Source organism: Phacochoerus africanus, chromosome 2, assembly GCF_016906955.1.
Source record: "Phacochoerus africanus isolate WHEZ1 chromosome 2, ROS_Pafr_v1, whole genome shotgun sequence".
Classification (NCBI taxonomy): domain Eukaryota; kingdom Metazoa; phylum Chordata; class Mammalia; order Artiodactyla; family Suidae; genus Phacochoerus; species Phacochoerus africanus.
In genome coordinates, this window is record NC_062545.1 from 275,702,401 (window position 1) to 275,824,296 (window position 121,896).

The following is a 121,896-nucleotide window of genomic DNA, read 5'->3' on the forward strand; positions in this document are numbered from 1 at the left end:
ACCCGGTTGGTCACCCAGGTCCGCCCTCCTCACAGTGAGAGAGGACCGTGGAGGTCCGTCCCCACTTAGAGGGACCAGGACATCCGCGTCTGCGAGGGTTCAGTGAAAGCAGCATAGCAACCATCCCGTAGATGTGACATGCGGATTCAAGGACTTGGGCTGAATGCAGCTGTGGGCCTGGTTCAACTGTCCCTGTGCCACCTTTTTTTTCTTCTTTCTTTTAGGGCTGCGCCTGTGGCATATGGAAGTTCCCAAGCTAGGGGCTGAATTAGAGCTGCAGCTGCCAGGCTCTGCCAGTCACAGTAATGCTGAAGCCGAGTCACCTTTGCGACCTCTGCCACAGCTTGCAACAATGCTGGATCCTTAACCTACTGAGAGAGGCCAGGGTCGAACCCGCATCCTCACAGACATTAGTCAGGTTCTTAGCCCACAGAGCCACAATGGGAAGTCCCCCCACCTTTTCTCTTTTTAGGGCCACACTTACGGCACATGGAAGTTCCCAGGCTTGGGGCCAAATTACAGCTGTAGCTGCCGGCCACAGCCACAGCAAGGCAGGATCCCAGCCACATCTGCGACCTACACCACAGCTCATGGCAACACCGGATCCTTAACCCACTGATCGAGGCCAGGGTCAAACCCGCATCCTCGTGGATACCAGTCCGGTTTGTAACCTGCTGAGCCACAGTGGGAACTCCCTCCTCTGCACCTTTTAGCCTCTTCCTCTCTAGAACTTCAGGGACTGGGGCCTGGAATTTCAGAACTTATTGGTAAAAAGAATCAGAAGAGAATTCAGACCCCAGTTGTCATTTCCAGGTAAAGAAACTGAAGCCCTGAAGACCAGGAGCTATGGGTGGCCAAGGGCAAGGAGGAGCCAAGGCAGACCTCCCTCCAGCCTCGTTCCTGAGGACACCGGCTCCCTGCCCAGGCCCCTTTCCAGGGCTCCGTGCCAGCCTGGCATGTAGTCCTGCTCAGACCCCATTCATTTGGGCTCTTCCTCAACCCCACAGGCAGCCTTCTACCTGCCCCTCCTGCCAGCGTCAGGAGTCTCCCAGCTCCCGTTGCCTCTGGGAACCTCCTGAACAAGGGCAGAGATGCCCAGATGGCTTTTGGTGGAGGGCCTTGCCCTGTCCAGGGCACCTACAAGGAACAATGTACTGAGAAAGGCGGACGTGACCCCAGCAGACCCCAAGGCTGCTCCCCTTTCTTCCTGATCCCTTAGGAGCCAGGCCTTAAGGCTGGCTGCTCAACAGAACCACCTGAGAGTGAGTTTAAGCTTAAATTTTTTAAAAAAGGCAAGGACCTGCCCCCAGACCTATTCGGTCAGAAATTCTAGGGTAGGGCCCAGAAGTGGGAATTTTTCAAAAGTTCCCCAGATAACTCCTCTCAGGCTGAAAACTATTAACGGTTCTATTTGCAGCCATGCTGCTTAAGAACAAAGCACAGCCAAGCCTGAGCTGCAAAAGGGAGCACAAAGGCCTCTCCCGCGGCTCAGACACCGTCCACCTGTGGACACCACTTACGCCATTTGACTTGGCAAATGCCTTTTGTACAGTGGGACACGGTGACAATAACTCAGGTCCGTGAAGAGTTCTGGAGGGATCCCCTGTGGACAGAAACTGCCTTTATGGCCCGCACGACACTGTACATTCTATTTAAGCTGAAGCTAAATTTTAGTTTCCTCCCTGGCCCTGAATTATTTACTCCTCACACAAGGGACGGTCAAACCCAGGAGGTGGTGGCGACTGCGGGCGGTGCGCGTTGGTCGGCAGTGACTTTAAAAATCACTGCTCCGGCGGCCGAGGTGCAGAACGCCACACCTGCAATGGCCATCGCAGAGCACTCGCCCCTCTCATCAGGTCCTGCGTCAGGTTCTTCGGGCCCCATGACTCCACAGCCATCACTTTACCCTGGTGGGTGGGTGGGGTGCGCGCCCGGATGAGCCAGAGGCCCGGCGAAGCCGTCTGCGCACAGGGCCCAGGGGAGCGAGGCGCGGGCCTAGGGCGGGCGCCCTCCGACAGGAGCTGCGGCAGGTCTGAGCACCCTCCCGGGACTCGCTGCTTTCCAAAGCACTCTCGACCCTGGCACCACCGGCAGTTACCCTCGACCTGGCCACCTGCGCCCTGCGCCTCCACTGGCGCCCTGGGAGCTCCTTTCCTGGGCCCTGTTCATCCGCGCCCCTCCCCGGCCTCCTCCCCAAGCTCAGCCCGAGGGGGAACGTGCCGTTTCTTGGCCCCAAAGTCTCAACGTGTAATTGAAGCCCACGTCGGGCCATCACGCCCCCCTCTACCTCATGGCTGAGATTTCAGGGTGAGCCGAGAAGCCAGGAGAGCTGGGGGGGGCGGGCTGGATGATGAACTCGAATCACACAAATCCCACCAGCTCACGTCAGCCCAAGACGAGTCTGAGGGCGGACTGAACAGGTCATCGGGGAAGTACCTTGAACTGTCTTCATTCAGTAATACATAACTCCTAATCCATGGCAGTTTTCTTGTTTCCACTTTTAATTCTGCTCTTTTCTCTTAAAATGTAGACTTTCACAAAGACAACAATGGCTACCTCTCAGCTAGGAATTCAGAGCATAGAAAAGAGTTACAGCTACAGCAAAAAAATGGTCAACTGCGTAACTAACTTTAGAAAATAGTTTAGTACAATTCTGTTATAAAACTCATTTACAGGCAGTTATTACGTGTACTTATCTAAGCTGCTCCTGCTAACACATGAAAACACAGAACCAAATAAACTGTGCACAATGAATCCAAGGCAAAGCAGGTACAAAGAAGCAAAAGGTTTTAGGTAGAACATACTCATGTTGACAGAACCAAGACTGAAAGAAGACAGCACACCTTCTTAGAACACCATGGCAAGGACGAAACCAACAGCCATGTTTTCCATCTGTGGTCAGTTTAACCCCCGATCAACACGGCTATGACAGCCACATCAAGAAAGGCCGGACTGTATGTATGAAATGTTTGATGCAAACACATCCACCAACTGGAACAACTCGTCTCCAATGCAATGAGGGGTGTGAGTGTTTCTGCTGGGGGAAGCTGTCAGGACACAGGCTTCCCCATGAGAGGGGAGTATTCACTTCTCCTAATTGTCCCGTAAGCCGACTCGTGAGGGGTGAACCCTGAGAACAGGCGTCACACTGGAAGTCACACCTCTGGGGTGTGGCAGCCAACCATGCCCGGTGGAGAGCAATTCCCTAATTCATGTGTCACATGAGCCGAGTGGGGTGAGTGTCTAACCACGCCACTTGTACGAGCTTACAGTTTTTGACTCTAAATTGTCACCACAAGTATCTGCTACATCCAGCATTTTCCCAAGATAGCAGGAAAATAAACTTCAAAGAATGATAAAGATTTCTCATGGAGTTCCCTGGTGGCTCAGCAGGTTAAGGATTTGGCATTGTCACTGCAGCAGCTCACATTGCTGCTGTGCTATGGGTTTGATCCCTGATCCGGGAGCTTCCATATACCATGGGAGCAGCCAAACAAACAAACAAAAAACACTTCTTGCCAAAGGCCTGGCAGCAAGTGTACGAAGCCCACTTCCTGCCGGCGGTGGGGGGGGCTCACTCCACCCGACCCCCAAAGGCTGGGGGTGAGCTCCGTGCTTTTGAACAGGCAGCAGGGCTGACTGGGGACAGAGCGGTGGCCGTCCCCAGGGTGTTCACTCTGATCAGCAGGTGTCCGGACCCCACGGGCAAGACAAGGGTCATGAAGCACAAAGCTGAAACCTCTGGCAACCAAATGCTTTTTAAAGATCTCAATACCCTGCTTCAGCAGAATTTCTAACACAAAGCCCTTCTGTTCAAAAAGCAGATGACAACCCTCTTCCTAGCTGTGACCTCCCACGTATGTGCACTCCCCTTCCACGCTTCCCTTGGAAAAGGATGGCTCCTCCCTGCCTAAAATACTGTCTCTGGTCTGCCCTTCTGGCTCCCAAGCTGCCCAGTGACCGGAATCCCTCAGGAAGGTTTAACATCCAGCTTTCGAGGCTCCACCCGCAGCTAATGAGCGGGATTCTCCCGGCAACCTGCACGCTTCCACAGGCAACCCGGGCGAGCCTCACACAGCCACCCTGGCACTAGTCTGTCACCTGGCAACCACTGGATTTGTAACCCACCAGGTGCAGGAAACTCTCGATAGGCTGCGGGCATCTGAATGATGTTTCAAGAATAAGTCTGTCGTTTGGCATATGCTTCAATTTCAGGGAAGAAGAGGAACTTGAGCTAGAGAACCATGTGCCACCTCAGGTAGATGAACCTGTCACAGAAGCGTAGCATCCCACTGCCAAGGCGTCTCTCCTAAAGGTGCACACCAGTGGGACTTCACCTAATGTGGTAACTCTGCTCCCCAGAGCTTCCCCCAGGAGGTGCCAGCTGCTGTTTTAAAACAGAACTGGAGACACTTGACCCACCAGCACGAACTCAGCTTATCCCAAACCACCTGGGCTGTTAGAGGTGTGTTTTGCCGTAACAATGGTTGAAAGAACCTGCCCTCCACCTCTTTCTTTTTTTTTTAAATATAAGATTTGTTCTGTTGAAAATGATTAACATTTTAAGCCAGGGAAAGAAAAGCTGTCTACCAGATTAAATTTTAAAAGGATTTTGTTATTTGCTATACAAATATACATTCCAACCTTTACAACGTCTGCTCCAGTCCGACCTCCTCTTCTCAGAGGAGCAAGAGAGCAACACTTCAAGTCTCTGGCCTCAAGGACGTCAGCACTGATGGGCGCATGCCCTCTGAGAGCTTCTGCTGCTGACAAAGGTACGGCGGGACCCGGGGGGCTCAGGGGTCAGGTACATGGGCTGTTTCCCAACAGCGCCCAAACTCCTTCAAGGAGCAAAGTCATCTTATCTGGGCCGCCCTGGGAGCTGGTCATCTTAGGGCTGCAGTGATGCCTGTGGGTGACAGCCTGTCGTCCGGCTTCACTATGAAAGCCTTCTCTTCTTCCAGCCACCGTCCTCCTTCTGCGGCCCCCACTCGTCCGAGCCCACGTCCCTCCCTGCGTGGTGGTGCACAGAGCCACGCCTCTCCTGGCCCCCTTCGCTGAAAGCCCTGGTCTCTCTTCTGTGGCTGAGTGAGCCCTCCTCCGGGTCACATTTTCTTTTGTTCGTGGAAGCGTCCGTACTAGCGGCTGCAGGCTCGCCCTGCGCCTGAGGTCTGTGGAGGTTCGGAGCAGCTCCTTTGGCGGTGGGCTGCTGCCCAGGACCGGCGGGATCCTGGTGACTTCCAGAGAAGCCCGCCTCTCCCGGGGGGGGCGCTGCCCCAGGCTGCTGGGGGCTCGAGGGCTGCAGCTCCCTTGAGCATTTCCCTTTGGCTTCAGGGCTCAGGCCCATCCGCCTCAGCAGTCGCGGGTCCCGAAGCCGGTCCTGAATGGGTGGCCTTTCAGGGTCACTGGCAGTAACCGTGGCGTCTCTGCAGTCAGAGGGAGAGTGGTACAGGGAAGAAGCAATAGCCGTCCTGGGAAACTCGCCGTCTGGGGACGCCTCCAGGCCGATGGTGGGAGGGTGAGTCAGACTTCTCTGCAGTACGGGCTTGGGTTTCAGAATCTTGGCTGCGTCATGTCTGTAATTTTTGTCGCAAGTCTTAATAATGGCGCCACGCTTCTGCGCATCCTCGATCAGCTGATTCCAATGATCGTTTTCCTGGAAGCAAAGAGAAGGAGAGACGTTTACAGCCCACAGACAGGCTTGGGGAGCAGGGGCTCCAGCTTTCATTTCTGAATAAATAGTGTACTTTCATGAACAGATTCTCAAGACTCCATTCCTTGTCAGACAAGGCTGAAAAGAAAAATAAGACCAAATACAGAATGACAAGGCCAGGCTGCTAGAAAAGAACACCAGGCACCACCTCCCAGGGACCACTTTACCCCTGCTCCTCAGCCACATGGCGACCCGGCTATGACACAAACCTGTGCTGCCACCTCAGGCAGCTACTGAAATTTCAATTAACGAAAACGGAGAATTCACTTCCTCCACTGCACCAGCCACATTTCAAGCATTCGGCGGCCGCGTGTGACTCAGGTTGGTGTGGACAATGCAGACGCAGCAGCGCTCCGTCACCCCAAGTCCCCTCGACACTGCCGATCTAGAGTGTCACCTGCCTCTGGGCAAGACTAACGGGGGGGCTTGGTTTCAGAAAGCCCTCAACTTTTGAGTGCATGCGACTGCTCCAGAAAGAGGTCCATAGCTTTCCGCAAATTCCCCAAAGCCTCCCAAACTCCAAAGGGCTCGACCATCTCAATCCACTGAGCTGTGATCCCAGCAATACTGTCCTGCTTTCTGTCTCCTTTCTACAAGCCCTCAAGTTATGAAAAGCACATCTAAAAGGGGGGGGGGGACCCAACTCACATCTCTCCTCTCTTCCCTTCAGTTTCCTCAACAATAAAGCTGCTTCTTTACAACCATCAGAGCCTGGCCCTCTTTAGAAAGCAGAGTGAGCATGAGGCAGGAAAAAAGATGAAGACTGAAGGGAAGAGAAGCAGTAGGACAGCCGCCCTCCTGCGGGCTCCTGCACCCTCTGGTGGGCGAGGGTACAGCAGTGAGGGTGCACACACAGCACATACTTGCTGTGTGACCTTGGCCAAGTCACTTGGCCTCCCTGAGCCTGTTTCCTCATAGGGCTATTTTATTTAATTGATTCTAAAATGTACATGATTTTGACCTTTTTTTCTGCTTTTTTTGGCTGCATCAGCAGCATATGGAAGCTCCTGGGCTGGGAGTTAAATCTGAGCCGGAGTTGTGGCCTAAGCCACAGCTGTGGCAACACCGGTTCCTTAACCCGCTGTATGTGGCCAGGGATCAAACCAGCAATGCCACAGAGACAAGCTGGATCATTAACACACTGTACCACAGTGGGAACTCCTGTTTTCACATTTCACCATTTCTGAATTTGGGGTGTATCCTTCCAGGTAGCAGTTTCCATGTATATAATCCTGGAGGAATCCACGGCTAGGCAACTACAAACTCTTGACTTTTAGTCAATAAACCATCTTTTTTTTTTTTTTGTCTTTTTAGGGCTGCACTTGCAGCATATGGAGGTTCCCAGGCTAGGGGTCGAATCAGAGCTGTAGACGCTGGCCTATGCCAGAGCCATAGCAACACCAGATCTGAGCCGCGTCTGCGACCTACACCACAGCTCATGGCAACACCGGATCCTTAACCCAGAGTGAGGCCAGGGATCGAACCTGCAACCTCATGATTTCTAGTCGGATTCGTTTCCGCTGCACCACGACGGGAACTCCAATAAACCATTTTTAAAAACAGTAAGTCCTGGCTCGTTCCACAGATATCTTCTGATAAGACAAAAAAGAGCACCCACATTAAAACGTGGAGAATGGAGATTAGCAGCTGGAAGAAAACCCTGGAAACTCTTAGGAAACTTCACCTCCGATTGCACAGGGGACGGGAAGGCAAGCACCGGGACACGAGTGGCCGCGAACCGCGAGGTGATTAAGGCGTGTTAGAGTCTGCAGGTGAAATACTTCTAAGACAGCCTCACCTTATTTGCTGTTTGCATTTCCTCTGTATGAACAAGAGCGGTATGACAAAAATCTGTCTAAAACAAGTCTAAGAGTTCTTTCAATAAACATAAAATGAAAATTCTAAGTGAAAATAAAGTGTCACAGTTCAATGGCAGAACATAAAATACTGACGTGTATTATAAGGAACAGCTTCTTGGATTTGACCGACTGGTGGCACTGCCAGGCTCAGGGCCTCCACGAGGGTTAGGAAGCCCAGGAAATCAGGCGCAGGGCGGGGCCGCGGGCAGCAGCGGACACACACGGCGGCAGCACCAGGCTCTGTGGCTCAGACCCCCCCAGGGAACCCTAGAGATTCTTGCTCAGGGGCGGGAACGCAGAGGTCAAGCCTGCGGCCTTAACTGCTACTTTCGCCAAGCCTACTGCACCTACACTTGGTGTTTAAGCTAATCCTAAAATCACAAAAACAGTTCTGAGGAGGGGCTATTAATCTTGGTTTCTCAGAGGAAACCGTAATTATTAACTCCATTTCCATGAAGGAAACTGGGCTCAAGGACCCCCAAGGAGGGAGGGCAAGCCCAAGGACAACAGGCACAAGCAGGCCAGGCAAGTCCAGAGGCGGCAAGGCCGGGCCCTCTTCTCTTGCACACGCCTTTTGCTGCAGCACTGGCTTCCGAGAGCGGAGATAAGACCTGGGCCGCACACGGCCAGCGGGCGGCGGGCTCCAAGTCTGTGCAGAGCGGCATTACTCTGGGGGCTCCAGGCATCCTCGGGGCCCGGCAGAATGTTTTCTGGGAACCAATCTCCAAACCTCAGCGTGCAAACCCTGGTCTCCCGTGTGCCCCGGGGCCTTCCTGCCCTGCCCTCCTTCACGGGTACATGGCTCACGTCCGCCCCAGCTCTGAGCACAGGGCAGAGCGCCTGCCAGGGCAGGTGAACACTCCTGGGTGTCAAATAAAGGGGCTGGTAAAAACAGGGGTGCCCAGGAAAGGTCCTGTCATCAGGGCATCGGAGAGCCACAGCTCTAGCGGCACTGTCCTTTTCAGGTTGGCGCGCTATCAAAACTCAACTGCATAAAACAGTAATTGTTAACACGTTATTACCCAACTGACAGGACACCTGAATACTCAGATCCTTGTGGTCACAGGGAAAATAATCTTTTGAAAACCCCTTTAGCTTGAGGTAACTACAGATTCAGAGGAAGTTGCCAAAAAAGTACAGAGGTTCTGCAGTTCCAGCTGTGGCACAATGGGGTTGGCGGTGTCTTGCAAACACCAGCACGCGGGGTCCATCCCCGGCCCAGCACAGTGCATTAAAGATCCAGCGTTGCTGCACAAAGGTTTCAGGCACCCTTCACCTAGGTTCCCCAGTTATGAAAAACAATTTTTTTTAAAAATTTTGTTTAGCAAGTTTATTTTTTTATTTTATTTTTTGTCTTTTTGCCATTTCTAGGGCCGCTCCCGCGGCATATGGAGGTTCCCAGGCTAGGGGTCGAATCGGAGCTGTAGCCACCGGCCTACGCCAGAGCCACAGCAACTCGGGATCTGAGCCGTGTCTGTGACCTACACCACAGCTCACGGCAACGCCGGATCGTCAACCCACTGAGCGAGGCCAGGGATCGAACTCGCAACCTCATGGTTCCTAGTCAGATTTGTTAACCACTAAACTTTTGTGGTAGAAAAGCATAATAGCCACATTAGGAGTTCCCATCGTGGCGCAGTGGTTAACGAATCTGACTAGGAACCATGAGGTGGCGGGTTCGATCCCTGGCCTCGCTCGGTGGGTTAAGGATCCGGCGTTGCCATGAGCTATGGTGTAGGCTGCAGACGTGTCTTGGATCCCGTGTTGCTGTGGCTCTGGCGTAGGCCGGTGGCTACAGCTCCAATTAGACCCCTAGCCTGGGAACCTCCATACCCCCATATGCCGAGGGAGCGGCTCTAGAAATGGCAAAAAGACAAAAAAAAAAAAAAAGAAAAGAAAAGAAAAGCATAATAGCCATATTAATAGAAAGGATTTTAGGAGTTCCCGTCACGGCTCAGTGGTTAACCAATCTGACTGGCAGCCATGAAGATGCGGGTTCAATCCCTGACCTCACTCAGTGGGTTAAGGATCCAGCATTGCCGTGAGCTGTGGTGTAGGTCGAAGGTGTGGCTCGGATCCCGCGTTGCTGTGGCTGTGGTGTAGGCCGGCAGCTATAGCTCTGATTCAACCCCTAGCCTGGGAATTTCCATATGCTGTGGGTGTGGCCCTAAAAAAGCAAAAAAAAAAAGGTTTTCAATTATAAAAATATATTAATTACCCCACTAGATTACATCCTAAACAGTATTTCAATTTTAAAGAGCAGAAAGAATACTACTACTGTATTCTACTGGATTTACATTTAAAAGTGATGGATTTATTTTTACTAGCTTTATTTTAAAACATCAATATTTATTATACATTAGAAACAAAAAAACTTTTGTGGCAAATACAGCGTTTACTGAGAGAAGACATGTGGAGAAAGCACGGGGGAGCTCAAGGTGGGGGGTGTGGAGAGAGGAGACAGACAGAGCACAAAATCCCTATCAATACTCATGATAAAAATTTTTCAGGAGTTCCCGTCGTGGCGCAGTGGTTAACGAATCTGACTAGGAACCATGAGGTTACGGGTTCGGTCCCTGCCCTTGCTCAGTGGGTTAAGGATCCGGCATTGCCATGAGCTGTGGTGTATGTAGGTTGCAGACGCGGCTCGGATCCCGTGTTGCTGTGGCTCTGGAGTAGGCTGGTGGCTACAGCTCCGATTGGACCCCTAGCCTGGGAATCTCCATGTGCCGCAGGAGCGGCCCAAGAAATAGCAAAAAGACAAAAAAAAAAATTTTCAATATCAACTTAAAAACAGGGGTGGGCGTTCCTCTGTGGTTCAGTGGGTTAGGGATCTGCTGCTGTCACTGCAGCGCCTTGGGTCGATGCTGTGGCATGGGTTTGATCCTTGGCCTGCGAATTTCCACACGGCCAAAAAAATAAAAACAGGGGATACACAGCTTTTTAAAATTCTTTCGTACACAAACAACAAAAGTTGAAGGCCAGAGATCTAGGTTAAGAGAAAGGAGGAGAAAGACCGTATTGGTACGCCCTCTGGTGGAACTAACCAAAACAGGGGAAAAACCTACCGAGTTGGCACCGCTCCTAAGATAAACCAATGACCTTGTTAGAGAAATCAGAAAATCTACGGTATTACCACTCCCGGCGAGACACGCAGCAAATACACGCCCTATCCAGCCGGGACGCTCTAGACAGCACTTAAGCTCTAGGGCTGATCTCCCACGGATGGGACCCCCTTGGAGGAGCACCTGTGCCGATGGAGGGGCTCTGACACCCCGAACCCTCGGGGGACACAGCAAGCTCTACCGCTCCAAGTGCAGGACGGAAACGCAGGTCCAAGCTCACTCCCGCACACCCCACCTCTCTGCCAGTCAGCTGGGCCAACAGCCACACTGACTGCGGGCTGACTACGTGCTCACCCGTCTTCTAGCATGTCACGTGTCTGCACTCACGGCTTAACCATGCTATGACGCAGACACAATTTTTCTTAAAGGTCATCTTGAGAGCACGCTGGATACGGGGGGCTTTGGGCTAAGAAAGGGCACAGACAGGAAAGCTCCCAGGAAGGAGCTGCTGGAGGACACACCTGTCAGGGGGAAGAGGCTCTTAGGGTCTGTAACCTCGAAATCACTGTCATTTTGATGAAAAAGAAAAACAAAGCCTCAATGCAACATCAGGAAGGACGGGCGAACTTGGGCGTCCTCTAGGCCGTACTTACCCTCAAGGTCCTCAAATGTCCGAGGATGAAGAGGCTGTACTTGGCTCGTGTGATGGTGACATTCAATCTCTGCAAACTTGCCAGAAACCTAAGCAGTAGGAAAAAAAGAAAGTGACTTCCTTCTCCAGAGTGACTTGGCCTGCCACGGAGGCGAGACCCAGGCAGAGTTTCAGGCGGCTTCTCTCGGGCTCTTTCTGCTTTGCGGTCACAGCGCTGTCACGCACCTCCCAGCACAGGGTGCCCGGCACACAGGCGACGCCCGTGACGGCGAGGAAACAAGCTGCCCAGCGCTTTCCATCCGAGAGATGCGTCTGTCAACTTCCTATTTTGACTTGGATGTGATATTGAACATTTTAGCATTAAAAGCCTTAAAAAAAAAAATCCCCCTAATCTAACAGTAGGTCAGTGACGACACAGAGCATGGAGAGGAAGATGCCTCTGCAAAATATCCTGGATTTAGTCATCTCTTCCCTCTCATCAAGGGAAAAAACAGATTCGCACTGGGACCTGGACACTGAGAGCAGCAGACCTGAGAGCGGACCAGCCTCACAACTTGACAGTCCTCTCTAACAGTGATGAAAACCGGATTAACTCTAGGTTTCACACACACAAAACCAGTAAGACAGTTACCCGATGGAGCCTTGCGAGGTCTTTGCTCTCACACATGTAACAATAACACAATCCTTCTGACGACCCTGGAATCCATCCACGGTGTCTACTTCTGCCGGCCTATTTACAAAAGAGAAACATGTTCACTGGCAAAAGAAAATAATTAAATATATATATTTACACAGTAGTCATTTTAGAAGCTTTTTAAAAATTAAACTAATTCACATACCATAAAAGTCACCATTTACAGAACACCCCTCGGTGGCTCTTGACACAGTCCCTCTGTTGTGCAGCCATCACCGCTAATTCCTGAACACGCCCACCACCCAGTCTCATCCCCCCTCCCCGGGCCCTGGCAACACTCATGCGCTGTCTGTCTCTATGGGTTTTTCTATACTGGAAATTTCCTATAAATGGGATCATCAAACATGGCACCTTCTGTGTTGGGCTTCTGTCACTTAGCAAATGCTTTCAAGGTTCATCCGTGTCACAGCATGTGACAGCCCCTCATTCCTGCTACGACTATGGGATTCCTTCTGCGACTGACTCTGGAGTTGTACAGACACACAATTTACCCGCGCACAACGGGTGGACACTTGGGTTCAAGTCTCAGACCCTCTGGACGACCGGGAAGGATGCTGCTGTGAGCACTGAGGTCCCGGCTCTCGTGTGACCATCCTCTCCTTTCTTTCAGGCACACATCGAGCACCGGAAGAGCTGGGTCGTGCGGTCCTTCCCTGTCTAGCCCTGGGAGGAACTGCCCAGCTGGCCTCTACAGTGTGGGAGCATCTCACAGTCTCGCCAGCAACGTCTAAGTGCTCCAGTCTTTCCACCTCCTCGTCATTGCCTCTTCTCTTTTTCATAACAGCCATCTTGGTGGGTGTGAAATGGTATCTCACTGTGATTTTCGATTTGCGTTTCCCTAACGACCAATGATGCGGAACATCTTTTTGCATGCCTGTTGGCTTTTTGTCTTTGTTTGAGAAATGCTATTCATATCCTCTGTCCATTTAAAAAATTAGATTCCCTTTTTATTACTGAGTTGAATGAGTTCTCTATATATTCTGGATGCAACGCCTATGTAATTTTCAAGTATTTCCTCCCATTCTACGGGCTGTCTTTTCACTCTCAATAGTGTCCTTTGACACACACACACACACTTTTTAGGAGGCCAATTCATTTCTCCTCTGGTTACTTGTGCTTGAGTATCATATCTAAGAATCTGATGCCTAGTCTGAGGTCATAAAGATTTACTCTTGTTTCCCTGTAAGTTTTATAACTGTGTCCCTTAGGTTTATAAGGCTCTAATTCATGTTGAATGAACTGTTGTATACAGTGTGAGGTGAGGATCAAAATTCATTCTTTTGCATGTGGATCTCCAGTTGTTCCAGCATCACTTACTGAAAAGACTAATCTTTCCCCCTGAATGGTCTTGGCACCCTTGCTGAAAATCAAGAGGCCGCATATGTATGGCTTTTTTCTGGAAGCTCACTCAGTTCTATTGGTCTACCTATCTATCTTATGACAATACTGACCAGTTTTGTAGGACATTTTGAAGAAGGCAGGTACGAACCCTCCAACATTGTCCTCTGTCAAGCTATTTAGGGTCTCTTGCGCTTGCATGTGAACTTTAGAATAAGCTTGTCCATTCTTGTAAAAAGGCAGTTGGAATTCTGATAGAGGTAACACTCAGTAGATCAATTTGGGGAGAGAGCACCCTCTTAATGTTAAGCCTTCCAATCCATGAACATGGACTCTTTTTTTTGCTTTTTAGGGCCGCACGCATATGGAGGTTCCCAGGCTAGGGGTCCAATCAGAGCTGTAGCTACTGGCCGACACCACAGCCACAGCCACAGCCAATGAGAGATCCGAGCTGTGTCTGCGACCTACACCGCAGCTCACGGCAACGCCAGATCCTTAACCCACTGAGCGAGGCCAGGGATTGAACCCACGTCCTCATGGATGCTAGTCAGATTCATTTTCACTGAGCCATGACAGGAACTCCGGGACTGTTTTTTTTACTTGGGAGTTCTTCAGCTTCTTTCAACAATGTTTTGCACTCAGTGTACAAGCTTATACTTCTTTGGTTATACTCATTCCTAAGAATTTCGTTATGCTATTGTAAATAGAATTTGTAAAGACTTCCTTTTCAGATTTCTCATGGCTAGTGTATAGAATTACAACTTATTTTTGGATACTGATCTTGTATCCTACAACTCGGCTGAACCTGATGTGAATTTGGGGGGGATTCTATGTAAGTTCACGCCCTTTGTGAAGAAGACAGATTTACTTCTTTTCTAATATGGACGCCTTTTGTTTACTTTTCTTGCTCAACTGCTCCGCCTAGAACCTCTCACACGATTCTGCACAGCAGGCACTCTTCCTGAACCTGGGGAGAGTCCTCGATCTTACCGTCGAGTATGATGTCTTAACTACTGGGTTTCATAGACACCTCTGATGAGGCTAAGTTCCTTTCTATTCCTAGCTTGTTGAGTATTCTCATCATGAAAGGCTGCTGCATTCAGGCAAATGCTTTTCCCACATTTATTCAGATGATCATGTGAGGGTCCCCCTTTCCTCTGTTAATGTAACAGGCTGAACCAACCTTGCATTCCTAAGTCCCACTTGACCATGGTGTATAAGCCTTCTCATATGCTGCTGAGTTCAGGTGCCAGAACTTTGTTGAGAAGTTCAGAACTTTGTTCAGCATAAGGGATGTTGGCCTGCAGTTTTCTGATGATGTTCCCAAGGTTTGGTACCAGGGTCATACTGGGCCCCGTAACGTGAGTGAGAAAGTCTCCCTTCTATTTTTCGGAAGCGTTTGCGAAGGACTGGTGCTAATTCTTAGTTTAATGTTTGACGGAATTCAACAGGGAAGCCCGGTCCTGGCTTTTTCTCTGTTGGAAAGTGACTACTAACTCCATCTCTTTATATCTTATAGGTCTATTGAAATTTTCTTTCTTTTTTTTTTTTTTTCCCTAGAGTCAATTTTGGTAGTTTGTGTGTTTCTAAGTGAAGAAACTTTTGAGTTAATGGATTTTCAAGATTTAATTTTACTACTGAGGTATAAAGGAGACAAAAACATCTTCACCCTATACATGAAGGCACTAAAAGGGTTACGTAATTTATTCTAAGTGAAAATGCGACTACGCGAGTCTCGGCAGAATGAGAATTCAGATCAACAAGTCATGCGACTAAAGGGAAAGGCCTGAAGAGTTTCTCAGTCAACTCCATCGTCAAGTACAATGATGACATTCCGACTGGCAGGAGGTACTCCGTCCACAGGGCTGCAAGTGTAACCTCATTCCCTTCCCAGCACAGGGCTACGGACGCCAGCGTCCCATTTGCCTCCTTCTAAACTACCCTGGTCTAAGACCACTCCCCAGGGTCAAGTTTCCTTGTCTTCTTTCCTTCTAGCCCCCTTCTTCTTTTTAATTCAACAGAAAAACTGGAAATATCTGTAAAAATATAGATGCCTCACCCTTTTCTATCAAACTCTTTGTCCAAATCCTTCTGAATCAGCGTCTTCTGAGCCTTGTAATGGGTTATTATGCCAATGTTTCGGAAAGTAACATCCCTCCTTTTGTCTTTAATAAGTTTAATTATTTCCATTACCAGTTTTATTTCTTGCACATTTACATATGAGCTAAATAAGATGGAAAAAAAAATACAACACATCAAAACTAAGAGCAATCCAATTGCTAACTTAAATTCCACTTTGTTTTCCATTACAGTAAAGAGTAAATAGGTAGGTTTCATCTTTATTCAGTCAGCAGTGATTCAAAGAGGCTGTTATAATGACCTAATATTGTACATCTGAATAAATACGAGGATAACGCTCCAGTGAAGCCCGAAGTTGTAGGAGAGAAAAGAGGCTGGCGTTTAATGAGGATGAGACACGAATTTCGTCATTTGTTAAAACAGGGACAGCCACAGAAAGAACCAAAGTATGTATAATAGGAAGATCTGACTAATAAATAGCTAACACCAAGGATGCGCTATCATTCAAGCCCTGAGAAGAGCTGAACTGCCTCCCTCCGCTCCCCGCCACCGGCCACGCAGTTCACGCACCACCTGACTGAGAGGACGGCATCCATCCGCACAGGATAAACGAGACGCAGCCCCAGGGAGGAACCGCGTGGGGCCCCAGAGCAGGCTCACGGGCTCCCCGTCCTTGCTGGCCTCGCCCTGCACTCCTGCCTCACCTCCCACCTGCATGCACGCGTCCCCTCGTTGTCGCACCAAAGGCCACCAATGCACAGTGGGGGCCGCCCTGCACTTGCACCTTGACTCCTGAGACCACCTCATCTGTCTTATTGCCTTAAAGCCTTAAATGCTCCCAGTCCTAATTCCAGGACTTACTGTAGAGACAACCCAGTTACCTGACTCTCTCTTTCATACCTGAGATCTCAATTCCCTCGGGTCACCCCTCAGGGCAACATTCCGCCGGGGACCACCCAACCCCATAATACCTATGGGCTGAACTCTCAACCCCTTGCTCCGTCCTGACGGACCCCGGTACAGCCCCCCACCCCCCGCAGCCCGCTTCTCTGTGTCTCTAACGTCTTGGCGGAGTGTCCCCCGCTTCCACCCGTTAACTCATACCTGCTTCTCACCGAGGACACCACCTGCTCTGACGCTCTCCCCCGATACGGAAGTGGAACTTCTACTGCTTTATGATTCATGACACAGAGGTGGCACTCAGATCTGTGCTAAGGAACGCAGCCTCTGCACTACTTCTCCCTGTCATTCTCTCACAAGAAGGCCCGGCCCCCCTGAGGGCTTCCTAGGTAGGAACCACTGCTCCTTTCTGCTGCCGTCCAGACCACCTGAACCCCGATCCGACATGCTCAGAGGCTGTCCACCTCCCGCCGCAGACCTTCACCCAACGGTATCTGTACTCCTTCCTCCTCCACGGTCCTAACCCAACTGGAATAACTACTCGCCACGGCGAAGGCCTGGTTAGTGTCCGTCTCCCCTCTCAGGCCACAAGAGCCTTGTGCTAGGGCCATGGCTGTTTCACTCACAGCCATGATGTGTGACAGCTCAGACCGCATGGACTCACGTGCTGACCGCATGTCAGGGAACATGGTCCCCAGCACACAGCGAAGGACGATGAGAAGGATATGCGAATATAGAGATAAGAGGATTTGTGACCAAAGAAGATGAAGCCGTCAACCCAGCGAAAAGGAAATGAGGGTGTCTGGCACCGGGCAGGGAGGTCGGCATGGAAGACATTCTGAACTGACACGGGAACAAGAGCAGAGTGAGCATTCTAGGTCCGTCAGCGGAGGGCGGAGGGCGCAGGGAAAGGAGAACATACTCGTTATCCCGTCGTTCGGAGCCATCCCCGACGTCAAACACGAGGTAGGGCTGAAACGGCCAGTCTGACGAACACCGGCTGGCCTCCGTCAAGCTACAACAAAGCAGTCACCATTCAGAGCACACGTCATGAAAAAAGAAAACCTTTAGTTACTAGGGCCACCTCTTCTGAGAGGGAGAGAGAGCCCGGGAAAGGAAAGGGGTAAGAAGGACCTTCTTCTTAAATGAAGTTTAAATAATATGTTTTGGTGAAAGGCAGAAAATGAATTTTCTGTTCTAGTGCTAAGGAGAATGAGCCATGTGATTAAAATAGAACAATTAGGGGAGTTCCCGTCGTGCCTCAGTGATTAACAAACCCGACTAGGAACCACGAGGTTGCGGGTTCGATCCCTGGCCTTGCTCAGTGGGTTAAGGATCCAGCGTTGCCGTGAGCTGGGGTGTAGGTCGCAGACTTGGCTCGGATCCCTCGTTGCTGTGGCTGTGGCAGAGGCTGGCAGCTACAGCTCCGATTCGACCCCTAGCCTGGGAACCTCCATATGTTGGGGGTGCGGCCCTAAATAAACAAATATACAGATATATCGCAATTATGATTGGAAAGTTATCCATAAGAGAGTTAAGGGAAAAAAGCAGGCCACAGAATGCTATGCATGGTGTGATTTTTCTCCCTTAAAAATAGGAAAAAATGTTGTACATACAGTACAAGGATGAGAAGCAGATACACGAAAACGTCCCCAGTTAGTTCCCTGGTGGTCTCATGGCTAGGACTTAGGACTTACAAAATGTCATCAGTGATTACTTCTGGGCAGTATAAATACGGGTTGGGTGTTTGCCCTTCTTTTCTATCTGCATTTGCTGCAATCAATACGACTTTTATAATTAAAATTACTAAACGTTCATGTTTGCTAATAACAAGACCTTAAAAAAAGCACAGTAAAAGAGCTATTCCTGGAGTTTACGAGTGGCACAGCCGGTTAAAGATCCAGCGCTGTCACTGCAGTGGGCAGGGTTGCTGCTGTGACGCAGCTTTGACACCTGGCCCGGGAACGTCTACATGCCACAGTCAAGGCCAAAAAAAAAAAAAAAAAATCTCTCCTTCCTAAGCAGCTAAAGCTACAAATAAAATAAGCTAACCTGCAATGAGCTGAGTTGAACGTACCTGTTTGTTTTCAGATTTCTGTTATAGATGTAGTTAGAAGGGAAGAGACAGATGTCGGGATGCATCCTGTACTGAACGGTGAGCTGGAGAATAGGCAGCCGACCGATCACGTTGTGCTCCACGTTCTCCTCCAGCAGTTTGTAGAAACGGGCCATCATCGACTGGTCATAGCCGTAGTCCTGGGCCTTCTGGAAGGGAGAAATGGAGCAGTAATCTCCAGAAGTCACTTGTACCTTCCCCACGAGTATAAAAGCTGCTGAGCGCTAAAGTGTGCATGGCAAATGTGCACCTAATCTGCTCAAAGTGTCATTACCAAAAACCACAGACTCAGAGAAAGAAGATGTTCCTGGAGTTCCCGTCGTGGCGCAGTGGTTAACGAATCCAACTAGGAACCATGAGGTTGCGGGTTCGGTCCCTGGCCTTGCTCAGTGGGTTAAGGATCCGGCGTTGCCGTGAGCTGTGGTGTAGGTTGCAGACGCGGCTCGGATCCCGCATTGCTGTGGCTCTGGGTAGGCCGGTGGCTGCAGCTCGGATTCAACCCCTAGCCTGGGAACCTCCATATGCCGCGGGAGCGGCCTAAGAAATAGCAACAACAATAACGACAACAAAAGACAAAAGACAAAAAGACAAAAAAAAAAAAAGAAGAAGATGTTCCTGACGGCAGCCCTTAGCTTGACTACAAAGGTCGAAGTGTTTTCCCTTTATTTAGAAAACCCACACCCTGCTTCTAAATCATGGGACCTTGCGGATGACCACAACTGCAGCCACTGGGCCGCTAGCAGAGGTTACTCGGAAGAACCGATGACAAAAGCAGCAAAACATTGTAACAGATTTTAACGATGAATTCTGGGGTATGCTCCCCCAATGAGAAACAACGCCAACCTTTTAAATCTACAATTCAGGGTACTGAGATGGTGAAGGGGAACCCAATCCAGTCTCCAGAACCTACGCTCCGAGTGGAGGTGAGACAAGCAGCTTACGAAGGTGATTTCATACACCAGTAAGGGTTACTAGTGCAATCTGAAACAGAGGGACCTAACTGACAAGCCGGGAAAACTGTCTTAATATGATCTTGGTTGTGCCCTGATCATATCGAGATTCAAAAATATTACACTCGAGTGGGGAGGGACGGGGTTGGGGTTTGGGACGGAAATGTCCCAAAACTAAGGCTGTGATGACGATGGTTGTACGACCATACATTTAATAAAATTCACCGAATTAAAAAAAAGGACTATACCTCAGAATAATCTAGAAGCAAAAATGTGCTCTGGAAAACCCACTGAGATGATGGGATCTTCATGAGTAATGTTGAAGACGTGAGCAGTGGAGATGGGTATGCAGAGTTTTAACAAACCTGTTTCACAAACTATCAGAGTGGGAAAAAAGAGACTACCTCTCATTTATAATATTTATATATGTGATTATTTACATATGTGACTGTAAAAAGGTCTGTGTAACTAAAAAGAATAAATGTTATTAGTAGACATTTGGCCATGTCATCTAGACCCCTTAAAGTTTATCTGTTCCAGTCATCTAAAACCTCCTCGTTTTCTTCTTCACTCTGGGAAAAAAGAAAAGGTAACACACATTGATTTCCAAAAAAAAAAAAAAAAACCTGAGTCCGTCCTACAAAATGATGACGAGGCCTATGTTCTGACATGGAAACATGTTCCTGAGCTACTTACTGATGCGGAAAAAAAAGACAACATGGCACAGACGGACCCTGCTCCCTTTAGACAAGGTCAGACGCCACCTACACACACACCGTTTGTATTTTACACTTCAGCAATTTATTTACTGTTTGTTACCCACTAGAATGTCAGCTTCATGAAGGCAGGGATTTTTGTCTGATTTCACCACTGCATTAACCCCAGAATCTAAGACAGTGCTTGAACTAGGCTGGCGTTCGATAAACACACACTGGAGCAAAGGGAGCACACAAATGCACACAAACTGTTCCAACACCCACTGAACTGCTCACAGTAATCACCCTAGAAATAGGTGGTTAGGAGAGAATGTTGAGAAAATTAACCTTGTCACTGTTTTCTAGAATTCCCTCAATAAGCCTGTACTATTTTTGTAATAATAAAGAGAGCCCAAATAGATTTTTCCCATTTAATCAATCACCAAGGTAGGCACTGAAGTTAAGGCCCACTGAAATCTCTTTTTCACTACATGCTGAGGCCCTTCAAGAAGTTAAATTAGTACTTTTTTTTTGGGGGGGGTATCTTTTTAGGGCTGCACCCATGGCAGGATCTGAGCCACGTATGCGACCTACACCACAGCTCATGGCAATGCCCAACCCTTAGCCCACGGAGCAAGGCCAGGGACTGAACCCATGTCCTCATGGATCCTAGTCGGGTTCGTTCCAGCTGTGCCACGACAGGAACCCCAGGACGTTTCTGAGGGCAGGGCAGAGGTGGCTGCTCCTAACTCTCCACCAGCAGAGTCACCGGCAGCAGCTCTTCTCTGGGGACGAGGTTTTCCCTCAGGGCGAGATGCTCCTCAGCCACCCCCTCGCACGGCCATGTGTCCGTGCTCGGGCATCAGAACTGCACCACCACGTGGACGAAGCCAAAGTAAAAAACAGTCATAACAAACCCACATGCCTGCGTCCCCTAACTGTACAGAAACGCTCCGAAAATGATCTGTTCTCTGGCATTGTCTGTGCAGCCACTACTCTTGATTTGCACAAATAACCTATGTACTACTGAAATGCTCAAATTTTATTACATTTCAAAGTCATGGTCTAGACCTATTCAGATTACCCAAAACATCCGAATTCTGATTCTGCTGTGCATTTACTTCTAGGAGTTATCTTTAGTGAACTTAAGAAAACAAGGAGTTCTTGCTATGGCACAGTGGGTTCATGAGCCAGCGGTTGCCTCTGTGGCACCTCGGGTTGCTGCTAAGGTGGGGGTATGATGAGGCTCCAGCGTTGGCACAGCTGTGGCATTCGATCCCTGGCCTAGGAACTTCCACATGCCGTGAGGATGGGAACCCAGAAAAGTGACATGGGCCACAATTTAGGTGCTCGTTTTCCCACGAGCGGAGTTCATGCTCTCTCCTTTCACCTTCCTGTCAGAGGATGTGAGGGACACAGGCATTTTCTTGCACTAGAGGAGACAGAATCCTAAAATTGAAATGTTACTCCAAAAATAAATTCTCTCTATAATGTTCTCCTCAGATTTGCACACACTTAAATATAAATCAGGAGGCTGGGACTCTTGCTTTTTTTTCTTCTTTTTAGGGCTGCACCTGTGGCATCTAGAAGGTTGCTGGGCTAGGGGTCAAATCGGAGCTGCAGCTGCTGGCCTATAGCACAGCCACAGCAAAGCCGACCCGAGCTGCATGTATGACCTATGCCGTAGCTTTCAGCAATGCCAGATCCTTAACCCACCGAGTGAGGCCAGGGATGGAACCTGCATCCCCACAGACACTATGACCTGCTGAGCCACAACAGGAACTCCCAGGACTCTTGCTTCTAAAGTTTTTCTTTAAGGAATGTTCCTTATGGCGCAGTGGGTTAAGGATCCCGTTCGATCCTTGGCCTGCTGCAGCAGGTTAAGGATCCATCGTTGTGAAGCTGTGGTACAGGTCTCAGCTATGGCCTGGATTCAACCCATGAGCCTCAGGTGCAACCAAAAAAAGAAAGGTTTTCTTTTATTACTGTTTCCATGTTTATATTATTAAGATACATAGACACAACCCTTCAGAACAGCTGTGCACTGCCTTTCCCAAAGGAGCAGCCCAGTGCATAGGGAATGCCATCCTCCCAGATGTGTCTCAACACGTCACTGCTCCACTTATGAGCAAAGGAACATTCCCAGAGACTCCAACTATTAAGGTCCAAACACTGGTTCTCTTTTCTTGGCCTCTCCCTGTTTTTCTTTGCAAATAAGAGGTGATGATCCGAGAAAGACCCCCACCTCCCCAAAGCCAAAAAGCCCCTTCCAAAACCTTACCATAGAAATGACTGTGGGAGGGAGCTGCTTAGGATCCCCTACGAGGATAAGCTTGTTGCAACGATGGATGAGTGGAGTCAGAGTTTCAACTTCGCAAGACTGTCCGGCCTTGGTAAGAAAGTACAGAATGGACACTTGCTCTTAATTATCTGTCCTTTATTCATCCATATACAGTCTGTCTAGCTCATAAAAGTTCTAACCACTCAGAAAAGTATCACACTTTCTCTTTCTGCACCAAACATCAAAAGTAAGTATATTCTGAGTTCCTGCCGTGGCTCAGCAGGTTAAGAACCTGACATCGTGTCCGTGAGGATCCAGGTTCGATCCCTGGCCTTGCTCAGTGGGTTAAGGAGCTGGCGTAGCCATGAGCTGCAGTGTAGGTCACAGATGTGGCTGGGATCTGGTGTTGCTGTGGCTGTGGCAGAGGCCTCAGCTGCAGCTCTGATTCAGTCCCTGGTCTGGGAACTTCCATGGGCTGCAGGTGCAGCTGTAAAAAGCGTACACGCATGCACGTGCGCGTACACACACATACACACAAACTTTAGGAGTTCTCTTGTGTAGTGGGTTAAAGATCAGGCATTGTCATTGCAGCGGCTTGGGCCTCTGCTATGGTGCAGGTTTGATCCCTCACCCAGGAACTTCCATGTACCACAGGCACAGCCGAAAAAAAAAAGCTTCCAAAGGTAACCACAGGTATTCCCAGCAGGAGCGGGATAACCAGCAACATGTTTGAACACAAGAGGATACGGTGTAAAGGCAGGTAAAAGTCAGATGCAAAAAGACCACTTTGCCAACACCTCAGCAGCCCCTCTCCACCTAAGACTTACTCCTTATCGCACTAGGCAGAGCTGTACGGCCGACGGCTCACTGACCTCATCGACAATGACACAACTGAAGGGGACACCCCCCTGCCCGCGAAAAGCGGACTCCAGCAGCAAACCACCGCTCGTGCTCAGCGTGCAGCAGATGATGTGCGACTCTAGGATGATGGTATTCTGTGTTTTCTGTGGGCGTCCTTGAACCTAGGAGAATAAAAGTCCGTCAGTACTCAGCTGCACCTAAGTTCCTGACGGCGACAGGCCTATTCTTACTTTAACACGCCCGCCGTTTATCATGCGGCAGAAATAACATTTAGGAAATGTTGGGGGGGGCCGCAAATATAAAAAACAGCAGAAACATTCAAGATAATAAGAAGCCACCAGGAAGAACACTGTGTTTTGCAGCGGAGTCTAATCTTAGAACATGACTTAAGCACATTAAACACAATTTATTCAGGGTTTAATTCGGCCAAAGTAGATTACAATTCTCATAGCCTGATGGATGTGGGAAGGTATCAGAATAAGCAGAGACTGAATGACGCTACTGAGTTGTGAGCAACCCTCTGAGGGAAACCAGGACCAGAACTGAGCGGGAACATACTTTTCCCGTTAATTGCAAGGACGCAACACTGCTCTTTCTCTTACAAGGCTAGCTAGCACCAACAAAAACGCCTCAGGGACCGATCAGCATCCTACTTCCACCTTGGAGCAACCCTGGTCTGCACCTACGGTGAATCAACGCACCGTAAGGGAGGCGGACAGGATGACTGAGGTCGGCCTCACAACATGCACTGCGTCCTTTCAAATTCACAAACCAGCCCTCTCCTCGGAGACGTGGCCAGCCTACTTCGGATCCTGAAAAGCAGCAGGCAACCATCCCCGAGCACGTGACCTGTTCCAGCGTGGACTCCAAGGCAAGTAGGGGAGCTTTGGGAAATGGGTAGCAACTGCGGCCTTCCCACGCTCACATGTCAAAGCACTGCCGCACACCTCTGCGCTCACCCACCTAATGAGTACAACTGCCACGTGTGGTTCATTTAACAGCCCACAGAACGATGTGAACAGTGGCAAAACCCACAATACCCGTAAATATGGACTTTATCCTTAAATTTAGGAAGATTAATTTTGGGCTCAATTGAAAATTTTAATAACAAAAGCTTGCTTTCTTTCTTTTTCTTTTTTTTTTTGTCTTTTGTCTTTTTAGGGCCACACCCGAGGCATATGGAGGTTCCCAGGCTGGGGGTTAAAGTGGAGCTGTAGCTGCCGGCCTACGCCAGAGCCACAGCAACACAGGATCCGAGCCACATCTGCAACCTACACCACAGCTCACGGCAGCGCCAGATCCTTAATCCACTGAGCGAGGCCAGATTCGTTTTCCGCTGAGCCACAACGGGAACTCCTCCACTCAGTTTTTAATTTAAATAAACTGCTAATGGAAATATGCATTAAATTCAACTGTATTTATTTAGCCACATTGAGAAGGTCAATAAAACATTTAAAAAAAAAAATCTCAGCTCAAAAATACAAATACCATTAGCAGTTGATATCACCCTCTCTCCCTGACTTTATTAGGGCTGCATTCTGGTGATGAGGATATGAACCTGGCTCGCCCCAGCTTTGACCAATCTAGATCTTAGTTGATATTTTTATATCCAAAGAATATTGGAGGAAAAGTTATACATTTATAGAAAAATTCTTGTGATCAAAAACAAGTAAGAAAAGTTCATGCTTTCAGCCAAAAACTGATAAAGATCCTTGCGTTTTCTTGCGCCACACCCAGCCACTGGCACTGCACCCGAAACCAGACACGTGACTTTCTTTTCTTCTTTATTTGTAATACAGAAAAGCTCCAGGAACCAAGTCGTCTTATTCATCTGCTAATTACCGTAACCGATTTTGCAGTGGGGGTGGGTGGAGAAGTAGAGCACTTAACTAGTGAGAGCCTTAAAATATTTACCCAGACCTAGACAAGGAAAAAAGTATTTTATAATCACCTCTGAGAAACCTCAGGTGGTATAAGAAGTCATCGCTAGGCTCAAGAAAAAACTACAGGGAGGGAGTGGGATGATGGGGAGTTTGGGGTTGGTAGATACAAACTAAGACACTGAGAATGGATAAGCAATGAGGTCCTGCGGAACAGCACAGGGAACTCTCTCCAATCTCTTGGGATAGAGCATGTTGGAAAAGAGCATGAGAAAAATAAAGAGTGTGTAGATATGCGTAACTAGGGCGCTGTGCTGTACAGCAGAAATTGGCACAGAATTGTAAATCAATTCTATACTTACCTCTTTAATTTTAGAAGCAAGTTCTTGCCTTTCTTTTGAAACTTCGGCGATTCTTCCATCTAATTCTCGCCTCTGGAAGAGATTAGAATACCATCATTAAAATTACACTAAGCATTTTAAAATGCTTTCCAATGGACTGCCTCAGATTTCCAAAGGGCGAGCCTGTAATTTACCAATGAAAAACTGCCTCATCCAGTGTTTTCTCTCTACCAGCCTTTCTGTGTTGCTGTGTATCAGAGTTTGGCTCAGGCCCTCCACGGCCCTGCTGCCTGGCACCCATTTAGTTTGGCCGAGCAGCCTGCAGAGACCCGACACTGACACTAGCCCCGTCACACACGCGCAGGCCCTAGAGAGCAGCCTGCGAGTCCCAAGCCAACGTCCGCCCTGGTGGTCAACGCTCTCCTGCCATCCGCGCCTTCCCCTCACATGTCCCTTAGATAGAGACCCTCCAAGCCGCTCCCAAACCCTGCTCGCTCCTTTGGTTCAAACACACCAACACAGCCTTGGGCCAAGAACCCCAAAGCACTCCACCCGTGACCCTGATAAAGGCGTGTGCCCCGGAGCGTGCCTCTGTGTCCCCACTCTGCCTCCACCTCCCTGTCGCGTCCCTCCAGCCACGCCTGAGCCTTTCTTCAAGACCTGTGAAGAATAACTTCTCTATTGATTTCTTGTGGTCTGTTTTTAAACCTCAGTTCTTCAGCAACCCAACAACCAGCACCCCATGCCAGGCTTAGAAGGTGTTAATTTGATAAATTCTTAATATTGTGTCAGACTCAATTCTATCCAGTGTATTGCAGGTATGCTCTTTCTGCCTGCTCAGGCATACCAACCCGTGGGATATCATTTATGTGTTAGCGATAGCTGCTTTCATGCTATACAGCAGAGCTGAGTGGTTGAAACAGACACCACATGGCCTGTAAAGTCTAAAGTATTGATTACCTTGTGTCTTTTAAAAAAAAGTTTACCCCTGATGTAAGGCATACCATTTTCATACATACTTTTCTACACAAATTCTGCTATTCCACGATGAAAGAATGACATCAAATCCTCATCACTTAGCTTATCCATGAGTTATTAAAAAACACGGATCGAGAAATGTTTAGATACCTGTATTTCCCTTCCCCCTCGGCATAAAGCACGCTGGCGGGAAAGTTCATCTAGCTGATGATCTAGAAATTCCTTTCTTCTATGCATCTCTTGAACATAGGAAGGTAAGTCTTTTTCTTAAAAAAAAAAAAAAGATAAAGAATGATGTGCTAATTCTAACAAATACACATATATGCATACACAATGGGAAGAAAAACTAGTTTTCAAAACTTGACTCTTTTGGAGTTCCCTGGTAGCTTCTTGGGTTAGAAATCCAGTGGTGTCACTGCTGTGGCTCAGGTTCAACCCCCTGACCCAGGAACTTCCGCATGCTGTGGGTGTGGCCACAACAAACAAACAAACAAAAACTAGACTATTTCTAGGCTCTCCAAACTGCCTTTAACACCCAAGCCATTTTCTACCCTACAAAAGCAGCAGAAGGAAGTGAGCATTTACCTTTATTCAGTACTTACTCATTCTGTGGTTAACTTGGCTGTCCAAACTGAATCTTAGGACCTCGTTATTAATAGACTTTTCTGGACCTAGACGTACTAAATTTATATCTCCACAGTTTCCTGTTGATAAAAGTCACACTTAGAAATTAATAAGGACATTACCCGCCTCTGTACATAAGAACAATTTCTAAGCAAATACGTTAACGACAGAGAAGAGAGCTAACATGACTATTAACCAACCAGATACCTGAAACTACACTAGGGGCTTCAGTCACATTATTTGAGATATTCTTCGTAACAACCCTGTAAGGCAAGGACTTGTTTCCACCTGATAAAAGCTAGTGAGGCTGTAGAGACAGCACTTTGCGGAGTTGAGCTTCTGCTGCACTCATGTTTCTCAACCAGGTTCTATACAACACTTCACTGTTAAATACACTTGGCAAATGGTGAGTAAAAAGAAAACATTTCTTAAACACAGGATACTTCAAAGATGAAGACTTTCTCCCCCCCCCCCTGCTTTTTAGGGCCACACCCACAGCACACGGAGGTTCCCAGGCTAGGGGTCTAATCAGAGCTACAACTGCCAGCCTACACACCACAGCTCACGGCAACGCCAGATCTTTAACCCACTGAGCTAGGCCAGGGATCAAACCCGCAGCCTCGTGGTTCCTAGTCGGATTCGTTTCTGCTGCACCACAACGGGAACTCCTCAGAGATTAAGACTTTTATCTAGTAACACATGTTTGAATTCCCAAAATAGGACACCGACCATCAAATCTTTTTCTAAAGTATCCTCTGAACCAAGTTTTTGAAACTCTGCTACACATCACAACACCACTCCAGGATCTAAGTGACACAAGATGCTGGAAATTCCAGAATATGGCTCATTCCAAAAACTGTCAACATCGTTTAACTGGTTTATTAACCACATTTTAAAATTAGTTTAGCACATTTCAGATAATATTTAATCTAAAGGAGTTCCCGTTGTGGCGCAATGGTTAACGAATCTGACTAGGAACCATGAGGTTGTGGGTTCGATCCCCGGCCTTTCTCAGTGGGTTAAGGATCCGGTGTTGCTGTGAGCTGTGGTGTAGGTCGCAGACACGGCTCGGACCCCTCGCTGCTGTGGCTCTGGCGTAGGCCGGTGGCTATAGCTCTGATTAGACACCTAGTCTGGGAACCTCCATATGCCACAGGAGTGGCCCTAGAAAAGGCAAAAAGACAAAAAAAAAAAAATCTAAAAATCTCCCACTGCATCCCTGTACTAAACGACAGCAATCCTGCAGTTTATCAGCACTTATCCCAATCTGACACCCCCCACACCTGTCCACTGTCTTTCACTGAATCTAAGTCCCATAAGAACAGGGTTTGCTTTGGTTTTGGACACTGTCTAGAAGAGCAGCTGACATATAATAAGGATGATAAGTATATATTTAATGAATAAATGAAAAACTTATGATACAGGTGTCTGGACATTTTTTGTTCCTAGTTCAGCTCACTCTTCTAAATCTGAAGCCATCTTCCCTGGTCAATGGTCACTTGAAGATTTCGAATTGCTATCTTGTGTTTATACCAGGAGGGTGGATGAGATTTACAACCACTATCAACACCTAAAAATGCTCCAGAAATTAAAACAGACATCCTTTAAGTTTCAGGGTGAGGAGTTCCTGTTGTGGCGCAGCAGAAATGAACCCAACTAGTATCCATGAGGTTGCGGGTTTGATCCCTGGCCTTGCTCAGTGGGTTAAGGTTCTGGCATTGCTGTGAGCTGTGGTGTAGGTCGAAGACACGGCTCAGATTCCGGGTTGCTGTGGCTGTGGTGTAGGCTGGCAGCTGCAGCTCTGATTCGAGCCCTAACCTGAGAAATTCCACATGCCACAGACAAGGCCCTAAGCAGCAAAAAATGTGCAGGGTGAGCTCATAAAAATGTAAGAGAAATTCCTAGGGGCCAAAACCAAGGAGAAAGCAGAAAACCAGAGCTGAAAGCCTGAACTGCGGAGGCCTCCCTTGAGGGAAGAGGCTAAGAGCTGGTCTGGTCTAGGTGCTTAGGTGTTTGTTTCTAATTCATGTCTAATAAAAATGCAGAGATCTAAAAATCCTTAGTGCTGGAGAGTTTGACAAATGCACACATTGGCAAAACTACCATTCCAATCAAGACAGAGAAATTTTATAATGAGGGGCTTGGATTTTAAAGCCCATTAGAAAAGCAAGAGGGCCTGAAAGAGGTACAGGGATGAAAGAAAAAAAAAACACCCTTGAACCTGTCTTGGCGTGGGTGGGTTTAGCTGGGAAGAAAACAGATTTTCTAGGACTTTCCCCCCTCAGGTCCGTGCCACGTGTAGGTTTATTAGAGACTTCAGAGAACGACCATGGTGATCCCACCAGAAGAGAGCCAAGACGGCGAAAGCAAGGACACGACGAACAACCTTATACCAGTGTATTTGGAAACCAAAGATGAAGTGGACGTTTTTCTTGAAAAATATGAATTAGCAAAACTCACGCAAATCTACAAGACTTCAATAGGCCAACAATAATTAAAAGACATTTAGCAGACAGAAATTTACCCATCTGTCAAAAAGTAGACCGAAAAAAATCCCAACAAAACAGCACTAAAAACAATGTAACCTTCACGGAACAGATAATCTCTGTCTTATACAAAACATTCCAAATTGTCTGTATAACTTCATTTTTGAAGCCTGTATTAACCAAACAGATATGACAAAGAAAAATTACAAGCTGGTCTCATTTACCAATTCTTAAAATCCTAAATAAAACATGAACAATCCAGCAATGTGTTAAAAAATCACACACAACCAAGCTGACCTTATTCTAGGAATCAAAGATATGTTACCATTAGAAAAGCATTGTAATTTACCACATTAACAGATTAAAGAAGAAAAATTTCACTACCATCTCAATGGATGAAAAAAATACACATGCAGTCCGATTCAATACCCATACATAAAAAAAATTCTAATGAGAGGGGGACTTCTTGAACCCAATAAAGGGTATATATATCCCAAACCCCAGAAACAAACATCATATTTAATGGTGAGATGGCCGAGGCATTTATTAAAGGACACCCAGGCCCACTGGAACTAGTGGAAAGAAAAGGAAATGCGAGCACTGAAAAAGAAGACAAAGGCTCTACTGACTGCGATCATTTTCTAACAAGAAGATGAGACCCGGCCTAGACACCTCAGCTGCCCCCTCCCTGCCCCGGGCTCGGGCTTGCGTGCTGTTGACACACACCTGACAAGGGGCTCACCCCCCGCCTCAGGGAAAGGGAAGCCGCACCGCTGCCCGCTGCGCCGCTGCCCGCTGCACCACCGCCCACTGCACGGCAAGGGCCCCGACAGGACCACTTCGAGAAGACGGAGCGCTCCTCTGAAAGCTGGAGATACTTAAACGCCTCCACCCGACCTTCTCACTTCTAGGTACACACACGCGAGACCGGCTTTCCCAAGCTCTCTGGACTCCGGTCCACTGGAAGAAGTACACGTCACCCTGAAACTCAGCACACGCTCGTAGCTCACCGGTAAAGCAGGTTTCGCAAAACTACCCTCCCCCACCACCCCGACTCCGAGCTCTGCTCTCCTCTTCGGGTCTCCTCCATCTCAAGAACGCTGGTTCTGGTCTCCCTGAGCTGACGCCACAATCCACTCACTGGTCACAAGCCACAGTGGGAAAGCACTGCCCTAGGAGGCTGCCTGGGTGCCCAGGAGACGGACAACTTCAGTGCGTCCCCCTAGCTGCTGTGCAACACAACACAACCCCGTTCTTCCCTGTAGTAGGGGTTTTCACACCTGCGCTGGAGAAATACGCACAAGTACAGGAAAGTCCGTTGCAAAAATGAGAAATAACAACAACAACAACAACAAAAAGGAAATTTCCATCAATGGAAAATGAATAAACTGTGTCCTCTTACGGTGAAATACCCCGCAGCAGTTAATAAAGACGACACGTCCCAGCTTCTCCTGCAGCTGGGTGGGGCCGCGGGCCTAAGCAAAGGGGTTACTGGCAGTGTCCAGGAACTTTCCTTAAAGCATGGCTAGTGTGCCCCCTGTGCCCCTTCGTCTCTTCCTTACACATGTTGGATGTCACTGCTGGACCGCAGTGGAGCAACAGAAACCCCTGGGTCTCGGAAGACGCTCAGCAGCAGAGTCATACACAAGACTGCCCAGCTCTGAGCCACTGTATGTGGAACCTCTGTTAGCCCAGTCGAACCCTAACTCGTTCAAGTCACTGTCAGGCAACCTCAAGGAAACGAAACCTCGGCTCAGGAAGCAAGGCGGACGTGCTTGGAGAGCAGCCTCCCTCAGTGCCATGCCCACGCCGCTTGGCCTGGGTGGCGGGAGAGGGGCTAAAGGGTAAGTACACAGGCATCCCGAATCCTCGGTGGCGGGGCTTTCCGCCCATCTGTCAAGGGTACTCCAGAAGTTACCCTACAGCGTATCTCACGCCTCAATTCTTCGGTTTCTCTGCCGATAAAATGTAGATGGTAAGGTTATTTGTAACGTGGCTCACAGGGTCACTCTGAGGTTACTGACACATGGTAAGCACTTCCTAACTATAGACAACGACTGCTCTCGCTTTTCTGTCTCTAAATACCTACTAGACCCCAAGTGAATGCCAGGCACTGTTCAAGGTGCTGGAACAAATGTTTTGAAAACCCCACTTCCGTGGAGCTCATGACAGTCTCCTCACGTGGCCTGGTCTGAGGTTCTCTCGCTTCTGGTCCTTTTTACTTACAGCAACTTCTGCGAGTGGCTTCTCCCTCCTTCACTTCCCATGGCTAACTCTTCATTGCTCTTCAAGTCTCACCCCAGACATTTCCTCTAAAAGCCTTCCCCAACCCCACAGGACGGAATCGAGGGCTGTGCTAGGGAGCTTCAGAGCACCCACGTTTTACTCCCACTACAGAACGTACACCCGCAGAGGGTAACTGCCCCGATTCACCCACTCTCTCTCTGAAGGCTTCACTGCTGAAACCTCAGAACTTAGCACAGTGCCCAGCACAGGGTAAGTGCTCAGTGATGTTCCATGATGAACCGACGACGCCACCTGGGCCACAGCCTCAAGGAGAATTTATCACCAGGACGGGCGTGCTCTCTGTCATTCCAAGCTGCCCATGCTAAACACTGAGAACCAAAACCAAAACCCATCGGAAGCCCACGTAAGTATCTTACCCAAAGGATTCCTCTTGTCTTTACATTTTTCTTTGAATTCGAGGATAATTTTTTTCATAAGTTCATCAACAGCGGCATTGGAAGGCGCACACACAAGGACACGGTTTTGTTTGATTTTGGCATTGGAGTTCTCATCTGAGTGCCCCCTCCTCTGGTTCTGCAGTGCCACCAAACACACACACACACACACACACTGGTGAGCTCGTTCTATAAGACAGTGGTACAGTTCTTCTCTCCTCATATTCCCAAGTCCCCCTAGACTTAAAAATAAACAAAAGCACCGACACCTTCCATTGCTATCAAAAAATTACTCTGGCATAAAATATTTACTTCTCTGAGCTTTACCCTCCTACCCACTCGTTTCAACACTCCGCCCAACCCAAATGCAGCTCAGGGAAACAGCCGAGGTGGTTTCCTGGGACCAGACGTGGCCTGTGAGAAAGCCAGAGGACCACGGCTTCTGGCCCTTGGGGTGAGTTTCACACAGGGTACCATTTCCTGCTCTTTTTATTTGATAAACCTTCCTCACCTCTGCTACCCTTTTACCTGCCACAGCTCCACACAGACTCACAAAGGGGGAGAGGCGCTCTCGCATTGATCTAAGTTTGGCTAACTGCAGCAAGGCCCGACCGTGTTCAGTGAAGAGCCCTTGTGCACACACTACCTCTGTCAGCAGGCGGTACAGGAGGCCAACGATGGTTTTGGATTTTCCGGTTCCAGGTGGTCCATGAATCAGACAGATCTTGGCGACGGAAGGGGAGTGTTTCACCATGGCATACGCAGTTTCTATGGCCTTCTTCTGGTCTTCATTGAAATCTCTTAAGTAGGCAATCTACACAAAACACATTGGTGAGAGTGAGCTGTTCTTCCTAGAGTGGCACAGGAGAGGAAGACACTGGAAAACATCTGTCTGAACTGCTCCTCATTTACCAGACGGAAGCTCCGGTGATGCCCAGGTGAGATCCCAAATGACCTTTAACCTAAGAACCACCTTCACTACGGGAATGGCACCAATCAAAGGCCACAGGCCTCAGCCCAGCCTCACACGTAACTGGATCATTTCTGATTCTTACAAAACGATCACAACAAAGTGCTCGGCACCTTCCTCCTCCTTATGCTTCGACTCCTCCCGTTTCAGTCAGTTCTCTGCAAAACGGTCCAAGACGGTCTTTCCTACCACAGCTGACCTCGCGGCAGGAGCACGGATGTGGGGTCGGAGCTGCGCCCCCACAAGCTAGGTCTCTCAACTCCTCACCTCCATGGGCTTCAGCCTGTGTCACCCAACCAAGTCTGAGAGTCCTTAAACGGTGAGAGCTGGCCGAGGGAAGGCACATGAAAGCCCAAACACGGGTTCAAAACACCACTACTTCCCTGTTGCCTGTCTGTGTGAATTACACACACCTCTTAGGAGAAATGTATTCACACAGAATGACAACTTCACCTTCACACCTGCAACACCACCAGTCCATTCTCCACTGATGATTCACATGCCAAATCAATCCCACTAAGCCGCCTCTCACCCCTGAATTCTCATCACCTAACCGTCACGGAGGACGTCTGTCTGCCCTAGGAACGCTGCTCCTCAAGCGCACCTTCATCCCTGAGCCTGCGCTCCTCTGTCCTGACAAAGCTGACCCACGAAAACACAAAGACAGACTTCGCGACACTGAAGCAAAGTAAGCACTGCACAACGGCACTGGGCATGGGGCAAGACGAAAGGGAACATGACAGATGAAACAACATCCTGACGTGAAATGTTCCGCCTTTCCCTGTGATCATATGATCGGCACTCACAATTCTCTCAGATGTTGTCGTTAGCAAGTCTTTTGTACAGAAGTCCATGGGGTTTGGATTCAGAATGGCTCTGGCCAGTTGGTTCCGACCACTCAGCAAAGACATGGCTTTCAACTTCCTTTGCGTGGTTACCAGAGAGCTGATGACAACACATTTCACGAATTCATTTAAATTGACTGGTAACTTATCTTGAGTCTGGATGGACAGGGAGCACTCAGATTTCCCACTGCGCACTGCCATCGAGAAGGAAAAAGAGGGATTTCAGTCACCAGTGAATAACAGTGTCCAGTTAAAAAGCTAATTCAGAATTAGGTATTCTGTAGCATGGTTCTGATATATCATTTAAGTAATTTACTCAGGAAGCATCTACTGAATGCCCCCTAAGACCCAGGCAATGTTCCTCTCCTCGGGAGGCTTATTTTTAGGAGGCAGCAGCAGATAAGCAAAGACACATGTCAGGTGATGAAAGTGCTCTGAGGAAAGCAGAGAGGGGGACGGGGCAGTGAGGAGGAGAGGAGAGGAGTTACTGCGGCAGCACAGGAGTCAGGGGAGGTCTTCCCGGTAAGATGGCACTTCAGCAGATCTACCTAAGTGAGGAAGCCACGCCTTTACCTGGGGAACGTGTGATAACGAGGCAGAGAGGTGACTGGACTATCTTAGGAGCAGGGGGAAGGCTAGAATGGCTGGAAGGAAAAGAAGAGACAAGCGAGCTAGAAGACAGAGAGTTAACCCGGCCACACTTCCCAGGGCTCTGCAGACATCACCCTGACTCAGGGTGAAAGCCACAGGACTGCTCCACACAGGGAAATGACAGGCTCTAACTTACACACAGAGTTACCTGCTGTAGAAGGAAGATAAACTGCAATAGGAAAAGCACCAAAAGCCCACTCAGGAGGCTACTGAGCTCATCTAGGGAAAAGCAAATGGTCAGGTGGGCCAGGAGGTAGTAGCAGAGGTGCGCTGCGACGCTGGAGTGCTGCAAAGGAAGAGCCAACAGGACCTCCTGATGAATTAGATGCTGAGTGAGAGAGAGAGCCACAAGGATGACTCTGGGGTTTCTGGCTGAGCAACTGGAAAAATGGAGGTCCTGCTTTCTGAGATAAGAAAAACGGAAGCAAGAGCAGACGTCGGGCAGAAAATCTAGTTTCTTTTTGCTGTAGGTCCGAAATGTCTAGTGACCTCCCAATGGAGATGTCGGATAGTGGGATGCATGAGGAGCTCAGAGAAGGAGACTACCTTAGCAACAGGAAACTGGCAAATATAACCACCTCCTCAGAGTCAAATTCACAGATGAAACTACATATTCCTGTTGCCACTCTGCTAAATGCACCCTACACAAAGAATGGGGCTCTGATCATACAACAGTAAACGTGGTACACCTGTTTCGATGCAGCAGCACAATGCCGAACTCTAAGGAGCTTTTTAATGTTTTGGGGGCCACACCCACAGCATACATAAATTCCCAGACCAGGGACTGAATATGAGATGCAGTTGCAACCTACACCACAGTGGTGGCAATGCTAGATCCTTAATCTGCTGCACCACAGTGGGAACTCCTTCTGAGGAGCTTTGATGCTATTTTTAAGATATGATGCAAAAAAGGTAAAGGAGTAATGAAATTACATCCTCTCCATATAACAGACTAAGAAGGACCAATGTCAAAAAGGCAGCTTGGAGTTCCCATCGTGGCGCAGTGGTTAACGAATCCGACTAGGAACCATGAGGTGGTGGGTTCGGTCCCTGCCCTTGCTCAGTGGGTTAAGGATCCGGCGTTGCCATGAGCTGTGGTGTAGGTCGCAGACACAGCTCGGATCCTGCGCTGCTGTGGCTGTGGCATAGGCCGGCCACTATAGCTCTGATTTGACACCTAGCCTGGGAACTTCCATATGCCGCAGGTGTGTCCCTAAAAAGAAAAAAAAAGGAAAAAAAAAAGGCAGCTTGGTGGCTAGTGGTTGAGGATCCAGCGTTGTTACTGTGGCCTGGGTTTGATCCCTCGCCAGGAAATTTCTGCGTGCTGTGGGCATAGCCAAAAAAAAAAAAAAAAAAAGGCAGCAGCTTGCCATATAATAAAGAATACAGACTTGGCAGTCAAAACAAAATCAAGTTTCAACTCTGGGCCCAGCACTGAATGCTAAGGATGACCTTGGGTAAGTCACTGAACGTCCCCGAGCTCTGCCTTCCCAACGGGCAGGGAACAAACAATTCTCACTGCTCTGTTGGGCTTGGGGAAAAGATGCTAAGTGCGCACAGGAGGGACAGGGCACCCTGTCTGGAACACCGTGGGTAACCCTTAAATTCAAGCCAACATTATTTCTCTTATGCTGCCTTCAGAGGAGACGTCCCTACAACACGATGGACAGGAGTGATGGAAGCAGTACCTCCTCAAGCTGCCTTACAATGACTCACATGACTGGTCTTCTCATTAACAATCAGTCGCAAAACCAAGGTTGGAAGATGATTTGACAAACAGACGGTGTGCAGACTGTCTGTTTTATAACGAATACACTGACAGATGAGGAATTTACTAGGAGAAGACATTACAAAAGGAAGCTTTTAAATCCTAGGTCTAAAGCAATTAATACTGGGCCTTTTCCAGCTGAGTCTAGAAAAACTAAAAAAGGACGCCGACGAGCAAATCATCAACCAAGCAAACGCATGTCTGGTAAATGTACAGCACATACAGTCGAATAACACAGAGCAAACACACATCTAGCAACTGTACAGCAAACACAGGCTAGCAGAGCCTAAAGTAGAGGGAAATCAGCAGCAGCGGACAGACTTCTCCTCAACATCCCACGGAGTACTTACTGACTGAAGTGCGGCGGAACTTATGAACATAACCGCAGTGATATTCACGGGGGCTGTGCGCACGGTTTCTCTCTACGTCCTTCTCTCCATTCAGTCTTTCAGGAACCAAAAACACCAGATCATTTTCCTTTGGGTGAAGCTGTTTAGCAAGTTCACATTCCTCAAGGTAAACTATAAAACAGTAAGGCATATTCATTCTAACAGAATTATTTTACATAAGATTAATTTAAAGGATATTAAACCCTTATACTAAGTTCAAACAAGTATACAACACTAGTGGGCTTTTAAATACTTCAAAATCGTGGTCTAAGCCAGTCAACATTTTCAAATAGTTCAAACTGTATTAAGAAGCATCTTTTAAAAACTGCTACACAAAGCCAGAATAAATGAAATCATAATATTCAAAAGTAGCTAATAAATATCCTTTCCTTGAAGTTTATCTTAGTTTTTAACCAAGAAATTTTGACTTCTGTTCCCTATTTTAAAAATCCCAAGAGAAAAATCCAAAAACAGATCAAGTTTCTGGGACTCTGGGCTCTGTTTGAGTTGGGGAGTTCCCATCATGGCTCAGTGGGTTAAGAACCTGACTAGTATCCACGAGGACGAGGGTTTGATCCCTGGCCTTGCCCTGTGGGTTAAGGATCTGGCACTGCCACAAGCTGTGGCATCGGTCACACATATGGCTCAGATTCAGTGTGGGCACGGCTGTGGCACAGGTCCCAGCTGAAGCTCCAACTTGACCCCCTAGACTGGACTGAAGCACAGAATGGAGTACTGGGATTAAGTAGGCTGAACCACTAAATCAAAAAAACAATTTTTAAAATGCATCATGAAAGAAATATCTATTTCTAGGCATCAGAGAACAGATACAACAATGAAGATTTACTAGAGTTCCCGTCGCGGCTCAGTGGTCAACGAATCCGACTAAGAACCATGAGGTTGCGGGTTCGATCCCTGGCCTCGCTCAGTGGGTTAAGGATCCGGCGTTGCCATGAGCTGTGGTGTAAGTTGCGGACTTGGCTTGGATCCTGCATTGCTGTGGCTGTGGTGTAGGCTGGCAGCACAGCTCCGATTCGACCCCTAGCCTGGGAATCGCCATATGCCGCGAGTGCAGCCCTAGAAAAGACCAAAAAAAAAAAAGAATTACTGTGTTGAGACTGAGAACAATGTGGAAATCCACAGGGGTGAGCCCAGTATGTTTCTAGAAACATATGAACTATTCGGGGAGTAGCAGCCAGGACTTCCAGCTGCATCTGGGATGACTGTGTACCAAAAAAAAAAGACAAAAACTAGGGTCCAAGTCTGCACAGAGTGGGGTACCCTGGTAGCCCCCAAGCTTCAGGCTGGGACTGTGAAGGACTACACCCAAGAAGGAAAGCAGAAGTAAACCAGCCTCGACACGGGCTGCAGCCCAGCTTCCACTCACCTGAGTACTTCGCAAAAGCTTGATCCCTTCAATGAGATTAACATGATCCCACAGTGCTAGTGCCCCCTGAATCCTGACAGAAGCAAAGAAAAATCCTCTCTGGAAGAAGACAGTATCACCCTTGGCCTCAGACTGTTTTTTAAAATCACTTTTCCTTTTTTTGTCTTTTTGCCATTTCTAGGGCCGCTCCTGTGGCTTATGGAGGTTCCCAGGCTAGGGGTCGAATCGGAGCCGCAGCTGCGGGCCTACCCCACAGTCACAGCAACGCCGGATCCAAGTCGAGTCTGTGACCTACGCCACAGCTCACGGCAACGCAGGATCCTTAACCCACTGAGTGAGGCCAGGGATCGAACCTGCAACCTCATGGTTCCTAGTCGGATTCGTTAACCACTGCGCCACGAGGGGAACTCCTAACATCCCTTTTCAAAGACAATGACCAACACATTAGAGATAAGCAAAGCACAAGGAGAGAAGAACTACATAAATTGGTAGAATCAATAAACCAAGTAAGGGCTGCACGAGACACTACAGAGTATGGTCAGCCCTTGTATTTGCAGGGGTTGGTTCCAGGAACCCCACAGACACCAAAATCTGGAGGCTCAAGTCCCCTATGTAAAATGGCATGGTATCTGCATATAACCCAATCACATCCTCCAGCCTACTTTAAATCATCTCTGGATTGCAAATGCTATCTGCATGGGTTGTAAATCCCAAATAAAGGGTATGTAAGTAAGTGCTGGTGCACAGCAAATCAGTTTTCCTGCAATTTTTGTTCCCAAACATTTTGAATCCACACTTGATTCCAAGGATGCATAACCTGCAGATACAGAGAACCAACCATATGTCTTAAGCAGTTTAAAATATGGTTAAAATACATAACAATGTGGGATAGGGATAACAGAGTTAAGGTTTTTTAAAGATTTTACCTTATCTATGGAGACGTTTAAAATATCTACTAAAACTATACACTTAGATAAATCAAGCATGCACTTTTTTTTTTTTTTTGGTCTTTTTCCCTTTTACGGCTGCATCTGCAGCACATGGAGGTTCCCAGGCTAGGGGTCGAATTGGAGCTGTTGCTGCCAGCCTACGCCACAGCCACAGCATTGCCAGATCCCAGCCTCATCTGCAACCTATACCACAGCTCACGGCAACTTTAACCCACTGAGCAAGGTCAGGGATTGAACCCGCAACCTCATGGTTCCTAGTCAGATTCGCTTCTGCTGTGCCACGGCGGAACTCCAAGCATGCACATTTTAAGTTTTTCTCTCTTTTTTTGTCTTTTTTTTTTTTTTTTGTCTTTTTGCCATTCTCTTGGGCCGCTCCCGTGGCATATGGAGGTTCCCAGGCTAGGGGTCGAATCGGAGCTGTAGCCTTCAGCCTTCGCCAGAGCCACAGTAACACGGGATCCAAGCCGTGTCTACAACCTACACCACAGCTCACGGCAACGCCAGAACCTTAACCCACTGAGCAAAGCCAGGGATCGAACCCAAAACTTCTCTGTTCCTCGTCGGGTTCATTAACCACTGCACCACGACAGGAACTCCCACAATTTAAGTTTTGACCTAAATTACCAAATAACAAAAGAGGTATAAATTGAGGTATAATTTCCAAATGAAAAGAGAAGAAAAAAAATACAAAGAAGTTCAAAATGAAAAAAAAAAAAAATTAGGTATTCAATTGAACCCAAAGTCATAAATTTAATGTATAATTCAGCTCATTTGTGCTACTGTAGTTCATCTTATGGCCTGCATTTTAAATCATTCACCTTTGTTAGTTTAATGGCTCAAAAGTCTCACATATACATAACAAGTATGCTCTAGTCCCATCAATCTTTTCTTTTTTCTTCCTTGGCTGCACCCATGGCATGTGGAAGCTCCTGGGCCAGGGACTGAACCCGTGCTGCAGTTATAACCCACGCCACAGCTGCAGCAATGCCAGACCCTTAAGTCATTGCACCACAAGGGAACTTTTTATCAGCTTTTTCCTTATATGTTTTATGAGGTACATATCCACTAAAAATTGTCATTATCTTCTGTTACCTGATTTGTTATCATTGTAAAATATTCCCTTAATCTCGAATAATGCTTTTCTACCTTAAAGTCTTTTTAGTCTGACATTAACAGAACAAAACAAGTTTTCTTTTACTTGGGTTTGCATGAGTATCTTTCTCCAATCTTTCTGTTTCACCTTTTCTGTATTTTACGTTTACATATATTACTTGCTAACAGCATATAACATGTCCATAATGACTCGGAAATAACAATTTCTACCAAAAGATACTAAGGCTACCGAGAAAATCACCAAGTTCAGATGTGGGATAAGAAACATAGATAGCCATCAGTTACGTCAGATAAGCACGGACGCTCTCAAAGACGAGGAGGATCCCATCTAAAGGGCTCAAGGGGCTCGACCTGAAGACGCCAGTTACAAAGAACTGAAACAGAAGCATATACATCTAAGTCCACGTGTTCATAATGAAATTTTAAAAAAAAGCTCACCGGTCAATGCCAGTGTTTACAATGAACTAGGTCAGTACTTCGAAAACCGGCCACGTGGCAAGTACTTATTCTACCTTTCTTCATGAAGTACACAACAGCATCATCAACCGACACGGAGAACTTCCTGCCTAAAGAAATATGCTCACTAATAAATGAAGAAATGATCAAATAAAAACATTACCATTTTGTATCCTTTAGTAAATTAATCTAGGGATTACCATCAACCGCTACAAATACTATAAAAAGAAATCAGAGATCAAGCACGCCCTGCAGTTCCTATTGTGGCTCAAAGGTAACGAACCCGACTAGTATCCATGAGGATGGGGGTTCAATCCCTGGCTTCGCTCCATGGGTTAAGGATCTGGTGTTGCTGCAAGCTGTGGCATAGGCTGCAGAAGTGGCTCTGATCCAGTGTTCCTGGACGACACAGGCCTCAGCTGTAGCTCTAATTCAACATCTAGCCCGGGAACTTCCATATGCTGCAGGTATGGCCATAAAACAAAACAAAACAAAACAAAAACTTATTGTATAGCCAGACTAGGCAATTAAGCAATGTGATTATAGGCACAGGGTTAGGCAAATGACCCCATAAAGAAGGAGTTTAGACAAAAGATCAGTGCAGTAAATGGACATTAGATTTATGACAAGTATGGCACTGCAGAAAGTAGAGAAAGAATAATTTTTTCAAGAAACAGCACTGGGATAATGACATTTCCATTTAGAAGAAAATGGAGCATGAGCCTTACAAATCAATTCCAGGTTGACAAAACAATGAACCTCTAGAAAAAGGACTGGCAAACTTTCTGTAAAGAGCCAGATTTTCTTTGCAGGCCACATACGGTATCTGTTGCATATTCATCATCTTTTATTCAAGACTTTAAAAAAATTTAAAACCCTACTCTAGAGTAGCACTAAAACAGGACACAGGGTGGTTCTGTAAGCTGTAACTTGCTGACACCTATTCTAGAGGTTAAGATAATATATTCATGACATACAGCAGGGAAGTTTCTTAAATGAGGGACATAGCATTAATCATCAAAAAAAAAAAAAAAGATGCATTCTTATGTTTAAATTCTAGGGAGTTCCCGTCGTGGCGCAGTGGAAACGAATCTGACTAGGAACCATGAGGTTGCGGGTTCCATCCCTGGCCTCACTCAGTGGGTTAAGGATCCGGCATTGCCATGAGCAGTGGTGTAGGCCAGCAGCTGTAGATCCAATTAGACTCCTAGCCTGGGAACCTCTATATGCTGCAGGTGTGGCCCTGAAAAGACAAAAGACAATAAGTAAATAAATAAATAAATTCTAAACAAGAATTAAGTAAGAATCTTTTTTTTTTTTTTTTTTTACGGGCCGCGCTTGTGGCACATGGAACTTCCCAGGTTAGGGGTCAAATCGGAGCTATAGCTGCCAGCCTACACCACAGCCACAGCCAACTCCAGATCCAAGCCACATTTGTGACCTACACCACAGCTTGCAGCAACACTGGATCCTTAACCCACTGAGCGAGGCCAGGGATGGAACCCACGTCCTCATGGATACTAGTCAGGTTTGTTTCCCCTGAGCCACAAGAGGAACTCTAAAAGAATCTTTAAGACATCATTAAGGGAGTCATACAGCAAGCCAAAGTGGGAGAATGGTTTACACCCAGATTATATAAAGAACTCTCTACAAATCGGCAAGAAAAAGGCAACTAACAGAAAATGAACAAGAGCCTTGAACAGGACCTTCTCCCAAGAGGTTACTGAAATATCTCCCAACTATGTGAAAAGGTGCTCAATCTCACTGATAACAGGGATACTACAGGGAGTTCCCGTCGTGGCGCACTGGAAACAAATCCGACTGGGAACCATGAGGTTGCAGGTTTGACCCCTGGCCTCACTCAGTGGGTTAAGGATCCAGCATTGCTGTGAGCTGTGGTGTAGATTGCAGATGCAGCTCGGATCTGGCGTTGCTGTGGCTGTGGTGTACCCGGCAGCTGTAGCTCTGATTCGCCCCCTAGCCTGGGAACTTCCATATGCGGCAGGTGCAGCCCTCAAAAAGGGAAAAACAAAACAAAACACTAAGGATATTACAAAACAGAACCACAAGCGGCCATCCATAAACACAAACTGTAATGGCTATAATTAACACCACCATCAACACAAACGTGTTGGTGACGATGCAGGACAACGTGACTTCTGTGCACGGGCGGGCGTGCAGCGTAGCTCTGTATGACTGGCCCGGCACTGTCTCCGCACGTGAACTCACACATAGCCTGAGACTCTGAAACCCACCTCAGGAGACAGACTCCACAAAGGATGCCCTCCCCCGAACACCAAGAGGTTCACGAGCGACCACAGCAGCCTTATTCATAAAACACGGTGTGTAGAAGAGGCCTCAAAAGCAGAGAGAGAGACAAAGAAAAAGCCTGCTGACACAGTCGGGCCTTAGCACCTGGAAACCTGGGTCTCAGGATAGTTTATGTCAAACCCGACTTGACTTCTAAGAGTCATGAACCGCGACGAGGCGAGGGTGTTTCAGGCACTATCTCTAAGCTTCCCCGGCAGGTACCATGTCACATGTGTCGTCACAACGCACTCCTGGGAAAATTGAACGCATTCAGCGTGACTCCACTGGGAAAGATTCCTGGAAGTTTGCTCCGGGTTTATCTCTGACTTCACCCCATGTGTTTTTCTCTTTCCTAATTTTGCTTTGTGCTCTTTCCCCACAGTAAGACACGCCATGAGCATGCACGTAAGTTAATTCCTGGAGCTCCCACCGTGGCTCAGCGGAAACAAAACTGACTAGTATCCAGGAGGATGCAGGTTCGATCCCTGGCCTCACTCAGTGAGGTAAGGATCCGGCATTGCCGTGGCTGTGGCGTAGGCCGGCGGTTACAGCTCCGATTCGACCCCTAGCCTGGGAACCTCCATATGCCGCAGGTGTGGCCCTTAAAAAAAATAACAAACATAAAAAAAGTCGATTCCTGTGAGTCCTCTGAACGAGTCCCTGAACCTGGGGGTGGTCTTGGAGAGCCCTGACACAGGCCAAAACTGTTGTAAAAAAAAATGTCCATCAACAGTGAAAATTGTGATAATATTCACACAATGAAACACCACCTCAGCAATGAGAAAATGCCAGAGAGGCACGCAAACTTGATGAATTACACAAACATGTTAAATCAAACAAGTCAGACACAAGAGTAAATACTATATGATTCTACCACACAATCACGAGGAATGGCAGTAAATCAATGATTTAAATATGAAAAATAAGTATAAGGAGTTCCCAAAGTGGCTCAGTGGCCAACGAATCCAACTAGGAACCATAAGTGCAGGGAGCCGAGAAGATGCAGGGACTCAAAAAAAAGGACCTTGCCTGATGGCAAAAAAAAAAAAAACCTGAAGGCAGGTTCCTAACCAAGGAAGGGAGCTCACCTGCACGGTACAAGCCGAAGGTGGGCCTCTGGTCGGGATGAAAGCCTGCCTGCCCGGCACAAGCCGAAGGCAGGCCTCAAGTTACACAGCTCTCATGCTGATGTTGAAGGGGAAGAATTGGGGCTTTCCTGGGAAAACAATTTCCACGTCTGCGCCAGAGATGGTGAATTGTTTCTTAGGTGACCTAGTCTTTCCTGTTGTTTTATTTGTTATTCAGTTTTCCTCAGTCTTTCCTGATTATTTGCTTATTATTCCTATTTTCCATTCTTATTTTCCTGTGGTGATTTGTGATTTAACAAAATTACAGGAGTTCCCGTCATGTCGCAGTGGTTAACGAACCCGACTAGGAACTGTGAGGTTGCGGGTTCGATCCCTGGCCTTGCTCGGTGGGTTAAGGATCCGGCGTTGCCATGAGCTGTGGTGTAGGTTGCAGACGCGTCTCGGATCCCGCGTTGCTGTGGCTCTGGCGTAGGCCGGTGGCTACAGCTCCAATTCGACCCCTAGGCCTGGGAACCTCCATATGCCAAGGGAGCGGCCCAAAGAAATAGCAAAAAGACAAAAAAAAAAATTACAACAATAATATAATAAGAATTTCATCCTGATGGACTTTCCCCTATTTAAATCCAACTTAATTAAAACATAGTGTTTCTCTACTAACTACTTATACAGTAAACTTTAGAGTTAGGATTTTAATGAGGTTCACAGACGTTAGACATATATTATTCTTGACCAAAAGACACCTAGCTATGAGTTATAGAAGCTTTAAGTGATATCTAGTTAAGCTGGTTTATATTTTCTTACACTGTCTCCCTGCCATAACGCTTTGAAGATAAGCACCAGCCTAAAAACAAGATTTGTGAATGCCAAATTCTTACGTCTGTGATGTCCTCAACTTGTGGAGACTTGCTGGTCATGGGATGATTGGCACTGAGTCTCCTCCTTTCCACATGATGTATTGTACCTAACTGCCCTTAAACTGTACTCACTAAATTTAGTTAAGACAAAGACGTTAGGACGTGATGTACAGCTGCTGTGCCATGTAAAAGTTAACCAGTGTACTTTTAACACTATGATGTGATCTGTAGTGGAAAACTGTCTATAGAATCAACCACGTATGCCAATAAAATTTGAGCAGTCCAGCGCCCTGAAAGAAGGGACAAAGAGGCCGTCTCTGTTGCAAAAGCTGAGGCACATCCCTCTCCTTTGGGAAAAGTGTACACTTCCTGGCTGCCAGAGCTGGCCTCCAGCACATGAGGTTGCAGGTTCGATCCCTAGTCTTGCTCAGTGGCTTAAGGATCCGTCAGTGCTGTGAGATGTGGTGTGGGGCGCAAACGCAGCTCGGATCCCACATTGCTGTGGCTCTGGCGTAGGCCGGTGGCTATAGCTCTGATTAGAACCCTAGCCTGGGAACCTCCATATGCTGCGGGTGCAGCCCTAAGAAAAAAGGCAAAAAAAAAAAAAAAAAAAGACAACCCCCCCCAAAAAAAAACAAAAAACAAAAACAAAATACCAATGCTCTGTATTGGTTAAGGTAAAAGTCTGCTATAATAAATAAGCCCTCAATCTCAGTGGCTTAACAATAAAAAAAAAAATTAAAAAAAAATAAGTATAAAACTACTCTAAGAAAATTTTAAAGTATGTATCTGATTTCTAAAAACCGAAGTCTTGGAGGCTCCCGTTGTGGCTCAGTGGGTTAAGAACCTGATACAGTCTCCACGAGGACGTGGTTTTGATCACTGCCTCTCCCTCTGGGTTAGGGATCCAGCATCGATGCAAGCTGCAGCCCAAGCTGGAGATGAGGCTTGGATCTGGTGCTGCTGTGGCTGTGGTGGAGGCCAGTAGCTGAAGCTCTGATTCCACCCCTGGCCTGGGAACTTCCATATGCCACAAGCGCAGCCGTGAAAAGAAAAAAAAAAAAACAAGTCTTGGAGTTCTCATCATGGTACAGTGGGAGAGAATCCAACTAGGAACAATAAGGTTGCGGGTTCGATCTCCGGCCTTGTTCAGTGGGTTAAGGATCCAGCGTTGCTGTGAGCCGTGGTGTAGGTCGCAGATGCAGCTCGGATCTGGTATGGCTGTGGCCATGGCATAGGCTGGCAGCTGTAGCTCCAACTGGAGCCCTAGCCTGGGAACCTCCATATGCCGCATGTACAGCCCTAAAAAGACAAAAAAGACCAAAAAAAAAAAAGTCTTAACAGTAAAGAAGTAAATACGGTATTTTTGAACCTATGAAGATAAAAACTGTATAAACCTCAAAAATTACACGTGAAACTGCACAGCAAATAACTGAAAAAAAAATTACAACAATGCATACAAATAAGAAAACAACCTGTCTAACAGCAAGAAGGAAAAAGGCATGAACAGACAATTATATCTCCCCCCTCCTCCTTCGAAAATACAAAAGACCAATAAAGATTCAGGGACAAACACTAGGATCTCAGATGAGATACATCTTCCACATAAAACTGGGAAAAAAGTTTAAGTTAGCAAATGAGAAGAGATATATTCTTACATCCTTATGTTAGGAGTAAAAATGGTATTCTTTTCAGTAGGCAGAGGCAACATGAATCAAAAGTCTTAAAATGCACATTGTCTGGAGATCCCGGCGTGGCTCACTGTTAACGAATCCAACTAGGAACCATGAGGTTGCAGGTTCGATCCCTGGCCTTGCTCAGTGGGTTAAGGATCCTGCGTTGCCATGAGCTGTGGTATAGGTCACAGACAGGGCTCGGATCCCGCATTGCTATGGCTCTGGAGGTAGGCCAGCAGCTACAGGTAGCCTGGGAACCTCCATATGCCACCGGTACAGCCCTAGAAAAGGCAAAAGACAAAAAAAAAAATGCACATTGTCTGACCTAGTAGTACAGGGATTTATTCAGTGTTTATAATAGTGAACAACTCTAAATAATGTACATGTCTAACTAGAAATTATTAAACAGAATTATGGCATATGCTTACAAATATTGAACATACGTTACTATTTAATTATCTCTGAAAAAGACATTTACAATAGATTAAATGAAAAAAAGTCAAATGTAAGCTTTGCAAAGGCACAATTTTATGTTTTCATCACAGATCCACACCTAGCAATTAGAATCATATACCATCGGGTAATATAAAGTCAGTAAATACTGGCTGAATAAGTGAGTGAAAAAAAGCCACAGAATAGGTAAAATGACCCCCACCACACACACACCCCCCCCACAGGGAGGAGCAGCACGTCCTTACAGACACTACTGTGTTCACAGGATCATCTCCGGATGAAGGATGGGAACTGGGAGTGAGGTCTGCCTCACTGCTGGCCAACACTATCTGAACGCGCGCCAACGAACACACAGTACCTTTCCCCCAAAATGCATACAGGTGCCTTTTTTCTGAAATGAATCAACCAAGTAGGATGGATTGGGATGGGGACACACACACACACACACATCAAGACAAAATTTATACCTTTTATTTTAAAGAGTTCTCAATGTTTGGTTTATAATCAGCATAAATGTGGTATGTGTTTCTGACCAATTATGAAATGAGAAGACAGAGGGCAGAAAGATTTACTCAAAATCTATAAACACTATCATCTCAACACTCCCACCCCTGCTGGTCAAACTCCTTCACTTGGCTTCTCTGCACCATGCCCAGCTTCCCTGGACACTTTGGCCTATGGTATTCTAATTGCAGAATGGTTAAAACCATGAATTTCATATTCAAAACTGAACAGTAATTACCCTCATTAAGACTTTCAGCATATTCTTTGTATACTCTTTGTAAAAGGTTACAAACTCAGCTTAAGAAACTTTTATCTCAGAAAATCCAAACAATTATGTTTCCTGAAATAGAAATCGCCAGTTAGTACACAATACAGCCCTAGTTACACAAGAAAGAACTTACCCACAAACTCCCAGTATTTTTTATAATCAGCAGGAAATTTTCGTAAATGCAACTGATGGAATTTCTCTTTATTTGGAGAGCTGATCCATTCCTGTGCCACCTAAGCAAAGTGAAAGAGAAAATTAAGACAGCAAAAACACTTGAAAAGCCAATGGTAAACAGCAAAAGTTTCCAAAGCAGCCACAATAAAGTCCAGAACTAGAGATCCCAGGTGATGGAGCTCCGTCGTGGCTCAGCAGAAACGAATCTGATTAGCATCTGATCCCTGGCCTCACTCAGTGGGTTGAGGATCCAGCGTTGCCATGAGCTGTGATGTAGGTCACAGACTGGGCTCAGATCTGGCATTGCTGTGGCTGAGACGTAGGCCAGCAGCTACAGCTCCAATTCGACCCCTAGCCTCGGAACCTCCACATGCCTCATGTGCAGCTCTAAAAAAGAAAAGAGAAGGAAATCCAAGGTGACAGAAACATTAAAAATTAATTTGGGACTCCTGGTTTCCAGCTTTGCATGGAAGGAACTTAGGCATCACCACTCCATCCTAACAATAAGTAGACAGACAGACGGAGACAAGCACAACTACCAGAACAGAAACCCTTAACTGCGCCCGGACAGGAAAAAACCTGAACCGCACTGACAAATTGCTGGATGCTCCATATGAACAACCCTGAATGTTAAAAAACTCTAGGGGGGCCCAGTCATAAGGGGAACCCCACACTTTGGTGAGTTTTACCTCTAGGAGCTCTACCAGGCCCTTGCAGGAAATACCGGAGAAAATTCCCTGAGTGCTTCCAGCAGGGGCAGGAGCTGGGGATCGGGGGAAGGAACCGTTATGGAACACCTGCGCATTCCGACCTTCTTAACACGGCTTGATCTACAGAAAAACTATTTTACCAGAGCCTAACCTACTTGGGGGGAAAGAAAGGAGCAACTACACCCCATTAGAGCCATCCCGTCTCACCTACGGGGGTGGGAGCTAAGAAGCAGTGTAAAGTTCACAGTCCAGAGGCAAAGGCTCCCGGGGGACCTGCCACCTCATCACAGGACTAAGGACTGCTGCCTCCCTCACCGCCTCACCACCGCCTCACTGAAGGCCTCTTTACTACCGTGCCTTTCATTCAGTGGATCACGCCTTCCTGGCAGCAAAAAATCACAAGGCACGCCTAAAGGCAAAAAGCACAGTCTAAAGAGAGTGAACAAACGTCAGAACCAGTGGGACGTGGCAGGAATTTTGGAATCACACCAGGATTATTTTTAAAATCTATAATCAACATACCAAGAGTTGGAAAAAGTAGTCCATGAAATAATGGAGAGGTAACGCAACCAGAGATCAAAAGGAAATGCTAGAGATGAAAAACACGAACAGAAATGAAGGATGCCTCTGATGGGCTCATTAGGACACTGGCCAAGGTGAGGAAAGAAGCTCTGTGCTTAAAGACAAAGCAATAGGAATGACCAAAGCTGAAAAGCAAAGAAAGAAAAACACTGGGGGGGAAACATCCAGAACATCCAAGAACTGCGATACAAGGACAAAAGGTATGACATACACAGCATTGGGATTCCAGAAGAAGAAAGAGAGGGAAAGCAGCAGTATTTGAGGCAATAATGACTCAGAGTTGTCCAAAATTAATGTCATGCACCAAATCACAGATACAGGAAGCTCAGAGACCAAGAAAAAGTGCCAAAAACTACACGCTGGCACAGCATATTCCAAGTTAAACAACAAGAAATATCAAAGATTAAAAAAATGTACTGAATGAAGCCAGTGAGAACCACCCCCCCATCTGCCTTTTTTTTTTCTTTTTTAACAGCTGCACCTGTGGCATATGGAAGGTCCTGGGCTAGGGGGTCGAATCGGAGCTACAGCTGTGGCCTATACCAGAGCCACACAACATCAGATCTGAGCCACATCTGTGACCTACACCACGGCTTGAAGCAATGCCAGATCCTTAACCCAAAGTGCAAGGCCAGGGATTGAACCACACCCTCATAGAGACAACGCCAGGTCCTTAACCCTATGTGCCACAATAGGAACTCCAAAAACTGACTTTGCAAAAACCATACAAACAAGAAGAGAGTGGAGTGAAATTTAGACTATTGAGAGAAAAAAACCCTACCAACCTGGAATTCTGAATCCTACAAAATTATCCATTAAAAGTGAAGGAAAAATAAAGACTTTCTCAAACAAAATGAGGAAATTTTTCACCACTGGACCTATCTTGCAAGAAATGTTAAAAGAAGATCTTCATGGAGTTCCCGTCGTGGCGCAGTGGTTAACGAATCTGACTAGGAAACATGAGGTTGCAGGTTTGGTCCCTGGCCTCACTCAGTGGGTTAAGGATCCGGTGTTGCCATGAGCTGTGGTGTAGGTCACTGATGCGGCTCGGATCTGGCATTGCTGTGGTTCTGGTGTAGGCTAGTGGCTACAGCTCCGACTGGACCCCTACCCTGGGAACCTCCACGTGCCATGGGTGCAGCCCTAGAAAAGACAGGAAAAAAAAAAAAAAAAAAGATTTTCAGGCATTCCCGTCGTGGCTCAGCAGTAACAAACCCGACTAGTATCCATGAGGATGCAGGTTCAATCCCTGGCCTCGCTCAAGTGGGTTAAGGATCTGGCGTTGCTATGGCTGTAGTGTAGGCCAGTAGCTGTAGCTCCGATTCAACTCTTACCCTTGGAACCTCACAGGCTGCAGATGCAGCCCTAAGAAGCAAAAATTAAAAAATAAAATAAAATGCTCAATTAAAGCCTCAAAGGGGAGTTCCCATTGTGGCTCTGTGGTAAGGAGCCTGACTAGTATCCATAAGGATGAGGGTTCAATCCCTGGCCTCGCTCACTAGGTTAAGGATCCAGCACTGCCAACAAGCTGTGGGATAGGTCACAGACATGGCTCGGATCCAGCACTGCCATGGCGTAAGGCGGCAGCTGCAGCTCCAGTTCGACCTCTAGCCTGGGAACTTTCATATGCTGCAGATGCAGCCCTAAACCACCACCCCCAAAAAATAGAATACATGAATTCCTGTCGTGGCGCAGTGGTTAACGAACCCAACTGGGATCTATGAGGATGTGGGTTTGATCCCCAGCATTGCTGTGAGCTGTGGTGTAGGTTGCAGACGCGGCTCGGATCCCGAGTTGCTGTGGCTGTGGCATAGGCTGGCAGCTGTAGCTCCAACTGGAGCCCTAGCCTGGGAACCTCCATATGCTGCAGGTGCAGGCCCCAAAAAGCAAAAACAAAAAAAAAAACAAAAACAAAAAACAAAAAACAGAGAAAGAGGAATACAGAAGCAGAAGTGTATTTCTTAATTCATCCCATGAAGCCAACATTATCCTAATACTAAAACCAGATCGACATTACAGGAAGACCATAACCCAGTATCTCATGAACACAGAAGCAGAAATCCTCAACAAAATATTAGCAACTGAATCCAACAATGCATGAAAAGAATTACACATCACAACCAAATGAGATTACTTCCAGGTGTGCAAGGCTAGTCAAATATTTGAAAATCAATTAATATAATCCTCAACATCAACAAAAAAGAAAAATCACATGATCTTATCAACAATGCAGGAAGAGTATGTGACAAAATCCAACATTCATGATAAAACATCTCAGCAAACTAGGAATAAAGGGAAACTTCCTCAACTAGATCAAGAACATCTACCAGAAACTTACAGCTAATAATGGTGAGAAACTTGAACTGTTCCCACTAAGGTCAGGTACAAGGCAAGGACATCCCCTCTCACCCCTGCTTTCAGCACCACTCTCAAAGGCCTTGCTAATACATTAAGGCAAGAAAAGGAAAAGAATCAGATACAGGTTGAGAGGGAAGAAATAAAACTGGCTTTATTGGCAGATAACATAATCATTTATGTAGACTATCCAAAATAACTGACAAAAAGCCCTGGAACTAAGAAGCGATTATAGCGACGTTGCAGAACGTCAGTTAATACACAAATATCAATGGCTTTCCTATATTACCACCCATGAAAATGTCAAATTTGAATTAAAAACACAATAGAGCTTGTATTAGCACTCCCCCAAAATGAAATACTTCAGTTTAAATCCAACAAAATAGGTACAAGATGTATATGAGAACAACTACAGAACGCTGATGAAAGACACCAAGAAGCAAAGAAACCAACGGCGAGACTTCCCTGTGCACGGAGAGTAAGACTCATGTAGACCAAGGTGTCAGTTCTTCTCACCTTGACCTGTAGACTCAATGCAATCGCAATCAAGATCCCAGCAGGTTGTTTTGTGGCTATCAATAAACTGATTCAAAGTTCACACCGGCAGGGAGTCCCTGTGGTGGCGCAGGGGGAAACACATCCAACTAGGAACCATGAGGTTCCTAGAGCTGTTCAATCCCTGGCTTCGCTCAGTGGGTTAAGGATCTGGCATTGCTGTGACCTGTGGTGTGGGTCGCAGACTCGGCTTGGATCCCCCATGGCTGTGGCTGTGGCAGAGGCCGGCAGCTACAGCTCCGATTTGACCCCTAGCCTGGGAACCTCCATATGCCACAGATGCAGCCCTGAAAGGCAAAAAAGAAAAAAATAATAATAATGTAGGAGAAAACCTAAATGTCCCTGAGCGTAGCTCTCACTTTTTAGCTCCAACACCAAAAGCATGACCCATGAAAGAAATGATTGGTTAAGCTGGACCTCACTGAAGTTAGATGCCTTTGTTCTGTGAAAGACAACTTCAAGAGAATGAAAAGAGAAGCCACAGACCTGGAGCAAATACATGCAAAATACACGTGTGACAAAGGACTGTTATCCAAAACACACAAAGAACTCTTACAACTCAATCAGAGGACAGACAACCTGATGAAAAAGATGCGCAAATGACCTAGACAGACCTCCCCGAGTAGCAATCAGGCTGTAAATCAGTATACGAAAAACTGCTCCACAGCATGTCATCAAAGGAACACAAACCGAAATGAGATACCACGACACACCTGCTGGACTGGGCGAGACCTGGAACCCTGCCAGCCCCATGCTGACGAGGCCGAGGAGCAACAGCAACTCTCAATTTACTGCTGGTGGGAATGTCCAATGGTGCCACCACCTGGAAGACCATGTGGTGGCGTCAACGGTTGCTTTGAGATTATATTCTTCCATGCATACATGTTCGTCATGTTACATGTTCATGGGCTACTGTTCCTACTACTGGTGTCTAGTGTCGGTGTCTCTGAACTATGTCCACGTTAAAATAAACTCGGATTGTAAACGTGCAATTCAGCTTTCTCGGGGTCATGTTCGTCCATTGTCATTTCCTCTCCTTTCATCACAAATCTTTCTTGCTCTTCCTGGGTGTGCCTCTGGCAGACAGTATTGCTGACTCTTGTCTTTTTAACACACTTTAAGTTGTGGCCATCACTCTTTAGATGTATGTGCATTTAGGTATATTCTTTCGGCATATTAAGAGCCCTCTCGACCCGAACTCTCAAATCTTTCTCTATTTCTAGGAAACTTTCAGTACACTTTTTTTGTCTCTTGAGATCCTTATTACACATACAGTAACACTGCCACCAGATCGATTGTTTCTTTGCTATTTCCCACTTCTATCCTCTCCTCACACTTTGTGGGAAATGTCTTTGATCTGATAGTCTAGCTTCCTCACTGTTCAGGTCTATATATTTTCCATTTATTCCACTTAGCTATTAAAACTATTTTATCTTTCATTTCCACTATCTCCTATTTGTTGTTCTTTATTAGACTCTTGTTTATGTTTCATGTTTTCTCCCATATCTCTGAAAATACATATTTTTTAAATTACCTCAAATGAATTTTTATTATAGTTGTACAATGTTCTGAAAATATTTAATACACTTATGATTACAATCTTATTCTGTCTTCTCCACTAATTGTGCTTTTCTGCTCTATATGGTTCAGCTTTTCACTTTTATAGTGACTAGAGTCCCCTCTGAAGTCACACTCCCTAGGAATACTAGGCACACTGGCTGGAGAGGCACCCTGGGGGGACAGGGGGCTACACCCTGCCACCACCTAGTTTTTGTGCCTCTGCGGAACAATGGGGTAAAGGAAGAACTGGCTGGGTGGGGCAGATATACCTGAGGGAATAAGCATCTTAGTACTAAAATCTGTAGGTCCACCCCAGTTCTTATCTCTTAAAAATTCTGGCTCCTTTGGTTACAATAACCCGGCCTTGGGGATGCGAGCTCTCAGGAACCGAGGACTCCGAACACACTGCCAGCCATCTCTCACACGAGCTGGGCCACAGCACCACCCTGATGCTACCTACTGCTCTTGACTGGCAGGAGCTAGCTGCCACTTTCTGGCCTTACACTGCAAGGGAACGTCAGGGCAGTGCTCTAACCCGGGGAAATGAGAGGAAGGAAAAAGGGCAAATCTAAAAAAATCCTTTTCCACCTTAATTCCCATCTAGTCATTCTTCTAGTCTGGTCTATCTTCCTCCCACTCTGAGCCCCCTTCCACTGCCCCGAGGCTTTCCCACAACATACATTTGTTCGACACACGCAACTACAGCCCTCTGGCTTCTCAAAGGTCCCTCGCAGAAGAGAACGTCAAAGTCATTCGCACACATCCGACACCTAGGACAGAGCAACACCGCCTAACGCCACGTTTTAAGCCGAAGCCCCAGGCACCCTCCTTTCTCCTCAAGCCCCACATCCGTCATCAGTACGACGGCCTGTGAGGCTGCCTCCAAATCCACCTCCGCTGAATTCACTTCTCTTTACTTCCACAGCTACCGCCCAGAGCAGCCCCATGACAGGTCCGAGTCTAGGCTTGCCTTCCTACAGATGACTCCCCATTGAGCAACCAAGAACGGGGTTTTTTTAAATAAAAAAAAAGTGAACTACTGCATACTGCGCTCTCCCAGCCTCCACACCAACCAACTGAACACCTCCCAGGGTCTTCTCACTGCGCTGGGAATGGGAAAGCCCACCCTGCACTTTCCGGGCCATCTGGCTCTGGACTGCGTGTGTCTCCAGTCTCACCTCCTCCCCTTCACCTCCGAGCCATCTCCCTGCAGCCGCATCAGCCTCATCTCTCTGCTCACGCATGCTCAGTCAGTCCCTCTCTCAGAGCATTACAGACTTGACACCCCCTGCTCCTCTGCACAAAACCCTCTGCTCTGGCTTTTGGCCCAGTCTCCAGAAGAGCCTCCCAATGTCACTCATCACCATGTCGACCTGTTTGTTGCCTTCAGAGAACCAACTATAACTGGCAACGAGCTAAAGAAGCAAAACCACCTCCCTATGAGGTGCCCAGGCACTGAGAAGCACAGCTGGTACCTCGGAAGAGCACCCTCTCTCTGCCTGCTCCGTGAGCCTACCAACTGCCACACTGTGTGCACATGTGCACGCACACCGGGCGCGCGCACACACACGCACACGCACACAGATGACAGAAGAGGGCTGCAGATGGAGACAGCAAACGGAAACTTAATGACAGAAAGAGAATTTGTCAAAACTGACCACCAAAACTGGCCCCTGTCAAAATAGTGTACATTTATCTAATACTTCCATGTGTTAAATGCAAAGACTAAAAAGCAGGTATTTCTTCTATCAGTCACATCACACAAAAGACATATTTCTAGAAGCTGAATTTGTCCTCACTTGTCTTCTGGGCCAAGGAATGAGTCTACATAATGTCATTACATTTCACCTGCAATGAGACAGAACAACTAGATAATCACACACTGTTCATGTCCTAAATAGGAAACCAACCACATCTTTGTCAAGAGTCTAAATACACTTTCGTCTTTTGTCTTTTTAGGGCCCCGCCCACAGCATATGTTGGTTCCCAGGCTAGGGGTCCAATAGGAGCTGTAGCCACCGGCCTACGTCAGAGCCACCACAATGCAGGATCCAAGCCGCGTCTGCGACCTACACCACAGCTCACAGCAACGCCGGATCCTTAACCCATTGAGCGAGGCCAGAGATCGAACCCACAACCTCATGCTTTCCTGGATTCATTTCTGCTGCGCCACAACGGGAACTCCAAGAGTCTAAATACACTTGAGCATCCCACTGGCAGACAATATTATGAAGTCAAATCACACCCAAAGGAGGATGAGAAGATTTGGTCCAGGACTTTGGTTGATGCCACAGTCCCTGGCTCATCAGAAAGAAAATTAAAAGTAGCAAGGTGGAGTCCCCATCGTGGCTCAGCAGAAATGAACCTGACTGGTATCCACGAGGATGCAGGTTCGACCCCTGGCCTCCCCCAGCGGGTTAAGGATCGGCGTGGCCATAGGCTGTGGTGTAGATCACAGACGCGGCTCGGATCCCGTGTTGCAGTGGCTCTGGCGTAGGCGGGCAGCTACAGCTCCTATTGGATCCCTAGCCTGGGAACCTCCATATGCTGCAGGTGCAGCCCTAGAAAAGACAAAAAAAAAAAAGGGGGAGTTTTCATCATGGCTCAGTGGTTAATGAACCCGACCAGGATCCATGAGGACTCGGGTTCAATCCCTGGCCTTGCTCAGTGGGTAAAGGATCCAGCACTGCCGTAAGCTGTGGTGTAGGCCCCAGATGAGGCTCAGATCCCACTGGCTGTGGCTGTGGCTCAGATCCCACTGGCTGTGGCTGTGGTGTAGACTGGCAGCTGTAGCTCTGATTTGACCCCTAACCTGGGAACTTCCATGTGCAGCGGGTACAGCCCTCAAAAGACAAAAGACAGAAACAAACAAACAAAAAAAAACAAAACGAAAAAAGAGAAAAATTTCCAAGTAAAGATGACAGATTGAACACAGGCATTTCCTTACATTCCTCTTGAAACTCCACTAAAACACCTAAGGGAGTTTCAAAAACAGGATTAACTCACAGGATGAAGAGAACGGAAGAGGAGACAAGTATCAAAATTCTGGAAGCTGGAAAGCAGATGGATGAATAGTAACGGACTTAGCAAGTCTAAGAAGCTGAACTGTGACCAGGAAGCAACCTGACATATATCTCTAGATGGAGGGCTGAAGGGACTGCCCCTCATTCCCAGGAAAAAGCTACATATTAAGTCTCTGTTCTTGGGGATAGCAGACTAGGGTTACTGCACTGAAAATAACAGGAACTGAGCAAATATTTATCTCCTGAGTGCCTGGACCCTTCCCTCTACCCCTCACCCTCAGCCCACAGCCAGCACCCACTCAGGCCTGTATTTTCGAGGCAAACTATCGGAAGATCCTTCTCTGGGAATCCTGACCTAAGAAGGACGACAACAAAACGACAGAAAATAGTGACATAAGGATGGGGAGGTCTGCAAATTACATTTCATCGAAATGAGGTCAGCTATTTTAGCTGCACCCTACTACTCAGCACGGTAAGAAGGCAATTTCAAAGGCTAGACGTATACAATGAAAATATATACTCACTGTTTCAAAAGTATTCAGTATCATCAAAGGGAAAAACACGCTAAAATAATCTCCGCTGTCTTGGAACCTGACAGGCACACGTCTCGCGATGGCCTGACAAAGACCCGATGGGGGCCCGCACTGATCAAAGTTGACAAACATCTCGTACTTCCACTTCAAGACCTCTTTAACGAAGGCGTCGGAGATGGACTGTGATGACAGGAGAATGCTGACGGCCGAGGAAGCCGGGAAAGACTTGCTCTCACCAAATGCACCTCTGTAACCTTGCCTGTTGGAAGTACTTGGAGCCTGAGAATAGGGAACGTTGCTCAAGTTCTTCACCTCACCCATTGGCTTCGGAGACATCAGAGAGGCTGGCTGCAGTACTTTTGAAATAGGCTGTACCCCATTGGACTTATTTTTTAGAGTTGGTGGAAGTGCTGAGGCATTTTCCAAAGACTTGGAAAGATTAGCAATTCGTGAAGTAGTCCTTGAGCTAAAAATCTTAGTAGTGGAAGGTCTGGAAGGTTTAGATGCAGAAAGAGGCAGGCCGGGTTTACGAAACACATCCTCATCTGCTGCTTTGGCTTCAGAGTGCTTTGAGCAGTATTCACCCTGGTTTTTCATCGTTTCAACACAATCTTTATACTTACACTTTGCGCTACTCAGAGATTCCAACTGAGGCCGACTCCTAGAATCTTCCTCGACCCGAACTGTATCTTTTCCACGAACTACTTCAATGAGTTGAGCATTCCCTTCCTCCATTTGTGAACACAAGTCCATATCTTCAGGATCACGCTGTGTTAAAAATATATCATCTTCCTCTATATCACTGTTGCATTCAGGCTCTCCCTCTGATTTCAAAGTTGCTATTAGGTCACCTCCACCTAAAGGGTCCTCTGAAGTGGAGGCAACTATTTCATTTGTCGGTTTTCTTCCATTCAACACTATAGGATTATCCTGGTTCAAAGGACAAGTGTCATCAGGTGCCCGCGAAGCACATTTTGCTTTTATAGGTTCTGGTTCAGAAGATGCACATTTTCTTAACTGTTTTCCACTCCTGTTAGCAGTTACCTCGGCTCCTCCTTTGGAACTATAATCTGACCTATCTGATGCTGGTACAAATATGCCAGAATTCTGGGCTGCCTGTGGCCCTGCTCTGGCAGCATCTGCATTTTCAGGATCAAAGGGTCCTTGTCTATTCTGTTGTGCTTTGGGTCTCACCTGCCTTCGAAACTGAAGGTCTTGATTTGTCAGCAGTTTCTTATTATTTTTGACAGACAGAGACTGAGCAGCAATTAATTTGGTCTTTCTCTGGGTATCAACCGCTCCGACAGTTTTGCCATGGTCCCGTAATTGCGCCAAACTATCTAAAGATGGCTGTGACAACTCGAATGCCTTACGAGGACGCTTTTTCAGACCAAGTTTCTCCGCTATTGAAGTGGGTTCAGGACACTTGCGAAATTTCTTTGCTGGCACTACAGCAGGAGTGGTTCTACAACTTAGGTAATTTGAACTTTTACTCTGCCCTTTTTTAGTCTCTGCATGTGTTTTCTTTGGAGTTTCAGAAAGTGGGACTCTCCTGATAGGTTTGGAGTGAGTGCGAAGCTTAGAAGACTTCTTTAGAGAAACCTCAGTGGCTCTCTTAACACTTGCATCAGCTCTAGTCCTTTTGTCTGTACTTTTAAGACCATTTTCAGGCAGATCTCTCTCAGTATCAGACTGGCCCTCATTTCTGATAGAAGAGGAAGGCCTTACAGGATCTTCAGCCACAGAATTTTCGTATCGTTTTCGCTTGGGTTTTTTTACATCAATTTCATAAAATTCCTTAACAGAAACACTGCTGCTCTGTGGTTCTGCCTGTTCAACGCCCTCTACCTCTCTAATGACCTGTTCAGATATATAATCTGTATCATAACCCCAATCATTTGTGATATCACCTATATAAGTCAAGCATGACTTTTCGTCCTGTTGAACTGAATTCTTGTCTGGTTTCCCATCTTGCCAAACTGAAAACACTTCATATGGACTTTCAAACTCGAAAAACTGAGAATCAGATTCCTCAAACTGCAAAGGGGATCTTGTATTTTCTTCCTTTATTACCTTCTGTTCCACATTTGTATTTGCTCCTGGAGTGTGCTGCTCTGGGCGGTCTTTCTCAGTGCATGTTTTATCCTGTTTCATGTGTTTCTCAAAACCTAGAATTCTTCCATCATCACCATCATCATCAGAATCTGAAATAATAATAATCTGTCCATGGCTGGATTCCCCATTATTTTGGTTAGCTCTGAGACATCTTTTCTCATCTTTTACTTTTCTTTGTAGCTGGGATGAACTTTTTTGAGTTGAATCTGATGGAAACTTAGTAACACTGGCTTGAGCTAGCAAAGATAACTTGTGGAGGTCTCTGTCTACCTGAGAATCTGTTAAGGTGTCAGACTTAGGACTGATGCCAGGGGTCTGCTCTCCTAAAACAGAACAAAACTGACTGGTACTCTTGCTAATTTCCTTATCTGTCAATTCAAGCAGCGTCACGGGGTCCTTAAAGGGAGGTGTTTTCTTCATGAAAATATCGGTTGTTTCTGCAAATGAGACCAAATCTTTACCAACATGATATTCCTGTATTTGACAACTGTTTTCAGGGGTAGAGAAAAGATCTAACTCTTCTTCTTTCTTTATTTGTTTCTTTTTGGCAATGAACTGTTGTTTTGAGACTTCTGTTCTCCGTGTTTATCGTCCAGAATACCATTAGAGAGATTGTGTATGCAGCAGCCATCTCCCTTCTGCCCTCCCGCATCTTTCTTTGAACGGAAGCGCTCAAGGCTAGGCACGCTCAGGTTGTCGTCTACAGTGACAGCATTACTGACAGGGCCACTATTCTTGTGTTGCTTTTTCATTACATGTGATAACTTAGCGCACACCTCATTTTTCTGTGCCTTACTTTTTCCTTTGGAGGTTCTGCCAAGAGCATCATCCCTTAGAGAGAAATCCTCATTTGATGTGGACACCTTTTCCAGAGAATCAGTCGACAAGTGTGTTGATGGTGCTGGTCCTCTGTCAAACACACTTTCCGGACCACTTCTTGAAGTACAATTCTGTGGTGTATGCGAGGAATTCTCTTTTACAGACTTATGCTTCCTTGCACTCTTTTTAACTTGCTCTTGAGTTCTTTCAGGAAAATAGTTTTTACTACTCTGCTTTAAGCATGACTCAGGTGCAAGACGATCTTCTGGTTTCAAATCTTTCATACAGTTTTGCTCATCACCCTCTTCTATAGCGTTACTTGCTTTGCTCAAAATACCCTCTTGGCCTTGACATGCATCAGCTTTCATTGGGTCTTTAGAAAATGCTGGGCTGGAATTTTCCAGACAGTGCCTGTCTTTCACAGACTTCTTCCCTTTGTGTTCATGCTCTTCTTTATTATAAGACGCAGGAGGAGTTTTACATGCAGGAGTCACATCCACAAAAGTGCTGCATTGAGGTACTTTGACTTTTATGTTTCTAATAATTTGCTTTAAACAAGTTTGTAACTCATGGGTTTCCTGACTAGTCAGCTGCCAACCTAAAGATAAATTTCCTCGTAGGAATAAGTTGAGCTTATCCCAGAATTGCTTACAAAGAGTCTGCTGCCCCAGCTGATAACCTTCTTTTAGGAGACTTCTAATCAGCTGCACACAAGCAAGCTGTACAGAGTTAGATGGCACTGAATGCAATGACAGAGATGATATCATTGCTGTTCCTTTGGAGCAGTTCCCAGATGACTTCTCAGAACTCCGTGCAAACGCGGTGGTGGGAAGCTTGGCGCACTTTACGACGGCTTCCACCCACTGCTGCGAACTAACCCACAGCAAATGCAAACATTTTTTATTTCTATGCAGTTCAATCACTGACACCAAAATGAGAAGGAAGAACTCGGTGACCTTGTCACACACCCCATCTGTCTGGTTGAGGACGTCTTTGACTTCCGAGTGCAGGTGGTGAATAACCTCTACTATGTAGGCCACGCCCAGATCCTTAAGATCCATGAGGGACTGAACAAAAGGAATGAACCACAGGAAGGTGCTGTTATGAACACGCATGTCTTGACCAATATCTGACTGAAGCACATTAGCTAATGTTTCCATTTCTTCATACATGTTAGGACAATAATCTGGGCAAATGGCTGATCTCCACCCTGAATCCTAAAATGAAAGAAATACCGACATTCAGATAAACAGGTTAACATTCATGATAAGTTTAATATACAAGCTGTAAAAAGAAAACGCATTTGCTCAACTTTCCTATTTGGCATACACAGACATACATATACATATCCCCAAGAAACTGAGAACACAGTTCAATTCTGAGGTTAAGGTTTCAAGGAAAGGTAAATTTACAAAACCTCCATGTACTGGCTGGTTTTGATTTCTAGTCATGTAATTTATCCCCCCCATGCTACAAACATTCCTCCCTTCCTAGCTCTCCTTAAAAATTAATCTTTCGGGAGTTCCCGTCATGGCACAGTGGTTAACGAATCCGACGAGGAACCATGAGGTTGCGGGTTCGGTCCCTGCCCTTGCTCAGTGGGTTAAGGATCCGGCGTTGCCGTGAGCTGTGGTGTAGGTTGCAGACGCGGCTCGGATCCCGCGTGGCTGTGGCTCTGGTGTAGGCCGGTGGCTACAGCTCCGATTCAACCCCTAGCCTGGGAACCTCCACATGCCGCGGGAGCGGCCCAAGAAATAGCAAAAAGACAAACAAAAAAAAAAAGAATAAAAGGAACAGTGGGGAGTTCCCACCACCTCGAAGCGGAAACAAATCCAACTAGGAACCACGAGGTTTCGGGTTCAATCCCTGGCCTCGATCAGTGGGTAAAGGATCCAGCGTTGCTGTGAGCTGTGGTGTAGGTCGGCAGCTGTAGCTCCAACTGAACCCCTAGTCTGGGAACCTCCATGTGCCACAGATGCGGCCAAAAAAAAAAAAGAACAGTTACATATCACGAAATTGGCAATTCAACTACTTACATAAAACACTGACTATACTATGAAGGCAAACTCTATCATTTGAATTCTCAAAACGTCTTGTACCTTTTTGGTCTTTTCAGGATTATAATTGTACACAATCTGGCTGCAAGTCACCATATCATCCAGATAAGAGTCCGGTTCTAACTTCATCCTTAAATATTAAGAATAAATAGAAATTACTGAAATGAAGAAAAAAACCCCTTCTTGTTAAGTCAGTTGCAACAGACTTCCTCACACAGACTGTCTGAAATCCTGACACGTCAACTGGACAAACCTCACAGAGCTGTTCCGTATGTTTTGGATCTCTCTGTTGTAGCTCACATTGTTGATGATGGTTTGAAATGCCTCAATAGGATCAATGAGTTGACCCCAGACCTTAGATCCGAGACGATCCAGAATCACCATGAAGCAGTGTAATGCTGGCCAGAAAGGATCCACACTACCATCTGAAACACACGGGGTGGCGGTCAAGCTGCGAAACAATCAGCAAAAGGCACTAAAGCACGTCGAGAAACGAAGCACTCTTTACCAGGGTAACAACAAAACAAAGCAGCGAGTCATTCAAAGGGTTGCCAGCTACAGGTTCCAGAAAGGTGGCACATTTTCAAAAGGTATTTGCATTTTTTAAGGCAATGCATCTCTAATCAATTCTTCCATGCGATATAAACAACTTCCTCATCCTGTTTGCCACACCTGACAGAATCTTTCCTACTCAGCTTCTTCCCAACCTTTATAACCCCACCCTAAACAAATAACAGGAAAAAAGCCTAGGAAAAACTTCGTATTTACAGATCTAAACAAAGCCCATGATGCAAGAACTTCAGGTTCAGCACGGCCCTGAACTGTGGTTGCCACCTGGCTGGCATAAAGGGCAGAATCCCCATCCCATCCAGCTGGCAGGAGTCCGCAGCCCTCGCCCTTTCCTCTTCTCTACTGAACACGCAGTTGCAAAACCCTGCCCTACGCAAGACCTTCCATTGCTTCTTAACATCTTCTAAAAAAGCCAAAGTCTCAGTCAAGCACTTAGAAGATCCTACTCTACTGGTTCTCTCCAGATTTATTTTGTTACACTTACATATAGATAGCCAAGAAAATACAAAAGATACATAAATATATAGCCCCCCCCCCAAAAAGACAGCTGGCTTTTTCCAAATAGGACCAAAATGCCTTCACTATCAGCATCACCCAGCAAAAAACCTCAACATTCTTAAGTCCAGCTCAAATGCCTGTCCCTACATTAACCACTCTCCAGCCATTTAATCTACAGTACTCTTCTGAGACACATGCTCCAACTCACTCAATCACTGACATCCCCAGAACTTTCTGCCTGATCTCTTTCGGGGCTCTTAAAGTCTACCTTTCTTTTTTTTTAAATGGTAGTCATTTGTGTAGAACTTCTCACATATTTTTTCATCCTCTGCTGCAGCTGACATAATATCTTATGTCTAGGATACTCTCAAATAAGAAAGAAAGTCATCGAGTTAGCTGAAGACAATTATGGAAGGTTTCTTAAAGAGGTGACTCATTTTGATGGAGGTTAGGGGAGCTGGATTAACACTGAGGACAGAAATATATGTGCAAAGCACAGGGAAAGAATGAACAATTTACGGAGTTCCCGTCGTGGCGCAGTGGTTAACGAGTCCGACTAGGAACCACGAGGCTGCGGGTTCGGTCCCTGCCCCTGCTCAGTGGGTTAATGATCCGGCGTTGCCGTGAGCTGTGGTGTAGGTTGCAGACGCGGCTCGGATCCCGTGTTGCTGTGGCTCTGGCGTAGGCCGGTGGCTACAGCTCCAATTCGACCCCTAGCCTGGGAACCTCCATATGCCTCGGTAGCAGCCCAAGAAATAGCAAAAAGACAAAAAAAAAAAAAAAAATGAACAATTTACGTAGTTAATGCTAGTAAGCAAATTAGTAGTAACATTAATCAGAAGAGTCTAGCAACAAAATGTATATGATCCAAATATAACATTTACACATTTCAGAACATCCCACAAAAGATTTCATATCCACACTGAAGTTGTCTACAGAGAAGTAAATGTGGGGAAAAAGCATTTGTCATGTTTTCATAGGATTTGGTATGCTGAGTCTTCCCTGACTCATTCCTTCATAAAGAGGAAAAATCAGAAACACTAGTACAGATTCTCCCTGATCAGCCTGAAAAAACCATGAGCAAAACAGAGCTGGGCTCCAGTAACAAACACGACAATTTCAAGACTCTGCACAGCACCGCCCGAGGGAACCTTCTGGGATGATGGAAATGGTCTTATGCCCGCTCTGTTCAATTCGGGAGCAACTAGGCACAGGTGCTCTTGAGGTACAACTAGTGGGACTGAACACCTGAATTGTTATTTTTATTTAAATTTCATCGATTTAAACAGCCACATTTGGCTGGAGGCCCCCATGCTGGACATGGTGAACCAAAGAGAAATGAAAGATCAGGCAGAAGGGAGATACTGGGGCAGAGGAGGCTCTCTGCACAATTTTAACTACCGTGTCACCAGAAATTTACCTCCATTAGGTTCTAGCCTTTTTTTTTTTTTTCCTTATTAGGGCTGCACCTGCAGCATACGGAAGTTCCCACGCTAGGGGGCAAATCAGAGCTGCAGCTCCCAGCCCTCGTGAGAGCAATACCAGATCCGAGCCTCGTTACGACCTACAACACAACTCATGACAACACCGGATCCTTTAACCCGCTGAGTAAGGCCAGGGATGGAACCCACAACCTCATGGATACTAGTGAGATTCTTAACCCATTGAGCCCCAACGGGAACTCCTAGGTTCTAGTTTTGATTCTACCACTAACTGGGTATTTCAATGTGAAAAAGTTAACGTCCTTGGGCTTCAGTTTCTTCTTTTCTGAAAGTAAGGTGTCGAGTTAAATTCTCAAGGTCAGAACTTAAAATTCTGAGTCTGTGACCTAAACGATAAAACTTTCATTTTTTTTCTCTACATCATAGAGCCAAATCCTTCCAGTGACACTAGTATTCTCAAAGTGCGCCATCATCACAGAAGCAGGAAATAAAGGTTTTTACCATCTGATTGTCTCTCCATGGTGTGAAGTATTGATTGCATAAAATCATTTTGTTTGTCTGGGCCCAACAACAGTGAATCCATGGCTTGCTCCTCAAGAATGGTCAGCAACATGCAAATCCCTGTAAGATCATGTACAATTTTCTTGCATTGATTAAATAACACTGTTTAAAAGCCTTTTCCAGTTTGGTTGGCAAAAGAATAACTTAAAGGCAGTAATAAGACAAAGCACCATAGTATCCAGTTCCTCACCCACTGGGTCTGAGATAGTCATACACACCTGCTCCACAGAAGAGAACTTCAGGCTGAAGAAACATGGAAGGTGGCATGAACTGGGTTAGAAAACAACCTTCAAGATGACTACCACACACTGTACCTCACAGAACCTAAGACCCTTAGATTTCAAGATCACCATACTTCAGGTACAAATCACTGCCAAATATAACACATGACTATAAGACCTAGAATCAATGAAGTAGGACAGAACTGTTTTAAGTCAGTACAGAACCTGTTGAAATCCTTTCTGCCAGGAAATATTTTACAGGTGGGAAAAGAGGTGTTAAACCATTTTTTTTGGCCACCCTCACAGCACGTGGGAATTGCTGGGCCAGGGATTGAACCCATGCCACAGCAGTGGCAACGCTGGATCCTTAACCCATTGAGCCACCAGGGAACTCCTTAAACCTCTTTTTAAAGTAGATCAAAGACAGAGTTCCTGTCATGGCTCAGCAGGTCACGAACCTAACTAGATCCGAGAGGATGCAGGTTCGATACCTGACCTTGCTCAGTGGGTTAAGGATCTAGCATTGCCATGAACTGTGGAGTAGGTTGCAGACACGGCTTAGATCTGCCATTGCTGTGGCCGTGGTGTAGGTTGGCAGCTGCAGCTCAGATTTGACCCTTAGCCTGGGAACCTCCATAAGCCCGCAGCAGTGGCCCTAAAAAGCAAAAAACAGTTTAAAAAAAAAAATAAAGTAGATCAAAGCCTATTAAGGTCAGCTACTATGCTAATATTTTGTTATAGTTAACACTGCCTTACATAGAAGATCTATTTACCACACATGAAAATATACCTCTTATACAACTGATTTCTAGGACAAAGAAAGCTTAATAACAAGATGTAACAGTTGTCAATTTAATGACAGAACAAGAACCGGGAACTATGTAATCCTTTATTTAGCAATTCTGATCAGATTACCAAACGAAATCACTTCTTTTGCAGGAAAATCCTAAGAACTATTACAAAATACTAATTACATTTGCACAGGAACAATACTCACCTAACCAATAGCTTTTGTAGTTGGTAGTATCATACATGTGCGAGGGCAGAAGAATCAGTTTGCCCTTCTCAAGGACAGAAGTGGTATAAATTTCAGGACGTTCTAAGAGCCCCAACTCGATGACTTTAAACATGCAAGTCAAAACCTCCTGCAGGTCATAATAATCATCTCTGTCCACCTTCCCCAAGTTCCTTGCCGTCAGGATAGCCCAACGCCGCACCTGGAAGGGCCACAGCTTTGTTACTTCCTTCAACAACCAACTGCCCGCATACGGCAAGGACCTACGTAAAACAGGATTCTATACAGGTTTTAAAAAAGAGACATCCGGAGTTCCCGTCGTGGCGCAGTGGTTCACGAATCCGACGAGGAACCATGAGGTTGCGGGTTCGATCCCTGCCCTTGCTCAGTGGGTTAAGGATCCGGCGTTGCCATGAGCTGTGGTGTAGGTTGCAGACGCGGCTCGGGTCCCGCATTGCTGTGGCTCTGGCGTAGGCCAGTGGCTGCAGCTCCGATTCGACCCCTAGCCTGGGAACCTCCATATGCCGAGGGAGCGGCCCAAGAAATAGCAAAAAGATAAATAAATAAATAAATAAATAAAAGAAAAAACTTTCTAAAAAAAAAAAAGACATCAACTGTATTTCAATAAAGAAAAATCATTTTGTTGTACATAAACTTATACAGTGTTGCAATGTCAATTACATCTCAATAAAAATGGAAGAGAAACTATATAAAGGACTTCAGGAAAAAAATGATTTTTAATGAAAATAAGCCAAAAGGTCCACAATAAAAAAAAAAAAAAAAAGACACAAGATAGTAATTTACAGTCAAACTTTGAACAACAAACAGCGGTTGGGGCACCTTTGTGGGCTTAAAAATTTGAATATAACACACCCATTACAACCTCCACATCCAAAGTCCTGCACTGCAGATTCAACTAACCTCAGATCACGTTGTACTATACACCACATGCTCTTGAAAAGAATCTCTGTGTTAAGTGGACTCGTGCAATTCAAACCCATGCTGTCCAAGGGGCGACTGTAATGCACGGTGTCAACTATACTGGATCCTGATCTGAACAAGCTACCCGAGTAAGGCAGTTTGAGACAATCACTTCCATTCATTTAAACACTGACTAGAAATATGATTTTATTTATTTATTTATTTATTTTTGTCTTCTGCCTTTTCTAGGGCCGCTCCCATGGCATATGGAGGTTCCCAGGCCAGGGGTCGAATCGGAGCTACAGCCGCTGGCCTACACCACAGCCACAGCAACGCGGGATCCGAGCCGCGTCTGCGACCTACACCACAGCTCACGGCAACGCCGGATCATTAACCCACTGAGCAAGGGCAGGGACCAAACCCGCAACCTCATGGTTCCTAGTGGGATTCGTTAACCACTGAGCCATGACAGGAACTCCGGAAATATGACTTTAAATCCTTGTCTTTCAGAGACATATACTGAAGTATTTTATGGATGAAATGCTCTCGTGTTTAAGATGTGCACTAACTAAACCAAAGGGGAGTAAACCAGTGACCATATACTGACAACAGAGGAAGCACAGTGACGGTTATGTGGAGTTAATCATTACACCATTGACCTTGATACGTCTGTAATTTTTTTTGTCTTTTTAGCGCCACACCCACGGCATATGAAGGTTCCCAGGCTAGGGGTCCAATCAGAGCTGTAGCCGCCGGCCTACACCACAGCCACAGGAACATGGGAACCGAGCTGCATCTGCAACCTATACCACAGCTCATGGCAACGCCAGATCCTTAACCCACTAAGTGAGGCCAGGGATTGAACCTGCATCCTTACAGAGACTATGTGAGGTTTTTAACCTGCTGAGCCACAACAGGAACTCCTCAAATGATTTAAATGGTATTTCCACGTGCTTGGAGCAGGACGGGCAGGCATGTAAGGAAAGCATGAGAGAACAGTCCCTCCGCATTTTGTTCAGGTCGACACACCGAAAGAAGTTCAAATTATTCCCTTGTCTTTCAAATTGAAGCATCACCTCTCAGAAGTAGTATCCTACAGGAGTTCCTCCATGGCTTAGCGGAAAGGTTTCCGACTAAGCATCCATGAGGACACAGGTTCGATCCCTGCTCTTGCTCAGTGGGTTAACGATCCGGCGTTCCCGTGAGCTGTGGTGTAGGTTGCAGACACGGCTCGGGTCCCGCGTTGCTGTGGCTGTGGTGTAGGCCTGCGGCCACAGCTCCAATTTGACCCCTAGAGCCTGGGAACCTCCATATGCCGCCAGTGCCACCCTAAAAAGACCAAAAAAAAAAAAAAAAAAAAAGGCAGTACCCTATGCTCTTAAATCTCCTCTTCTTTGACACCCCCACCCCCACCCCCAGCAGCAACCTCTCCTTAACTACAGTAATTTTACAACAAGAGAATAATTTTGGCAAATATTTTAAACAAAATACACATCAAACCCTCTATTCTAGTTATCACCAGGTGCGAAAATCAAACACCACCGTCCACTGCCTAACCCTCACTCACCATTTCGTTTGGGTGGACCAGGAATAAATAGATCCCTGGATGTTTGTCAAAAACCTGAAAGGAGCAATTAGCTTGTTCCATCCGGCAAAGTGCTTCTACACATAATTCATCTAAACAGAAAAAAACAAGGCAGTAAATAAAGACATAAATCCCATCAACTTTATTAAGTTGCCCACACCTGGCTCTTCCGGTTGCTTGTATGTATTAAATGAAAAGTTGTTCTTTTTTTTTTTTAACTGAATTCCTCTGACTGTACTATGTACTAGCACGTACATCTCCTCACACACTGGGCGTCATGATCTCCATAGGTACCTTCTAACAAGTATGACGGCAGGTCCAACCCCAGGGGCATTTTACCTCTTGACTCATGTGGACTTTACCTGGTACCAGAGCAATTCACCCCCAAATGGTTCTTCTGTCCTCCTCTCAGTTATTGAGGAATCCATTTTCTCCACTGGTTTGAAATGCCATCATCATCAAACACTAAATGTACCTGGTTTCCTTATGGACTGCACTGTCTAAGCTACGGTGCCAGTGCTACTCTAATCACTGTTGTTTATGGAAATTTCCTCAGTGCTCTTTTCAGAAGCTTCAAAGAACATGCAGTGACAGTGACTGCCTTTGGGGAGGAGGAATAGTGGCTGGAAAAGCAAGAGGAGAGCTCCGGAGGCCTTGAGGATGTTGTTTCTTGATCTGGGTGCTGGCTACACACAAGTGTGCTTAGTTTATGAAAAAATCATTAAGTTTATACAGTTTTCTGGACATTTTCTGTTTTGTTTTGTTTTGTTTTGTTTAAGGCTGCACACACAGCACAGAGAAGTTCCTGGGCCAGGGGTCGAACACACACCACAGCAGTAACCAGAGCCACAGCCGACAATGCCAGATCCTTAACACACTAGGTCACCAGAGAACTCCTAGACAGGATAGTCTTCAACAAATGCCTGAAAAATGCTTTGTTAGAATTTGAAAATCTAATTATTTTGAATTTATTTAGAAAGAACTGATTTCTCTAACATATCTTTAGATAACTTCAGTTTACTGAAAATACAGAGGTTAGAGAAACAAGTTAAATTACACGACCAGGAAGCAATCAGAAAAATCCAGCAAGTTCATCAATCTACAAGGCAACCTCTTGGTCTCAGCCAAGCCAAAGTTATAGGGGAAGAAAGTGTGTTAGGAAAATCTGAACATGGGCTAGCTAAGGTAGATGCCTTAAAGATACTGTTATTTTGCTAGATCTGATGGATGAGGACAATGTCTTCAAGAGACCCACATGAAGAAATGTGAACATAAACGACTACCATCTCAGCAGCCAACCACAACATGCTACGCCACACTGACTGGTGAAAACCACTGCAGGCCCATGGCTCTCAACCCAGGACAACCCGGCCTCTCCCCGACCCCCAGCTCCCCAGGCGACACTTGACAACATCTGGAGACTTTTCTTTCTAGGGCCGCACGCACGGCATAGGAGGTTTCCAGACTAGGGGTCCAACAGGAGCTACAAATGCCGGCCTAAGCCACAGCTACAGCAACGCCAGATCCTTAAATCACTGAGCAAGGCCAGGGGTAGAACCCGAAAGCTCATCGTTCCTGGTCGGATTTGTTTCCACTACGCCACAACGGGAACTCCAAGACATTTTTGGTTGTCACAACTGCAGCAGTGGGGAGAGCAAAGCACTACTGGCATCTAGTGGAGAGAGGCCAGGGACTCTGGCAAACATCCTACAAGGGACAGCACAGCCCCCACAACAAAGAATCACCCAGGCCAAAAGGTCAACAGTGCCGACAATGAAAAAGAAACCCTGCTATAGGCAGATGACAAAAATAAAAATGAACTGAATGGGGAGTTCCCTTCGTGGCTCAGCAGGAACCCGACTAGCATCCATGAGGATGTGGGTTCGATCCCTAGCCTCACTCAGTGGGTTAAGGATCCGGCGTTGCCGTGAGCTGTGATGTAGGTTGCAGACACAGCTCAGATCTAGCATTGCTGTGGCTGCGGCGAAGGGCGGAGGCTACAGCTCCGATTCGACCCCTAGCCTGGAAACCTCCATATGCCACGGGTGTGACCCTAAAAAGACAAAAAGAACAAAAAAAAAATTTAACTGAACGGATTGATGAGTAAGTTTGGGATAAAGCAAATACAGCAGGATGTTAACAACTGTAGAATTTATGTGGTATGTCTATGGTTTTCACTTATTTATGTGTTTGAAAACTGTCATAATAAAGTGTTGGGATAATATTAGGTATCCTAATTATATGTTTAACAGGTTTTCAATATAGACGAACCAAAATTCTTAATAGTAAAACTGATATAACTGTGGAACACCCAAGATACTCACTAACACGCTCATGCAAAAGCAGGTAAGGATATTTCAGTATTTCCAGAAGTGGAACTCGAAGCTTATTTTCAAAGTCTTGACCAGTGAAGTCAAACAGCTGTGCCTCTCCATTGTTGTCTACTATATATAACTCGTCGTCATCTTCAATTTCGGCCTTCATGGATTTTTCAAAGTGATTTATGAGACGTATGGTTTCTAGTTCCCATAAAGTCTACAGGAAAAGAAAAACCAGGCAGAGTGCTTTAAGGTTTATCATCAACAAAACACACTGGATGTGATGATCTTTCCAGAAAGCCACTTCCTAAGTGCAAAAATTTGGAAGTTTCAAGTATTTAACATCGTATATCAGATTTATTTGAAGAGAACAGCCACTAAGTCTAAAACTGGCTTTTATGATACATGAACATGAGTAGTACGTAAAGCATGACCGGTTTTTTGTTGTTGTTTTTCGGTTTTTTTTTTTTTTTTTTTTTTTGCTTTCTAGGGCTGCACCCACGACATATGGAAGTTCCCAGGCCAGGGGTCAATCGGAGCTACAGCTGCCGGCCTACGCCACAGGCCACGTCGTCATGGAACCTAGTCGGGTTCATTAACTGCTGAGCCACAAAGGGAACTCCCCCTCTCCTCCTTTCTCTATTATTACACATATCTCCATGATCTGTGTTCCATTTTTCATCATATAAACGTAATAAACCAAATTTTCAAAGCCACATATTTAAAACCGCATGTTTTACTCTGGTTACTGTGACTGAAAAATAAGCTTATCCTTATTGCTTTATACCATTTACCCACTTAAAAAATGGGAGTTCTGGAGTTCCCGTCGTGGCGCAGTGGTTAACGAATCCGACTGGGAACCATGAGGTTGCGGGTTCGGTCCCTGCCCTTGCTCAGTGGGTTAACGATCCGGCGTTGCCGTGAGCTGTGGTGTAGGTTGCAGACGCGGCTCGGATCCCGTGTTGCTGTGGCTCTGGTGTAGGCCGGTGGCTACAGCTCCAATTCAACCCCTAGCCTGGGAACCTCCATATGCCGAGGGAGCGGCCCAAAAAATAGCAACAACAACAACAACAAAAAAGACAAAAGACAAAAAAAAAAGGGAGTTCCCATCGTGGCTCAGCAGTCACAAAGCCGAAGAGCATCCATGAAGATGTAGGTTTGATCCCTGCCCTTGCTCAGTGGGTTAAGGATCCAGTGTTGCCATGAGCTGTGGTGTAGGTCGCAGATGCGGCTCAGATCTGGTGCTGCTACGGCTGTGGTGTAGGCCGGCAGCTAGAGCTCTCATTTGACCCCTAGCCTGGGAACTTCTATATGCAGCAGGTATAGCCCTAAAAAGACAAAAAAAAAAAAAGAGGGTAAAAAAATCATTAGCCAATAAAAAATCCAAGCCATTGAGATAATTGAATGTAACACTGTCAAACACAATGACACAAAACCAAAAACACAAACGAAAATGAAAAAACCCTTATACCACTTATTTCATAAAATTGTTTTATATCAAAATGACTAGGGAGTCCCCACTGTGGTATAGCGGAAACAAATCCAACTAGTATACACAAGGATGCAGGTTCGATCCCTGGCCTTGTTCAGTGGGTCAGGGATCTGGCATTGCCGTGAGCTGCGGTATAGGTCGTCGCAGATACGGGTCGGATTCTGAGTTGCTGTGGCTGTGGTGTAGGCCGGCAGCTGTAGCTCCCATTTGACCCCTAGCCTGGGACCTTCCATATGTGCAAATGCGGCCCTAAAAAGCAAAAAAAAAAAAAAAAAAAAAAAAAAAGAAAAAGAAAAAAGAAAAAAAGACCAAAGTGGAGGATTATAATATTCTGTTTTAGGGAGTTCCCATCATGGCTCAGTGGTTAACAAATCCGACTAGGAACCATGAGGTTGCGGGTTCAATCCCTGGCCTCGCTCCGTAGGTTAAGGATCTGGTGTTGCCGTGAGTGGTGGTGGAGGTTGAAGATGCGGCTCGGATCTGGCGTTGCTGTGGCTGCGGTGCAGGCCGGCAGCTACAGCTCTGATTAGACCCCTAGCCTGGCAGCCTCCGTATGGAGCAGGTGTGGCCCCAGAAGACAAAAATACATACATATGTACATACATACATTAAAAATAAAATTCTGTTTTAGGTTTCAACTCAACTCTTATCATTCAGTCAGTACTTACTCGGCACCTACTATCTACCAGGCAATGAGTCAGGTACTAGAAGTACATTGGCTTCCAACGTTTAAAGCATATTGTCAGTTCTCTGAATGCTGCCCACAGAGTTTAAATGTATTCTCTTCCTAGTTACACTAGCCATGTACTGTAAATTACCTCGTGTAAGGAGGGCAACTCCTCCCTTGCTTTGTGGTACTCAGCCACACACTCCAAGCAGTAGCAGAGGTCTTCATCGGCTGTTTGAAATTCACTGGAGCGGGTCCTGGATGCATAGCGTGTCAGGAAGCCTACGGTGGAACCACCACCCGGTGTACACCAGCAACAGGTGCTCATTCTGTGCCTGTTTCCAGCAAAGAAGACATCAAAAGACTAAAGGAAAAAAACAACAACAGTTCAAGCCTATTCTGATGGAGAATGGGTCCACTTCCTACAACGGGTCCTGCCTTCAACTTAAAATGCGCCTCCACCACACGCAGAACTGACCATTCTGCTGACCAGCTTATCACGGACGAAACAAAATTTGAGCCTACGCTTAGAAACTATCTGCGACACATGAAAAATAATCCAATGCAGTCAGTCAGCAGTGAACACCATTAAGCAATGCACACTTGTGCTATAAAGGCGGCTCAGAACTCTACGATACTGATGGAAAATACACAGAAGTCCCAATGTTTTCACAGTACAGATTTTGCAATGGTCTAAGAATGTACTCGAGTTAAGTGGAAAGCTCAGGAAACCTCCATCTCCTGAAGCCATGTTCTAGAAATCCCTGGAAACCTACAAAAGTCCATAAATATCAGTCCCTCCTAATAACAAAAACTCATACAGGGAGGAATTTTCTCTTGGTTAGAAAGTAGATATACATGAATTTGCAATGTGAATATGAATTGCTGCCCGTAACTCACTGTTCATCAATGCAGTATCAGCTGCAATAGCGTCAAATGTTAACTACCCATTAGTATAAAGTTTGATACTTAACAGTCTTTATTTCCATTTTTTGGTTTTCTAACTTCCATATGCCACAGGTGCAACAAAAAAATGTTTTTAATTTTAAAAAAATCACGCATTTGTCTTGTGAATTGACTTTTTAAATTCATTAAATATTAACTATATGCTTTTTACATGCTTCTGAAAAGAATTTAGGGCAGCTTTCAAAATTAAAGTACATAGAGAAGAGGACATTTTGAAAAGACATTAAAATAGAAATCAAAACTTACTTAGAAGAAATTTAATTTCATTAAGTCCTAAATTAGGAGCTTCCTGAAAAGTAGAGCAAAAATATAAGTCTTCATTTGAAAAACAAAAGTATATTCTTGTTTGGCCTGAGAGTCCTGCCCTTTCCTGACACGAATTCTAATTCAACGACATTTTTTAAGGGTGCTGCAAACTAGGCACGACCCAGTCATGTCACAGACATTAGGACCCGGAATTGCTATGGCTGTAAGGTCGGCAGCTGCAGCTCCAATTCAACCCGTAGCCTGGGAACCTCCATATATCAGGGGTGCGGACCTAAAAAGCAAAAAGAAAAAAAAATTATTTCACAAAAGCCAATACTGTAATACCACAAAGTTAAAAGTCTGCAGAAGCTTTTTTTTCCCCAGTGACGTACTTCAGTTAAGTTTCACTTTCTAGATGACTGGAGAACAGAAAATGAAACTTACAGGAAATCTCACAAACATCAATTGTTTCAAGCTTGACTTAGGCTGCTAACAGCATGCAGTAAATTGAAATGTTGAAAAAATTAAAGTACTGAAGCACAAATAAAACACTGTATATATTTTTTTCTTTTTTTAAGACTGCATCTGCGGCATATCAAGTTCCCAGGCTAGGATCTGAATCAGAGCTATGGCTGCTGTGTTAACCCACACCGTGTTAGGTTCTCAACCAGCTGAGCCACAATGCGGAACACCAAAAGAAATTTCCTATTAAGAAAATTGTGGAGGGAGTTCCTGTTGTGGCTCAGCGGAAACGAATCCAAGTAGGAACCATGAGGTTGCGGGTTCGATCCCTGGCCTCGCTCAGTGGGTTAACGATCCGGCGTTGCCGTGAGCTGTGGTGTAGGTCGCAGATGCGGCTTGGATCTGGCGTTGCTGTGCCTGCGACAGAGGTCGGCAGCTGTAGCTCCGATTGGACCACTAGCCTGGGAACCTCCATATGCCACAGGTGCAGCCCTAAAAAAAAAAATTAATTAGGAGTTCCCTTCGTGGCGCAGTGGTTAACGAATCCGACTAGGAACCATGAGGTTGCGGGTTCGGTCCCTGCCCTTGCTCAGTGGGTTAATGATCCAGCGTTGCCGTGAGCTGTGGTGTAGGTTGCAGACGCGGCTCGGATCCCGCGTTGCTGTGGCTCTGGCGTAGGCTGGCGGCTACAGCTCCGATTGGACCCCTAGCCTGGGAACCTCCATATGCCTCGGGAGCGGCCCAAGAAATAGCAAAATGACCAAAAAAAAAAAAAAAAGAATTAAAAAAATAAAAAACAAAAATAACAGCTGGCCAGAAACAAAGCAACAATCACTTCCTCCACCCTTCCCAGCTGAACTTCTTGAAAAAGTAATAGACGCACCTCTTTACCTCCTTTGCACCTTGGCTTCTACCTTACACTTCACAGCATGTTTTCAGTCCCTAATACTCTCTGCAACGCCAACTCTAAAAGGTCCTTCAACTGCTCTAAAGCACATGAAAATACTAACCGTGTACTCCTTAGCTAACACAATACGCCATTCTCCTTTCACTTCCTGAAATCTCCTTCACAATCCTCTCTTCCCTTTTCCCGCCTCTTGATGTCAAAATTCCTAAGGCTTGTCCTTAGGACTCCAAACTCTTCGTTTAATACCCTCTTTCTCGGTGACTTAATGCAAACCACTGCTTCAACCACTACCTACTGAAGCTTCCCAAAGCCTGAGAATGTATGTAGAACTCTAAATGCATTGCTTACCTACGTTTCAGCTACTCAGTAAAAGACCGCCTAGCCTAGAATTCCACAGAGATATAGCCGTCCATTCCATATCCACAGGGGATTGGTTCCAGAACAGCCCTGGATATCAAAATCTGCATATGCTCAAGTCCCTCACATAAAATCGTGTAGCACAACGAACACAGTCGGCCCTCTGTATCCAAGGCTGCAATACCCAAAGGTTGCAGGGACAACTGTGCCCCATACCCAACCGCAGAGTGACTCTCCACTCACCTGACAGGTGCCTCAAAGCAAACAGAAGCAGACCAGACCAGGCTCTTTCCCGTACATCTAGTACCTGCCCTGTAAGCTCTGTATCCTCAACAGCACCCTCCCTGCAGTTTCCAAACCAGAAACCTGTGAATGGCGCTGCACTCTCCTCCCTCAGCCCCATCTCTGACTTCCAGAGTCTCCCACCTTCGTCGCGTCTGTATTTTACTCTCAAGTGAGGCTGCCACCGCCGCAGTTGAATACATGTTCATTATTTGGATTACAGAAAAACCCTAAATGCCTTTTGCTGGATCCACCACCAATTCCTTCTCCAAAATGCTGCCAAAGGCCAAAGCAAAAACTGGACTTGGAAAGCATAAATGACTCCTCGACGTTTGGGGGATAAAATTTAAATGTTTGAGTAGTTCCCTGGTAGCCTGGAGGTTAAGAACTTGGCATTAACACTGCTGTGGCTCAGGTTACTGCTGTGGCTCTAATTAAAATGTTTGAGCTCACCACGACCTGGCTTAAGCATCATCTATGACCCTCCGTGACCTGGCTTCAGCATAATCTCTTGCCATTCCCCCTTACCCGCTCTTCCTAAAATGCTTCCTGGTGTTTGGCATTGCCTGCCTTTATGGAAGCCCTTCCACCTGCCTTGAACACCCACCCTTCATATCTGCCTGTCTTTTAACCCTGGATGCATAAGAGACTCACCAAAGGAACTTGGGGAGGGGAAAAAAAAAAGCAGATGGTGAGATACTGATAAAACTCAGATTCATTTTAAAATAACTCCACCAGTGACTTTGACAACAAAGCCAGATTTAAGAACTTCCTATGTGCAACCCACAAACACCTTCAGGCCTGAGGGCTTGTCTGACCCAGCCCCTCCCTTCCACCCAGTCTTTGAGAACCTTCTTCTCTACCCCTCAGGACTCCGTACAATTCTATTACTGCATTTACCATGCTGGGCTGAGCTGTTTACTTTTCTGTCTCCCACCTACCTGCTAAGTTCTCTGTAATTCTGAGTCTACTAGGGAGCAAGGATCAGTTTTGTGTATGTATTAAGTGACTGAAAAAACATCTTAAATGTTTATTCAAAATTAATTACCTGGAGTTCCCGTCCTGGCTCAGTGGTTATCGAATCCGACTAGGAACCATGAGGTTGCGGGTTCGGTCCCTGCCCTTGCTCAGTGGGTTAAGGATCCGGCGTTGCCGTGAGCTGTGGTGTGGGTTGCAGACGCGGCTTGGGCCCCGCGTTGCTGTGGCTGTGGTGTGGGCCAGTGGCTGCAGCTCCGATTCGGCCCCTAGCCTGGGACCCTCCATATGCCGCGGGAGCGGCCCAAGAATTTGCAAAAAGACAAAATAATAACAATAACAATTACCTGCGGTAATAGCCTACAGAGAAGTTGTCCTTGTAGTCAGATTCCTGGGCTTATTTGACACTGGGTGAAGATTTACATTCATATACACCCAGACTCTGGCCCCAAACGGACATTTCTGAAAAAGCAAAACAAAAGAAAACGGAGGAAGTGGTTTTTATACTCTCTCTCTTATCTGAGTTTCACATCAACTCTTGACAAGTAAGAACCCAATACATGCATTTGATGAAAAGGCTCAAGCTTAGCGAACTTCAGACAACTCGCCTACAGGTCTACAAGTAATGAAGGAATGGTGCAACTGCCATTCGGATGCCACCGGGAGGAGGAGTTCCACGGGAGACCTCGTCCCCACTTCGGGGACAGAGGGGGCACTTCGCCGAAAACTCCCATGAGCAAATGCAGATACATTCAGCCCCAGGACGGCAACTAACTCATCTCCACCGCTGCAAACGCAGACCCTGGCGTTCTCTGCCCTTCGAGCCTCGTGCCCGCTTCCTTTCGGGCCACAGCGTCGCTCCCGGAAGGTGGGGAGGGCGGCAAAGTCCCTCCGGCTGGCTGTCAGCGCTCCACCGCCTTCAGGTGGGGCAGGGAGGGCTCAGGGGGCCCCTCGGGAGAGGCCAGCCCTGCAGAGGCACGCGCTTCGGAGCAGGAGGAAGGAGGGGGCGTCGAGCCGAGACGTACTTACTACACCGAGACCCGCACCCACTCCCACGGAAACGGCGCAGCGCCCAGACCGCAAAGAGCTCACACGGGACCGCCGCGTAGACCACGCGGAGGCAGCGGACGGGGAAGCCAGCGCCCGGGCCCGGGGTGTAGGAGGCGGCAGAGGGCCCCCTACACCAGAGGGCTGGACGCCGCGGGGCTGCTCCCGCCTGCGGCGCCGCGCCTCTCGTCAGGGAGGCAGACCGGCCCGCGCCGCCCCTCCCCCGCCCGCACGGGCCCCGCGCGCCGCGACGGTTACTCCACGCGGCCCCGCGCGCGCGCGCGCGCACGCCCGCTGGGCCTGCGGCCTCGAGCCCGCCGCTCGCCTCACCCCGCTCGGCCTCGCGCCCGCCGCCAACCCACCGCCATGCCTCGGCTCAGCAGTCTGCGGACGGCGGAAGTGCTGGCGCGCACTCCATCCCCACCGCCCAACCCACGGGCGCCGCGAGCGCAGGCCGCGCCCCCTGCGCGGCGCCGTCCGTCTCCAGGCCCCGCCCCAGCGGCCGCTCTCTTGTTTTGATGCCCCAAGGGGCGGGGCGTGGGAAGAGACGCACCCGGGCTCCGCCTGGAGGCCGGGAGGCCGGAAAGCCAGGAGCTTGCGTCACTTCCAGACTACCGGGCCAGCCAATCAGGAGCGTCCGTGAGGGGAGGGGGGGAGTTTGCGGCTGAGCCGGGAGCCCTCCCTGCACCGCCCGGGATCTCTCCAAGCAGCAGCGGCGCCTCGACGCCCCCACCTTTGGACGTCTTACCCTTCTGCCTTGTCCCGTTCAGTCCTTTTTCTTCTGTTTTCGACGCCTCGGGTGCTTCAGCAGGGGGCGTAAGGGATAGGGAGGGGATTTTTTTTTCCTCTTTAGATTTCCTTTAAAGACCTAAAATATAATATGTAATCAACAAGTAATTTGGGGAAAATATGTGTGTATACACACACACACACTATATATATAGTATTATGGAAAAGGGATACATTACGTTAGACAACTATAAATGTAATAAAGTGCCTTAGGTAATAAAAAAATACTTTTGGAGACAGAAAGGTAAAAAAAAATTTATAAAGGGATACGTTTTAAAAAAGAAAAAAACCGGAGTTCCCGTCATGGCACAGCAGAAACGAATCCGACTAGGAACCATGAAGTTAAGGGTTCCACCCCTGGCCTCGCTCAGTGGGTTAAGGATCTAGTGTTGCCGTGAGCTGCGGTGTTGGTCGCAGACAAGGCTCGGATCCCGAGTTGCCGTGGCCTAAGCCGGCGGCCACAGCTCTGATTCTACCCCTAGCCTGGTAACCTCCGTATGCCCCAGTGCCCCCCTAAAAGGATTTAAAAAAAAAAAATGAAAAAGAGATTAACTATCCGCTGGAGAAGAAACAATACAGAATGTGACAGTAAACCCCCCTCGAAAGCCTATCCATTTTTTTTTTTTTTAACGCATAATACAGACTTGAACGGTGGGGCATCACCACTAGCCTCCTATTTTATTAATAGAGGAGAAGAAAAACAAAATAATTACTGGTTCCGATCAAGGCTCTAAAGGAAAGAAGAGGCTGAGATGGGCTCGATGCGGACAGGCCTGGCAGCGACGACCGCGCCGAGAAGAACCCTAACCGAAGAATGAGAGGGCTCGCCGGGGAGAACGGGGAAGGCACCTGCCGAGGGAACGTTCCAGAAAGGGGGTGGGGCCGGTCGGGAAGCCCGGACAGCCAGCCGTTAGGGGACTTGACCAACCCCAGGGGCTGAAGTCCGAGCGCGGGGTCAAGACCGTTATTTTCCTCGCTTCTAGATTTTTCTCTGCCCGGTGAAATGTTGAAGCCACATTCACATCCTGCGTTGCAAAGAGTTACAAAACCGAAGCTATACTGCGTTGTAAGTTGTGTATATATCCGTTTAAAAATAATATGCTTTTGAAAAACAGGGATCTGGATGGCCATTGAAAAAAAGCTTTTTTTTTAGAAAGAGAAACAAGTGAAGAACATCTTTTAAATTTTACCGTTTATCTTTATACCAATACAGTCAAAAACACAATTTTTGATGTTTTTAAGAACGTGCCCATGAAGGCAGAAAGTGCCTAGCACCCACTGAAGTCATAATTCCATCCTGCCTCTGAGCCCGCTGTGAACTTTCCCTTATAATTTTATCACGTACAACTTGGAATGGATTTACAATGAGATCCTGCTGAGTAGCATTGAGAACTATGTCTAGATACTTACATTGCAAGAGAACAAAGGGTGGGGAAAAAATGTATACATGTAAGTGTAACTTGGTCCCCATGCTGCACAGCGGAAAAAATAAATTTAAAAGAAAGTAAAAAAAAATTTTATCACGTTTGTCTTTAACCTGTACATGTATTGTTTTTTGTTTTTAAATTTTAGGAAATTAGATGGCGTTTTTCTGCAATTCGCTTTTTACACTCAGAGATTCATTGATCTTAGGTACTTTGTAGAGCCCAAACTTTACACAACTTGAGGGCTGGTCTTGATATTTAGTTGAAATAAATATCACACATTTCTAAAACAGACAAAACTGGGAATCCTGTTGTGGCTAAGCAGATTAAGCCTCAGACTAGTAAACCTGAAGATGCAGGTTCAATCCCTGGCCTTGTTCAGTGGCATAAGGATCCAGCCTTGCTGCAAGCTGCATTTTTAGATACATATTGTAAGTTTTATACGTCAGTATTTTAGGTCAAATTTTTAGTGCTTTTTCCAGTATGATCATTTGACTCACTTTTCATCATTTGGATTATCAACAATCCAGGAACATATTACTAGTTATTTTTATCTCAAATGGACCTATTCTTAATTACTAAGTTTTTGTTTTAATGATTTCTAGTGATTTCATCATTTTCACTTTTGCCTCATATTCCATTATTTTTGTCAACTTTCTATAATTTACATACAATTTACTCAATAAAAATACATTCTTGATGTGTATGGTTGAGGATTTTTTTTGGTTTTTGGTGGGTTTTTTTTTGCTATTTCTTTGGGCCGCTCCCACAGCATATGGAGGTTCCCAGGCTAGGGGTCGAATCAGAGCTGCAGCCGCCGGCCTACGCCAGAGCCACAGCAACGCGGGATCCGAGCCAAGTCTGCGACCTACACCACAGCTCACGGCAACGCCGGATCCTTAACCCACTAAGCAAGGGCAGGGACCGAACCCGCAAACTTATGGTTCCTAGTCGGATTCGTTAACCACTGCACCACGACGGGAACTCCTGATTGAGGAGTTTTAACAACTCATTTCATGTAACCATCTCTAAGCTAGATATAAAACATTTCCTTCATCCCGGAAAAGTGCCCTTGTGCCACTGGGCAGTGATTCTCCTCCTATTCACCCAGTGAAACCATCGATCTGATTTCTCTTAACATATCTATCACCATGGACTCGTTGAGACCATTCTAGAACTCTATCAATGGAATTATACATTATGTAGTCTCTGACTGGTTTCGTGCAACATGAAGTGTGTGAGGTTCGAAGATGTTGCATTTATCAGCAGTTTGCTTTTATTGCAGAGTTAGGATACCATTAAATGAATGTACCACAATTCGGTTTTTCTCATTCATCTGTTGATGGATGGTGGTTTCAAGTTTTCCATGATCACAAATAAAGCTACTATGAACATGACAAGTCTGTTAAGGGACACATGCTTTCATGTCACTTGAATAAATATGCAGGAGTGGAATTGCTGGATTGCAGGGTAGGTGTGTAATATTATAAGAACTCAAAATTGAACCCCAGCCACAGTGGTGAAAGCGTGGAGTCCTAACCACTAGACCACCAGGGAACTCCTCGCAGATAACCTTTATCAGTCTGAGGAAGTTGCCTTCTAGTCTTATTGGGTGGATTTGAAATTTACCAAATGCCATTTTCCTCGTTTTTTTTGGCCCCATATGTAGTTTTTAGTCTTCATTAATACGGTGAATTGTAGTGACAGGTTTCCTTCATTTTCTCCTTAAAAAAATTTTTTGCAACATTGTAAATCAACTACACTTCAATAAAACTAAAAAAAAAAAATTGCGTGTGGCGTGAGGGGAACAGGGGCCTGAGATAGGGTTGGAAAGACAAGCAATGGCAGATCACTCGGAACCTTTGTAGACACCACGGCAAAGGGTTTGTGTGTGACCCAAAGTGCAGGGAGAAGCCATTTCAAAGGTTCTAAGCAGGGCGGCAACACGACCAATTTTGCAGCTATGGAGAGACAGTCTAGCTTCAGAAGGACCAATGGTAGACACAGGGAGATTCGTATCGTTCATATAAAAAGGCTGATACTGAAGATCACGGTAGAGGGTGGCAGAGGCAGACGCTGGGTTCGTGTTGGGAGGCAGAATTGATGCACTCAGCTCATGGACTGGATGCGGAGGTACAGGGGGGAAGGATGCACACGGCAAGGACGGATGCCGGGGTTTCTGGCTTGAACAAGAGCGTGAAGAGTGACACCACCAGCAGAGATGAGAAGCCTGGGGGCAGGTGACAGACTGAGGTGCGTGTGGGCGACTAAAAAGCTGTTTGTAACATGTCAAACTTGAGATGTAAAAAGCCTGAAGACAGCAAGTAGGCAGATTAATTTTTAGCCTGGAGTTTGGGCGAGAATCTGACCTATAATTACACGTTTGGGAGGCTTTAGCATGTTATTTCGGGGCATTGGGAGAATATGAAGAGCCTAAAGCATCCTTGAGGAATACAAACATTTAGAAGTTGGGGGCAGTGGGAGGGTGTAGCAAGAGGTGCTAATTGATTCTACATATTTAGAATCAAAGACGGCTAATACTACAGCGTCTTTATATGGTGCTAACAAAATCCAGTAGGTGAGCCTGACAATTTAGAAGGATCAGCAAAGGACCAAAATCTCTGAGATAATGGAAGGGGGACAGGCTGCAGGGTTCAGCTTGTAGGAGGAGGAATGAGTATAGATGGGGGTAGGGTTGACTGGTTGGTGCAGGGGAGGGGGATTTGATGTAGGATGGCTTCAGTTTTCTCACTGGATCATGCAAAGGGCAGAAGAGGGCCGTGGGATGGTTGAACGTATGAAATCGCTGGGTGAAAGAACAGCACACCGCAGCCAATCAAAGCAGGGTCCTTTGGCAACATAGTGTGTCCATCTGAGATTTACCACGTTAAAGGGGAAGCAGGCAGGTCAGCTGTGTGATCGTCGTCTAGGAATAGTCGGCCCTTCAGGTGCAGGTGGCAAGCAGATGGAGAGGCTCACCCAGTCGGGGGTCTTGAGCAGGAAAGGCCCACAGAGGGAGAGAAAGAGCCCAGGGTGGTGGAGGGAGCTGGGGAGGATCAGAGGGAGGGCTTGTGATACTGGACACTTGGAGAGGCCAGGAGTGGGCTGATGGATGGAGGGATTATGTGATGAGGTCGAAGAATTGTAACTGTGGCATCTTTCAGGAGATGAACTGGAAAAGGTGTTCAAGGTGCTAGAGTGTGGAGCCTCCACGAAAACAGGCACCAAGTCTACATTGGCCACGTTCGCATCTGAAGTCCTAACAACGCCTGGCTCACTGCTCACTGCACATGGTCGGTGATGTTTGTTGAACTGAAAGCAGTGTTCTGAGAGGAGGTGTTTGTGGAACTGAAAGCAGTATCCTAAAGAGAACAGATGCTGTGGTCTGAGGACACTCGTTTTTAACCTCCTTGGTGGAGTCATGGACTTCTTTGGTGGATAATAAAGTCTACAAATAAACAGCGAAAAGGGCAGGAATAGTGCTCAATGACCCATAGCTGGGCAAGAACTCAAACAATGCACAGTCAAAACTGTTTAAAAACAATTTGAGGAGTTCCCACTGTGCAGCAGCGGGTTGAGGATCACACCCTTGCCTATGCAGTGGCTTGGGTTGCTGCAGAGGTGCGGGTTTGATCCTCAGCCCCAGGGTAGTGGGTTGAAACCAGCATTGCCACAGCTGTGGTGTAGGTCGCAGCTGAAGCCCAGACTCAGGCCCTGGCCCGAGAACTTCTGTGTGCCACGGGTGCAGCCATTAAAAAAAAAAACCAAAAAGTTAAAAAGATTATTTGCTCCTTGGTCTTGTTTTTCTCTACCTTTGTCACTGAGTCTCTGCCTCGTCTTCTGTCTCTGCCCAAGTTTGCATGTCCTCTTCTGCCTTTTTCTCACTTTGAATTGGGGTTGTCTGTTTCACGGCTCCAACTCTCGTCCTCACGGAGCTGACAAACCAACTCCTCTCTCCAGAGTGGCTGCTGCCGCTCTCGTCTGTTCTTTCCACACTGTAGACTGAGGTCTCCTCAAATGGGCCCCGTCAGCACCACCAAGTCTGCCGCTCACACCAAACCCCTGCGTTTCCCTTACAACCTCCTCTCCTGGGCCTGCGTTTGACAGACACAGTCCACCCTTCCCTTCTGACAAATCCCTGGATCTCTATATGTAAAAAGGGTGTCTGGCAAAGGTGGCACATGGAGATAGGGGTGAAAAAAAGTTTAAAAATTAAACTTTTACAAAGTACACAAGTTTGTTGCGTAAAATTCACAGCACGGGTAAGTCCCCACAGTTCTGCGCACGCGTGGGTTGCCTCCTCAGTGTCCATTCTCCTCCTCCGCTAGTGGGACCCGGATTTTGTTCTCTTCTTTTGTTTTTTTATGGCCACACCCACAGCAAATGGATGTACTCAGGCCAGGGACTGAATCCAAGCCCACGCCTCCACAGTGACCTCCTGGGACCCTGATTTTCCCCTGGGGAATTAACCCTTTCAGCCTTTGCAGCAGGTTGAGCTAAATCCCAGCTTGGCGATGAGCCCGGATTGGCTGAGGACCATTCTGTTTTCCTGGCTACAGTGATGGCCCAGAGTTGGGCACAAGCTCTAGTCTGGGCACTGGGAGCAAAACAGAGCTGCTCTCTTCTCTGAGGGGCAACAGGACGCTGTCACGTGGGGCTCTATGAAGGCACCCCTCAGGGCCAAGGGGTCCCCTTGTGCGGATGGGAGATGAAGGGGACTCTGGAGAAGGGAGACTGAGAATCAGCAAGAGACCATATTTGGGGACTCTGAGTAGCTGGGGCCACCTGCTCCCTCTGGACTTTCAGTCTTGAGAGCTCCCAGATTCCTCTGGTCTGAGTCTGACTTTCTAATCTATACACTGATGATCCCACAGCCCAGAGAGAGCCACTATCAACACTCTGGCTTTAATTCCTCCCAAACATTTTAATGCGTCTATATGTACACAATTTTTTTTTTACTGTCACAGATCAGGAAAATATGTGTCCTCTTCTGAATGAAATACAATATGTATTTTACTTGATAATACTGCTTACCTTTTGAGTTAGCCAAATCTGTCATAAATATTTTTCCCCCCTGGTCTTTTTAGGGCCACACTGGTGGCATATGGAGGTTCCCAGACTAGGGGTCGAACTGGAGCTCTAGCTGCTGGCCTACACCACAGCCACAGACATGCCAGATCAGAGCCGTGTCTGTAGCCTACACCACAGTTCACGGCAACGCCGGATCCTTAACCCACTGAGTGAGGCCAAGGATCAAACTGTGTCCTCATGGATACTAGTCAGTCTCATTTCCACTGAGCCATGATGGGAACTTCTGTCACTAACATTTTTAATTGCTACATAATACTCCACTCCAGGAATATACCATAGTATAACAAATTTCCTATTAAGAAACATTTTTTTCTTTCACATTATAAATGTGCCATTTTTATACACTTAGATTATTATTTCTTTAAGTGCCAGAAGTGAAATTGCTGATCACAGAATACATGCATTCTTTTTTTTTTTGGCCACACCGCATCATGCAGAAGTTTCTGGGCCAGGGATCAAACCCATGCTGCAGCAGGGACAGCTCTGAGTCCTTAACCACAGGACTAACTTTCTTCTGGCTTTGATGTATTTTACCAGATTGTCCTCCAAAAGGAACATGTAATCCGTATTCCCACCTGCATGGGTATGTCTGTCAGTAGGAGGTGACTAGAGGCAAAATGCTTGTTCAAAAGACAATACTCATTTATTCGCTGAATATTGACCATTATTTGCACAACACTGTGATAGGTGCTGGGGATAAACTGGTGACCAAGGACTCCTGCACCTGCACCTCACGTTCTTCCTTCTCCAACTACGGCAGGCTTGGGAAAAGGCCCAGCTTGGCGGATGCATCAGCAGCACCCGCACCATGTGAACGTAACCGACCTCAGAGGCCCGTCGGGAGGCGGGAGCTGCATCTTGGCACCTGGGGACGTCCCCGGATGGGATACTGTTCACCTGCACCCTCCTCTCTACCCCAGGAGCCTGGAAGCTTTGCTTCCCTTGCCAGCGGGGTTCTGCTAAGGGGCTGTGCAGGGCAGGCACTCGGGAGAGGCTGGAAGCTAGGAGGGAGGGAGAGGCCTGCTCCAGGGGGACACGGGCTCCTGCAAGGACAGCTGTGGCAGAGAAGCCTGTGTGCAGGGGCAGCCCGGGGGTGTCACCCCGGGTCAGGCTGGGCTGGAGTAGCGTCCCCTCAGTTCTCACTGTCCCCCATGTGCGCCTTCCCTAAATTAAATCCCTATATTAAATCCTCTTTGAGATATCTAGAGTGGTTCTGCTTTCCTGATTGATGGAAGAGCCCAAGCTTCTTTCTGTTTTGTTTTTTGTTTTTGTTTTTTGCCTTGCCCCAGGCATGTGGAAGTTCTGGGGCCAGGGATCGAACCTGCACCACAGCAGCGACCCAAGCCCCTGCAGTGACACCAGACTGTTAACCCTTGTGCCGCAGGAGAACTCCTAAAGTTATTTTTTAAGTTCCATCAGGCACGGGTTGTGCCTGAGACCTCACAGCATCTTTCAATGACTCTCATAGAGGCAGTTTTTCTGGAAGCAATGGCAGAGATTGCTGGTTGGTTTGCTTTTTCCACGTGAACACCAGATGAATCCAGTGGCTGGCTTTGAGAAGGCATTTTATGAAAAATATCTCTCTTGAGAGACCTCAGAGTCAGCGTTCTCAGAGACCCTGCGGGCGTGAGCTTCTGTGGGGCGTAGGGAGGACGCAGGAAGCTGAGGCGCCTGGTGCCGGAGAAAGAGGATGGCGGCGTCGACCGCAGAGGGAGCCGACCAAGCGGAGGGCTCCCCGCGGCTTTCTCTTCAAGCAACAGAAGCCTCGCTTCGTCTGATCACAAAGAGCGACCCACTGGTGCATCTGAGTTATCTACTCTTTGTTCATCGATTAGCAGGAGAATCTCGGGCAAATGCGTGTGAGAGTAAGGGCGGCATCATTAAAAAGGACCGTGTACTGGCTGCAGCAACGGTACTTGTAAAGAAGAGCAGAGGTCAGCAGTCAAAGAACACATTTTTAAAAATTATGTCAGGTGTTATTTCAGGTGGTATCAGATCGTGAAATAGCACTTTTTATATAGCGGTTAATATTGTGTATTAAAATGTTGGCTAGTTTGTGTGTGTTTATTTTTTTACTGGTACGGAAGTATCTCAAGTAAACACTTAGAACTATAAAAAAAAGAAAAAAAAAGGAAAACGTCTGTCTTTAGACGCTGATCACAGTCAGGAAGATGAGACGGGCACACATGGGAAGTGAAACCAGTTTGCAGAACAGACTTCTCTGCACCACGTACCTCACACCTCGTCCGCTGCAACATACATAACACATCTCCCTTTCTTTTCACAAACTTGGATACGGAGTGCGAACTCTTCTGGCCACTCCGATGGTGTAAGGAAGTTCCCAGGCCAGGGATCAAACCGACACCACAGCAGTGACAAAGCCCGATCCTTACCCCACTGAGCCACCGTGGAACTCCTTTCTCTTTTTGTCTTTTTAGCGCTGAACCTGAGGCATATGGAAGCTCCCAGGTTAGGAGTCGAACTGGAGCTGCAGCTGCCGGCCTACCCCACAGCCCCAGCAACGCCAGATCGGAGCTGCATCTGCGACCTGCACCACAGCCCACAGTGATCCAGATCCTTAACCCACTGAGCAGGGCCAGGGATTGACCCCCCGTCTTCAAGGACACTAGCTGGGCTCATTACTGCTGAGCCACAGCAGGAACCTCTCCGTTCTTTTTCTTATTTTTTTTTTTAAAGGAATGTTAATTTTTAATGCTCTACCAGTTATCATTTGTATAACTTTGGCCATTGCACCTTTTAAAATAAACATCAATACTGAAAATAGCTTTATTGACATATATATAAATACAAGCAGACCTAGAAAAACAGACAGGAGAGACCATCAGCGGCTTAACTTTTCTCATCTCCATCCTCCCCCCCACTCACGTCGTCGTCGTTGTCGTCGGCGTCACAGTAGAAGATGTCTCGAAACAGGAAGACCGGCTTGGGTACTGCTGGAGTCTGGATTTCAGCCCCTCTCTTCTCCATCTTCTTCTCTAACTTTTCTTTAAGCAAAGGTAGACTTACCTCATAAAGGTAGTCTATTATCTCTAAAGAAAAGAAATGCAATTTTTTGTTTTTTGTTGTTGGTTTTTTGTTTTTTTGTGTTTTTGGGGTTTTTTTTGTCTTTTTGCCTTTTCTAGGGCTGCTCCCGCGGCATATGGAGGTTCCCAGGCTAGGGATTGAATCGGAGCTGTGGCTGCCAAGCCTACGCCAGAGCCACAGCAAAGCGGGATCCGAGCCACGTCTGCAACCTACACCACAGCTCACGGCAACACTGGATCCTTAACCCACTGAGCAAGGCCAGGGATCGAACCCGCAGCCTCATGGTTCCTAGTCGGATTTGTTAACCACTGAGCCATGATGGGAACTCCAAGTAATGCAATTTTGAAATTATCTGACAGAACCTCTCCCCCAGGTCAAAGGACAGAGGGCACTGATAACAAGGCAGTGCTACTGCCACTGGGTGCGCAAGATCTGGGTCCCACTGGTTCACTCACAGTCACTCATCCGATCCTCTCGCAAATCCTACGAGGCAGGCACTGCTGTTTACCCATTTTTCAAATGAGGCATAAAGACATGACAAGACTTGCCCACAGTCACAGGGCCAGGGCAGCCGGGAATCAAACCCAGGAAGAGATGCTCGCGGAACCAAGAGGAGGGTCTCGGCACCCGCTCCAGGGCGGAACGCACCCGAACCGCGGGTGCTGGGCAGGCCACTGCTGCGAGGCCCCCGAAGGCCTGTGAGGGAAAATCGAGCCTCTGCACCCAGCCCAGAGATTCGGGTTCACCATGTCGGAGACCCACACGGCCCTGACGGTCCAAGCGTGGGGATTACCCACCCAAACAACCCACAAATGGCTGCAGAGAAGGAACGGGGTTTGTTGCTGGACAGCATGTGTGCAGGCGTGTGGTGTGAGTACATGCACACGGGCAAGTGTTCTGTGCAACCTGGAAACACTGGCAGTTACTCACCAGTGCTCGCTAAGCACCCAGCACCCTGGTGACCCCATTTCACACGGTATCATCTCATCTCATACTTTTGGAAGCCCTGCCAGGTACGCGCTATCATTGCCAATTTTCACCATTTTGCATTGGAAGAATCTGAGGCTCTCAGAAGTCAAGTCATGTGCCCAAGGTCACACTACCAGCGTGTGGCCCAATACCCTGCATTCTTAACTCCTCCTTTTTTTTTGGCTTTTTAGGACTACACCCATGTCACATGGAGGTTCCCAGGCTAGGCGGTTGAATTGGAGCTACAGCTGCCAGTCTACACCACAGCAACACAGGATCCGAGCCACATCTGCAACCTACACCACAGCTCACGGCAACATCAGATCCTTAACCCACTGAGCGAGGCCAAGGACTGAACCCGCAACCTCATGGGTCCTAGTCAAGATTTGTTTCTGCTGTGCCATGACGGGAACTCCTCTTAACTCTTCAAATACTAAAAATACTGACCTGGGAAAGTCTTCTTCTGCCAAAAGGGGACACAGGTAGCTTTCAGCTTATAAAATTTAGTTTGGACATAAGACGGAGGAACGTCCCTTTAGAAAAGAAAGAAGGTGTCAAAAGTTAGTGGCAGTGTAAAAATCAATACTTCAGGCCTGTGCACTAGGTGAACTGATTAAGGGGTGGTCTACAGACTAAGCGGCTTTCTTAATCCTGAATGGAAAACCTTCAGGTCTACATGTGTGTGAGAAAAATAAGGTGCATACAAAAAACTATTGTTTATTCAGTTTAAAAAAACAAACAAACCCACGAGCACACACCCAAAGGGAAAAAGGAGCGTAGTGTAACAAGAAGGATTCAATTGTCTAAAATAAAAAAATCTATGCGACCAGCCAGGAAGACAAAGTGTGGCCTAGGTCCCAGGGCTGATGAGCCTTGGCCGTGGCCTTGTGCTGAGCGCCCCACGGAGCGACAGTCCTCAAGGGCGCGCCTACCCTTACCCTCATTCTGGGCCTGGGGAGACAGAGGCCCGGAGGTGGCCAGGACCCTGTGGCGGGTAGGGGACGGCCTGGGACCTCCGCTGGGCCCACTCCACCCACCCCCTCTTTTTGGATGTCAGGGGCTTCTCACTGCAGTGCAGCTAATTCACAGCGTGGTGTTGGCCTCCAGGGCACAGCAAAGAGATGCGACCTCACCCGTTCCCTTCCAGATGCTTTCCCGGCGCAGGCTGTTAGGAGGCAGGGCGGAGAGCTCCCTGTGCTCTGCAGGAGGACCCTGCTGAGCCCTTGTCCGTACAGCCCATGTGCAGGTCCACCCCGAACTCCCCATGTCTCCCCCAGCCCCTCCCGCTATCCCTTCTGGCCGCTCTAAGTTTGTCTTCTATGTCTGTGAGTCTGGTTCTGTTTCATAAATATGTTTATTTGTTTTATTTTTTAAGAGTCCACATAAAAGTGATAGCACATGATATTTGTCTTTGTCTGACTTATTTCACTTAATATAATAATCTCTAGGTCCATTCAAGTTGCCTTAAATGGCATTATTTCACAAACCCTACACTTTTAACTGCTATACTTAGAATAACTGTATACGTGCCAAAAATCAAAGGAAGAGGAGCAGATTTTTTATTTTGCAGAGCTGAAGAAAGCGGAAGCTTGTGATGTTTTGGTGACTCAGATCCGTCTCCCTTTACAATGAGGAGGACAGAAACAACTACACCCTCAGTGCCTTTTAAAGTGGAAATCACTAACTTCAAGTCCTCCGCACCTTTTTTCTTAAACCACAAAAGCCTGACACACTTGTTTCAACAACCGACTCACCGAGTTGTTGCCTGACTAGTGGGAACAAAATGATCCGCTACGTGAGCGGAAGTAAGAGACGGCTGGGCGCTTCCAACCTCTTCGTGGCAGCAGCCCTGGCGGAGCGTGCTGCGTGCCCGGCGCGCTCTCCTTGGGTTCCCGTGGCAGTCCCGCAGACCTCTCTGGAGGTGGGGAGACCACGGCGCAGAGACAAGCAAGGGAGCCACCTGCCCATGGGGAGCTAAAGGATGAGCAGCGCCCAGGTCTCAGCCCTGCTGCCTCCGACCCACAGCCCAGGTCCGAGGGCACCCCTCTGCCCACCGCACCCTGCGCCCAAACTGCTCTGCAGACCGGCCCAGGCTTCGAGCAGTCACCCTGCCTGCCCTGGACACCTTCAGGTGCTACAGCTCATGAGACGGAGATGCTTTCTTTAAAATCCTGCCTACGTAATTCACAAGGGAAACGTCAAGAATCTGAAGAGAGGGGACTTTTAATTATTTTCACTGTTTTCATTCATTATTAAAACTCTGAGCAGGTACTATTTCCAAGGGAATTTGACTGGGTGCCATAATGTCTATTTCACAGCTTTGAGATTTCTAAATCTTAACTAGAATGATCAATATTTAAGTATATAATTTTACTTAAAATCACTAAAAAACCCATTTTCATTTAAGAAATGTGGTCTCGGGCAATGTGACAAAATATACAAAGTTTTTTTTGAAAAGTCAGATTTTAAAATGTGGTTTGCTGCTGTAGAGGGAGGGCTCTGTTGGCATGAACACCTGTCAGGGTGCGGGGGCCCAGCAGGATCCCCTTCCTTCAAGGCACCTGACATCCTCCCCCCACAGGGACCCACAAACCAAAGAGCAGGCGCCCCACCCCTGAGACGAGCAAGAAAAGAGGGTTTGGTGCCACGGGCAGGTGTCTGTGACTTCTGAGAGGGCCCGTGACACAAAGATTCCAGTTCTTCAAGGTTAAAAAGACAGACTGTTCTTTGTCCACAGTCCCAGGGTACACAACCAACCATCGGAACCAGTTCACACCCTTCCTAATGGGTCAATAACCACATCGCACCAGCAGGCAACTTCTGAGAGGCAGCCAGGCCTCGGCAGCCCTGCTCCTTGCTCCACCTTCCAAAACTAAAGGCCAGACAGCCCCACGGTACTCAACAATTTGCTCGGCTCCGAGGGGCTGTGCCCTGCGAGCCAGCTCTCCTTCCTGAGCAGACGCCACGGCCAGCTGTTGAGAGCGGCGGCCTCTCTCTTCATCAGCAGGAACTGATGGAAAAGGCGAAGACCAGAGCCGTGAAGGGCCACAGTAAGGCAGACAGAGGCAGCGGATGGACGGAAGGTTCAGTCTCACTGCTCACATGAGAAGCGCAAAGGCCAGCACACCGAAACTGCTGGGGAAGCACGAAGAGGAACGGAGCTTCGTGTGGCCTGAAATATCTCCCCTCGGCCATTTCTTATAAGCAGGACAAAAGGTGACACTTTGGTACGGTGGGGAGACGGGGCTGACGCTGCCACAGCCACGGGCTCCCAGTCAGAGCCACGTGTCTCGTGATGTGATGTGATCCGACGAGGTGACAGAGCCACGGCCTCACTGTGAGGCCTGAGATGCAAAAAAGCCGAATCTGTGAGGAAACATCCAACAAACTCCCCAAGTGAAGGACGCTCTGCAGGGTGACTCGCCTGCACCCCCCATGACTCCCGCGTCATCAAAGACGAAGGCGGTGGCAGATACACACTCCTTCGTCTAAGACAGAAGAGCAGCTACTGTGGGCCCTACTGGGGAGCACAGCGAACGAGTCGGCATCTCGTAATAACCTGTCACGGCAAAGAATCTGGACAAGAATCTGTGTATAACTGAATCACTCTGCTGTAGACACTATAAATCAAGTCTACTTCAATTAACCAAAAAAGGGGAAAAAAAAAAAAGACAAAGACAGAAGAACTTCCAGATCAGAAAACACCCGGGAGACAGATCCTGGACTGAAGCTTAAATCACGAGGAAAATGCTATAAAGAACCTTATTGGGACAACTGGCAAAACCTGAATGTAGACTGCGCTGTAGAGACCCGTCCCGCATCATGTCAGATGCCCTGGCACGACTGGCACGCCGACACAGGCGGAAGCAGCCTTGCTCAGGACGGGCGGGGCCCCCGCTCGCAAACGGCCAAGGGAAAAAATTCTGGTCCCTTGGGGAAGCCAGCGGGGGAGGGAGGGAGGGGTGATAAGGCAAACGTGGCAAATGGGGAAAGGCTGCTGTGGGCAAAGGGCACATGGGTTCCTCATACCAGTCCTAGCTGGCGTGAAGGGTCACTTCACGAAACTCTGGAGCTTTTTTTTTTTTTTTGTCCTTTTATGTTTTCTTAGGGCCGCACCCTTGGCATATGGAGATTCCCAGGCTAGGGGTCTAATCGGAGCTGCAGCTGCCGGCCCGCACCACAGCCACAGCAACGCGGGATCCGAGCCGCGTCTGTGACCTACACCACAGCTCACGGCAACGCCGGATCCTTCACCCACGGAGCAAGGCCAGGGATTGAACCCGCAACCTCATGGTTCCTAGTCCGATTCGTTTCTGCTGCACCACAACGGGAACTCCTATTTGAAGCTTTTAAGAGACTCTGCACCTATTACATTCACTCTTCTCTGGTGTCTTGGGGGAGGTGAGATGGGAATGGGGGTGGGGCGGAGGAAGGGCTGGTCTGAAGCCCCCGCCCCGGTCCAGCTTAGAGTGGGGGCCCCCGACACGCGTGTATAAAGACAGGCCCCGACGGCTTCTGGGGGCAGCACGGCTCTCAGCCCTGTTCTTTACAATCGGATAGGCGGCCATTCAGCAGGAGTCGCCTCTGTCTTTCCATGAGCTTCATGTTGAACCAACGGTCTTACCCTATGGTGCCAGCAAGATCCTCCCAGTCTATGGCGTTGGCGTCTTCCACGTTTATCTCATACAACCTATGAGAACAACAAAGTTTTTGAGCAAAAAGCCAGCGTGATGGCCATCTTCACGGCCTCACAATGTTCAGAGCTGCAAGGCCGGGCGTGTCCACACCTGCTCCACCTCTCTGCTCACACAGGCCCAGGGTCAGCCCAAGGTCACAGCGTAGGGGAGCCACAGACCAAAAAGCCATCTCCCTCCTCCTGAGCCCGTGGCATCGCCCACCAAACCGGGCTGCTTCCTCAGAGTAAAAACACCACCTCGTGCTCAGCACAGATGCCTAGTGGTACAGGGTGCACCAGCGCTGTGTGACAGACGTCCTGTAAAGACCTTTACACCCACCGGCCCAGTCACCCTCAACACCCCCGAGGAAGCTGGGGGGCTGTGTCTAGTCCACAGACCTGGGAATCGGGCTGAGAACTCAAGGTCCCATGGCCAACAGGCGGGACTCACACTGGATGCAGGCCTGCCTGGCCCGAGATGCCCTCCTCAGCCCTGCTCAGCTTTGCTGCCCCTCCGGCCGAGGGAAAAAAGGGTGAGCCCCGCCACCGCCCCCGACAGAAGAGCGGGGAGAACCGGGAAGGAAGAACAGGGTTCAGGACGGAGCAGGAAGAATGAGGCTGCACCGGGCGGCCAGAGCCCACAGGCGTCTTCTGCTCTTTGCGGTTCCGCATCTGTCAGAGCTGCGGACCCTCTGCACGGACGGGACTCAGAGACCAAACTGAAGACCAAGCGGCAGTGACATGAACTAACTTGGGCTGGACAGCAGGAGGGCTTGGCCTGAATGGTGTCCCTTCATTGTGCAGCGGACAGAAATAACTCATGTCCATGTGGGAGCCTTGAAGATAAAACACCGTTTACTGAGTGCACAGGCCGTTTTACACACGTTATTTCATCTCTTCTCCCAGTAACACTAAGAGGCAGGCACGGTTATCAGCACCCCCAGAACCGAACAGACCAAGACCTAAAAGGGGGGACGCACGTCCAAGGTCACGCATGTAGCAAGTGCTGGAACAGAGACGGGAGCCAAACACTCCACCTGCAGGTCCTGCGGTTGCACAGTGATTTTTTGCCTAGAGAGAAAAACAGGCCAAAGAGCATCACTTTCCATTTCCGTACCTTTCAATAAGATTGATCTTGGCCTGCAGGGCATTAACCCCCCGGTACACGTCCCGACCATGTGTCATCCTCTTGGTTAGAATTTCCGTCCTATGGTAGAAGAAAGATACGGTTTACTTTCAGGGGCAAAGTTTCCATTAAAATCTCCTTTGTTTTCCTCGTTTAAATTGAACTGATTTAGGAATTCCAGTAGTGGCACAGCAGAAATGAATCTGAATAGGAACCATGAGGTTGTGGGTTCGCTCCCTGGCCTTGCTCCGTGGGTTAAGGATCTGAGGTTGCTGTGAGCTGTGGTGTGGGTCGCAGACGAAGCTCAGATCTGGCATGGCTGTGGCTGTGGTGTAGGCTGGCAGCTATAGCTCTGATTAGACCCCTGGCCTGGGAACCTCCATATACTGCAGGCGCAGAAGCACAATGGTGATTCTCCAGATGCTCTGCATAGACGGCCTCAGCCAAGCTTCCTCAAATGCTAATGGCTGTTAAATGCCTAAAGGTCAGAATAAAAGCTTCATCAGCAACTGGCCATGTGACTTTTAAAATAACTTAAAAAAAGCTATATCCTGCACCTCCAACCCCCTCCTCACTTGATGGAATCCTAAAGAGCACAATAAAAGTGTGTGGTTTCTTGAGGTGGCGCTCTTGGTCCCTGAGACCTTGAGTCCCCCGGTTCCCACCTTTACTTAAGATAAATGTCTCTGTGTCTTGTTTTATGTTAACTTTTCCTTAAGTTTCACAGCACCCGTTCTTCAGCCCCAACCTGCTGAGCTGGCCTCAGCAAACAGTGACATGTAATCCTCGGGTTGAGGCGTATAACCCACTCCCCCTACGCCTTTGTTTTTTGGCTGCACCCAAGGCATGCAGAAGTTCTCAGGACAGGGATTGAACCCATGCCACAGTAGTGACAACATCGGATCCTTAACCTGCTGAGCCACTGGGAACTCCCTCATTCCCTTTCTCAAGTCTAAAATGTAGACGTGGAGGAGTTCCCACCTTGGCACAGAGTGTTAAGAATCCTACTGCAGCAGCTTGGGTGGCTTGTGGAGGTGTGGGTTCAATTCCCAGCTCAGTGCGGTCACAGCTGTGGTTTGGATGTAATCCCTGGCCCGGGAACTTCTAAATACACACACACACACACACACACACAGACACAGGTAGAAAGGGCTCTGGTTCCTCCATATTACACACTTTCCCTCCCAAACATACTACACACTTTTCCTCCCAAATGTTGTCTGTTCTTTGAAGCTTATTTCCTGAGGGAAGTCTTCTAGTAAAACGAACAAATACTCTAGGCAGAGCTGTAAGGAATATAAACAACAAACGGGAGCCTCTGGGAGTTTGCTTTTAACATACAAAGCGCTCACTGTGGACTGCATTCTCCTTTGACAGGCAGGGTGACCGAGCCCCCCTGTGCAGGAGGCCTGGGTCTTGGGCTGTGGAACCACCCCCTCAAGCAGCTGTGCTGTGTTGCGGCTGCATGTCCGGCTCAGACCCTCCAGGCCTGGGAGGCTGTGTGGGGAAGGCAGGTGCAGCAAGGTCAGGACTGAGAGTCCTCCTAGAATGAAGAGCGAGCTGCCTCCCTTCAGGTGCAGACGGCCAGCCAGCCAAAGGCAGAAGGCGGGCTGCCGCGGGTCACTCCGCTTGCCATTCCCTCCTGAACGTAAGTTTTGTATTTTTCTCTCAAGCTATAAACAGGTTAACAACCTGGTTTTACCGGGAAAGCTGAGGGAGGAGGTAGCTGGGTCTCTGGGCTGAGAATGGCTGGGACATGTCAGGCCGAGCACACTGGGCCCTGTTTCCCTCTGACACACGTCGAGGAGGCAGATAACGGCAGGAGGCGGCTCTGCTGGACTAGCGGTAAGAGGGCCACTTCTTTCACTCCTGGGTGACCTCTGGGAGGTCAAGGAGACCTCCGCAATCACGCATGTGCAGTTGAAGACTCCTGGGGGCGCCAGGCCACAGTCAGTCCTGACACCACCCGGCGCCCTCTGCCAAAAGGTGCGCATGCCTAGCGGGGAGGGTCCCGTGTCCGGTCGGGTGTGAGAAACAAAACAGGCTAACTGGCCGAAGGTACACCAAGACCGCAGGAGCCGTCCTACGGCAGTCATTTCAATCACCCTCCGGCGCACCAACCACTCCCCCGTGGGCTCTCCCACAGGCTGGCCGCTGACTCTGACGACAAACTCTACACCTGTTTTCAGTCTCTGCCTCCTCGCAACAGTCTGGCGTTCAACAGGGGGCAAGAATCGGGGCAATTCTGCTTTCAGCCTCTAGTCGGTTTTAGTGGCCAGGGTTCCCGGTTTTCACCTAGGCTGCCCAGGTTCAATTCTTGAGCAGAGAATGCGGATCTCGCTCTAGGCCATCACTCACGGCTGCCTCTCTCTCTCGGGGATCAAAGGGACAGGCTGAAGAAACCAGAAGCCAACATTCAGTATTAAAAAGATTCAAGGGCGTTCCCACCGTGGCGGGTTCCCCTTGCACGGGTTCGATCCCCGGCTTCGCTCAGTGGGTTAAGGATCTGGCATTGCCCTGAGCTGTGGTGTAGGCCAACAGCTGCAGTTCTGATGTGACCCCCCCCCCCCCAGGAACTTCCATATGCTGCAAGTTCTATTTACAACACAGAAACAGACTCACAAACGTGCACACAGAGAAAATAAATTTACGGTTACCAGAAGGGAAAGGGGGAAAGGGAGGGACAAATTAGGAGCTTGGGATGAGCAGATACACACAGTTCTATACGTGCAACAGAGCAACAAGTTCTCGCTGTAGAGCAGAGGGAACCCAATATCCTGTAATAACTACAATGGAAAAGAAAATGAAGGAAAAAAAAAAAAGAAAATTTTTCGGGAGGGCTGCACCTGCAACATGAGGAAGTTCCTGGGCTGAGAGTTGGGAACCTGTGCCACAGCAGTGTCCCGAGCCACTGCGCTGACGACGCCACAACCTTCTGATCCTTAACCCACTGTGCCACAGAGAACGCCAGTGCTTTTTTATTTATTTATTTATTTATTTTATTTTTTATTTTTTGTCTTTTTTGCTATTTCTAGGGCCGCTCCCGCGGCATATGGAGGTTCCCAGGCTAGGGGTCGAATCGGAGCTGTAGCCACCAGCCTACGCCAGAGCCACAGCAACGCGGGATCCGAGCCGCGTCTGCAACCCACACCACAGCTCCCGGCAACGCCAGATCGTTAACCCACTGAGCAAGGGCAGGGACTGAACCCGCAACCTCATGGTTCCTAGTCGGATTCGTTAACCACTGCGCCACGACGGGAACTCCTCCAGTGCTTTTTAAAAAATTGTGTTGAGATACAGGTGACTTTCGAGGTTGTATTAGTTTTAGGTATACCGCAAAGTGACTCAGTGATCCACAGACCCTTTGAGGGATTCTTTTCCATGACAGGCTATTGTAAGATCCTCGCTACAGGGAGGTCCTTGTTGGTTACTGATTTTGTATGTAGTCGTGTGTGTACATTTTAATGCCAAAATCCGAACCGATCCCTCCCCACCCTCCTTTCCCCTCTGGGAACTACAAGTTTGTTTTCCGTGTCTGCCTTTCTGTTTCGTAACGTTCACTTGTACTGTTTTTCTCAGAGTCCCTGTACCAGCAGCATCCTACACACGTGTCTTCCTCTGACTCACTTGACTCACGATCTTCACCTCTGGGTCCATCTGTGGTGCTGCCCGTCAAGGTCTTTGTGAAGAAGCCGCACAATGAATCAGGTCGGTCAAGAGTTACCTTAAATCAGATGCTGATTCTGCAGTCGGGGCGGTGGGTCAGGGAGGCTCACTCTAGGCCTGAGTACCGCTCTCCACGGGGGGTCAAAATTCATCTCGGTGATCTCCCCCCCCACCCCGGGGCGGGGGGACAGATCTCGCTGAGATTGGTGTAAAAAAGCCTCAAACTTACCACTTACTTTTACACTGCATCCAATTCCTGGTTTCCACTTTAGCCTCCACTTCGACCCAGGATATGCCTTTGTAGAGTTTTTCTCGAACAATCGACAGGCGGCCTTCGGGATTCTCTTGGAGTTTAGAATCCATCTCCTGTAGCTCCTGGGGAGACATTTTCTTTAGAATCACTTCTTCCACAGCCTTGATGAGTTTCTGGGTTTCCGTTTTACTCCAAGCTCCATGATTCCTTTCTGTTGACATAAAAGGATGGTCCTGAAGTTGCCAATCTATTTGCTTTCGTGCACAATATTAAAACCAAACAATAACGATGGAAACATGTCATCAGCAGACATCTGTCCAAACCCAGAGAGGGTACAACACCCAGAGTGAACCCTAACGCTGACTGTGGACTTGGGGCGGGGTGGGGGCCATGGTTGGAAAGTTTCACTGTAGGTTCAGGGATTGTAACGAATACAGCGCTCTGGCAGAGGATGTTGACAAGGGGTGTGTGTGGGGGGGGAGCTGTGCCTGGGGGGGCAGGGGGCTATGTGCAAAATCTGTACCTTCCTCTCACTTTAAACCGCTCTAGAAAAATTAAGTTTTTAAAATAAAAAAAGGGGAGTTCCCATCGTGGGGCAGTGGTTAACGAATCCGACTAGGAACCATAAGTTTGCGGGTTCGGTCCCTGCCCTTGCTCAGTGGGTTAACGATCTGGCGTTGCCGTGAGCTGTGGTGTAGGTTGCAGACGCGGCTCAGATCCCGAGTGGCTGTGGCTCTGGCGTAGGCCGGTGGCTGCAGCTCCGATTCGACCCCTAGCCTGGGAACCTCCATATGCCGCGGGAGCGGCCCAAAGAAATAGCAAAAAGACCAAAAAAAAAAAAAAAGATGAGACATTTTTCAGATGATAATGGGCAATGTCCCAGTTACACAAACATAAAAACTATCAAACGGTTACATGCAAATCAAAATGAAACTACTAAAGTGGCCAGAGATCCTTTTTAAGAACCAAAGGCCCCCCCCCCAAAAAAAACACCCCAAATTTAAAGCAATGTATTTTTATTTTACCTTTGAAAAAGCTGTACTTCCTGTGTCTAAGAGTAGTATCTCCTGTGTGAAACTGTGAGGTTCCCAAACGTTTAGAGGGAAAAAAAAAGTAACCAAATGACTTTCCTGTCAGGTACTCTCTCCTGAGTGCCTGGGTGAGACGCAGCTGCAGTGACGCCACCACAGGACTTGACGGAGGCGCCTGAAAACCTCTGCGCTGTTGTCGTTGGCAGAGGGTGACGGATGCGCCCACGGAGGGCGCTTCTGACCTAGGCGGTCACAGTCACGGCCACGGTCGCGCAAACCGGTGGGCTGCAGATACCTTTGGTTTGGCCCACAGAATGTCACTGTTGCCCCCCATAAGGCTTTGGATGAATATTTAAAAGTCGAGGGAGCCCTGAGAAAAAACAGCTACTGAACTGAGGTGTGGAGGCAGTCAGCCTGGTGAATACAGGCTGCGCGGTGTCATCAGCACACAGGAGGTGAAATGAATCCGTACAGAGAACGGCTTAAAAAAGCGATGACTCAGGAGGTCCCCGGTGGCCTAGCAGTTAAAGAGCCTGGCGTGGTTACTGCTGCGGCTCCGGCCACTGCGGTGGTGTGGGTTTGACCCTGGCCCAGGAACTTCTGCAGGCCGTGGGTGTGGCCGGAAACCAGCCAACACACACAAAAAGCCCGGAGACAGGCCTGCAATGATGCCGGGGCCCTGGGCTGCTGTGGGCTGATCCAGCCGCCGTGGCGGGCGCTGGAGAGGGCAACTTACCGCTGCTGATCTGGGAGAACTTCAGGGCCACCGAGAGGCTGCTTCGAGACACCAGCTCGCCAATCTTTTTCCAGTCGTTCCCGTGGAGGGCCTGGTATATCTTTAACTTCTCCACATCGCCTCTGCTGTACCTAAGAGAACGGGAGACCATGCATGTCCCGGCTGTGCCCCAGCCACAAGGCGGACACCGTTTCTCTGTGCTGCGCGCTACCAGCGCAGTCCCACCAACCACCTGAGCCCCACCTCTTCCTGTCTCGGCATCTCAGCTGGGGACATCCTATCAATCAGCCACTGCTGTCCCAGGCCAGGGACAGAGGCCAGAACCAGCAGATCACACGATTCCTCAGCCCAGCCCACAGAGGCTTCTCAGCTCATGAAACCAAACTTCTGGGAGTTCCCGTCAGGGCTCAGTGGGTTAAGAACTTGACTAGTATCTATGAGGAGGCAGGTTTGATTCCTGGCCTCGCTCGGTGGTTAAGGATCCACCTTGCCATGCTGCGATTCAGGTCACAGATGCGGCTTGGATCCCGGGTTGCTGTGGCTGTAGTGTAGGCCAGCAACTGCAGCTCCCATGTGACCCTTAGCCTGGGAGCTTCCACATGCCACAGGTGCAGCCCTGAAAAAGCAAAGCAAAGCAAAGCAAAACAAAACTTCTTCCTGTGTCTGCAAAGCCCGTCGCTCCCTAGAGTGCAGCCCGACCGGCCTCCTCTCAGGCTCCTCTCGCCTCAGAGGCTCCAGGTCTGCGGTGGGAACAGCCTCCCTCCACCCCCTGGAGAGTTCCTGCAAACTCTTCAGATGCGGCTGAAGTGGTGCGTCTTCAGCGAGGGCTTGGTTGCCCTCTGTGGCTGGAGCCTCCTGCTCTTCCCCCCAGAGGCCACCCTGCTGCGCCCCCACGGCCCTCGGATCACCGGCAGCTCCATGGTCACGCTGGCCTGGCTTCTCCGACCTCCCCTCTAGCCTGGCGCCGTCCAATGGAAAGGCGACGTGAGCCATACATGCCATTCAACACTTTCTCGTGGGGGGTCTCTTGCGGCGCAGCGGGTTAAAGACCTGGCCTTGTCACTGCTGTGGCTCGGGTCACTGCTGCGATGTGGGTTTGATCCCGGCCCTGGGAAATTCCATATGCCATGGATGTGACCCCCCCCAAAAAAAAAAACCCCACCAAAAAACAACCCCCACCCCCGCAAAACCAACTTTCTCATAGTCACATGGAAATGAACTTTATCTAGTTTGAATAAACTAATTTCATACCATATCTTACTTTAACCCAACCTATTAAAAAATGCAGCCACTTTAACGTGTCATCAGTTTCTGAAAGCACGAGCTCCTTCACGCTCTCTCCCTCCCCCGAGCCTTGCGCGTCCAGGGAGCATCTCAGGCTCCAGCACACCTCAGCTTACAACGACCCCACTTCAAGGGAGGCTGGTGGGCACCGGGAGGGCCAGCTCAGCTCTGGAGGGGACGTCCCCAGAGGGCAGGGATGCTGCTGGTTGTCTGCACTCTAGCGTCTCACACTCGACAGACAGCAGACGCTCAGTAAGGACGGGACAGACGGCTCAGCGCAGACGTGTCGCTATTTAAGGAGGTTCAGGGGCCTGAACCCCACAGAAGAACAGATACGTTAAAGAACTGAAGTGCTCTGGAAGTGAACTTTGAGGTGAAACACCTTAAATGTGTAAGTGAAGACAGAGCCATCTTCATGGCGGTCTCTGACCCCTCACTGGGGGGGAGGGGCGGTTTATATCCCCACCAGCACAACGCGAAAGCAGCCCTGGTGAAACACCAACCATTTCTTCTTCTTTGTTTCTTTTTTTTCGGCTGTTCCCACAGCATGCGCAAGTTCCCGGGCCAGGGATCGAACCCGAGACCCGAGCCATGGTAGTGACGATATGGGATCCTAACCGGCCGGACCACAAGGGAACTTCAAGGCTTATCTCTTTTGGTAAAAATTATAAAAGAAACCGAGGTCGTATCAATGTTAGGTTCAGATAACATGTACATCTGGTTTAAAATCATGCAGCCCGGAGTTCCCGTCGTGGCGCAGTGGTTAACGAGTCCGACTAGGAACCATGAGGTTGCGGGTTCGATCCCTGGCCTTGCTCAGTGGGTTAAGGATCCAGCGTTGCCGTGAGCTGTGGTGTAGGTTGCAGACGCAGCTCGGATCCCGTGTTGCTGTGGCTCTGGCGTAGGCCAGTGGCTACAGCTCTGATTTGACCCCTGGCCTGGGAACTTCCATATGCCACAGGAGTGGCCCAAGAAATGGCAAAAAGACAAAAAATAAAATAAAATGTTTCCTTATAAAAAAAAAAAAAATCACGCAGCCCAGCAGGACTCCAGTGGCCCTGCTGCATTCATCTGCCTCTCGGGCTGAGATCAAGCAGCGAGCCCCCGGCTGCTGTCTGGGCCTCGCAGGGAGCAGCTGGCGCTTGCCTGCTCACACCTGGGTCCCCGAGCAGCGCGCTCACCCACAGCGACACTCAGCCTACACCTGCTTTACCTGGATGCTGGAAACAAACCATCACTGGGTATCTTACTTATAGGAAAAAAGGCAGGAGGGAACGGCCAAGGACACATGAAGCTCTCTGCACGAATACTCCCGAATCAACCTGAAGGGCCTCACACTGGGGCTGAAAACCCAAAGCACTGGCTCAGCGCCCGAAGGAACAGCTGGGCTCAGGAGGAGCTGACAGCAAGGAACTGGGGAGGAAACCTCCTGAGGGCCAGTCCGAGGCAGCACCCGGAAAGCGAGGAGAGCAAAGCAGAGGGAAAGCCAGGGATTTAGAGGAGGAGGGTCACAGAAGATCGGAGGGGGGACCCCACAGGGTCCTCGAGACAACCATCTGACCTCAGGTACACATCTGGCTTCACCCACAAACACCTTGACGATTTTGCTGTGGACACTGAGGGACGGCATCGGCCAAGGCTAGAGGAACGGCCTGCTCAGGCCGCTGAGACTCTTCTCACCTGCCTTTGTAATTATTGACGTCAAACATCTTCTTTGCTCGATAGTACACGAGTTTCCAGGGCCGCGCAATGCCTTTACCTGAAGTCAGAGAGCAGGTGGTCAGAGGGACACCCGAGCGTGGCATGAGACGCAGTCACAGTAAGACAAGAAGCCTGAACACCCCTTGTGACCACACAAACCGTCTGAGACCCTGCAGAGGGTGGGATTTCCTGCAGAAAGCGGTCTTGGGGAGCAGAGAGAGAAAACTACCCGTTTCCCTGGCAACTTCTGAAAACTAGCTGCTCAGTAAGCAGAGGTTCTAGCTTTTGGTGTCCTAACTTCACGGACAAGACTCTGATAAGGCAAAGGAATTTTAACAGAATTTGAATCAGGAGGATGGGACGCTAAAGAGAAGGACACACGCCAGCCGTTCTTAATAAACAGGAAGCCTTTCCAGGCAAATAAGCTTCTTCCTATTTCCCCAGTCAAGATGAAACAATCCCCCAGGGAGGGCTCAGTGCTGTGTTTTCCTTTGTGCATTCCAGAGAACACCTAAGAAATTATCCTCGTTAAATTCAAGAGAGGTTTTTGTTTTGCTTTGTTTTGTTTTTCAGTCCAAAGCTACATTCGTTTCGTGACCTTCCAACTTTTCAAGGACGCCTCCAGGAGGAGGATTCCAGCTCATAGCACGTCTGTGGCTTGACTTAAAAAACCTGGGAGGTTCTGGTGCACCTAAGGATGTGTTGTGCACGGTAACCCCCCCCCACCCCCCAGAAACATGACAAAGAACAGGAAGAGAAACCACAACTAAAACTGTTACCAAGCAGGAAAGCGGGAGGCTGGCCATGTAATTTGTTACAAGATCTGTAAAAGCACTGCTCTTGGGAGACACGGACACATTTCAAATCCCGGAAAGCGCAGTCTGGCAAGAAAAAGACTATTAACGGGGCAGCAGCACCGGATGGGCCAGGCCCTGCGCCTCCGACTCATCACCGAGGGTCGGAAGTCTGTGGCTGGCCAGAGCCCACGGTTCGAAACTTACCGATGTGCAGTCTAAACGAGTGTTTTCTTTTTAGGTCGGTGATCAGGGATTTCTCTTCTGGGTATCTGTCTGTGTACAGCAGCTTGTCTGCATTCTCGATGCCCGTCAGGGACAGAAACTCCTGCACGTTTTCTCTAACTGCTTATTTTCCTTCACGGAAAACTTGCCAAATTTAATGGCGACACCTAAGATTTGAGGCAGAGAGGTGGTACGCAGCTGTCATCAATGAATGAAAGCGAACCACGGCTGGTCTTTAGCCATGACACCAACTCCTCCCTGCCTGCCCCCCATGCCCCCCCACGGGGAGCAGCCCTTGCTGGTGCCCCGGACCTTCGATCTCCCTCAGAGCTCAGCTCCGGCCATGTTCCACTGCCAGAGCCCTCCCTAGCCACCCTATGCCACTGTGGCCCTTCCCGAATCATCAATCCCTTCTTACAGTTATTTTTTTAAAATACTGGCGTTCCCGTCATGGTTCGGCAGTTAAGAAACCTGACAACATCCATGAGGACACAGGTTTGATCCCTGGCCTCGCTCAGTGGGTTAAGGATCCAGTGTTGCTGTGAGCTGTGGTGTAGATCGCAGATGCGGCTCGGCTCCCACATTGCTACGGCTGTGGAGTAGGCCAGCGGCTGCAGCTCCGATACGACCCCTAGCCTGGGAATCTCCATATGCTGCGGGTGCGGCCCTAAAAAGCAAAAAAGCAGAAAACCCCAGTAACATATAATCATGAAGAACTCAAACGGTACTGACAGTGGAGTCTAAAAGAAGCCCCTCACGCTCCTCTGCCACCCTCCACCCCAGGCTGTGCTGTGAATGGCTGGCACGAATACAAGCACGTATGTACATATTCTCTACGCGTGTATACTGGGGGCAGGGGGGGTGTCACTGCATTTTACGTCTGATTCTCGTCAGAATTCAAGGCACTCAAATCTCATTATGATTATGATTGTCTGTGCACGTCTGTGCATGCATGTTTGTGTGTATGTGTGCACATGCATATTTTTATTTCATTTTCTTTGCTTTTTCGGGCCGCACTCACGGCACGTGGAGGTTCCCAGGCTAGGGGTCCAACTGGAGCTACAATTGCCGGCCTACACCACAGCCACATCAACGAAAGATCCAAGCTGTGTCTGCAGCCTACACCCCAGCTCACGGCCACGCTGGATCCTTAACACGCTGAGCAAGACCGGGGATCCAATCTGCAACCGCATGGTTCCTGGTGGGATTCGCTTCTGCTCTGCCACGATGGGAACTCCAAATCTCATTACTACTGACTGTACTATACAGAGTATTTTCCTATTCTTAACTTATTTAAAAAAATCTTTCATAAAATACATACTCATAAAAATGTCAACATAGAATACAGAAGTAAAATGGGGTCCTTCTATAGACAATGCTCTATACATTTTCTCACCTTTTTTTTTTTCAAAGTAATCTCAGCAACATGATTAATTCCTAAGGCAAAAAGCCCTTCAATGAGTAGCATCACACACCACACAGCGGATACTCATGAGTAAATACTGCTCACTTGGGGAGTTCCCGTCGTGGCTCAGTGGTTAACGAATCTGACTACCAGCTACGAGGTTGCAGCTTCAATCCCTGGCCTCGCTCAGTGGTGTAAGGATCTGGTGTTGCTGTGAGCTGTGGTGTAGGTCACAGACGCGGCTTGGATCCCGAGTTGCTCTGGCGTAGGCCGGTGGCTACAGCTCTGATTAGACCCCTAGCCTGGGAACCTCCATATGCCACAGGAGAGGCCCTAAAAAACGTAAAACAGAAAGACAAAAAAAAAAATACTGCTCACTTGCAGTTCATCACCTTACATGTGTAGTTTATTTACTTTTTAAACATCTTTTTTTTTTGGCCATGTCCATGGCACATGGAAGTTCCCGGGCCAAGGACTGAACTCTCACCACAAGAGTGACCCAAGCCGATACAGTGACAACACTGGATCCTTAACCCGCTGAGCTACCAGGGAGCTCCATTTAAAGCCCAATAAGCTTTCTGGGAGGGTCTCATAACACAATCACAAGGAGACCAAGCTGGGTCTTGCTTGAAATCATGTGCACCACAACCAGCTCACCCTCAAGTTAATATCCTGGGGAAAAACTGCACCTCATCAAAGCTGATGGTGTTACTGTGAGTGTTTTCATCTCACTTCTACATCCTTCCCAGTGTCCCGACCACCTAACCTCCTCCCTCCTCCTCCAGGCTTGATCGTCTACACCGGGTTCCTTCAGACTCTTTACTCCTCGTCTCCTCTACCAGAAGTTGGACCAAAAAGAAAAAGGAAAACCAGGACACACCATTTTGCTGATTTTACAGCTCAGACGATAATTCTGGAAGGCGATAAAGCTGCAAGTAGCAAAGGGATGCTTTTTGTGAATCGATAAATCTGAATTACAAAAGAACGTCCGGGCTACTTTCACGTGTAGAAAAGTTCACCAGGAGTTCCCATCATGGCTCAGTGGTTAACAAACCGGACCAGGAACTACGAGGTTTTGGGTTCGATCCCTGGCCTTGCTCAGTGGGTTAAGGATCTGGCGTTGCCGTGAGCTGTGGTGCAGGTCGCAGATGCCACTCGGATCTGGCGTGGCTGTGGCTGTGGCTGTGGCAGAGGCTGGCAGCTGTAGCTCTGATTCGACCCCTAGCCTGGAAACCTCCATGTGCCGTGGGTGCAGCCCTAAAAAAAAAACCAAAAAAAAAAAAGAAAGAAAGAAAAGTCCAACAAATGTTAAAGTTCCATGAGCTCACCTTGGGCTTTAAATTCTTTAAACCGCTGCAGGTCATCTCGATACATTCGCTTAATCGTGGTGGCTGCCCTTTCCTTGATGTCAGGAATGAATTCTTGGAGCTGCTTCACAGCGGAACCCAAATCCACATCTGAATCGCCTGAATCTCTTGAATCTTCAGATAAGTATCTGGGTTCAGACTCTTTAGCCAATTCCAAACTGCTTTCTTCTTCATTTGCAGGTTCTAACCTAAGGAGAAGAACTGGATTAGTATGGACGGATCACTTGCCCTAATGATTTTCAAATTCTTTTTTCTTTCCTTCCTCTCTCCGTCCTTCCCTCCCTCCCTCTCCCTCTCTCTCTTTCGGTCATGCCCAGGGCCAGGGATCAAACCCAAGGCACAGAAGTGACCCCAGCCACTGCAGTGACCATGCCAGATCCTTAACCTACCGAGCCACCAACAAACGCCTCAATTTTTTCTTACAGTGATTCAGACTACAGGAACATGAAGGCTGGAAGGGATCTTGAAGCTGATTCAGTCTGTGATGTGTGAACAATTTAATGCAGCCTTACTACTTTGGCTACATCTTAGAGGCTGCCCAGAAGGTAAACATGCAGCCCCCTAAGCCTATTTCCACCAGGAATTGCTTCTTATGTTACTATTTCTCTCTCTCTCTCTCTTTTTTTAGGGTCACACCCGAGGCATATGAAAGTTCCCAGGCTACGGTTTGAATCAGAACTACAGCTGAGACCTATACCACAGCTATGGCAATACCAGATCTGAGCCTCATCTGCGACCTATACTGCACCTCACAGCAACGCTGGATCCTTAACCCACTAAGTGAGGCCAGGGATCAAACTCACATCCTTGTGGATACTAGTCAGGTTCCTAATCTGCTGAACCACAAGGGGAACTCCCTATATCTCAACTTTTTTGTTTTAGATATTGATTTCCTGGAGTTCCCGTCGTGGCGCAACGGAAACAAATCCGACTAGGAACCACGAGGTATTGGGTTTAATCCCTGGCCTCACTCAGCGGGTTAAGGATCCGGTGTTGCTGTGAGCTGTGGTGTAGGTTGAAGATGTGGCTCCGAACCTGTGCTGCTGTGGCTGTGGCGTAGACCAGCAGCTGTAGCTCCAATTAGACCCCTAGCCTGGGAATCTCCATAAAAAGCAAAAAAAAAAAAAAAAAGCTACATATTGACTTCCTAATAAATTAAGCCCTCTTCTACCTCCACGGACCCGTAAGGAGCCTCTCCAAACAAGTAAGATTTTATAAAACTGTTACTAATTAGGTAAGTCAGTATTCTGGGTTTGTACAGTTACAATTGCTTTGTTGCAGTTAATGGCCACATTGTTTCCTGTCATGATATAAAGAAAACATGGTTTTTTAATGCATCAATCATTAATTCACCCCCGGACTTTTTTTTTTTTTTTGTCTTTTTGCTATTTCTTGGGCCGCTCCTGCAGCATGTGGAGGTTCCCAGGCTAGGGGTCGAATCGGAGCTGTTAGCCACCGGCCTACGCCAGAGCCACAGCAACATGGGATCCGAGCCGCACCTGCAACCTACACCGCAGCTCACGGCAACGCCGGATCATTAACCCACTGAGCAAGGGCAGGGACCGAACCCGCAACCTCATGGTTCCTAGTCGGATTCGTTAACCACTGCGCCACGACGGGAACTCCCACCCCCGAACTTTCTGACAGATTTCCACAGCTGCTCTATGTTTAAAAGTATCAGCTAAGCACTAATACAGGAAACAGGAAAAAGAAAAAGAAAAAAAAAAAGGAAGCAAACAAAAAAAAAAAACAATTTCCAAACTGAATGCCTTTGTCTGAAGCTTACACAGGGGACACAGCCCAACACAAGTCAAGGACCTGGAACATTCCCTCCTCGTTACCAGCAATCTGAAAATGCCCCTGAGGAGAGGCCAAGGAGGACAATGAGTGGGGCCCTCTGCTATTGAACTTCCGTGTGAAACTATTTTAAGCCAGGTCAATCAAGCAAACGGAAGAAAGTCACTGAGTAGACATGGGGAGAAAACCCGGCCCAAGTCCTAGGAACTGAGATAAAGTGGCTTAAAAACAAATTCCTGCATTTATTCATCTGCTAGTATATACTTAAATGAGAATTAAGTAAATAATATCGAAATTCCCTGGAGTTCCTGCCGTGGCTCAGGGGAAACAGAGCCAGCTAGTGTCCATGAAGATGCAAATTTGATCCCTGGCCTTGCTCAGTGGGTTAAGGAGCCAGTGGCAGACAAGGCTCGGATCTGGCATGGCTGTGGTGTAGGCCAGCAGCTGCAGCTCCAATCTGACCCCTAGCCTGGGAATGTCCACATGCCATGGGTGCAGCCCTAAAGAAAACAAGAAATTTCCTTTATTAAGGGAGGACCGTGATTCAAGTTTTTTTTTCCTGCTCTATAACAGTCTAAATGATCTAATCTTTTCTTTGTGTGCATACAGACAAAGGCAATTTTGGGGTCTTATGATGCCTTTCAAACTTACACACAGAAATTCAGGGCTGGAATAGTTCTTAGTGAAAATAGAATCTAACTTCCTTTTTTTTTTTCTTTTGCTGCGCCTGCAGCACAAGCAAGTTCCAGGCCAGGGACTAAACCTGCACCAAAGCACTGACCTGAGCCACGGCAGTGACAAGGCCAGGTCCTTAACCTGCTGAGCCCCAGGGCGCTGCTAACTACCTCACTTTACACAGGCAGACGAGGAAGGGGCCTGCCAGGCGGCTCAGGGAGATGTGCACACCGATCCGGACATCTGCTGGCCCATCTCTTTTACGGTTTTTCTGCCACTTGCCGTGGCCGTGCTGGACAAAGAGGTCACGGGGCAGACCGCACAGCAAAGACGCACACCAGCAGAAGGCTTAACACCCCCACGTTACCTCTGCACCTCTTCCGAACAGGCCTGGGTTTTCTCCTCTTGTGGCCTGAGTTTCGCACTGTCTTCAATCAAGGAACCATTACCTTCCGGGGAGTCAAAGGCACGTTCACCAGGGGACCTGTGCTTCCTTTCCTTAGTCCTTTTCTTGAGGCCGCTGGACTTCTTGCCGCCTCCCGCGGTCCCGACCTTGCCCGCCACTCGCCATCCCTCCGAGTACACGGCCCCAGCACCCTCAGGCTCGGGCACAGGCCGGGCCTCGAATTCTGGGTTAGTTGACCGCTTCCGCTTTCTTTTCTTGGGCTTGCTCTTGCCCGCGGACCCTGGTAGTTGGGCCATTTCAGGCCGGGCTTCCTGCTCCTCGTGGGATTCTGAGGCGGGCGGGGCAAGGTCTGCCTCTGGGGTTGCCCGTCCAGCATCACAGGACGCCGCTTTCCTCCGACGGTTTTTATGCTTTTTCTTCGGCACCTTGGCCGGCGGCTCTTCTGACTCGCAGGCCCGCCACTTGGTCGCCGCGGGCGGTCCCTCTGCCTCCGGCTCCCTCAGTGCCTTCCGCTCCTTGCTCGGATCCAGGTAAACGACATCGAACTCCTTTCCAAAATCCGCTGATGTGTCCTCGACAGTTTCCTTATCCGCCAGGACGTACACGACACCGGGTTCCCTGGCGACCCCCAAAGCCCTTTTCTTTCTCTTTTTACTCTTTTTGGGTAGAGAAGTGGCTTTTTCGGTCTCATCACAGATTTCTGACTTTCTCGGAGGAGAAGACACGAGACGCTGGCGATGCTCTCTCTCGTCTTCACTCTTAGTTACGGGAGGCGGCTCGCCTGCCAGGGGGGCGTCTGGCAGGGGCTCGCGGCCACGCCGCCGATGTCTGTCTTTGTGTACAGAGCGCTTTGTCTTTTTCTTGCAGAAAACTGGAGGGTGGGTTTCCGGTCTGCTGGACTCTCCTTCCATTTTATTTCTATGTGGAAACTTAAAAACATGGTTTATTTGGACAGAGCATTTTAAACATTAGCCTTAGGAGAAAAAAAAAAATCACAGAAAAAGGAAACTTCATGACAGATGCCGAGCCTGCAGTCGTGTGGTTCTGGATTTTAGTATTCTAGATGCACAGGAGGACTTCCTGTTGTGGTGCAGCAGAAATGGACCTGACTAGGATCCATGAGGATGCAGGTTCAATCCCTGGCCTTGCTCATTTGCTCAGTAGGTCAAGGATCCGGCGTTGCCATGACCTATGGTGTAGGTTGCAGATGCGGCTCACATCCCACATTGCTGTGGCTGTGGTATAGACCGGCAGCTGCAGCTCCAATTCGACCCCTAGCCTGGGAACCTCCATATGCTGTGGGCGCAGCCCTAAAAATACAAAAAAAAAAAAAAAGCTACATGCACAAGAGGCTCACTGTAACTCACTCGTGTGCTTCCACTGCCTTTATGATCAGAAAGGGTTAACCGAGAGCAGCGCTCTGCACTTCAGGTCCTTGCCCCCCCCCAGCCTCATCCCTCACCTCGCCTTTCAAACTCTGTGCTCCGGGCACAAGTGACTGTTTTTCCCCAAACATGCCATAATCCTTTCCTTGGCTCAAGGTCTTTTTTTTTTGGCCATGCCCACGGCACTCGGGAGTTCCTGGGCCAGGGATTAAACCAGTGCCACAGCAGTGACATGAGCCACTTGCAGCGACAGTGCTGCTAGGCCATCAGGGGACTCCCAGCTCAAGGTCTTAGAATACACGATTCCCTCTCCTGGGACACTCTCCGCTGCCTCCCTCCCCTCCCTGCCTCCTTTCATCCTTAGGAGCTTGGCTTGAGTATCACTTCAAGAAAGCTGTCCCTAATTAAAATTATACACACATTATGATACCGTGTACATTAAAACACAAGAAAGTTTCATGCATCTTATCTGAGCGGATAGAGAGTGAAACTATGAACACAGCATGGGGATTATAATTGATAAATTCAGGGATTAGGGGCAAGTATAGAGCCAGTTTTTCTTCCGTCTGTAAAAATCTCTCTTTTTTGGCGCATGCAGGGGCTTGCTGTGGATCTCAGTTCCCAGCCCAGGACTGAACCTGGGCTGCAGCAGTGAAAGTGCTGAGTCCTGACCACGAGACCATCGGGGCGCTGCCTGTGATCTCCTACTTCTTAACTGGAGAAATGAGAACGGAGGTGTTTGTTCTATTTTTATCTACTCTTATTGAATGTCTGAAACAGTTACTTAAAAGCAAAGGGCTGAGCAACAAACGGCTTTCATTTGTGTTTAAAAACAAGCAACTGAAGGATATGAATGTACTATAAGTATCCCTCCCAATAAATAAGGAATAAATAAGAAAGGAAGGAAGGAAAGAAGAAAAGAAAGAAACTTTCCTGACCCCTTGGGCTTGGCCCACTCTCCAAACGACATACTTTCCCAGGGAGCTATTTCTCTTTAGCCCGGCTGTGGTTCACAGTGGGGACATGAGGTACCCACTGACCTCAAACCAGAGATCGCCTCTTTGAGAAAGAGACTGAATGGGCCTTGTAGTGTCCACAAAAAAAGTCCAAGTTAGGCAATGAATTGGAATGAGGTTTAACGAGGCTCCGATGCCGACAGTCATATGGAACACAGGCATTCTGGAGTTTAAGCAAGAGCGATGGGCTTCACGAAAGACACGGCTAGAATAGAATTCTGGGAGTTCCTGCCGTGGCTCAGTGGGTTACCAATCCAACTAGTATCCATGAGGATGTGGTTTCGATCCCTGCCCTTGCTCAGTGGGTTAAGGATCCGGCACTGCAGTGAGCTGTGGTGTAGGTCAGACATGGTTTGGATCTGGCGTGGCTGTGGCTGTGGCGTAGGCCGGCACCTGTAGCTCCAATGCAACTCTTACCCTGAGAACTTACCCCCCCCCCCCAAAAAAATATATATGTATATATATAATTTTGTAAACATGTCTTATTAATTTGTCTCTACAATCTTCTCTTAGCCTCTTTGCTTCTATTTTCTCTGCTGAAAACTCCATCTTGTTCTGCTTTACTTGACCCCACATTCCTGCTTGAAACACAGTGGCAGTGCTGGCAAATGACTTAAACTTAAGAACAAAAGACTTAAAGGCATAAGTTACTCATGTGGTCAGCTGAAAGAGGACAGAAGGCGTTGGTCTAGGCACGCCTCGGTTGGCACAGCATGCGTGACATGTCCTGTTAAAATAAGAGAAAGAGCCTCACAGCCCCAGGAGGTTTATGAGGGGCTGTTAGCAGAATATGCATCAGCAAGGAGAGCAAGGTGCAAACCTAGGCAGTCCAGGTTGCCTTGCCGCAGGCAGGCACGCAGTCTGCAGAAGCACAATGGTGATTGTCTAGATGCTGCGCTTAGATAGCTGACGCCAGGCATCCTCAATGCTAATGATTGTTAAAGGCTTAAAGGTCAGAGTAAAAGCTGAACCAGCTACCAGCTAGGTGACTTTAAAAAAAATAAAAAACTATATCCTGCACCTCCAGCCCCCTCCTCACTTGATGGAATCCTAAAGAGCACAATTAAAGCAGTGTGGAACAACAACAGCAATAACAACAGCAAAAGACAAAAAAAAAAAAAAAAAAAAAGGGAGTTCCCGTCGTGGCGCAGTGGTTAACGAATCCGACTAGGAACCATGAGGTTGCCAGTTCGGTCCCTGCCCTTGCTCAGTGGGTGAACGATCCGGCATTGCCGTTAGCTGTGGTGTAGGTTGCAGACATGGCTCGGATCCCGCGTTGCTGTGGCTCTGGCGTAGTTTGGCCGGCTACAGCTCCGATTCAACCCCTAGCCTGGGAATCTCCATATGCCGCAGGGGCGGCCCAAGAAATTGCAACAACAGCAACAACAGCAATAACAACAGCAAAAGACAAAAAAAAAAAAAAAAAGGCAGTGTGGTTTCCAGAGGCTTCGCTCTTGGTCCCTGAGACCTTGAGGTCCACCCCCGAGAGCCCCACCCCTGTTCCCACCTTTAATTAAGATAACTGTCTCTGTGTCTTGTTTTATGTTAACTTTTTCTTAAGTTTCGCAGCTCCCATTCTTCAGCCCTCACCTGAGGAGCTGGTCTCGGCAATAATGGGTTTCAATTTTTAAGACTTTATTTCTCTCTCTCTCTCTTTTTTTTTTAAATTCTGGATGTATCCAAGGTATTTAGAAGCTCCTGGGCCAGAAACTTTTGTCATAGCAGTGACCAGATCCTTAACCCACTGCACCACAAGGGAACTCCACAATTTTATTTCTCTTGGACTAAGTAATACATTTATGGGGTTCAAACATCAAAATAAACCACAGAAGACACAGAATTGCCCAAAGCAATTCTGAGGAACAAAAACCAGGCAGGAGGTATAACTCTCCTAGATTTCAGGCAATATTACAAAGCCAGAGTAATCAAGACAGTGTGGTACTGGTACCAAAACAGACATATAGACCAATGGAACTGATACACACACACACACACACACACCACACACACACACACACACACACGGAACCACAAAAGACCCAGAATCGCCAAAGCAATCCTGAGAAACAAAAACCAAGCAGGGGGCATAACTCTTTCAGACTTCAAACAATATCACAAAGCCACAGTCATCAAAACAGTGTGGTACTGGTATCAAAACAGACAGACAGACCAATGGAACAGAATAGAGAACCCAGAAATAAACACAGCCACCTATGGTCAATTAATCTTTGACAAAGGAAGCAAGAACATAAAATGGGAAAAAGACAGTCTTTTCAGCAAGTACTGCTGGGAAAACCTGGACTAGCTGCATGCAAAGCAATGAAACTAGAACACGCCCTCACAGCAGGCACGAAAATAGACTCAAATGGCTTAAAGACTTAAATATAAGACAAGACACCATCAAACTCCTGGAAGAGAACACAGGCAAAACATTCTCTGACATCAACCTTACAATGTTTTCTCAGGTCAGTCTCCCAAAGCAACAGAAATAAAAGCAAAAATAAACCAATGGGACCTCATCAAACTGACAAGCTTTTGTACAGCAAAGGAAACCAAAAAGAAAACAAAAGACAACTTACAGAATGGGAGAAAACAGTTTCCCAATGATGCAACTGACAAAGGCTTAATCTCTAAAATATACAAGCAACTTATACAACTCAACAGCAAAAATGCCAACAACCCAATGGAAAAATGGGCAAAAGACCTGAATAGACATTTCTCCAAAGAAGATATACAGATGGCCAACAGCACATGAAAAAATGCTCAACATCACTGATTATTAGAGAAATGCAAATCAAAACTACCATGAGATATCACCTTACACCATTCAGAATGGCCATCATTAATAGTCCACAAATAACAAATACTGGAAGGGGTGTGGAGAAAAGGGAACCCTCCTACACTGTTGGTGGGAATGGAAGCTGGTACAACCACTATGGAGAACAGTATGGAGGTACTTTAGAAAACTATGCAAGAACTACCATATGACCCCACAATCCCACTCTAGGGCATACATCCAGACAAAACTTTCCTTGAAAAAGACACATGCACCCACATGTTCACTGCAGCACTATTCACAATAGCCGAGACATGGAAACAACACAAATGTCCATGGACAGAGGATTGGATTAGGAAGATGTGATACACACACACACACACACACACACACACACACACAATGGAATACTACTCAGCCATAAAAAAGAACGAAATAATGCCATTCACAGCAACATGGATGGAACTTCAACATACTGAGTGGAAGTAAGTCAGAAAGAGAAAGACAAATACCATATCACTTATATCTGGAATCTAATATACGGCACAAATGAACCTTTCCAGAGAAAAGAAAATCATGGACTTGGAGAAGAGACTTGTGGTTGCCAAGGGGGAGGAGGAGGGAGTGGGATGGTTGGGGAGCTCGGGGTTAACAGATGCAGACTCTTGCCTTTGGAATGGATTAGCATGAGATCCTGCTGTGTAGCACTGGGAACTACACTTAGTCACTTATGAAGGAGCCTGATAATGTGAGAAAATAGAATGTATACATGTGTGTGTAACTGGGTCACCCTGCTGTACAGCAGAAAACTGACAGATCACTGTAAACCAGCCATAATGGAAAAAAATAAAAATAATTATATAAATAATAATACTAATAATAAATCAAAATAATCTACCCTTCCTTCCCCTCCTTTCTTGCACAGAAGGTAGCACCCAGCCATTCTGACCACTATCTGCATCTAACAGACCCTGGAGACCTCTGCATCAGTGGCCTTTCAGGTCGGAATGCTAAGCTCATTTTCTACAGAAGGTACCTAGTTACTCCAGGGTAGTAAAGCAGCTCTAAGAAGCGTACAGCTGGAAGGAAGCGGACTCACAAACGTGTGGGTTCATACCTACATGCAAATCCCCCGCCCCAGGATCTCACCTTCTGTGGAAGCACCACGGGCTTTGGTTGAAGCCCTCCTCCCTGCTGTCACCCAGAGATGCGGGAGACGCACCCAGGACCTGAGGCCTCAGCTGCAGGCAGACAGGTGCGGGCGGATGCTCTGTTCAGAGGGTCCAGCCGACTTAAGTCTTCTCCTCTACCACTGCAGCCCAGCACCCACAAGAGCCTGGCTTCAGGAGGAGCTCTGTAAATATATTTTGAGAATGACTTAATGCCTTCCCTTCGGCTACCTTTGAACTCTTTTTTTTTTTTTCTTTTTTGGCTGCACAGAGGCCTATGGAGCTCCCGAGCCAGGGACCAATCTGAGCTGCAGGCGGGACCTAAGCCGCAGCTGTGGCAACACGGGACCCTGAACCCACTGTGCCGTGCTGGGCCCGGTGACTGAACCTGTTTCCCAGAGCTCCCAAGATGCTGCTGATCCCGTTGCGCCACACTGGGAACTCCTGCGTTTGAACTCTTAAGAACAGCTGGGAAGGAGTTCCCTGGTGGCTCCGCGGGTTAAGGATCCAGTGTTGCCACTGCTATGGCTCAGGTTTGCTTCCTGGCCTGGGAACGTCCACTTGCCATGAGTGAGGCCAAAAACAGCTGAAGAAAAAACTCACAACACTTGGTTGCTAACTCCGGCTGGGAGTTGAGCACTGACCAGTAACTAAGTGACGTCCCTCGAGATCTGCACTGTCCAGTATGTGGCTGCATGAGCTACACGAGGCTGCTGAGCACTTGAAATTTGTTGAGGCTGACCTGGGCTCTAAGTACAAAATACATACCGGATTTCAAAGCCTTCGAACAGAGACAGAGAAACATCTCACGCATAATTTTTGATACTGCTTTCATGTTTCAATAATAATTTGGACACTGTTAAGTAGATGCATTCCTTTTTTTTTTTGGTCTTTTTGCCATTTCTTGGGCCACTCCCGTGGCATATGGAGGTTCCCAGGCTAGGGATCCAATCGGAGCTGTAGCCACCGGCCTATGCCAGAGCCACAGCCACGCGGGATCCGAGCCGCGTCTGCAACCTACACCACAGCTCTCGGCAATGCTGGATCGTAACCCACTGAGCAAGGGCAGGGACCAAACCCGAAACCTCATGGTTCTCATGGTTCCTAGTCGGATTCATCAACCACTGCGCCATGACGGGAACTCCAGTAGATGCATTCCTAATTCCTTTTCCTTCCTTTTTTTTTTTTTTTTGAATTTTTATAGCAGCTTTATTCACAGCGGCCGAAACTTGTAAGCAACCAAGATGCCCTTTAGTAAGTGAATCAGCTCTGGTACATCCTAACAGTGGAATATTATGAAGCACTAAAAAGTATTGAGTTGTTTTGCTTTGTTTTTCTTTTCTTTTCTTTTTCCTTTTTAATGAACTTTCCATGTTTTTTAACGTGGCTAATAGCAAACTTTAAATGACACAGATGGCATGCATTCCACTTTTTGGGACAGCACTGCTTCTGACGGCTCAGGTGCCCACTATTCCTGACACACTGAGTTCCAGTCTCAATGCTCAGGAACACAAAATTCCATTCTTCCCTCTTACAGTAGATTATCTCGCCTGTGACCACACACTCTCACACACACGTTAGACCGGAAATATGTTCCCCTCCAAATCTAACGGTTTTGCCTGCCTTTGCCCCTTCTCTCTCCCTTTTGCCACCGCAAGGGAGGTGCTTCTTCTCCTGTCAAAGGCCCTTTCCTCCATGTGTGTACTGGATCCCAGCCTCCTCCTTCTCAGAGAGACGGTGATCCATCGGGTAACCCAACTCTCTCCTGTATCTTCTGCCTCTCCCTTCTGCACTGGCTCCCTTCTAGCAGCATGCCAACATTTCTTTCTTTCTTCTTTGGCCACACTCACAGCATATGGAAGTTCCCAGGCCAGGGACACAGGCCACAGTTGCAGCAGTGCCGGATCCTTTAACACACTGTGCCAGGCGGGGATGGAACCTATGACTTTGCAATGACCTGAGTGGCTGCAGTCGGATTCCTAACCTACTAGGCCACAGTGGGAACTCCTCCAACAATCTCTAGACGCTTCTAACTTCAAGATGCCACCACCCTCTAACCCTAAAGTCCCATCTAGCTATTCTCTTTCCTCTCCTTCACACAAAATTTCTTAAGAGAGACATTCCTCTCTCCATGTCTTTGCCTTCCAACCACTTCTTCTCTTTTCTCTTTAGTGCCGCACTCCTGGCATATGGAAATTCCAGGCTAGGAGTCAAATGAGAGCTGTAGCTGCCAGCCAACACCAGAGCCACAGCAACCCGGGACCGGAGCTGTGTCTGCGACCTACCGACCTATACCACAGCTCATGGCAACGCCTGAGTGAAGCGAGGGATTGAACCCACATCCTCAAGCATCTAGTTGGGTTCCTTACCCCTGAGCCACAATGAGAACTCCCCAACCACTTCTTAACCCACTTCTTTGCAGATTTCATCCTGTTACTCCTCCAAGACTGCTCTGGTAAAAAATGCCTATGACCTGGAGTTCCTCTTGTGGCGCAGTGGTTAACGAATCCGACTAGGAACCATGAGGTTGCGGGTTCGATCCCTGGCCTTGATCAGTGGGTTAAGGATCTGGCATTGCCATGAGCTGTGGTGTAGGTTGCAGACGTGGCTCGGATCCTGCGTTGCTGTGGCTCTGGCGAGGCCAGTGGCTACAGCTCCGATTAGACCCCTAGTCTGGGAACCTCCATATGCCGCGGGAGCGGCCCAAGAAATGCCAAAAAAAGATTTAAAAAAAAAAAAAAAAAGCCTATGACCTTCAGAGATTAAATTCAAGAGACACTTTCCTGGCTCATCTTCCAGGATCTCCTAATAACAATGAACAGAGCAGACAATTCCTTCAAATATTCTTTTACTTTCCATCAGTTTCTTTCCTTTTTGTAAATACCCCCGTAGCTTTCTCCTTCTGATTTCTTGAAATGAGCACAACCTTTTAAATATACCAATCACTTCCCACTTAGTTTCCCTCTTATTTTTAAGATAAAATCCCAAATCCTTACAGACCTACCACGCTCTTCATGAGCTAGTCTGGTCCATGTCCACCTCTCCACTTCTCATGACTCTGGGTTGCAGACATCCTGCCTTCCTTCTGTTCTCAGAATACAGCACGGCCCTCCTTTTCGTTCTCAGGGACGTTGCAACAGCATCTCATTCTCCCAGGAATGCTTTCCCTCCACGTTACCTTTCTGAGCTATAAACTGGTTTAAGTTTGGACATCACGGTCCTCTAATCCCTTAACTGAGTCCCGCCTCCCGGTTCGGCAGCGTTTCTCAATACTCCGGCTGCTTTCCGACTGCACTTCGCTCGGTTGTGACCTAACCCGCCTCCTAAGGACTGGGATCTTCCTCTCCATCTGGCTCCCAAATGGTTGACATCCCCACTTATTCTGAACACACCACTTCCCGCCTGAAGGGACGTGCCCAAGCCTGGTCCCGGATTCCGTCCCCGCTTTGCGGTGCCAGCGAGACCTTGCTCTGCTCCGGGGTGGGCGTTCCGGAGCTGAGAGCCAGGAACCAACGAGGGGCCGACTCTCGACCCCGGCCTCGGTTCCCGTGTGGAAGGGCCTGGAGCGGCTGCGACCCATCCCTGGGGCCCTGGGCCAAAGGCGGGTCTCCCGCGAGATGACAGCAGCCACACGCCGCTCGCTTTACAGACGAGCCCGGGGAAAAAAAAAAAAAAACCCGGAACAAGTAAAAATCGCTTTCACCTACCGTCCGAACGCGTCCTCACCTGCCTGCCATACGGAAGTGCTGGGGTTGAAGAAGGAAGTCGTTGTGCGTCACTTCCGGGCCCCGCCCCCGTCCGGCATCGCGCTGTCACAGCAACACGTAGGCCCCCAGGCTGTGACTCCCGCGCTGTTTTCTCCCGGTTTGTTTCTGGGGTCGTGCGGGGTGGAACAGAGCAAGACCTAAAAACAAGAGAGTGGGACAGAGCCCCTCCATTGACTTGCTACATCATGCTTGCATTCCGTTTATTCAACAGGTTGTTTTTTTGTTTTGTTTGTTTTTTGGCTGAGTTCCGTTCATAGTCGAGGGGTGAACGAGGTGGTTAACCCGAGGAAGACAAAGAACAAACACATAAAAAGAATTTAACATTATCATACAAGGAAAATGGAACAGGGTAATGTGATGGAGAAAGACGGGACAGTGAGTGCTAAGCGGGATAGTAGGGAAGGCTCTTGGACAAGTGACATTTGAGTTTTTCC

At 47.7% G+C, this 121,896-nt stretch overlaps 2 protein-coding genes across 2 annotated transcripts; both read right to left on the reverse strand.

Moving 5' to 3' along the window:
• Positions 1-4,594: 4,594 nt before the first annotated feature.
• On the reverse strand, positions 4,595-79,327 carry SETX (senataxin). Its single transcript, XM_047768771.1, is given in 27 exon segments — positions 4,595-5,656; positions 11,291-11,378; positions 11,921-12,019; positions 15,381-15,545; positions 17,223-17,315; positions 18,378-18,565; positions 22,343-22,450; positions 23,215-23,364; positions 25,446-25,517; positions 26,553-26,668; positions 27,005-27,106; positions 32,176-32,332; positions 32,840-33,007; positions 33,970-34,202; positions 36,778-36,948; positions 48,009-48,108; positions 57,359-60,037; positions 60,040-61,518; positions 62,401-62,488; positions 62,612-62,783; positions 65,370-65,489; positions 66,648-66,867; positions 69,154-69,263; positions 71,496-71,706; positions 73,800-73,983; positions 78,191-78,305; positions 79,221-79,327. Coding segments are annotated over 25 exon segments (7,983 nt in total). The 5' UTR covers positions 73,977-73,983; positions 78,191-78,305; positions 79,221-79,327; the 3' UTR covers positions 4,595-4,939.
• Positions 79,328-88,967: 9,640 nt separating this feature from the next.
• Positions 88,968-121,456, reverse strand: TTF1 (transcription termination factor 1). Its single transcript, XM_047768772.1, is given in 13 exon segments — positions 88,968-89,244; positions 90,656-90,741; positions 94,833-94,898; positions 96,001-96,090; positions 99,905-100,139; positions 101,696-101,826; positions 104,660-104,738; positions 105,682-105,813; positions 105,816-105,866; positions 108,433-108,659; positions 111,311-112,278; positions 117,676-117,880; positions 121,403-121,456. Coding segments are annotated over 11 exon segments (2,247 nt in total). The 5' UTR covers positions 112,261-112,278; positions 117,676-117,880; positions 121,403-121,456; the 3' UTR covers positions 88,968-89,044.
• Positions 121,457-121,896: the final 440 nt, after the last annotated feature.